This window comes from Tasmannia lanceolata, unplaced genomic scaffold, assembly GCF_043159265.1.
Source record: "Tasmannia lanceolata isolate RefF3 unplaced genomic scaffold, GAP_Taslan_0.1 ptg000018l, whole genome shotgun sequence".
Lineage (NCBI taxonomy): Eukaryota > Viridiplantae > Streptophyta > Magnoliopsida > Canellales > Winteraceae > Tasmannia > Tasmannia lanceolata.
This window is the reverse complement of record NW_027518695.1, coordinates 13510687-13632582: the sequence shown is the minus strand read 5'-3', so window position 1 is coordinate 13632582 and position 121896 is coordinate 13510687. Positions and strand designations below refer to the sequence as shown.

Genomic DNA, 121896 nt, shown 5'->3' with positions numbered 1-121896 from the left:
GACGGTTTGGATCAACCTATAACCCTCTATAGATCGGAGGGTTCGGATCAACCTATGTAAATTATTTTTAGGGCACCACCTATGTAGGCAGTGGACCATCTAATGGACGGTTTGGATAATCCTATGGTATGGGCTATACCGTACATTTTAATAAAGTGAGGAGTGCGATCATCAAAATACGGTGAGTAGTGCCATTACAAAATATGGTAGTGAGGACATTAGCACCATATATAATTTGAAACCATCGTTGTTACTTGGATGTTCCCACGCGGGTTGGATTCAACCCGAACCTGACGGGTTCAACTTGAATTTGGGTTGGATCGGGTTAAGCTTTTTTGCAAATCGGGTTGGGTTGGGTTGGGAAAAATAAACCCGAATTGGAAATCGGGTCGAGTCGGGTTGGGCTGTCGGGCAACCCGACCCGACCCGAAACCCGAATTTGGGTTCCATCTGAAGAAGTTCTGTATATGTGTTTTTCTTTTTCAACATTGAAACAGTTTCCATAGTCCACAATAGATGGTTTGGATAATCCTATGGTGCGGGCCATACCGTACTTTAATAAAGTGAGGAGTGTGATCATCAAGATATAGTAGTGCGGATAACATTTCCCTTTGTTAATTGTTAGTCCCTGTTTGGTTTGGATTTTAAGAACCGATTGTGGGTTACAAACTGATTATTGGTGACTCACTATTGCTTCTCAAAATCCAAAACAACCCGGCTTGAGTTGAGGTAGTCAACAACTGGTACCATATCTCAAGGACATAGATTCATTGACATAGATGCAGTCCAATCTCTGCCAAAGGGGATAAAAAATCGGTCAATGCATTGGCAATGAATGATTGTGAAACTCTACTTTTTGGCAAAACTAAGCAGGTATATTTTGTAGTTTACATTTACTTTCTTCTTAATTTGTCATCTTCATATTAACACATCATTTAGTTATTTAGTGACTTGCAAATTTATGTCTCTCATACTTCTTCTTTTTTCTTTTGAAAATTTTACTTTTATTTATTTATACGCCAATATTTACATTTTTTCTTCGATATTTCTTTTTCTTTTATTTATGTGCATCCATCTAAGAAATAAGCTCTCAACTTTATTGTAGGTTAATTAATATAAATCTCCTTTGTGAAGTCTTTTTAATCACATTGTCTTAGGGTTTACTTATGCTAAATGTTTGTACCAATTCACATGTCAAATGGTCTTTATCGTAAAAAAATTTCATTTCTGCTTATGCCTATCTAAATGCATAAAGTTCACTTCTGTAGGTTTTACAGCTATTTTTAGGCCATTAATTAATTTGTGGTTAGTCTTACGCAAAATGTATTGTGCACGTGCATTTTTACTAGTCTGCAAAGCACAAATCCAGTCCATTCTGGTTGCTCCCACCTTGATCGTAGTATCCTAGCCCTTTGGTCCATCGAGACTCATTCAAGATTGTAAGAGAATATAAACCATTGATCTTCGACGGATGTGATGTCTGTGTTTTATGGGACCATGACCTAGGGGTCCCTTTATCATGGACTACAAGATAAAAAGTGTCGATTGCACATATTCGAACTTACTTCAAAGGGGGGACTGAGAACTCGAACATGGAGTAACTACTTATCAAAGTCTCCCACAACCTATTGTGTTGATAGAAATTAGCTCTCTCGGGAATAGGCTGGTCTAGGTAGACCCCTGGATGTAGCCCTTGTAACTTGTAAGTCATATGCGAAGAAAGGGCGAACCAGTTAAAAATAAAGTAACGATTCTGATAAGGGTGGTCTACGATCAGGTCGAACCTTCTTCCTGCTGCCTAACCCAATACCCATCTTGTTGTTATGAAATTAGGCTATCATGCATGATGTGTAACCCCGACATTGGAGTAGGATTATGTCGAGCCATTAATTATCAGATATCATCGTCCAGTGTGTCTGAGAGATCACTTAGACGCTCATGGATAGTTTGAAAAAGAACATCGCCTGTCTTCACGGGTCATTCCCGAAAGTGAACTCACTCTGTTTTGTATTGTTTAACCACCTGTCAAAGGCTGTTATAATTCCCCAAAAAAAGCTCATAGAGGCCAATTAAAATGTGTAACCGAAGGTGAGTTCATCTTGGGGAAGTAAATAGCTAAAGAAAATTATGAAAAGTAATATTTTTCATGTAGACGAATCCAACTATTGTCAGGATTAGACTTAGTCAATTTGAGCCGGGTAGATTTTTTTCACCTTCTTCATGAAATTTTCTAAAGGATTCATTAGCCGACCCCAACAAGTTTGCGACAAATGCTTAGTTGAGTTGAGAATATTTTTCATGAAAATAAAATTTTAGTGTCCAGTAAGTTGCCATTTTCCTTAAAAGTCCAAGAAAATTTCCAAACTTGTAATTTTTTCCATGCAAAATAAGTTTACCAAACAATCAAAATTTTATTATTCAAGGAAAAATGCTGAACAAATTTTCCATACATGCAAACAGCTTCCCACAAGAGCTAGAAGTATTTAGGCTATGCATGGCAACCAATAAAAGTTATTCCGTGAAATATTCGTGGGTTAATTGTTGAGAGGGATGGAGAAGGAGTGAGATGAAGATGCATGACTCGGGATAGCATAAACAATTCCTTTAAAACTAATGAAATTTTTTTTCCTATTAATAGATTTTTTAATTTCCTGGTTTTTAAGGAGTTTTTTCATCCTCCCCTCACTCCCATCCTCTCAAATCTCCTCATTCCCCTGCCCATCTCTCACAAGTGGCCCCACATATATTCCATGGAATATTCTGTCATGGTAGCCAAAAGGCCCAAAACATGGCCTAGAGAGAGAGGATATCTTTTGTGGGGCCGACTGTACCATTACCATATTTTGATAATGACCCCACTCACATTGTTTTTCACTTTTTAATAGGGTTGCAACTTGGGTCGGGTTTAGAAATCATGGGTCTTGGGTAGGGTCGGGTTTTAAATTGGAAAACCCAACTCGGTCTTGGGCTGGGTCGGGTTTTAAATTGGAAAACCCAACTCAATCTTGGGTAGGGCCAGGTTTTAAGAAAGAAAACTTGAAATCCGACCCGACTCATATGGGTGCACTGTGACTTTCTTAAATATCTCTTGAATAACATAGAAAATTATTTTCTAATATATTGATACAATTGTTTTGATTGAGGTGATCATGTCTGTTATGTGAAAATATAGTGTCATTCTTAAAGTTGTACACTGGATGACATAAATTTAAAAATTTTTGGTGTGAAGATTTGTCTTTTTCTACAATCTTTGAAAGTAGTCACTATCCTACGCCAAAAAATGAAAACCCGACCCGAGATAATTCTCGGGTAGGGTTAGGTTTTGGAAAACCAGGCCCGCCCGACCCGAGTTCAACCCTACGTTTTAGCCATATATAATGAAACCGCAAAACAAAGTAGTGCTATTATCAAAATGCCGCTGTGGGGGCATCTGTCATCAATTTTTTCTTGTTGATTTTGAACCGTTGATTTACGTACAACACATCTTGACCGCCCAGTAATATCTACTCTGTCTATATATATTTAGCGAGAGTAAAAAGCAGCCCCCAGAAGAAAAAAAAATCTAGGGTTTTCTCCGTTTTTTTTTTAAGGTATGAATTTTACTTTCCTTTCACAACAGATGATCTGCTCTTCCGAAATAGATATTGCTTTTCTTCCATCTTTTTAGGGTAATCTTTTTTCCTGATTTGTCATGCTGTTTTTCGATTTTCAACTCGGTTTCTGTAGGATTTCCAAGTAATAAGATCTGTTTTTCATGGTTTGACTGTTAAACTCATACTTGATTTTGAGCATACATTTATTTGGACGCCTTGATCTGTTTTTATTGATATCACCGTAAATCTATTGTTGAGGTGGTTCTTGGATTAGAAAATTCAGCAATTGGAGAGATTTTTTTTATACAGATTAACCATTTATGCATGTTTGAGTGTAGATCTTTGAGCTTTATGGCTTTTGATAGAGTTTAATGTTTGGTTTTCCGATTTTTCTCCCTATAGGTGTTGTTACACTACATCATCACAGTTCGATAGAATTTCTTTGCTCGGGATCAGATTCGTTTGGTAAACGATTGGTTTTTATTGTTTTTCTTATGGGTGTTGTTTTGTATGCTTCATCAAACATGTGTGTATGTATCTACTGCATTTGGGATTCTGCTTTCATGATTTTCTGAGTTACTGAATTGAGATTCTGAATGTGTATGAACTTGGATGAGGAGTATTGATCTATGAAAATTTCACGTTTTTCGCAAATTTCGTTGTGTTAGGGAGGTTTTCCCTTCCATGGTATTAATGTGGAGAAGCTTGTTTTGAAATCTGCTAGTTAAGTTATTGGGTGCTTGTATTGGCTTGAAATTCATTTTCAGCTGGGGTCTTTTGATCTTCTACTAAGCATAAAATTTCGAGCGTAAGGAGTTTAATTTGTTATTTCCTTGAGGATCTAGCTGGGCTAAGGTATTGGGAAGGGAGAGTCTTCACTTTCCCCGCTGTTTGATGACTACAATAGCTTTAGATGATCCAGAAGAGGTTGATCGTTTCTACGAGTGACCAAAAGATGTATTCATCCACGACCCTGACTCCTCGGAGTTTACGGTCAGTGACATATTCCGCCCCTCAGTCTGTGAGATTATGATTTGTTCCCAACTCCTGGTGCCAAATTCTTGGTTTTGTGCCGCTGGCGAAAAGGGAGGGCTATCCAGTCGATTACGATTTGGTCCATACGTTTTTTTGGTTAAGGTGCATCCCTCGGATCGAGCCTGGCTTTACGTCCGGTCGAGGAGGAAGTTGAAGCTAATTTTAGATGCTCCTTCCTCCATCCACGAGTGGAAACATCATTTCTTTTTTGTACGGGTTGAGGAGTCCTGGGGAGCACCGACCGACTGGAGGCGTGCAAAGGTCACGCAAATGAATAGTTTCGTGCCGTTGGCTGAGCTGCTCGAGACAAAAAATAAGCTTCTCGCCGTGATCTCCGGGGCTCAGTCGGTACACGTCCTCCTTTTGGAGCAAGCCCTGGCCGAGGCCAGTTTGTTCCTTGTCTTGATATGGGGTGAGCCTTCGTCCTCAGTTCTGTTTTCGTTTCTTCTGGTTGACCATTCATAGAGGCACTGATCGAGGGTCCCTTTTGCAGAGATGACAGGTACGGGACCGTTGGACTTCTCGGAGCTCGAGAAGATTGTTAACGATTGGAAGCGGCCGAGCAAAAAAGGGGCAACAGGTGGCTCTACCTCCACCGCCCCCTGTCCGCAGTCCTTGCGCCCTCTCCTGCGCCCCCGGCCGCGTCGCAGGCCGCTCCAGCAACCTACGGGAGGTTTCACATCTTCTCGGGTTGGAGGCGAAACCGCGTAGGTTTCTTCCGAGTCATTCATTGAAACATCAAGAGGTTTCACCTCGTCTCGTTCGTTGAAACCTTAAGAGGTTTCACATCGTCTCGGTTTGGAGGCGAAACCGCGTAGGTTTCTTCCGAGTCCTTAGTTGGAACCTTAAGAGGTTTTGTGTCGTCTCTGGTTTGAGACGAAACCGCGTAGGTTTCTTCCGAGTCGTTCGTTGAAACCTTAGATGTCGCGTCGTCTCGGGTTGGAGGCGAAACCGCGTAGGTTTCTTCTGAGTCGTTCGTCGTAGCGTAACAAGCAAACACAGATCACAACGAATAATGAAGTGATAAAGAGAAGAAGGGGGTAGTTTCATTACTCCTGGCTCCTGACTAGTAGGACCAATCCTGTATGGGTGGACTACCAGAATGGGTAAGAGGTCCAGAGGTCAGCCCGGGTTGTGGGTCCCGAGGTTGGCCCTCCTACGGTCAAGTCAGTAACAAGTCGACTTATGGCGACATATAATATAACTTGTAATAAGTGGTCTCCCCTTATCTGGTGGGGAATGGTGGGTATTTATAGGAGGGGGGTTACTTTTACTTAGGTGACAGGTTGATAAGACTGCTGGGCCAGTAGAGTGGAGGCGCGTGGGTGTGTGAGGGCCCACCAGGCTGTGTAGGTTTTGCTTATGTGGACGGCCAGGTGGGCGGTGCATATTCTACCCTCATCACTTGCCCCCAATCCCGAGGCTGAGGAGAATCCTCAGTGCTTCTCTGATTTTTGATGTTGTATTGAATGTGCGAGCGGCCGACGGTCCGTTTCCCGCAGTAATGGAGCTCCAATTCACTTCCCGGGAAGCTAATCGTTGTGTCGGTCTGTTTCCCGGATGGTTGACCGTTGTGCACGTCGCTCCGCTCTATAAAAGGGGACTGCTGTGGGCCTCTACAAATCTCATCTGGGACAGTCATGGATCCTGGGAGTCCCATTTCGGTCAGTTCTTCGGAGCCTCCACATGAAGCCCCACGCCGTAGCAAATGCATAGCCGCCCGCCTGGCCGCTGGGGAGAAGAAGGTTGCTACTCGCAGAGAGAAGATGATGAGTTGTCGAGCAGGACCGAGGGCCGCCTCCATGGCGTGGTGGAATCGTTGGCTGTGGTACTTGTTGTGGTACTGCTCCAGGCGTTTCCCCCGAATGTTGCGTCCGCTCCACATTGAAAGGCGGGCACCGTCATTGTCGTTGCGTCGGTGGCCCTGCCCTCCCGAGTGCTCGTGTGCTTTGTTAACCTTTTCTTTCTTTGGGCATCTAAGATGTAGACGACGAGTTGTTGTTAGAATGAAGATTTAAATGGATTCTTATGTTGCTTTTTGCCTGGTGTTTGCACACGTGTCATGGCTTGCTAGGTTGCTCGATTACACCTTGCCGTATTAAGCATGGTTTAAAATTTCAACCGAAATCCACCGAAATTTCGGATTTTAGTGAGGAACGAAACCGAAACATACCGAAATTGAAATGTAAATTTTGGGAATTTTGGCGAAATTTATAATAAAATATTAATTTTTTATTCCGTTAAAGAATTCTGATCGAAAATTTCCATCGAAATTTTGTCCAAAAAAACCGACATTTCACGCGTTAATACCAAAATTTGCCCGAAATTTCGGGATTTTGGCTGAAATTTCGGTTTCGGATAAGTCCGAAATTTTAGTCGAAACCCAAATTTAAAACCATGGTATTAAGTAGGTTGCTGCATATTGTCTCGGGCCGAGTGGTGTAACCATCACCCTATGGATACATGTAGTACAGTTGTCAGTCTGGTCACGTGGACCCTGACAGCATGCACCATCAGTCTCTTTGTCTCTTGAGATTCGCGCCCTTTCGAGCTCCACTGAAATCGTGACGTGGCAACACCTTTGGGGATCACCGCTTCGGTTTCCAAGTGGCCCTTCATCTAAGCTGTTGGTTGGAATTTTCTCCTGCTTGTCATTTTTCCGAGGGGCTTGGTAGTCATTTTTCTTACCTTTTTGCAGTCTCTTAAAATTTTTTGGGCGTTTGAGTTGTGTGGGGCTGCTCTCGGATTTCTTCTCTGCTTTATCCCCTTTTCTCCTCGGATCCCTAGGTAGGCTCTCGTTAGTAGCTTTTTCTTTTTCTTTTCTTTTTTTCATGTCTACTGGGTTTTCTCATAGCTCGTCCCACGACCCTGACTCCTCAGAGTTTACGGTCAGTGACATATTCCGTCCTTAGAAGCATGAATCTTCCCCCGGGGTGCCGCTCCCTACTCGGAACCTCGATTCGGCGCTCCTTAGGAAGGAGCTTACAGGGAGCGTGATCCCGAAGAGATGGAAACCACTCCTATTACTCCATTAGTAACCCCCTCACTAGCTTACTTGCATCAGACTCCTTCAATTGTTCAAAGTACTTCATTGGAGAAATCACAGAGGCAAATCTTCAGAAGGCATGAGGAAGGAGGACATGAAAATGAAGACGGATAGAAATTACTACTTTTGATGTACTTAAATTTTGAAAGATTATATAAGATAGTTAAAAATTACTATTTTTTATGTACTTGAGTTCTGAAAGACATGATAAAAATATTACATTAACACGATGCTCCCAACCTTAGACTCTTCTAGACGCCCACGCTTCCCCGCTCCCGCATCCGCATCCGCCCTCTCACCCGCTTCGTGCTTCTATGATTCCGTCCCTCAGTCCGTGTGTGGGCTGCTCTCGGATTTTTTCTCAGCTTTATTCCCTTTTTCTCCTCGGATCCGTAGGTAGGCTCTCATTAGTAGCTTTTTCTTTTCGTTTTCCATGTCTGCTGTGTCTTCTCACAGCTCGTCCCACGACCCTGACTCCTCAGAGTTTACGGTGATTGGTTGCAGTTGTTCTTCTCATTTTCAATGTATGGGAAATATTTAACAGTCCACTTTTCATTTCTTTCTTCAGTTTTTTTGTTGCCATTGTGTCTAGAAAGCAGCAATGCACGTTTAGTCTATATCATACTGGTATTGTCTCCTCCAGAACGTATATGGTAAACTCTTGTTTATTGGGTGGTAATTTTGTGTTCTTTTACATGGTTTAGTTGACTGTCTTTGAAGTTCTATTTAGGTGCATTATCTAGTTCACAATGAGCATGAACTTTTCACGGACCTTCATTCAAGTATTTAATTAACGTCGTATGTTTGCATCTCTTATTTCAAATCAATTAAAATTTATGTTTCATTCACGCTTTCTTATCGATAAAAAATCCAGAGCATGACTTATATTTGTACGTTTTATTGTTATTTCTAGTGGGAACGGTACCGTTCTCTGTTTGAGTACTTTTGTTTTGATTTTAGTTTGGCTTAGAAGTCCTTAATACATTCCAAATCAATTTTGTTTGAATTATGACATTAACATGTTAGTCTTTTAATGGTTGCAGTGCAAAAAATGCCTCGCTATGAAGATCGCTATGGTAGTACACGCCTTTATGTTGGGAGATTGTCTTCTCGTACACGTTCACGTGACCTAGAAGATCTTTTCAGCAGATATGGAAGGTAATACCGCCACTCCTATGTTAAACTTCTTGGATTGGTTATGTAGCCCACAAGATTGTTATGATGGCTCTTCGTGTCTTTCATGGTAGTGTTGCACACGCGATATCATCCTTTCACCTCAGATCAAAAGTACTCAACAAATCCCTTATTGTTTTGGTCTCCGTCGCTTTTTATTCACTCTTCATTTGTTGCAGTTTCACTCTTAATTCCATCTAGATCTTTTGAATGTTCATGTTTCTAATGTAAATATTTAACATAGTAAGGACTTGTTATCCCATGCATTTGTTTTAAAACGTGTGTATTTTTAATTATATGTTTTTCTTCTTATAATCGCGCATTAAGTTGCACCTTCATACGATTTTGGCTGATTGAAGTCATTTGGCGGCCACATATTCTTTGGTCACAGCCAATTGCTTTCTTTGCATTAGGTGATTCTTTGTGTCGATGATGGAATTGATGATAGCCATTCGTTGGATTTATAGCAATCCAGTGTCTGTAGGGGATCTCACACTGAGGTGTTAGGAGACAGTTAGGCCGTTCCCAAGCCAGCTTTTGTGCTAGGATTTACGTTCTCTATTCTTTATGTTACAGTGTGAGAAGGTTGCACCTCCAGGTGTCGTGTGTTTTAACTTGAATGATCTTGTTGAAGGTTTCTGGGCTTTTGCCTAACCTGGAGGTCTATGGTGAGAGGGTGCCCTTGGTGGATTTGGTGGCTAATCTTGCAGAATTTATAGGAGACTTTGGCGATTCTTTCTGTAATTATTGCGTGTTTTTATGGAAATGCCAACAATGACAAAGTGGTGTTTAGTTCATCTTTGGAGGGGCGAAGTATCATACCCTTCGGTACTTAAGTCATGATGGCCTTACTGTTTCTGGAAACCGTTTCCGCAGAGTACGAGATGTGGATTTGAAGCACGACTTCGCCTTTATTGTATGTACATCTGCACTCTATTTACTACCTCTACATTATTTTTGTGTCTTAATTTGATGATTAATATTTTGTTATCAAGTTACCTCTATAGGGGGGTATGCGTCCATTTTAATTGTTCAGGTATGAGCCTCTTCCGTGCTTTTTCTTGTTATTGGGACTGTCAACAGGAATTCAGTGATCCTCGAGATGCAGATGATGCAAGGTACAGCTTAAATGGCCGGGAATTTGATGGAAGTCGTATCCTTGTGGAATTTGCGAAGGGGGTGAGTTTCTTATTCTTTGTATTTTGCTTTCTATTTTTTCTTTTGTGCAATTTTGTTATTAGTAGATTGTTCAATTACTATTTTGTCAATGCCGTGACTGGTCTGGTTAAATTACATGTAAAGTTACGGGTATGTTAATATGGTGCACAATATGATAATGCTTAGCAAATAATGAATCCTTTATAAATATTTTATCCTTGCAAAAAATGTTTAGAGAACCGTGCATGCCTTAGAAGAAGTCCATGCATACCTCAGAAGTTTTAACTTAAGGCCAAATGCTCTCTCTGATGGACCGTTCATATTAAAGAGCAGACAATGGACTTATCGATATGACTGACAAGGTATACACGGGTGCGGGGAAGGCATCTACTACAACTCCAGCAGCTTAGGATAGCTGATCTGTTTAACTAACACTTGTAACTTCAGTTTGTGAGCAGAGAGAATGCCAGTTGATCACCTATAGGTGCTGTGATACTGTCACTTGCTCTTTAGGGGTCGCTTCGTAAACTTGCTCTAAGGTTCAAGTTTCAGTTGACTTATTGTTCAGGGAAAGTAAACTCCTTGTTCTCTTTCAGATAGCTAGGAAGCTCTTTTATTTTATCGTCCTATTGCTCTCTCTCTGATGGGTCGTTCATAATAAAGTTATTGCTCACTCATCATTCAAAAAAAAAAGAGTTAATGGTCACTGGATGCATATTTCAAAGTATTGTTTGTGTGTATGATATAGATTCCTCAAATTCAGTAGTATCAAATATTTCTAATAGAAGTGGAATATGTCAATTCAAGGACTTCATTCGTTTTTTAGAACGGTTTTGACTTTAAAAAAAAAAAAATCTTTATTTTATCAAGGCATCCAAAACAAATCTGATAATAATGGTGGCCAGCCGCATGCTACAATGCAACCTATGATTTAGCCGACACTTTGAATTTGCTGCTGACACACGTGTCCTGCTGTGTCCGGAACGACACTCGTGTCCACACTCCTTTGGACACTTTTAATTGTATTGGTAGGAGTGTTAGTTAATGTGGGTGTGTGGACACATATTTGTGTAATAAACAATAATTCTATATGTACGTACGTGTCACAATTTCTAGATTTTTAGATGTTTCCATGTCAGACAACTCATATCCATGTCAAAACTCGACACCCAAATCCATATCGACACTATGATTATATACACTTTCTATTTTAGTCGTGTCTCTGTTTCTAAATTATGGGGGTTTGCCATGTCCGACACTCCGCGTCAGTGTCAACACGTGACACTCGTGTCTGTGTCCACAAATCATAGAATCCAACCAATTCGTTTTTGAATTTCATTACTTTGATATTTGCGTTTCTACAGATTATTCATTTATTTCGTGAATGCTTCTGCGATTTCTATCATGATTTGTATGCATTTCTTTCAACCCCATTAGTGTTTCTTTGACAATATTCATACTTAGCTGGTGCGGTTGTATCACCTTTGGTGCAGAGAGCGCATGAATATTGGTCCTCCACCTCCAAGAATTGGGGATGAGAATGATTATTTACTGCCCTTGTTTTGATAATTTATGATGCCACAGTTTGTTATGACACCTAAAAGGACATTATTGAGTGGCACTTTCTGAGACTGTGACCTGCTAGGGTAGGCAAGATTGCCTTCTGAGGTATGAAAACCTGGGCCTTAAGTTAAAACTTGAAACTTGAAACTTGAAACTTGAAACTGTTGTGTTACTTCAGGAACATTCCAACCTCTATGATGTATCTATTTTTTTGCAATTGAAAAATTGTAGAAATTCTTTCGGCGGGATGAGCTAGGCCTGTTTGAGCAAATAGAATCCATCCAACAATGTAGGTTGGATGGAGTACTTGCGTGATTAGGCCAGCCCCGCCCCACCCAAATTCCTCAGAACAACTTTGTAATCCTGTGAAGGAACTGAGCATTTAGCATACTGCACTTGACTGTTATGAGAATTAACTCCCCGTGTTAGGCAAAACAGTACCACCTCACATTTACTAACTTATTCATCTTCAAATTCTGAGGGTGAGATTAACTGTTTTTTTTAATCTTCGAAAAAAGGTCCTATATTGCTTAAAATAGTGTCTGATCTCTATCTGGTATCCAATTCTTAGGTATGTTTGTGTTCAATATGTCCAGAGTTTCTAGATCCTAGAAGCAGTATCTGGAGCATCAAGCAGTAGTTTTTGGGAAGTTGGGTACTTGGGTAGTTCTCAAGCATGTGGAAATGCCTATGCAAAAGTATCTTGGAACTGAAATAATTTACTAGTTAGGTATCTTAACTTGCATTTTTATGTCAGGTAATTAGATTTTCAACATTAAAAATCTCAAAATATTACAATTAAGCATGGACAGAGAGGATTCTACATGTCTTAAATTTCCTTTAGCCTAAACCACACACACACACATATTTTTTTCTAGCCACTTTTGAGATAACGACTTCTTTAATTTGTGTGTAAACATAATTTAATTGATCTTTAATTATTCCGAGTTATGTACGGTGGCAGTGGTAAATTCCTTTTTCCTGTCTTGGTTTAACTTATTATTTTCTTGCAGATGGGATTGGGGGGGTTGGGGTAGTAAGGTTTTGAAGTGTTTTGAGCATCATGAGGCATTTGGCTGATTGTGTCGGCTTTTGATTTTAGATATAGCCATAGTCATGTGTTGCTTCTTTTAATTGTTTTTTTCGTTCTAATTCTAAACATGCATTTATGGAACTCTCTCTTTGATACTGCTAGGGCTCCATAACCCAGAGGCTGAACCAAGAAAATTTCAATGTCTTGAATTTTGTTTTTGTGCCTCTCATATGCAGTCTTGCTTTTATTTTTGAATTCTAAAATCCTTTTAGCTTTGTGTATACGAATGGCAATGATATTAAGACCTTGAACGGGATGTAGGGACCGCGTGGCTCCAGTGGAGGAGGAGGTTCTCGAGAATATCTGGGTAGAGGTCCTCCTCCTGGATCAGGTCGCTGCTTCAATTGTGGTATTGATGGCCACTGGGCTCGAGATTGCAAAGCTGGTGACTGGAAGAACAAATGCTATCGATGTGGGGAAAGAGGCCATATTGAAAGAAACTGCCAGAACAGTCCGAAAAATATCAAGTATTTATAAATTCCAATCCCCTCTAGATTGTTTGTATATTAATACATAAATATGCTTCAGTTGTTTGATGTGGTGTGATAACGTTTCAGAGGCAGGCGGAGTTACTCTCGATCACCGTCTCCTCATCGTGGCAGAAGCCGAAGTCGAAGTTACAGCCGAAGCCGCAGTTACAGGTTTGTTAACCTTCTCCTTTTCTCTAATCAATGTGATGAAATCATATGTCAGCTATTCTCCTGTTGGAAGCATTGCTTTTGGAAGTAGTTTTGATTACTTCCAAAGTATCAGGCTTGAACTGCTACTAACCTAACCATACCTTACCATTTAAAAAAAAAATCCTACCATGTGAACATAGTTGAGAAATTGCAGTTATTGAGTGGAGGCATCTCGGGCCAAAACACTTGGATAAGTTACTGTGATATGGATCTGCTAAATCCAAATGTGTAAGAATTTTAGAATCATCTTAGAGAGGTTTGTTTTAAAGGCTTTCTATTTCCTCGAGTGGTTTATATTTATTTCCATTCCTTTATGAATGTTTGTCGTTTACCGTCTAAAAGCTTTGCATCTACCACCAGGTATCTTTGTTGACATTTATGCTCATCAGTTGTCTGGAAAGTGTTGACACTATTTTGGGTCTGTTCTTAGTACCTACCATCCCCGGTCTGTTCCAATGTATCTGGGATGCTCTGCTTGAGGTTTACTTCCACCCTGATGGTCTTTTTTTATAGAATGTGACAGATTTTATTAACGACTAACAGAATTACGACAAGAACGGGGAGAAGACATCCCACTAATGCATTAACAGTTACATCATTCTTAAGCTCATAGCCTTCCCTCCCAATAGTCGTTGGGCCTGATCCCTTGCCTTAAGATCTGGCCGGTTTTTGTGCGAACAGAGCACACCAACTGTACCTATGGAAGAGAGCCTCAAATGTTGCAGCGAAGTAGTGTGCTCTAATTTCCCCGTGTCTGAGTGATGGGAGACCGACCAAGATTTGGTGTCAAAGCGAAATATTAGTTCAACCTTCGATCGTCCTGCATCAATAAGATATTGTAGCTATCTGGTGTTTTCAGTCGTGACATTTTTCACTTCCTCCTTTGCAAGGCAATCCACAATGTTATTCGCCAACCGTCTCATGTGGGAAAATTTTGGGTTTAAAATCTGGTATAGATCTTGGATTTCAACAATTATATTGGCTTTGATTCCACAGTCCAAAATTGCGTTTTCATTATGGTCTGACAGAGCGACAATTGCTTAGATATGTTCATTTCACTGGAAAAGCCAAGGCTCTCTCCATAATTGTTTAGCTCTGGGCATTCAACTATTGTGAAAGTCTGCCTACTATACTACTACTGGTACTACGATTTGCTGATGATTAGAAGTTGGTGGATTTCTCATAGTTTGTGCTGCTATCCTTTTATCCAACTGAATGAACCGAAACCTCTAGTTGCCAAATTGCCATTTTACTTGCCCAAGCCAAAACCTATGTGGAATCCCCCTCAATGATAAGTGGTCCGGTCCTCGTCGCTCTCTTGCAAACCATTGTAAACCACACCAGAGTGCATGCGTGAATCACATATTCCAATCAGTTCAAAGAAAGAGAATAGTGTGCAGCCATGGTTTCCTCTAAAAATGCCTCCAACTCTGGCTCAGTTTGTTTCCCTTTTCAGCTTTTGTTTCACTCAAATAACTGTCTTCCAACATCTCAAAAATGTCTCCCATGGTGTATGAGGATAGCATGAAGCTATCCCTGCCCACTACATGAGTTCACTTTTGATTTCCGTAACTATCCCGCCCAACCTCTTTTCTTTTTCTTCAAATTTTCGCTTGTTTTTTCTTTGCAAACGTCATACCAGCGCATATGGTACTAGGTCCCCAAGGGGTTCTAACGCTTCTTTCCATACTGTCCTTGGGTTCAATGTAGAATCATTTTTTTGTTTGATCGATGAAGATCCAGTACATTGCAAGCCTTTGGTGATTGCCCTCCATGAGCTGAAGGAAAATGGATAATGAAGTAGCAAGTAGCACATGATCAAGAGACTCTCCTTCCTTGCCAAAGATCCATCTATTGGCTAAGGAAAACTTCCTTTGTTTTTAGGCTATCGCATGTATTGACTCTTTTACATGCCTCAGACCATGCAAATGCCGCGATCTTAGGGGAAGCCGCCGATTGCTAGATTTTTTTGAAGTTTTTACTTTCCCCCTCCTCGCCGGCCAACCTGTAGGAAAATGAGTGAACTGATAACTGGCTTATTTTAATCACCCTGGTCTTGTCTGATTCACCTGAATAGGCTTTGTTGAGGCTAGTCCATACTCCATATAGTGGCATCCACTCACATGAAATCATCTTGTTTTATTTGCCTCGGGGTAGAGCTCTCGCTATGTCAGTATTTAGAGACCCTGGTATTAAATATCATGTTGCTCCAATTGACTACTTTAGAAAGTGGGAGTCTTCAGTTTTGGATTTGGAAATTGCTGTCATGTGGCTGCACTGCAGTGGTCTTGATATCGAGTATGGAGATGAGCCTTGGCACGGTGGCTTTTATATATGATTTTGTAATTGCTGATCACCTTGGTCAATGGTGATGAGTGGCCTGTTTGGGCTCTTTGACACAACCAGACTAGGGCTTCTCTTGTATATTCTACAGCTACAGTGCAAGTTTGTACAAGAAAAAATTGGCTACTACCAAATCTCTCTTTTATCCTCCATTATGTTATATCTGGTTTGTAAAGTAAAAACCAGAATCTGTGCTTGTACTTTCTGAGGGGGATGTGTTTTTGTGCCATAAGGCAGTCTTTTTCCAGCTCTTTTGCAGGGATCTGACAGTAGTGGGAGGTTTATGTTTTGCCAATTTCAATATATAGATCTAAAGATGCATGGATAAATGAAGGCAGATACAACAAAAAAATTTGATACTTTGCATTCTTCTGTTGTAGTGTATTTACTTTTTTGGTTTAGCATTAACCTAATCTCCCCAACTCGTTTGGGACAAAGGTTTAGTTGAGTGGAGTGAGTATTAACCTAATCTGCTGTTGTGTTCACCAGTCGATCCAGGTCACCTCCAAGGAAGGACAAGCGCAGTATCGAACATGAGGAAAGAGCAAGATCAAGGAGTCCTCGGCGCAGCAGGAGCCCGAAGCTGAGCCCAAAGCTGAAGAAGAGTCCACCCCCATCCAAAGGGAGGAAGCGCAGCCCCTCACCCGATGAGGAAAGCCCGCGTGAAAGGGAGAGCCCCCCACCTAAGGAGCGCAGAACAGAGGCTCAGCGTGATGGGTCGGATTACAGCGAGAGCCCTCAGGAGAATAGCAGAAGCCCAATCAGCCCAGATAGGGAGAGCAGCCCTCCGCCATCCAGGAGGTACCGAAGCCCAGAGGCTAATGGCCGTAGCCCAAGGGACAGCAAGAGCCCTGCTGATGAGGATGATGATAACCACGGTTCGCCACGGGGCAGTGAATCTCCCTCCAGTCCTCCAAACTAGATTATCATATCCTTCGGTGAGAAAAAACAATCTAGCTTCCTGTTTCATTAAAAACTTTATATTATAACTGCTACTTGTTACCCTTTGAACTTGTCTACAGACTAAAAATCTACTTTCTGGAAACCTTTTGAACACTGTTGGTGAGAGGAACATTTTAGGAATTTCATTGCTTGCAGGACTGGACTGTGTTGCTTACAATTACATGGTGGTTAATTACATTAGGTTTGGAAACTCTTGTGTCCATGGATGGTTTGCATTTTGATCTTTCATCTTGTCATTTCATATTTGCTTTGATATCTGTTGGGGCCCCATTGATAGTTGATCTGGGCCCTCCATCTGTTTTGCCGGATGTTGGATCTCAACGGCCCAAAATTTTCACCAATCGGATGATCCTAATATCCATTATTATGCTATTTTCGGTGTTGAATGCTGACCTTTTTTGTGCTATCAATGAAAGGTGGGATACTTAATGATGTGGTTTTTGGGCTATTAAATTTACCATAGGATTTATCAGATGCATGGTCCTGATCAACAAAATAGTGGGCCTACCATGAAGTCTACGATGCTTTACATTAGAATGAAAATTTCATCAACATGATCCTAGCCGTCTAATCATGTTGTTTCCCATACAACATTAACTGTTGCTATGATCATGATTTTCCCCATACAGTATCAACTTTTACAGTGGGGCCTAACAAATGAACGGTTTGGATCTAAACCATTCAGTTGTTTGCCTCCCTAGGGTTGTAGAAAGAGGGGTGTTCATTATTCGGTTAAAACCGAATAACCGAACCAAATTGGTTCGGTCGGTTCGGTTTGGTTTTTTTCCATTTCGGTTCGGTTTTGGTTTTTTTGGCTATTCGGTTTCGGTTTCGGTTAACCGAAGTAATGACAAAAACAATTATTTTTTTCAAAAAAAGATGTGACATGGGCACTCCAAAGGATGATCGAAACTATCCATTTGATTGATCACAACTTAATTAGGTTTATGCTCAAAAAATCATTTCGATTGGATCATCCTAGCCCTCCGATCGAAACAAAGATTTTGCTTTTTTCCCTCTTTTTCTCCCACTTTTCGTTTATTCGGTTATAACCGAATAATCGAATTTTTAATCGGTTCGGTTTCGGTTCAGTTTTTTAAAATTTCGGTTCGGTTTTGGTTACCGAAATTATTTCGGTTATCAAGTTTCGGTTATTTCGGTTCGGTTATAACCGAATAACCACCCCTATGTAGAAAGGGAGCAGAGGGCAAATAGGGCCTTGTAAAGGGTTGAATTTATCTGCACCCTAAAAGAAATTCAACATGGTAGATCACATGAACTTGACTACATATCATTATGTAAAGGGCAAAAAATAGAAAATATATAACTTCCCCACTTCTTGATTAATATTCTCTAATTTCTTTGTTTTTTTCTCATTAGAAAAATAATTTCTATCTCAATCGGCGATTTACTCGTTTCTATCTTTCAACGACCCAGATGACTTCCACAAATCATTACACTCCTTGAACCTTCCCATTCCCTCCATGCGATCCTCGTGAATACTGAATAGGTCATAGAGACACTACATTCTTTCTTGTCCTACTGTACTAAGGCTGTTTGGAATTGGGGATTTTTTTTTGGGAAGTGATTTATCCGCCCCTTTTTTAAGATGTACTTCACACGGGAAGGATTCAACGGGCCTGATTGTCACGTACACTGCACCTGGCTGTCTCATGTAAATAAAAGGGGCGCATTTATCATTTACCTTTTTTTTTTGGTGAAAAATGAATTATTCAGTATTAGTCAATCTATTTTCTATGGATTTTTTTTTTTGCCAAAATAAAAAAAATTCCTTATTTTTCCTAGAAAAACTGCAAACTCACTTGGTGGAATTTTATTTTTTCATAGAATAATTTTTGGAAAAAACATTTCCTTATTTTTCCTAGAAAAACTACAAACTCACTAGGTGGAATTTTATTTTTCATAGAAAAATTTTCTCAGGAAAAATATAATTTGATATTATTTTCCATAATTTTCGTTCCCCTAGATCTAAAAACCAGCCAAGGTTGTTTGGGCAACAATCAACCATCAACAAAGTTATTTAATAGACATGATTTAATATTAAGTTTGTTCAACCAACGGTGGGCCCTATTATCTCTCATTACTTCATTAGGAAGCAAGAGGTTGCACCATACCAGGGAGCTTGCACCATACCAGTCGTATTCCTAATTTCGCGCGAGCGGTTAGAAGTTTCCAGGACTCTCCACCGCCCTTAGCCCTTATCCTTATCTCCTAAGTCCTAACGCGTTTAAAAAACGCGTGACAGATCTGACCGTCCTTGCAGCCTAATCTCAACCGTCCATTCAATCCCAATTTCTCTATAAATACAGGCCTTGTGTTGCCTTTGTTTACGTGTCTCCGATCTCCATAGTTAGGTTCCTGCAATAGGCTTTACTTTTCTAGGGTTTCTCGAGAGGCGGCTGAGTTTTTTTTCCCCTACGACAGGAGATCGGGTCGCGTCTTGGGTTTTGTAAGAGATTATGCTTTGTTCTTTTGATCAATTCGATGAATTTTCTCTTTCTGATTGTCAATTTTCTTAAGTTAGAGATGATTTCTACGGGCTTGGATTTATTTCCTTTAGAGATGGGATACAAGAAGGGTTTTTTTTGAGATATCTTACCCTCGTTTACGCCCTAGATTACTTTTGGTTTTAATCGATCCATGGACGCAAGGAGGATTTTCTTTGATATATCTTGCACTTGGTTACGCCCTAGATTACTTTTGATTTTTATCAATTGATGGATACAAGAACGGTTTTCTTTGATATATCTTACGCTTCATTACGCCCTAGATTGTGATTTTTTCATCGATTGATGGGTAGAAGAAGGGTTTCTCTGATATATCATACACTTGTTATGCCCAAGTTTTCTCTGCGGTGAAGTTTTCCCTGTTCTTTTGTTTCTTCTTTAGAGGGCTTTTAAGGATAACTGTTAACTGATATCAAATCATTGATTTTTAGAGGGGGTACAGAGCTTGCTCTTAAATTTATCTTCAGATGAGTGCTTCTGGATCTGGGCATCTCAAAACCCTAAGCAATAGGCGTTCTTTAGCAATCCTTCCGTGTTAAGGGTTTTTTCAGGTTTGCAATGATTTTTTGTCGAGCGTGTATGCTGACCTATCTGGACTGCTTTTGATACATGGTTTAGTAAAGGGGTTTCTAATCTCAGAGATGCTTTTGGATATTGTTATTAATTCTCTTGTATGATGAAGTGGATTTTAACGGAACTTAATCCAATATTTAGGTTTTCCTTGGGTATCTGTTTCTTTATGAAGGTTTTCCAGGGTATCTGTTACTTTATGAAGGGTCTGGACTTCAGGATTGAAAGATGTTATCTAGAGGCTTCATCTTCGAATATTTTACTATCTATTTTGATAGTGTTTGTGTTCCTCACAATGTGGAATCACCTCAGTTTTGGGTAATTTTCTCTCTTTTTCATTCCCAAGAAACACTTGATAGGGTTTTGATTCATCTAAGTTTTTTTATTTTGGATTATTCTAGATTGTTATGTCTCCATCTGCATCAAAGAGAAACCTTCTGTTAAGGGTTTTATCGACTGATAGAGGCACTAAAGGGTTTTCTCGGAGCTATGTTGTTTTGGGTTTCTACTTGAATTCTGTGCTCAAGGATTTCCAAGAAGATGGTAATATGTAGATATCATTCCCTCTGATCGACGTAACATCATGATATCGTCCTTTATGATCAACGCATGGCGACTACTAGAAGTGGGTTTACTTTGATTTTTATCGGATCACTCTTATTTAATTGTGGAAAAAACGGGTTGTCTTTGCTTAATATTTTTGTTTGCTATTTGTTATTATTTCCATCTTAGGTAGAAGAAAATTTTCATGGAATTCAATCGGACATTCGGTTTTACAGGTTTTTATTGAAGAAGCTTCTATTTCCTTTTTTATTGACTTGTATATAGGAGCAGGTTTTTTTTTTTTTTTTCGTGCCATTTGGGTTTGTCCTTGTTAATTATGCGACTAAGGATTTCTTGTTGTTTCATTTCTTCGTTAAGGCTGTTAGAAGGAGAATTCCAATTGACATCAAAGCAAGGGATTTCAAATGGTATCAAGGACTTGTTATATTTTCCATCAATACTAATTAATTTTTTTGGAATCAATTTCAGTCCGATTAGTAGATTTTCATGTTTATTGATTTTTTTGCTAGTAGCAACTATGGTTGGATGAGAAATTAGTCAATGTCTTGTTTTTCGGGTTGACATTGATAAATTATTGTCTTGATCGAGTTTTTGAAATATTGGTTTTTGAAATATTGGTCTACAAAGGGAGTTTTTATGCTTACAGATGTTGTTTGTAAATTATTATTATTTTGCTTGTATGATGAAACAAATTTCATGAAATTCCATCTGGTATTTCAATTTTCCAGGATTTTTTATACTGTCATAAGGGACTTAAAGAAGGTCGATTCAAGCTCTATGAATTTCCCCTCCTTTAACGGACATGAGGTTTTACAAGTTTTTAGTGAAGGACGTTCACTTTCGGTTTTATCGACTTCTTTTCTTGAGCAGGTTTTTATTCGAGCCATGTTATTGTCGGTTTTGCCATGATAATTTTGCGAACATGGATTTCTTGTTGTTTCATTTCTTCTTTAGGGTTGTTAAATGGATAATTCCAAGTGACGTCCAAGCAACGGATTTCGGAGGGTGTTAAGGATTTGTCGTATCTTGTCAACAAGAGTTGCTTTTTTTACTTATTGAATGGTTGGTTTAGTAGCGTCTACTGTTGGACGAGAAATTAGCCAATGTCTGGTTTTTCAGGTTGACAATGATGGGTTGTTGCTGATCATAGATGAGGAATAGTCCTCGTCGCCTTTCATATATTTGTCAACAAAAGGGGGTTTCTATGCTTGGAGATTTTCTCTATCAAAAATTTTTTTTTTTTTTGCTTCTACGAGGAGAGTATAATTCATGAATTTCGACCCGGTACATCTGTTTTCCAGGGTTGCTACGAATTTTTAAAGGGGCAGAAAGAAGGTCTCTTGTGGCTGTATGAATCCCCCTCCTTTAAATCTTTTGCTATTTTCTTAATGTGTTTATCTCATTCATTTTTTTGCCTGATCCATACTAAGGGTTATATTTTATCTTACTTTTTTTTTTTGATGTTTTTAGACGTAATATCTAGGTATCATTCGCTATGATCAGCGCAGGTTGACTACTAGAAGAGGGTTTTCTTCGATTTTTTCCATATCACTCTTGTTTGATACTGCAAAAAAAGGGATTGTCCTTGCTTAATGCTATTATTTCCATCGTAGGTCGAATTTTTTTTCATGAAATTGAAATGGACATTCGGTTTTACAGGCTTTAATTGAAGGAGCTTCTGTTTTCCGTTTTTATCGACTTGTATACGGGAGCAGGTTTTTATTCGACAAATCTTATTTTGGGCTGTCCTCGATATTTTTGCAACCAAGGATTTCTTGTTGTTTCCTTTTTTCCTTAGGGTCGTGAAAAGGACAATTGCAATTGATGCCGAAGCAAGGGATTTCAGGGATTTTTAAGACTGCCATGAGAGACTGAAAGAACGTCGCTTTAGGCTGTATGAACTCCCCCTCTAACGGACATGAGCTTCTACAGGTTTTTAGTGAATGACGTTGACTTTCAGTTTTATCGACTTGTTTACTTGAGCGGGTTTTTATTCGAGCCATCTTATTATGGGTTTTGCCCTGATAATTTTGTCTCCCTGGATTTCTTGTTGTTTCAGTTCTTCTTTAGTGTTGTAACATGGAGAATCACAAGTGACGTCTGAGCAACGGATTTCAAAGGGTGTTAAGAATTTGTTACATCTCGTCAACAAGAGTTACTTTTAATATTTTTTGAATGGTTGGTTTAGTGGCGTGTACTGCTTGACGTGGAATTAATGTCTGGTTTTCCAGGTCGACAAAGATGGGTTGTTGCTGATCGTAGATGATGAATAGTCCTTGTCGTCTTTAATATATTTGTCAACAAAGGGGGGTTTCTGTGCTTGAGATTTTCGCTATCAATTTCTATTTTTTTTTCTCCTACGAGGAAAGCATAATTCATGAATTTGGACCCTGTACATCTGTTTTCCAGGGTTGCTACTATGTTTTAATGATGCAGAAAGAAGGTCTCTTGATGTTGTATGAATTCCCTCCTCTAATGGACATGAGCTTTTACAGATTTTTAGTGAAGGACGTTGACTTTCAGTTTTATCGACTGGTTTACATAAGCCGGTTTTTATTCAAGCCATCTTATTGTGGGTTTTGCCTTCATAATTTTTCGTCCAAGGATTTCTTCTTGTTTCATTTCTTCTTAGGGTTGTTACATGGGGAATTGCAAGTGATGTCTAAGAAACGGATTTCCGAAGGTGTTAAGGATTTGTTATATCTTGTCAGCAAGAGTTGCTTTTTGTATTAATTGAATGGTTGGTTTAGTAGGGTCTACCGTTGGATGAAAAATTAGCCAATGTCTGGTTTTTCAGGTTGACAATGATTGGTTGTTGCTGATCGTAGATGATGAATAGTCCTTGTCGCCTTTGATATATTTGTCAACAAAGGGGGTTTCTATGCTTGGAGATTTTCTCTATCAATTTCCTTTTTATTTTTGCTTCTACGAGGAGTATAATTCATGAATTTCGACCCGGGACATCTGTTTTCCAGGGTAGCTACGAATTTTTAAAGGGGCAGAAAGAAGTTCTCTTGTGGCTGTATGAATCCCCCTTCTTTAAATCTCTTGCTATTTTCTTGATGTGTTTATCTCATTGAATTTTTGGCCTGATCCCTACCAAGGGTTATATTTTATCTTACTTTTTTTTTTGATGTTTTAAGACCTACTATCTAGGTATCATTCCCTACGATCAGCGCAGGTCCACTACTAGAAGAGGGTTTACTTTGATTTTTTCCGTATCACATTTGTTTGATACTGCAAAAAAAGGGGTTGTCGTTGCTTAATGTTTTTGTTTGCTAATTGTTATTATTTCCATCATAGGTGTAAGAAAATTTTCATGAAATTCAAATCGACATTCGGTTTTACAGGTTTTAATTGAAGGAGCTTCTTTTTTCCGTTTTTATCTACTTGTCTACGGGAGCAGGTTTTTATTCGACACATCTTATTTTGGGCTGTCCTCGATATTTATGCAACCAAGGATTTCTTGTTGTTTCATTTTGTCCTTAGGGCCGTGAAGAGGAGAATTGCAATTGACTCCAAAGCAAGGGATTTCAGGGGGTTTTAAGGACTTGTTATTTCCTGTCAATAAGCATTGGTTTTTTGTAATCAATTTCTGGCCGAATAATTGTTTTTCATTTTTATTTAATTCTTATGCTAGTAGCAACTCCGGTTGGATGAGAAATCCGTCAATGCCTTGTTTTTCAGATTGCCAAACGATGGTTTGTTGCTGATCTTATATGGTGATCTGGATCAATTTTTTGAAGTATTGGTCAGCAAAGGGGGTTTCTATCCTTGCAGATGTTGTTTGCAAATTACTATTATTTTGCTTGTATGATGAAGCAATTTTCACGAAACTCAGTCTCGTCTTTCAATTTTCCAGGATTTTTAACTGCCATAAGAGAGTGAAAGAAGGTCGCTTTAAGCTGTTTGAATTCCCCCTCCTCTAACGGACATGTGCTTCTACAGGTTTTTAGTGAAGGACATTGATTTATGAACGGGTTTTTATGCGAGCCATCTTATTATGGGTTTTGCCCTGATAATTTTGCGTCCGTGGATTTCTTGTTGTTTCAGTTCTTCTTTAGGGTTGTAACAAGGAGAATCACAAGTGACGTCCAGGCAACGGATTTCAGAGGGTGTTAAGAATTTGTTACATCTCGTCAACAGGAGTTACTTTTTATATTTTTTGAATGGTTGGTTTAGTGGCGTGTATTGCTCTGACGTGGAATTAATGTCTGGTTTTTCAGGTTGACAAAGATGGGTTGGTTCTGATCGTAATGATGAATAGTCCTTGTCGTCTTTATTGTATTTGTCAACAAAGGGGGTTTCTATGCTTTGAGATTTCTCTATCAATTTCTATTTTTTTGGGGTCCTACGAGGAAAGCGTAATTCATGAATTTCAACCCTGTACATCTGTTTTCCAGGGTTGCTACTTTGTTGTAATGGTGCAGAAAGATGGTCTCCGTGGGCTGTATGAATTCCCTCCTCTAATGGACATGAGCTTTTACAGATTTTTACTGAAGGACGTTGACTTTCAGTTTTATCGACTTTTTTACATAAGCCCGTTTTTATTCGAGCCATCTTATTGTGGGTTTTGCCTTCATAATTTTTCGTCCGTGGATTTCTTGTTGTTTCATTTCTTCTTAGGGTTGTTACATGGGGAATTGCAAGTGACGTCTAAGTAACGGATTTCAGAAGGTGTTAAGGATTTGTTATATCTTGTCAGCAAGAGTTGCTTTTTGTATTTATTGAATGGTTGGTTTAGTAGGGTCTACCGTTGGACGAAAAATTAGCCAATGTCTGGTTTTTCAGGTTGACAATGATTGGTTGTTGCTGATCGTAGATGATGAATAGTCCTCGTCGCCTTTGATATATTTGTCAACAAAGGGGGTTTCTATGCTTGGAGATTTTCTCTATCAATTTCCTTTTTATTTTTGCTTCTACGAGGAGTATAATTCATGAATTTCGACCCCGGACATCTGTTTTCCAGGGTAGCTACGAATTTTTAAAGGGGCAGAAAGAAGTTCTCTTGTGGCTGTATGAATCCCCCTTCTTTAAATCTCTTGCTATTTTCTTGATGTGTTTATCTCATTGACATTTTGGCCTGATCCCTGCCAAGGGTTATATTTTATCTTACTTTTTTTTTTGATGTTTTAAGACCTAATATCCAGGTATCATTCCCTACGATCACCGCAGGTCGACTAGTAGAAGAGGGTTTACTTTGATTTTTTCCGTATCACTCTTGTTTGATACTGCAAAAAGTGGGGTTGTCGTTGCTTAATGTTTTTGTTTGCTAATTGTTATTATTTCCATCATAGGTGTAAGAAAATTTTCATGAAATTCAAATCGACATTCGGTTTTACAGGCTTTAATTGAAGGAGCTTCTTTTTTCCGTTTTTATCTACTTGTCTACGGGAGCAGGTTTTTATTCGACACATCTTATTTTGGGCTGTCCTCGATATTTATGCAACCAAGGATTTCTTGTTGTTTCATTTTGTCCTTAGGGCCGTGAAGAGGAGAATTGGAATTGACTCCAAAGCAAGGGATTTCAGGGGGTTTTAAGGACTTGTTATTTCCTGTCTATAAGCATTGGTTTTTTGTAATCAATTTCTGGCCGAATAATTGTTTTTCATTTTTATTTAATTCTTATGCTAGTAGCAACTGCGGTTGGATGAGAAATCCGTCAATGCCTTGTTTTTCAGATTGCCAAACGATGGTTTGTTGCTGATCTTATATGGTGATCTGGATCGATTTTTTGAAGTATTGGTCAGCAAAGGGGGTTTCTATCCTTGCAGATGTTGTTTGCAAATTACTATTATTTTGCTTGTATGATGAAGCAATTTTCACGAAACTCAGTCTCGTCTTTCAATTTTCCAGGATTTTTTAACTGCCATAAGAGACTGAAAGAAGGTCGCTTTAGGCTGTTTGAATTCCCCCTCCTCTAACGGACATGTGCTTCTACAGGTTTTTAGTGAAGGACGTTGACTTTCAGTTTTATCGACTTGTTTGCATGAACGGGTTTTTATTTTAGCCATCTTATTATGGGTTTTGCCCTGATAATTTTGCGTCCGTGGATTTCTTGTTGTTTCAGTTCTTCTTTAGGGTTGTAACAAGGAGAATCACAAGTGACGTCTAGGCAACGGATTTCAGAGGGTGTTAAGAATTTGTTACATCTCGTCAACAGGAGTTACTTTTTATATTTTTTGAATGGTTGGTTTAGTGGCGTGTAGTGCTCGACGTGGAATTAATGTCTGGTTTTTCAGGTTGACAAAGATGGGGTTGTTGCTGATCGTAATGATGAATAGTCCTTGTCGTCTTTAATGTATTTGTCAACAAAGGGGGTTTCTATGCTTTGAGATTTTCTCTATCAATTTCTATTTTTTGGGGTCCTACGAGGAAAGCGTAATTCATGAATTTCGACCCTGTACATCTGTTTTCCAGGGTTGCTGCTTTGTTGTAATGGTGCAGAAAGATGGTCTCTGTGGGATGTATGAATTCCCTCCTCTAATGGACATGAGCTTTTACAGATTTTTAGTGAAGGACGTTGACTTTCAGTTTTATCGACTTTTTTACATAAGCCGGTTTTTATTCGAGCCAACTTATTGTGGGTTTTGCCTTCATAATTTTTCGTCCGTGGATTTCTTGCTGTTTCATTTCTTCTTAGGGTTGTTACATGGGGAATTGCAAGTGACGTCTAAGTAACGGATTTCAGAAGGTGTTAAGGATTTGTTATATCTTGTCAGCAAGAGTTGCTTTTTGTATATATTGAATGGTTGGTTTAGTAGGGTCTACCGTTGGACGAAAAATTAGCCAATGTCTGGTTTTTCAGGTTGACAATGATTGGTTGTTGCTGATCGTAGATGATGAATAGTCCTCGTCGCCTTTGATATATTTGTCAACAAAGTGGGTGTCTATGCTTGGAGATTTTCTCTATCAATTTCCTTTTTATTTTTGCTTCTACGAGGAGTATAATTCATGAATTTCGACCCCGGACATCTGTTTTCCAGGGTAGCTACGAATTTTTAAAGGGGCAGAAAGAAGTTCTCTTGTGGCTGTATGAATCCTCCTTCTTTAAATCTCTTGCTATTTTCTTGATGTGTTTATCTCATTGACTTTTTGGCCTGATCTCTACCAAGGGTTATATTTTATCTTACTTTTTTTTTGATGTTTTAAGACCTAATATCTAGGTATCATTCCCTACGATCACCGCAGGTCGACTCGTAGTGGAGGGTTTACTTTGATTTTTTCCGTATCACTCTTGTTTGATACTGCAAAAAAAGGGGTTGTCGTTGCTTAATGTTTTTGTTTGCTAATTGTTATTATTTCCATCATAGGTGTAAGAAAATTTTCATGAAATTCAAATCGACATTCGGTTTTTCAGGTTTTAATTGAAGGGGCTTCCTTTTTCCGTTTTTATCTACTTGTCTACGGGAGCAGGTTTTTATTCGACACATCTTATTTTGGGCTGTCCTCGATATTTATGCAACCAAGGATTTCTTGTTGTTTCATTTTGTCCTTAGGGCCGTTAAGAGAAGAATTGGAATTGACTCCAAAGCAAGGGATTTCAGGGGGTTTTAAGGACTTGTTATTTCCTGTCAATAAGCATTGGTTTTTTGTAATCAATTTCTGGCCGAATAATTGTTTTTCATTTTTATTTAATTCTTATGCTAGTAGCAACTGCGGTTGGATGAGAAATCCGTCAATGCCTTGTTTTTCAGATTGCCAAACGATGGTTTGTTGCTGATCTTATATGGTGATCTGGATCGATTTTTTGAAGTATTGGTCAGCAAAGGGGGTTTCTATCCTTGCAGATGTTGTTTGCAAATTGCTATTATTTTGCTTGTATGATGAAGCAATTTTCACGAAACTCAGTCTCGTCTTTCAATTTTCCAGGATTTTTAACTGCCATAAGAGACTGAAAGAAGGTCGCTTTAGGCTGTTTGAATTCCCCCTCCTCTAACGGACATGTGCTTCTACAGGTTTTTAGTGAAGGACGTTGACTTTCAGTTTTATCGACTTGTTTGCATGAACGGGTTTTTATTTTAGCCATCTTATTATGGGTTTTGCCCTGATAATTTTGCGTCCGTGGATTTCTTGTTGTTTCAGTTCTTCTTTAGGGTTGTAACAAGGAGAATCACAAGTGACGTCTAGGCAACGGATTTCAGAGGGTGTTAAGAATTTGTTACATCTCGTCAACAGGAGTTACTTTTTTATATTTTTGAATGGTTGGTTTAGTGGAGTGTACTGCTCGACATGGAATTAATGTCTTGTTTTTCAGGTTGACAACGATGGGTTGTTGCTGATCGTAGATGATGAATTGTGCTTGTCGTCTTTATTATCTTTGTCATCAGAGTGGGTTTCTTTGCTTTGAGGTTTTCTCTATCAATTTCTATTCTTTTTTGGCTCCTACGAGGAAAGCATAATTCTTGAATTTCGACCCTGTACATCTGTTTTCCAGTCTATGCTTTAATGGTGCTGAAAGCAGGTCTCTCTATGCTTTAATGGTGCTGAAAGCAGGTCTCTTGAGGCTGTATGAATTCCCTCCTCTAATGGACATGAGCTTTTACAGATTTTTACTGAAGGACGTTGACTTTCAGTTTTATCAACTTTTTTACATAAGCCGGTTTTTATTCGAGCCATCTTATTGTGGGTTTTGCCTTCATAATTTTTCGTCCGTGGATTTCTTGTTGTTTCATTTCTTCTTAGGGTTGTTACATGGGGAATTGCAAGTGACGTCTAAGTAACGGATTTCAGAAGGTGTTAAGGATTTGTTATATCTTGTCAGCAAGAGTTGCTTTTTGTATTTATTGAATGGTTGGTTTAGTAGGGTCTACCGTTGGACGAAAAATTAGCCAATGTCTGGTTTTTCAGGTTGACAATGATTGGTTGTTGCTGATCGTAGATGATGAATAGTCCTCGTCGCCTTTGATATATTTGTCAACAAAGGGGGTTTCTATGCTTGGAGATTTTCTCTATCAATTTCCTTTTTATTTTTGCTTCTACGAGGAGTATAATTCATGAATTTCGACCCCGGACATCTGTTTTCCAGGGTAGCTACGAATTTTTAAAGGGGCAGAAAGAAGTTCTCTTGTGGCTGTATGAATCCCCCTTCTTTAAATCTCTTGCTATTTTCTTGATGTGTTTATCTCATTGACATTTTGGCCTGATCCCTGCCAAGGGTTATATTTTATCTTACTTTTTTTTTTGATGTTTTAAGACCTAATATCCAGGTATCATTCCCTACGATCACCGCAGGTCGACTAGTAGAAGAGGGTTTACTTTGATTTTTTCCGTATCACTCTTGTTTGATACTGCAAAAAGTGGGGTTGTCGTTGCTTAATGTTTTTGTTTGCTAATTGTTATTATTTCCATCATAGGTGTAAGAAAATTTTCATGAAATTCAAATCGACATTCGGTTTTACAGGCTTTAATTGAAGGAGCTTCTTTTTTCCGTTTTTATCTACTTGTCTACGGGAGCAGGTTTTTATTCGACACATCTTATTTTGGGCTGTCCTCGATATTTATGCAACCAAGGATTTCTTGTTGTTTCATTTTGTCCTTAGGGCCGTGAAGAGGAGAATTGGAATTGACTCCAAAGCAAGGGATTTCAGGGGGTTTTAAGGACTTGTTATTTCCTGTCTATAAGCATTGGTTTTTTGTAATCAATTTCTGGCCGAATAATTGTTTTTCATTTTTATTTAATTCTTATGCTAGTAGCAACTGCGGTTGGATGAGAAATCCGTCAATGCCTTGTTTTTCAGATTGCCAAACGATGGTTTGTTGCTGATCTTATATGGTGATCTGGATCGATTTTTTGAAGTATTGGTCAGCAAAGGGGGTTTCTATCCTTGCAGATGTTGTTTGCAAATTACTATTATTTTGCTTGTATGATGAAGCAATTTTCACGAAACTCAGTCTCGTCTTTCAATTTTCCAGGATTTTTTAACTGCCATAAGAGACTGAAAGAAGGTCGCTTTAGGCTGTTTGAATTCCCCCTCCTCTAACGGACATGTGCTTCTACAGGTTTTTAGTGAAGGACGTTGACTTTCAGTTTTATCGACTTGTTTGCATGAACGGGTTTTTATTTTAGCCATCTTATTATGGGTTTTGCCCTGATAATTTTGCGTCCGTGGATTTCTTGTTGTTTCAGTTCTTCTTTAGGGTTGTAACAAGGAGAATCACAAGTGACGTCTAGGCAACGGATTTCAGAGGGTGTTAAGAATTTGTTACATCTCGTCAACAGGAGTTACTTTTTATATTTTTTGAATGGTTGGTTTAGTGGCGTGTAGTGCTCGACGTGGAATTAATGTCTGGTTTTTCAGGTTGACAAAGATGGGGTTGTTGCTGATCGTAATGATGAATAGTCCTTGTCGTCTTTAATGTATTTGTCAACAAAGGGGGTTTCTATGCTTTGAGATTTTCTCTATCAATTTCTATTTTTTGGGGTCCTACGAGGAAAGCGTAATTCATGAATTTCGACCCTGTACATCTGTTTTCCAGGGTTGCTGCTTTGTTGTAATGGTGCAGAAAGATGGTCTCTGTGGGATGTATGAATTCCCTCCTCTAATGGACATGAGCTTTTACAGATTTTTAGTGAAGGACGTTGACTTTCAGTTTTATCGACTTTTTTACATAAGCCGGTTTTTATTCGAGCCAACTTATTGTGGGTTTTGCCTTCATAATTTTTCGTCCGTGGATTTCTTGCTGTTTCATTTCTTCTTAGGGTTGTTACATGGGGAATTGCAAGTGACGTCTAAGTAACGGATTTCAGAAGGTGTTAAGGATTTGTTATATCTTGTCAGCAAGAGTTGCTTTTTGTATATATTGAATGGTTGGTTTAGTAGGGTCTACCGTTGGACGAAAAATTAGCCAATGTCTGGTTTTTCAGGTTGACAATGATTGGTTGTTGCTGATCGTAGATGATGAATAGTCCTCGTCGCCTTTGATATATTTGTCAACAAAGTGGGTGTCTATGCTTGGAGATTTTCTCTATCAATTTCCTTTTTATTTTTGCTTCTACGAGGAGTATAATTCATGAATTTCGACCCCGGACATCTGTTTTCCAGGGTAGCTACGAATTTTTAAAGGGGCAGAAAGAAGTTCTCTTGTGGCTGTATGAATCCTCCTTCTTTAAATCTCTTGCTATTTTCTTGATGTGTTTATCTCATTGACTTTTTGGCCTGATCTCTACCAAGGGTTATATTTTATCTTACTTTTTTTTTGATGTTTTAAGACCTAATATCTAGGTATCATTCCCTACGATCACCGCAGGTCGACTCGTAGTGGAGGGTTTACTTTGATTTTTTCCGTATCACTCTTGTTTGATACTGCAAAAAAAGGGGTTGTCGTTGCTTAATGTTTTTGTTTGCTAATTGTTATTATTTCCATCATAGGTGTAAGAAAATTTTCATGAAATTCAAATCGACATTCGGTTTTTCAGGTTTTAATTGAAGGGGCTTCCTTTTTCCGTTTTTATCTACTTGTCTACGGGAGCAGGTTTTTATTCGACACATCTTATTTTGGGCTGTCCTCGATATTTATGCAACCAAGGATTTCTTGTTGTTTCATTTTGTCCTTAGGGCCGTTAAGAGAAGAATTGGAATTGACTCCAAAGCAAGGGATTTCAGGGGGTTTTAAGGACTTGTTATTTCCTGTCAATAAGCATTGGTTTTTTGTAATCAATTTCTGGCCGAATAATTGTTTTTCATTTTTATTTAATTCTTATGCTAGTAGCAACTGCGGTTGGATGAGAAATCCGTCAATGCCTTGTTTTTCAGATTGCCAAACGATGGTTTGTTGCTGATCTTATATGGTGATCTGGATCGATTTTTTGAAGTATTGGTCAGCAAAGGGGGTTTCTATCCTTGCAGATGTTGTTTGCAAATTGCTATTATTTTGCTTGTATGATGAAGCAATTTTCACGAAACTCAGTCTCGTCTTTCAATTTTCCAGGATTTTTAACTGCCATAAGAGACTGAAAGAAGGTCGCTTTAGGCTGTTTGAATTCCCCCTCCTCTAACGGACATGTGCTTCTACAGGTTTTTAGTGAAGGACGTTGACTTTCAGTTTTATCGACTTGTTTGCATGAACGGGTTTTTATTTTAGCCATCTTATTATGGGTTTTGCCCTGATAATTTTGCGTCCGTGGATTTCTTGTTGTTTCAGTTCTTCTTTAGGGTTGTAACAAGGAGAATCACAAGTGACGTCTAGGCAACGGATTTCAGAGGGTGTTAAGAATTTGTTACATCTCGTCAACAGGAGTTACTTTTTTATATTTTTGAATGGTTGGTTTAGTGGAGTGTACTGCTCGACATGGAATTAATGTCTTGTTTTTCAGGTTGACAACGATGGGTTGTTGCTGATCGTAGATGATGAATTGTGCTTGTCGTCTTTATTATCTTTGTCATCAGAGTGGGTTTCTTTGCTTTGAGGTTTTCTCTATCAATTTCTATTCTTTTTTGGCTCCTACGAGGAAAGCATAATTCTTGAATTTCGACCCTGTACATCTGTTTTCCAGTCTATGCTTTAATGGTGCTGAAAGCAGGTCTCTCTATGCTTTAATGGTGCTGAAAGCAGGTCTCTTGAGGCTGTATGAATTCCCTCCTCTAATGGACATGAGCTTTTACAGATTTTTACTGAAGGACGTTGACTTTCAGTTTTATCAACTTTTTTACATAAGCCGGTTTTTATTCGAGCCATCTTATTGTGGGTTTTGCCTTCATAATTTTTCGTCCGTGGATTTCTTGTTGTTTCATTTCTTCTTAGGGTTGTTACATGGGGAATTGCAAGTGACGTCTAAGTAACGGATTTCAGAAGGTGTTAAGGATTTGTTATATCTTGTCAGCAAGAGTTGCTTTTTGTATTTATTGAATGGTTGGTTTAGTAGGGTCTACCGTTGGACGAAAAATTAGCCAATGTCTGGTTTTTCAGGTTGACAATGATTGGTTGTTGCTGATCGTAGATGATGAATAGTCCTCGTCGCCTTTGATATATTTGTCAACAAAGGGGGTTTCTATGCTTGGAGATTTTCTCTATCAATTTCCTTTTTATTTTTGCTTCTACGAGGAGTATAATTCATGAATTTCGACCCCGGACATCTGTTTTCCAGGGTAGCTACGAATTTTTAAAGGGGCAGAAAGAAGTTCTCTTGTGGCTGTATGAATCCCCCTTCTTTAAATCTCTTGCTATTTTCTTGATGTGTTTATCTCATTGACATTTTGGCCTGATCCCTGCCAAGGGTTATATTTTATCTTACTTTTTTTTTTGATGTTTTAAGACCTAATATCCAGGTATCATTCCCTACGATCACCGCAGGTCGACTAGTAGAAGAGGGTTTACTTTGATTTTTTCCGTATCACTCTTGTTTGATACTGCAAAAAGTGGGGTTGTCGTTGCTTAATGTTTTTGTTTGCTAATTGTTATTATTTCCATCATAGGTGTAAGAAAATTTTCATGAAATTCAAATCGACATTCGGTTTTACAGGCTTTAATTGAAGGAGCTTCTTTTTTCCGTTTTTATCTACTTGTCTACGGGAGCAGGTTTTTATTCGACACATCTTATTTTGGGCTGTCCTCGATATTTATGCAACCAAGGATTTCTTGTTGTTTCATTTTGTCCTTAGGGCCGTGAAGAGGAGAATTGGAATTGACTCCAAAGCAAGGGATTTCAGGGGGTTTTAAGGACTTGTTATTTCCTGTCTATAAGCATTGGTTTTTTGTAATCAATTTCTGGCCGAATAATTGTTTTTCATTTTTATTTAATTCTTATGCTAGTAGCAACTGCGGTTGGATGAGAAATCCGTCAATGCCTTGTTTTTCAGATTGCCAAACGATGGTTTGTTGCTGATCTTATATGGTGATCTGGATCGATTTTTTGAAGTATTGGTCAGCAAAGGGGGTTTCTATCCTTGCAGATGTTGTTTGCAAATTACTATTATTTTGCTTGTATGATGAAGCAATTTTCACGAAACTCAGTCTCGTCTTTCAATTTTCCAGGATTTTTTAACTGCCATAAGAGACTGAAAGAAGGTCGCTTTAGGCTGTTTGAATTCCCCCTCCTCTAACGGACATGTGCTTCTACAGGTTTTTAGTGAAGGACGTTGACTTTCAGTTTTATCGACTTGTTTGCATGAACGGGTTTTTATTTTAGCCATCTTATTATGGGTTTTGCCCTGATAATTTTGCGTCCGTGGATTTCTTGTTGTTTCAGTTCTTCTTTAGGGTTGTAACAAGGAGAATCACAAGTGACGTCTAGGCAACGGATTTCAGAGGGTGTTAAGAATTTGTTACATCTCGTCAACAGGAGTTACTTTTTATATTTTTTGAATGGTTGGTTTAGTGGCGTGTAGTGCTCGACGTGGAATTAATGTCTGGTTTTTCAGGTTGACAAAGATGGGGTTGTTGCTGATCGTAATGATGAATAGTCCTTGTCGTCTTTAATGTATTTGTCAACAAAGGGGGTTTCTATGCTTTGAGATTTTCTCTATCAATTTCTATTTTTTGGGGTCCTACGAGGAAAGCGTAATTCATGAATTTCGACCCTGTACATCTGTTTTCCAGGGTTGCTGCTTTGTTGTAATGGTGCAGAAAGATGGTCTCTGTGGGATGTATGAATTCCCTCCTCTAATGGACATGAGCTTTTACAGATTTTTAGTGAAGGACGTTGACTTTCAGTTTTATCGACTTTTTTACATAAGCCGGTTTTTATTCGAGCCAACTTATTGTGGGTTTTGCCTTCATAATTTTTCGTCCGTGGATTTCTTGCTGTTTCATTTCTTCTTAGGGTTGTTACATGGGGAATTGCAAGTGACGTCTAAGTAACGGATTTCAGAAGGTGTTAAGGATTTGTTATATCTTGTCAGCAAGAGTTGCTTTTTGTATATATTGAATGGTTGGTTTAGTAGGGTCTACCGTTGGACGAAAAATTAGCCAATGTCTGGTTTTTCAGGTTGACAATGATTGGTTGTTGCTGATCGTAGATGATGAATAGTCCTCGTCGCCTTTGATATATTTGTCAACAAAGTGGGTGTCTATGCTTGGAGATTTTCTCTATCAATTTCCTTTTTATTTTTGCTTCTACGAGGAGTATAATTCATGAATTTCGACCCCGGACATCTGTTTTCCAGGGTAGCTACGAATTTTTAAAGGGGCAGAAAGAAGTTCTCTTGTGGCTGTATGAATCCTCCTTCTTTAAATCTCTTGCTATTTTCTTGATGTGTTTATCTCATTGACTTTTTGGCCTGATCTCTACCAAGGGTTATATTTTATCTTACTTTTTTTTTGATGTTTTAAGACCTAATATCTAGGTATCATTCCCTACGATCACCGCAGGTCGACTCGTAGTGGAGGGTTTACTTTGATTTTTTCCGTATCACTCTTGTTTGATACTGCAAAAAAAGGGGTTGTCGTTGCTTAATGTTTTTGTTTGCTAATTGTTATTATTTCCATCATAGGTGTAAGAAAATTTTCATGAAATTCAAATCGACATTCGGTTTTTCAGGTTTTAATTGAAGGGGCTTCCTTTTTCCGTTTTTATCTACTTGTCTACGGGAGCAGGTTTTTATTCGACACATCTTATTTTGGGCTGTCCTCGATATTTATGCAACCAAGGATTTCTTGTTGTTTCATTTTGTCCTTAGGGCCGTTAAGAGAAGAATTGGAATTGACTCCAAAGCAAGGGATTTCAGGGGGTTTTAAGGACTTGTTATTTCCTGTCAATAAGCATTGGTTTTTTGTAATCAATTTCTGGCCGAATAATTGTTTTTCATTTTTATTTAATTCTTATGCTAGTAGCAACTGCGGTTGGATGAGAAATCCGTCAATGCCTTGTTTTTCAGATTGCCAAACGATGGTTTGTTGCTGATCTTATATGGTGATCTGGATCGATTTTTTGAAGTATTGGTCAGCAAAGGGGGTTTCTATCCTTGCAGATGTTGTTTGCAAATTGCTATTATTTTGCTTGTATGATGAAGCAATTTTCACGAAACTCAGTCTCGTCTTTCAATTTTCCAGGATTTTTAACTGCCATAAGAGACTGAAAGAAGGTCGCTTTAGGCTGTTTGAATTCCCCCTCCTCTAACGGACATGTGCTTCTACAGGTTTTTAGTGAAGGACGTTGACTTTCAGTTTTATCGACTTGTTTGCATGAACGGGTTTTTATTTTAGCCATCTTATTATGGGTTTTGCCCTGATAATTTTGCGTCCGTGGATTTCTTGTTGTTTCAGTTCTTCTTTAGGGTTGTAACAAGGAGAATCACAAGTGACGTCTAGGCAACGGATTTCAGAGGGTGTTAAGAATTTGTTACATCTCGTCAACAGGAGTTACTTTTTTATATTTTTGAATGGTTGGTTTAGTGGAGTGTACTGCTCGACATGGAATTAATGTCTTGTTTTTCAGGTTGACAACGATGGGTTGTTGCTGATCGTAGATGATGAATTGTGCTTGTCGTCTTTATTATCTTTGTCATCAGAGTGGGTTTCTTTGCTTTGAGGTTTTCTCTATCAATTTCTATTCTTTTTTGGCTCCTACGAGGAAAGCATAATTCTTGAATTTCGACCCTGTACATCTGTTTTCCAGTCTATGCTTTAATGGTGCTGAAAGCAGGTCTCTCTATGCTTTAATGGTGCTGAAAGCAGGTCTCTTGAGGCTGTATGAATTCCCTCCTCTAATGGACATGAGCTTTTACAGATTTTTACTGAAGGACGTTGACTTTCAGTTTTATCAACTTTTTTACATAAGCCGGTTTTTATTCGAGCCATCTTATTGTGGGTTTTGCCTTCATAATTTTTCGTCCGTGGATTTCTTGTTGTTTCATTTCTTCTTAGGGTTGTTACATGGGGAATTGCAAGTGACGTCCAAGTAATGGATTTCAGAAGGTGTTAAGGATTTGTTTTATCTTGTCAGCAAGAGTTGCTTTTTGTATTTATTGAATGGTTGGTATAGTAGGGTCTACCGTTGGACGAAAAATTAGCCAATGTCTGGTTTTTCAGGTTGACAATGATTGGTTGTTGCTGATCGTAGATGATGAATAGTCCTCGTCGCCTTTGATATATTTGTCAACAAAGGGGGTTTCTATGCTTGGAGATTTTCTCTATCAATTTCCTTTTTATTTTTGCTTCTACGAGGAGTATAATTCATGAATTTCGACCCCGGACATCTGTTTTCCAGGGTCGCTACGAATTTTTAAAGGGGCAGAAAGAAGTTCTCTTGTGGCTGTATGAATCCCCCTTCTTTAAATCTCTTGCTATTTTCTTGTTGTGTTTATCTCATTGACATTTTGGCCTGATCCCTCCCAAGGGTTATATTTTATCTTACTTTTTTTTTGATGTTTTAAGTCCTAATATCTAGGTATCATTCCCTACGATCACCGCAGGTCGACTCGTAGAAGAGGGTTTACTTTGATTTTTTCCGTATCACTCTTGTTTGATACTGCAAAAAGTGGGGTTGTCGTTGCTTAATGTTTTTGTTTGCTAATTGTTATTATTTCCATCATAGGTGTAAGAAAATTTTCATGAAATTCAAATCGACATTCGGTTTTACAGGTTTTAATTGAAGGAGCTTCTTTTTTCCGTTTTTATCTACTTGTCTACAGGAGCAGGTTTTTATTCGACACATCTTATTTTGGGCTGTCCTCGATATTTATGCAACCAAGGATTTCTTGTTGTTTCATTTTGTCCTTAGGGCCGTGAAGAGGAGAATTGGAATTGACTCCAAAGCAAGGGATTTCAGGGGGTTTTAAGGACTTGTTATTTCCTGTCAATAAGCATTGGTTTTTTGTAATCAATTTCTGGCCGAATAATTGTTTTTCATTTTTATTTAATTCTTATGCTAGTAGCAACTGCGGTTGGATGAGAAATCCGTCAATGCCTTGTTTTTCAGATTGCCAAACGATGGTTTGTTGCTGATCTTATATGGTGATCTGGATCGATTTTTTGAAGTATTGGTCAGCAAAGGGGGTTTCTATCCTTGCAGATGTTGTTTGCAAATTGCTATTATTTTGCTTGTATGATGAAGCAATTTTCACGAAACTCAGTCTCGTCTTTCAATTTTCCAGGATTTCTTGTTGTTTCAGTTCTTCTTTAGGGTTGTAACAAGGAGAATCACAAGTGACGTCTAGGCAACGGATTTCAGAGGGTGTTAAGAATTTGTTACATCTCGTCAACAGGAGTTACTTTTTTATATTTTTGAATGGTCGGTTTAGTGGAGTGTACTGCTCGACATGGAATTAATGTCTTGTTTTTCAGGTTGACAACGATGGGTTGTTGCTGATCGTAGATGATGAATTGTGCTTGTCGTCTTTATTATCTGTCATCAGAGTGGGTTTCTTTGCTTTGAGGTTTTCTCTATCAATTTCTATTCTTTTTTGGCTCCTACGAGGAAAGCATGATTCTTGAATTTCGACCCTGTACATCTGTTTTCCAGTCTATGCTTTAATGGTGCTGAAAGAAGGTCTCTTGAGGCTGTATGAATTCCCTCCTGTAATGGACATGAGCTTTTACAGATTTTTACTGAAGGACGTTGACTTTCAGTTTTATCGACTTGTTTACATAAGGCGGTTTTTATTCGAGCCATCTTATTGTGGGTTTTGCCTTGATAATTTTTCATCCATGGATTTCTTGTTGTTTCATTTCTTCTTAGGGTTGTTACATGGGGAATTGCATGTGACGTCTAAGCAACGGATTTCAGAGGGTGTTAAGGATTTGTTATATCTTGTCAACAAGACTTGCTTTTTGTAGTTATTGAATGGTTGGTTTAGTAGGGTCTACTGTTGGACGAGAAATTAGCCAATGTCTGGTTTTTCAGGTTAACAATGATTGGTTGTTGCTGATCGTAAATGATGAGTAGTCCTCGTCGCCTTTGATATATTTGTCAACAAAGGGGGTTTCTATTCTTGGAGATTTTCTCTGATCAATTTCCTTTTTTTTTTGCTTCTACGAGGAGTATAATTCATGAATTTCGACCTGGGACATCTGTTTTCCAGGGTGGCTACAAATTTTTAAAGGGGCAAGAAGAAGTTCTCTAGTGGCTGTATGAATCCCCCTTCTTTTAATCTTTAGCTATTTTCTTGATGTGTTTATGTCATTCACTTTTTGGCCTGATCCCTACCTAGGGTTATATTTGATCTTACTTTTTTTTGATGTTTTAAGACGTAATATTTAGGTATCATTCCCTACGATCAGCGCAGGTCGACTACCAGAAGAGGGTTTACTTTGATTTTTTCTGTATCACTCTTGTTTGATACTGCAAAAAAAGGGGTTGTCGTTGCTTAATTTTTTTGTTTGCTAATTCTTGGTATTTGCATCATTGGTCTAAGAAAATTTTCACGAAATTCTAATCGACATTCGGTTTTACAGGTTTTAATTGCAGGAGCTTCTGTTTTCTGTTTATATCGCCTTGTATACGGGAGCAAGTTTTTATTCGACACATCTTATTTTGGGCTGTCCTCGATATTTATGCAACCAAGGATTTCTTGTTGTTTCATTTTTTACTTGGGGCCGTGAAGAGGAGAATTGCAATTGACGCCAAAGCAAGGGATTTTAGCGGGTTTTAAGGACTTGTTATTTCCTGTCAATAAGCATTGGTTTTTTGTAATCAATTTCTGGCCGAATAATTGTTTTTCATTTTTATTTAATTCTTATGCTAGTAGCAACTGCGGTTGGATGAGAAATCCGTCAATGCCTTGTTTTTCAGATTGCCAAACGATGGTTTGTTGCTGATCTTATATGGTGATCTGGATCGATTTTTTGAAGTATTGGTCAGCAAAGGGGGTTTCTATCCTTGCAGATGTTGTTTGCAAATTGCTATTATTTTGCTTGTATGATGAAGCAATTTTCACGAAACTCAGTCTCGTCTTTCAATTTTCCAGGATTTTTAACTGCCATAAGAGACTGAAAGAAGGTCGCTTTAGGCTGTTTGAATTCCCCCTCCTCTAACGGACATGTGCTTCTACAGGTTTTTAGTGAAGGACGTTGACTTTCAGTTTTATCGACTTGTTTGCATGAACGGGTTTTTATTTTAGCCATCTTATTATGGGTTTTGCCCTGATAATTTTGCGTCCGTGGATTTCTTGTTGTTTCAGTTCTTCTTTAGGGTTGTAACAAGGAGAATCACAAGTGACGTCTAGGCAACGGATTTCAGAGGGTGTTAAGAATTTGTTACATCTCGTCAACAGGAGTTACTTTTTTATATTTTTGAATGGTCGGTTTAGTGGAGTGTACTGCTCGACATGGAATTAATGTCTTGTTTTTCAGGTTGACAACGATGGGTTGTTGCTGATCGTAGATGATGAATTGTGCTTGTCGTCTTTATTATCTGTCATCAGAGTGGGTTTCTTTGCTTTGAGGTTTTCTCTATCAATTTCTATTCTTTTTTGGCTCCTACGAGGAAAGCATGATTCTTGAATTTCGACCCTGTACATCTGTTTTCCAGTCTATGCTTTAATGGTGCTGAAAGAAGGTCTCTTGAGGCTGTATGAATTCCCTCCTGTAATGGACATGAGCTTTTACAGATTTTTACTGAAGGACGTTGACTTTCAGTTTTATCGACTTGTTTACATAAGGCGGTTTTTATTCGAGCCATCTTATTGTGGGTTTTGCCTTGATAATTTTTCATCCATGGATTTCTTGTTGTTTCATTTCTTCTTAGGGTTGTTACATGGGGAATTGCATGTGACGTCTAAGCAACGGATTTCAGAGGGTGTTAAGGATTTGTTATATCTTGTCAACAAGACTTGCTTTTTGTAGTTATTGAATGGTTGGTTTAGTAGGGTCTACTGTTGGACGAGAAATTAGCCAATGTCTGGTTTTTCAGGTTAACAATGATTGGTTGTTGCTGATCGTAAATGATGAGTAGTCCTCGTCGCCTTTGATATATTTGTCAACAAAGGGGGTTTCTATTCTTGGAGATTTTCTCTGATCAATTTCCTTTTTTTTTTGCTTCTACGAGGAGTATAATTCATGAATTTCGACCTGGGACATCTGTTTTCCAGGGTGGCTACAAATTTTTAAAGGGGCAAGAAGTTCTCTAGTGGCTGTATGAATCCCCCTTCTTTTAATCTTTAGCTATTTTCTTGATGTGTTTATGTCATTCACTTTTTGGCCTGATCCCTACCTAGGGTTATATTTGATCTTACTTTTTTTTGATGTTTTAAGACGTAATATTTAGGTATCATTCCCTACGATCAGCGCAGGTCGACTACCAGAAGAGGGTTGTCGTTGCTTAATTTTTTTGTTTGCTAATTCTTGGTATTTGCATCATTGGTCTAAGAAAATTTTCACGAAATTCTAATCGACATTCGGTTTTACAGGTTTTAATTGCAGGAGCTTCTGTTTTCTGTTTATATCGCCTTGTATACGGGAGCAAGTTTTTATTCGACACATCTTATTTTGGGCTGTCCTCGATATTTATGCAACCAAGGATTTCTTGTTGTTTCATTTTTTACTTGGGGCCGTGAAGAGGAGAATTGCAATTGACGCCAAAGCAAGGGATTTTAGCGGGTTTTAAGGACTTGTTATTTCCTGTCAATAAGCATTGGTTTTTTGTAATCAATTTCTGGCCGAATAATTGTTTTTCATTTTTATTTAATTCTTATGCTAGTAGCAACTGCGGTTGGATGAGAAATCCGTCAATGCCTTGTTTTTCAGATTGCCAAACGATGGTTTGTTGCTGATCTTATATGGTGATCTGGATCGATTTTTTGAAGTATTGGTCAGCAAAGGGGGTTTCTATCCTTGCAGATGTTGTTTGCAAATTGCTATTATTTTGCTTGTATGATGAAGCAATTTTCACGAAACTCAGTCTCGTCTTTCAATTTTCCAGGATTTTTAACTGCCATAAGAGACTGAAAGAAGGTCGCTTTAGGCTGTTTGAATTCCCCCTCCTCTAACGGACATGTGCTTCTACAGGTTTTTAGTGAAGGACGTTGACTTTCAGTTTTATCGACTTGTTTGCATGAACGGGTTTTTATTTTAGCCATCTTATTATGGGTTTTGCCCTGATAATTTTGCGTCCGTGGATTTCTTGTTGTTTCAGTTCTTCTTTAGGGTTGTAACAAGGAGAATCACAAGTGACGTCTAGGCAACGGATTTCAGAGGGTGTTAAGAATTTGTTACATCTCGTCAACAGGAGTTACTTTTTTATATTTTTGAATGGTCGGTTTAGTGGAGTGTACTGCTCGACATGGAATTAATGTCTTGTTTTTCAGGTTGACAACGATGGGTTGTTGCTGATCGTAGATGATGAATTGTGCTTGTCGTCTTTATTATCTGTCATCAGAGTGGGTTTCTTTGCTTTGAGGTTTTCTCTATCAATTTCTATTCTTTTTTGGCTCCTACGAGGAAAGCATGATTCTTGAATTTCGACCCTGTACATCTGTTTTCCAGTCTATGCTTTAATGGTGCTGAAAGAAGGTCTCTTGAGGCTGTATGAATTCCCTCCTGTAATGGACATGAGCTTTTACAGATTTTTACTGAAGGACGTTGACTTTCAGTTTTATCGACTTGTTTACATAAGGCGGTTTTTATTCGAGCCATCTTATTGTGGGTTTTGCCTTGATAATTTTTCATCCATGGATTTCTTGTTGTTTCATTTCTTCTTAGGGTTGTTACATGGGGAATTGCATGTGACGTCTAAGCAACGGATTTCAGAGGGTGTTAAGGATTTGTTATATCTTGTCAACAAGACTTGCTTTTTGTAGTTATTGAATGGTTGGTTTAGTAGGGTCTACTGTTGGACGAGAAATTAGCCAATGTCTGGTTTTTCAGGTTAACAATGATTGGTTGTTGCTGATCGTAAATGATGAGTAGTCCTCGTCGCCTTTGATATATTTGTCAACAAAGGGGGTTTCTATTCTTGGAGATTTTCTCTGATCAATTTCCTTTTTTTTTTGCTTCTACGAGGAGTATAATTCATGAATTTCGACCTGGGACATCTGTTTTCCAGGGTGGCTACAAATTTTTAAAGGGGCAAGAAGTTCTCTAGTGGCTGTATGAATCCCCCTTCTTTTAATCTTTAGCTATTTTCTTGATGTGTTTATGTCATTCACTTTTTGGCCTGATCCCTACCTAGGGTTATATTTGATCTTACTTTTTTTTGATGTTTTAAGACGTAATATTTAGGTATCATTCCCTACGATCAGCGCAGGTCGACTACCAGAAGAGGGTTGTCGTTGCTTAATTTTTTTGTTTGCTAATTCTTGGTATTTGCATCATTGGTCTAAGAAAATTTTCACGAAATTCTAATCGACATTCGGTTTTACAGGTTTTAATTGCAGGAGCTTCTGTTTTCTGTTTATATCGCCTTGTATACGGGAGCAAGTTTTTATTCGACACATCTTATTTTGGGCTGTCCTCGATATTTATGCAACCAAGGATTTCTTGTTGTTTCATTTTTTACTTGGGGCCGTGAAGAGGAGAATTGCAATTGACGCCAAAGCAAGGGATTTTAGCGGGTTTTAAGGACTTGTTATTTCCTGTCAATAAGCATTGGTTTTTTGTAATCAATTTCTGGCCGAATAATTGTTTTTCATTTTTATTTAATTCTTATGCTAGTAGCAACTGCGGTTGGATGAGAAATCCGTCAATGCCTTGTTTTTCAGATTGCCAAACGATGGTTTGTTGCTGATCTTATATGGTGATCTGGATCGATTTTTTGAAGTATTGGTCAGCAAAGGGGGTTTCTATCCTTGCAGATGTTGTTTGCAAATTGCTATTATTTTGCTTGTATGATGAAGCAATTTTCACGAAACTCAGTCTCGTCTTTCAATTTTCCAGGATTTTTAACTGCCATAAGAGACTGAAAGAAGGTCGCTTTAGGCTGTTTGAATTCCCCCTCCTCTAACGGACATGTGCTTCTACAGGTTTTTAGTGAAGGACGTTGACTTTCAGTTTTATCGACTTGTTTGCATGAACGGGTTTTTATTTTAGCCATCTTATTATGGGTTTTGCCCTGATAATTTTGCGTCCGTGGATTTCTTGTTGTTTCAGTTCTTCTTTAGGGTTGTAACAAGGAGAATCACAAGTGACGTCTAGGCAACGGATTTCAGAGGGTGTTAAGAATTTGTTACATCTCGTCAACAGGAGTTACTTTTTTATATTTTTGAATGGTCGGTTTAGTGGAGTGTACTGCTCGACATGGAATTAATGTCTTGTTTTTCAGGTTGACAACGATGGGTTGTTGCTGATCGTAGATGATGAATTGTGCTTGTCGTCTTTATTATCTGTCATCAGAGTGGGTTTCTTTGCTTTGAGGTTTTCTCTATCAATTTCTATTCTTTTTTGGCTCCTACGAGGAAAGCATGATTCTTGAATTTCGACCCTGTACATCTGTTTTCCAGTCTATGCTTTAATGGTGCTGAAAGAAGGTCTCTTGAGGCTGTATGAATTCCCTCCTGTAATGGACATGAGCTTTTACAGATTTTTACTGAAGGACGTTGACTTTCAGTTTTATCGACTTGTTTACATAAGGCGGTTTTTATTCGAGCCATCTTATTGTGGGTTTTGCCTTGATAATTTTTCATCCATGGATTTCTTGTTGTTTCATTTCTTCTTAGGGTTGTTACATGGGGAATTGCATGTGACGTCTAAGCAACGGATTTCAGAGGGTGTTAAGGATTTGTTATATCTTGTCAACAAGACTTGCTTTTTGTAGTTATTGAATGGTTGGTTTAGTAGGGTCTACTGTTGGACGAGAAATTAGCCAATGTCTGGTTTTTCAGGTTAACAATGATTGGTTGTTGCTGATCGTAAATGATGAGTAGTCCTCGTCGCCTTTGATATATTTGTCAACAAAGGGGTTTTCTATTCTTGGAGATTTTCTCTGATCAATTTCCTTTTTTTTTTGCTTCTACGAGGAGTATAATTCATGAATTTCGACCTGGGACATCTGTTTTCCAGGGTGGCTACAAATTTTTAAAGGGGCAAGAAGAAGTTCTCTAGTGGCTGTATGAATCCCCCTTCTTTTAATCTTTAGCTATTTTCTTGATGTGTTTATGTCATTCACTTTTTGGCCTGATCCCTACCTAGGGTTATATTTGATCTTACTTTTTTTTGATGTTTTAAGACGTAATATTTAGGTATCATTCCCTACGATCAGCGCAGGTCGACTACCAGAAGAGGGTTTACTTTGATTTTTTCTGTATCACTCTTGTTTGATACTGCAAAAAAAGGGGTTGTCGTTGCTTAATTTTTTTGTTTGCTAATTCTTGGTATTTGCATCATTGGTCTAAGAAAATTTTCACGAAATTCTAATCGACATTCGGTTTTACAGGTTTTAATTGCAGGAGCTTCTGTTTTCTGTTTATATCGCCTTGTATACGGGAGCAAGTTTTTATTCGACACATCTTATTTTGGGCTGTCCTCGATATTTATGCAACCAAGGATTTCTTGTTGTTTCATTTTTTACTTGGGGCCGTGAAGAGGAGAATTGCAATTGACGCCAAAGCAAGGGATTTTAGCGGGTTTTAAGGACTTGTTATTTCCTGTCAATAAGCATTGGTTTTTTGTAATCAATTTCTGGCCGAATAATTGTTTTTCATTTATATTTAATTGTGATGCTAGTAGCAACTACGGTTGGATGAGAAATCCGTCAATGCTTTGTTTTTTCAGATTGCCAAACGATGGTTTGTTGCTGATCTTATATGGTGATCTTGATCGAATTTTTGAAGTATTGGTCAACAAAGTGGGTTTCTATCCTTGTCTATTTTGTTTGCAAATTGCTATTATTTTGCTTGTATGATGTAGCAATTTTCGCGAAACTCAGTCTGGTATTTCAATTTTCCCGGTTTGTTGAGACTGTCATAAGAGACTGAAAGAAGGTCGCTTTAGGCTGTTTGAATTCCCCCTCTAACGAACATGAGCTTCTACAGGTTTTTAGTGAAGGACATTGACTTTCAGTTTTATCGACTTGTTTTCATGAGCTGGTTTTTATGCGAGCCATCTTATTATGGGTTTTGCCCTGATAATTTTGCGTCCGTGGATTTCTTGTTGTTTCAGTTCTTCTTTAGGGTTGTAACAAGGAGAACCCCAAGTGACGTCTAAGCGACAAATTTCATGAAACTCAAATGGACATTCGGTTTTACGGGTTTTAGTAAAAGGTGCTTCTGTTTTCTGTTTTTATCAACTTGTATACGGGAGCAAATTTTTATTCGACACATCTTATTTTGGGACATCTTATTTTGGGCTGTCCTCCATATTTTTGCAACCAAGGATTTCTTGTTGTTTCCTTTTTTTCCTTAGGGTCGTGAAAAGGAGAATTGCAATTGACGCCAAAGCAAGGGATTTCCGGGGGTTTGAAGGACTTGTTATTTCCTGTCAATTTTTTGTAATCAATTTCTGGCCGTATAATTGTTTTATATTTCTATTTAATTATTATGCTAGTAGCAACTACGGTTGGATGAGAAATCCGTCAATGCCTTGTTTTTCAGATTGACAAACGATGGTTTGTTGCTGATCTTATATGGTGATCTGGATCGATTTTTTGAAGTATTGGTCAACAAAGGGGGTTTCTATCCTTGTTGTTTGCAAATTGCTATTATTTTGCTTGTATGATGAAGCAATTTTCACGAAACTCAGTCTGGTATTTCAATTTTCCAGGATTTTTAAGACTGCCATAAGAGACTGAAAGAAGGACGCTTTAGGCTGTATGAATTCCCCCTCCTCTAACGGACATGTTCTTTTACTGGTTTTTAGTGAAGGACGTTGACTTTCTGTTTTATCGACTTGTTTACATGAGTGGGTTTTTATTCGAGCCATCTTATTATGGGTTTTTCCCTGATAATTTTGTCTCCATGGAGTTCTTGTTTTTTCAGTTCTTTTTTAGGGTTGTAACAAGGAGAATCACAAGCAACGTCTAAGCAACGAATTTGTTATTATGGGTGTTTCCCTGATAATTTTGTCTCCATGGAGTTCTTGTTTTTTCAGTTCTTTTTTAGGGTTGTAACAAGGAGAATCACAAGCAACGTCTAAGCAACGAATTTGTTACATCTCGTCAACAAGAGTTACTTTTTATTTCTTTTGAATGGTTGGTTTAGTGGCGTATACTGTTGGACGAGGAATTAGAATATTTGGTTTTTCAGGTTGACAATGATGGTCTGTTGCTGATTGTAGATGGTGAATGGTCCTTGTCGCCTTTGATATTTTTATCAAGAAAGGGGTTTCTATGCTTTGAGATTTTCTCTAACAATTTCCTTTTTTTTGCTTCTACGTGGAATGTGTAATTCACGAATTTCGACCCGGTACATCTGTTTTCCAGGTTTCTACTACGTTTTAAAGGTGCAGAAAGAAGGTCTCTGGAGGCTGTATGAATTCCCCTCCTCTAACTGACATGAGCTTTTACAGGTTTTTAGTGAAGGACGTTGACTTTCGGTTTTATCGACTTGTTTACATGAGCGGGTTTTTATTCGAGCCATCTTATTATTGGTTTTGCCCTGATAATGTTTCGTCCATGGATTTCTTGTTGTTTCAGTTCTTTAGGGTATCAAGGAGAATCACAAGATACGTCTAAGCAACGGGTTTCAGAGGGTGTTCGGAATTTGTTACATCTTGTCAACAAGAGTTACTTTCAAATTTTTTTGAATGGTTGGTTTAGCTGCGTCTACCGTTGGACGAGGAATTAGAATGTCTGGTTTTTCAGGTTGACAATGATGGGTTGTTGCTGATCGTAGATAATTAATAGTCGTTGTCTCTTTTGATATATTTGTCAACAAAGGGGGTTTCTAAGCTTTGAGATTTTCTCTTATAAATTTCTATATTTTTTTCTTCCACGAGGAAAGCCTGATTCATGAATTTTGACCCTGTACATCTGTTTTCCAGGGTTGCTACGGCTTTTTAAAGGGGGCAGAAAGAAGGTCTCCTGAGGCTGTATGAATCCCCTTTCTTTCAGTCTTCTGCTATTTCTCTTGATGTGTTTATCTCATTCACTTTTTTGCCTGATCCGTGCTAAGGGTTATATTCATCACTTTTTGTTTAATGTTTTCAGATGTGATATGTAATTCCCTGTGATCAGCGCATGTCGACTACTAGAAAATGTTTACTTCGATTTTTTTCTGTGTCGCTCTTGTTTGATACATAAAAAAAAGTGTCGCTCTTGTTTGATACATAAAAAAAAGAGGTGTTCCTTGCTTAATGTTTTTGTTTGCTAATTGTTATTATTTCCATCTCAGGTTGAAGAAAATTTTCATGAAATTCAAATGGACATTCGGTTTTAATTGAAGGAGCTTTTGTTTCCATTTTTGTCGAATTGTATACCGTACCGGAGCAGGTTTTTATTCGAGCTTATTTTGGGTTGTTCTATAATTATGCGACCGATGATTTCTTGTTGTTTCATTTCTTCTTTAGGGCTGTGAAGGAGAATTGCAATTGACGCCAAAGCAAACGATTTCAGTGGGTGTTAATGACTTGTTATTTCCTGTCAATAAGCATTGTATTTTTTTGTAATCAATTTGTGGCCGAATAGTTGATTTTCATGTTTATTGAATTGTTTGGCTAGTGCATCTACGGTTGGATGAGAAATTCGTCAATGCCTTGATATATTTGTCAACAAAGGGGGTTTCTATGCTTTGAGATTCTCTTATCATTTTCTTTTCTTTTTTTGCGTCTACTAGGAAAGCATAATTCATGACTTTCGAACCGGTACATCTGTTTTCCAGGGTTGCTACTACTTTTTAAAGGGGCAGAAAGAAGGTCTCTTGAGGCTGTATGAATTCCCCTTTTTTAAATCTTTTGCTATTTATTTTTATGTGTTTACTCATTCACATTTTTGCCTGATCCGTGCTAAGGGTTGTATTTCATCTCACTTGTTGTTTTAATACGTGATAAATAGATATCATTCCCTTTGATCAGCGCATGTCGACGACTACTAGAAGGGGGTTTACTTTGATTTTTTCCGTATTGCTGTTGTTTCATACTGCAAAAAAAACGGGTTGTCCTTGCTTAATGATTTTGTTTGCTAATTGTTATTCTTTCCATCTTAGGTCGAAGAAAATTTTCATGAAATTTAAATGGCCATTCGGTTTTACGGGTTTTAATTGAAGGAGCTTCTGTTTCCGTTTTTATCGACTTGTATACGGGAGCAGGTTTTTATTCGAGATATTTTATTTTGCGTTGTCCTAGATATTGAGCCCAAAAAAACAAGCCAAGTACTCGGAAAGGATCACATGAGCCAAGCTCACCTCGATGTCTCCAGCACGGTAACGTCCACCTGTTGCGAAATATCGATTGCTTGTTGAACCCTGTGAATAACGTGAAAGTAGGATACTCCAAATTCGGGGGTCAAAGAGTTTCATAAAACGTTATTGGTGGAAAAAGATGTGAGTGAAAGATCCCACTGAGAGGTTCGATGCTCTATTTTAGAGGGCTTGGTTCGTCCTTACAACTAATTCGTACAAGCCCAAGTGGTATTTAAAAGGGCTACCGCTATAGTTTTTTTGTCAGTGAGCCAGGGATTATTAAAGAAAGGCAAACTGGAGAGTCTTGACCAATTCGAAAGATCATTCGATGTAGTTGAAATAACTGAATTTTGGATTTCTGAGGTTGTCAAGGACTTGTTATTTTCCATCATTAAGCATTACTCTTTTTTGGAAAGAATTGCATCTTAGTAGCAACTACGGTTGGATTAGAAATTATTCTTTGTCTTGTTTTTCAAGTTGACTATGATGGGTTGTTGCTGATCGCGAATAATCTTGATCTATTTTTGGGTATATTTGTTGACAAAAGGTGTTTCTATGTGGACATATGTTATTTGTAAATTGCTATTATTTTGCTTGTATGATTAAGTAAATTTCACGAAATTCAATCAGGTATTTCAATTCTTGAGGGGTTTTTGACTGTCATAAGGGACTGAAAGGTCGCTATTTTGGGTTTTTCGTTGATAATTTTGCGACCAATTTCTAGGAGTGATAGGTGGCTTTTTTCTCTCCTGTGAATTGTTGTACTAGCAGGTCTCTGTTGCATCTTCCTGTAGATGTTGAGCCCTCTGGATAGTCTTTGATGCATTGTTCAGCAAAGCAAAGGTATTTCTATTGAATTTTCAGTGTGGCATCAAGGGTGCATTCCACAATGTATTGGACATAGTTTGCAGTGGAAATTTGGCCTCAGTTTTGGTCTCAAGTTTTTCATTGTTTCAGCTGAGCATTCTCTTTAATGGTGTGAAATTTCTATGTTAACTAATCAGGTTTTCGACACTGTACTCCTGACCGGCCAGTTGCGGACTGTGTGGTGTCTGGGCCCTCTGCTATTAAATTGTTCTGCAAGATTTCTTTGCTTAGGGAGCTTTCGTTCAAAGTATGTGTTGATCTAGTTATTGAATAAAAGAAAGGTTCAATTGTAACCGAATGGTTGTTCCTTAGTTTCCAAGGGTGGAAGAGGTCATGTGGTTAAATTAAATTGGTTGGTTGCTTATTTTTTGTCTGCTTAAAAGATTGTATAGTGGCGTTCAAATGCTAAAGATCTTTTGTTGTTTTGTTTGGTGGCAAAGAATGGTCATCTCACCTCTGCTTTTCAATTATTTTCAGGTGTGGATCACACAAGCAATGTTTATTTAATTTGCAAGGGTGAATTTTTGGTTTAACTGGTTAATTTTCAAAGGAGAATGCACCTTTGTTATTTAGCTTAGTCGGTTGAGTTCCCATTTGGCAAAAAACCCAACTGGTAATGATAGCTTCCTGTGTGTGCTTTTTTATTTTATTTTATTGGGGAAGACTGAAACATGCTACTGAGAGAGTTTGGACCTACAAAATAAGGGCCATCATTTATTTCTCTAGGGGTGTTATTTTAATTTGTTTAGTTGGATAATATAAATTCTTTTAAATCATTTGGTTATAGCTTAGTTAACTTTAAGCGCCCCCCCCTCCCCAGACCAGCAGAAAACCATGAATGAGCAATAAGACCTAGGGCTGCAACTCGAGCCGGGTTTTACCCGACCCGCATCGACCCGACCCGAAAATAACCTGGGTCGGGTTCAGGTTTCATGGGTTTCGGGTCGAGCCGGGTTGAGCATTCAAAAGCCCGCATGAATCTCGGGTCGAGCCGGGTTTGAAGGGGCCCGACCCCACCCGAGTTACATAAGTTATAGTATGTACATTTTTTTCTATTGTTAAAAGTTAAAAGTGAAAACCCACGCATCCACTGTTATTGTATGTGAGTGTAATTTCTGCTTCTATGAGTTGAGCTGATTCAAGCGTTTAATTCAGCATTGTTTGATTGTAATTACAACATTGTTTGTTTCAAGTGTAATGTGAGTGTAATTTCTACTTCTATGAGTTGAGTTGCCTTGCCAAACAAGAATTTTCCTTAAAAAATTGCGCCAACGTGAAAAAATCCAACCCGACCCGAGATTTATCATGGGTAGGGCTGGGTTTGGCAATCGTGGGTTTTCCGGAAAAAAACCCGACTCGACCCGAGATATTTCTCGGGGGTAGGGTTGGGTTCTCCAAAACCCGACCCGAGTTGCAGCCCTAATAAGACCGATTGATACTGGTGGTTTAATTGAATTTGACCAATGTCTTTAACTTATTTATTTTCATTAGAAATAGGATTAGGATTCAAAAGTGGAAGTTTTGGTGGACATTGAGACATATCAATGTAGTCTACTTTTGGGGCAATTTTTTAAGATTCTAGAAAAAAGTTGTTTTGGAAATTGAAGGCTCTTGTTGCGTTATCTCTATAAGCTCTTGAGAACTAAAGACTTGCCCCTTTTTTTTTGGACTGTAGGCAGTTCCTCAATTATATACTAAAGACTTGTTTTTGTTCATCAATTTCTGGGGCAAAATTTACAATAATCTGTACAAAGGATAGGGACCGTAATATTTTTACAATTTAATCTTTGCGTGATATTGATCAGTAGAATTGGTTGTGTAATTATTGGACAAACAGTACTTTCCGATTTTTAGGACTCTTGGCATTGTACTTTTACATAAATACAACCCAGTCTTAAAATCACAAAAAAATTATAACAATAATTTGGTTCCAAATTAAGAAAAGTTGCAACTAATAGTTTAGATTGTTCAACATCAATTACTATCGAACTGATTTACATTACTTCTGCGTTCCTGCAGACTTCTTAATGCCATAACTGCCTCTATCAAGCTATTTTACACGAGATAAAAGTTGTTTTTTTTAATGGTATGTCGTCGCCCTCTTCAAAGAGCTTTAGAAACCGAGCGTGGTCTTGTTCCCTCTTCTTCCTTTGCCAGTATCTGTACAGAGCCACCAAGCCAGTAACAGATACAACAGAAACTATTGCACTGATCATTATCACTAAAATCACACTCATCCCCTTATGAGTATCTCCATTTTCTGATCTTGAACTTCTGACAGAACCTACAGGCATGCATATATAAAATTCAAACATTCATACACTAACCTTTTCGTGGTAGAACATTCAGGTGTTCATGCCTATTTGTGTGAACGTATCCTGCAGCTAGAAACTAGATTTCTTAGGCCCTGTTCGTTTCAGATTGTGACAATCAATGGTGAGGGCCACCATCAGTTTTCACATCTGAAACAAACAGGGCCTTCATTGTTACAGGGGTAGAGCTCAAGTCCCCCCGGCTTGAAATTTTTCTATATTCCTGATTAGAGTTATCTTTATTCATTCCATAAGCTCTGAAACCGCACTGCAATACACTGAATCTTATACAAAGTCTATTTTCTAACATTAGTTTCAAATCGGATGCAATTCACTCATTGTTATGCAGGAATCATGATATGAAGATGGGTAAAAAATATTAAGCACCACAAAAGATGATGTGTTGTAATAAAATGGAAAAAATGCATTAAGCACGATAACATATGATATAATATAATAAACTGATATCTGTAGAAACACTCACCGGATTCGGTACGGGCACACTCGGTACACATAAATGTAGCATTGAATTCCTTATCCTTAAACCGAACATATTTTCCATCCGGGGCCATAAAATCGGCGGGACAAAGCTCCCACTCATCAAATACGTCGTCTGATGTTATAGTATACTTTTCATAAAACCCACATCGCTTGCATTTGCTATCTGGAAGCTCTGTCAGAGGCTGCAAAAAATAAATGCTGCAAAAAATAAATGAGCATGTGCAATTTCACTGTTAGCTTTCGCAACCAAAACTTTTCTGTATGAACTGTATGTTTACATGTAAAAACTGATTTACATCTGAACTTTTTATGAACTTTTTATGAATCACAAACTGATTTACATCTGAAGTTTCCTTGAACTCAAGATGAGTTTATCTCTCTAAACTAAAAACACTCAGTCTATTTCAATCTTTGAAATAGATGACAGGTTTGAGTGTTCACATTACAGTAAAAAAATTGATCCGGATTCCGGATTGATACAGTTGTGAATTAACCCTTCAAATTGCCAACAAAATCTATAGCAAAAAGGTATTCTAGATAGCAGTTTTCTCCTCCAAATTCTTAAGGGCGAGTTTGGATTACCGGAACAGGGAATCAGAATTGACGTCTGATTCTCTATCCGCAAATTCCAGCACTTGGAATGCACTTTTGTCATAAAAGGAAATGTGCGGCAGAATATTTGAGGGAATATCGGGCAGATTTTGATAACGCACGATTTTCAATACCGGTTGGCTCTCTCCTATCTAGTGAAAAATTCTCCCTACCTCCCTCCCTCCCTCCCTCCTCCAGACGACTAAATTCAGGGAGAAAATATCTCTCTCTAAATTTAGGGAGAAAATCTTTCACCACTTACAAATTCCCTATTTAGCGATTATAATGCTTACCCAAACAGTAGAATCAGAATTGATATTTCCTTTTACCGTGGGAATTGGAATTTGATTTCAATACTGATTCATTATTCCTGTAATCCAAACACACTCTAAGGGTAAACAAAAACAGCAAAGCTGCACAAGAACAAAGAAAAGAACTCCCCAAAAACTTTCTTCTCATTCACCTTTCAAAAAGTTCCCTAAAGTGAGCTTTACATTGATATTTATATCCTTTTCACCTTGACACCCACTTTAAACCCTGATCCTGATGGAAAAAATAAAACACTTAAACTACAAAACAAAAACAAAAAAAAAACCTTAATAATGATGTGAACAATCCGTGAATAGTGTTGTGAACATTGCGTGAATACTGGATAGTGTTCTGAACCAAGGTTTTAAATTTGAGTTTCGGTGTCAGTTTCGGTCACCACCGAAACTGAAATATTTCGATTTCAGTGGAAATGGGCTTACGCACTCCACTCGTGACCACTGAACGACGAATATGAAAATAATTTTGTTCTTTTTTAAAAAAAATTCCATCGAAATGTCTAAAATTTCCACCGAAATTTTGTAAAAAAGGTCAAAACAAAATTTCAGTTGAAATTTCAGCGACATTTCAGCAAACTCTAGTAAAAAAATGATTTCATGTAAATTTCGTTTCGGCTTTGCCCGAAACCGAAATATCTCGGCTGAAATGTGTCGTTTGGACCGAAATTTAAACCCTTGGTTCTGAACAGTGCGTGAATAGTGAGGTGGGTCCTCTTTTCCCATGACTAAAACACACTTAACTTAAAAAATAAAGTGGGTCCTATTTTCGTGGGGGAAAACTCCTCTTCTCTTGCACCGGTGTCGGCTGAAATTTAAAACCTTTGTTATGAAAAGTGCATGAATAGTGAAGTGGTTCCCCTTTTCCCATGACTAAAACACACTTAACTTAAATTATAGAGTGGGTCCTAATTTCGTGGGGGAAAACTCCTCTTCTCTTGCACTAGTGTTGATACTTCTCTTGTTCTGATGCTTTCATTCTCTCGCATTGCCTCAGTCATGAACATTCCTTCCTTTGACCCCTTCTGTGTATCTTTTGATTTCCTTCGAACGCTCTACAAGTTGTACATATAGGTCTTTACTTCAATGTGTACGAGATGTATTACATCAATCGCCCCCTCTTGAAAAGAACTCGCCCTCGAGTTTTCATCATCAATTTATGGCAATCTAGCTGTCATAAAAAAAAGCACTACTATAGATGTTGCCAACCTTTTCGTATTGCATTGATCCAACATAAGTACATAACCAAGAAACTATCGACCTTAAATTTTTCTTCAAGGTTTACATTACCATCCAATGATAAATTTCCAATTCTCTCGTTCACTTCTTCTTTCTGACTTCAAGGAATACATTCTATCATTCTATAGAAAGACTTCAATTGTCTGAACTTGATTTCGATTCTAATTTCAATTGTCTGAACTAGATTTCCAAAAGAATGTTTTTAAGATGGGTCGAACCCTTACAATCTTGAAAAATCAATATTAGTAAAAGGAATGTAATGTTCTTCATTGAATGCCTTCTCTTCAAAAATCATACCTGAAGTAATACTAGAAATCAAGCCTAGCTTTACCATTTCATTCAAATCCATTCTATCTTTTATAGATTCTTCTTCATCACTATCGTAGCTATAAGCAACTCCAGTTTCAAGGAGTTCATCTTCAACTTCTTACGAACTTTTGTCGGCATATCTTGAATCAATTGGAGCTTGATGCATCTCTTGATGCCTAGGGTTCATCTTGATCTTGACAGGTCCCAGGGCAATTGGCACCCCTTTATTGCGTCAGAATTGAGTAATCATTGCAAACTGAGCTCAAATCTCTTTCATCTACATATCCTATTCCCTTTGCTGCCGAATTAATTCCCCTTGTTGTCGGAGAAATTCTTCATTTTTTTAATGATAAAAAGTCTTCATGTTCTTACATCAATTCCCATTTTTCTCAAGGTTCTTGTTTTGGGATTTAGTGTGGCCTTGCATCTCTCAATATATTTTTACATTTTTTGCATGTTTATGCTCTTTTTTTCTATTAAATTTGTTCCATCTCTTAAAAAAACAATCAAATCTTTAAATTTGGAGAATAGGAACATAAATTCTCTTCTTCCTTTGATTTAGCAAGATCATCTTATATAAATTTTCAGTTCATAGAATAGGAACATAATGGCCCTTGGACATCATTTGAAAATTGCAATGGACTACCTGCAGGTTTCCAGAAACCAAATTTCAGTGACAAGGCAGACAAAATTCAAGGCCAGTGGGTTATTGATGGGAGACCATCCAAGAGGCCATGATGAATCAAGAAGATAGGGCCTATCGTTCATGTTAAAAAGAGTTTTACTTTGTTTTTAGAGTGTTATTTAAGTCTCTTTAAGTTATAACAGGGGTACCATGGTCTTTTCACATCAATATCACTTGGTTTCTTTGAATTATGAGAGTTTTAAATAGGCCCCACACATGTATTATGAAAATTTTGTGCGGAGAGATCCTTTAAGTCATTAGAGGGTATTTTAGTCCAAAAGTGTTAGGTTTTCTACTAGGATTTTAGAACTTTTTAGTTCTCTTTCTTTTCTTATATATAAGTAGCCTCAAGGTACTTTTCATTGACGCTATACTATGATGGAATGAATAAAGATTTGAAATTTTTTCTCTCTCGTGTGGAAGTGATATCTGTTCTTTAGGGTGTGATGCCTTGTGCGATGTCTAGTGTTCCCTTAGTGCAAAATCTCAGAATTGCTAGTGTGATTCTAGCATATTCTTCTTTTTTGGTGAGAGATGCCAAGAAAAACTCTTGGTGGGATGCCATGAGAGAAGTATCTTGTTTCTTCATTACTTGCAATCCATACTTTTCCTAGTTTCTCTACTCATTTCTCAGTTTCTTCTAGAAAAACAATCAGCCCAAGAACTGAAAATATTCATTCCTCTTTCCTAAAACCTCAAAACCCTAATTTTTCTTCTTGTTTTACCCATCCCATCTTACCCTAATCCCCGCATCCCTTAATCTTGCCAAAACCTTTGCCTGCACCTTTACGACATACATCTCCACTGTTTCGGCATACGTCTGCACCTTCCAGGCATACGTGCACTTTTCGGCATAAGTCAAGACCCGCATATTTAGGATTCAAAACCCTAATTTTCACACTTCCTTTTCATCCTTCTTCCCTACTACAAGAGTCTACTCTTGCCACTAAATTCAAATCCCTACACATATCCTGTTTTCATTGTCAAACTTTATTCCTCACCCGAGTAGACTAAAAAGTGAGCCCAATCTTTGAAATTAGTATCAGAGCTACGTATCCAGATCGTCCTGCTTCAAATTGGTATCAAAGCTATAAATCCAGACCCTTTCATAAACGGTTCTACATCAAATTGGTATCAGAGCTACATATCCAGACCTTTCCATAGACCCTTCAAATTTGTATAAGAGCCTGGGTCTTGTAAGGTCTCACACTCATTCATATTATTTCGTCCTAAGATCAGTGCTCCATTTTAGCCTCCGGGCTTCCATCGTATACCCACACGTAGCGGTCTTAATTATCACTCGAGTCTAATGGAACCCGACCGAATAGTTGAGTCGTTGGAAGGCTTAAATGCCAAATTTGAAGGGTTGCAACTTGGGTCGGATTTTACCTGACCTGAAAATAACCAAGGTCGGGTTTAGAAATTATGGGTCTTGGGTTGGGTAGGGTTTTAGATTGAAAAACCCGACTCAATCTTGGGCCGGGTAGGGTTTAAAGGAAAAAAAACCCAAAACCCGACCCGACTCATAAGTGTACTATGACTTTCATAAATATCTCTTGAATAACATGGCGAATTAATTTATAATATATTGATATAATTGTTTCCATTAGGCTGATTATGTTTGTGATGTGAAAAAATAGTTTCTTTCTTAAATTTGTAAACTTGATGATATAAATCTAGAGATTTTTGGTGTGAAAATGTCTTTTCTACAATCGTTGAAATTAGTCTTTATCCTACGCTAAATAATAAAAACCCGAACCAACCCGAGAAACTATCTTGGGCAGGGTCGAGTTTTTGAACCTAGGGTTTTCTCAAAGAAAACACAACCCGTCCCGACTCGAGATAATTTCTCGGGTAGGGTGGGGTTCAAGAAAACCTGACCTGCCGGACCCGAGTTGCAGTCCCACCTAGATCGTGTGGATCGTACTCACCAAGATTTTAATGGACATCTTCTAGCGTTGTAGACTCCACAGGATGCACGATCATAAGTTCGCACCGGAACAATCATTGTTGATACCTTCTATGAAGAGCACGAAATTAGAGCGACATACCAGAGTCACTATTGTCATACAAAGCAGATTCCAACGATACTTGGCTCATATGTGTTAACACTAAACATGGCGAATATCTTTACTATGCCTGAAAAAGAAAAGTTGAAAAAGAAAAGTCAATCGACAGAGTCTGTGAGAGCTTCAATTAGTGCCCAAGGATGCGAATGATGCTACAAAAGTAGACACGGTATTGTTTGTTCCACTAACGCTCGTAAAGCTAAAAGATTATGTTGAACTTGAAGTTGAAATCCAAGTTATGCTCATCAGAGGATATGCTTGTCTGACATACTACGATGGAAATACCTAGTCCATTGGAAGGGACAACCGTATCCCACACGTGCAAAGATCAGAGCTGACGACCTTCTGGCAATGACGCTGACAATTATACTCGAAAGGGTCGAGTCCTCTAAAGTAGGGGATTAGATTCCATGAAGAATGAAGTTAAGAAGATGGGACCCGTCATTAATGTTAAAAGAGTCTTACTTAGTTTTTAAAGTGTTATAGTCTCTTAAGTTATAAGAGGGGTACTATGGTCTTTTCCCACCAAAATCACTTGGTTTCTTTGAGTTATGAGAGTTTTAAATAGGTCCCATGTATGTATTATGAGAATTTAAGTGGGGAAAGTCTTCAAGTCATTAGAAGGTATTCTAGTCAAAAACCCTGATTTTCACTCATTTTTTTTTCCACTCTTGCAAGTAAATTCAAATCCCTATATCCAGCATATCCTAATTTCTTTGCCATACTTAATTCTTCACCCTAGTGAGCCTAATCTTTGAAAGATATTTCCTTCCATAGATCGCTCTACATGAATTTGGTATCAGAGCTACATATCCAACCCTTTCGTAGATCGTCCTGCGTCAAATTGGTATCGGAGATGCATATCTTCCATAGATCCATTCTACGTCAGTTATGAAGGGTTTTCCTTTTCCTAAAATAATAAGGTCAGATCCTTCATAACAATGTGCTTCATCAGGCATAGCAGATTACTCCAAACAGAAGGCAAAGTTGTCAAGAAGGTTGGCGGCTTTCTAGCTACTTGGTTGGGAGTTTGGACCGTTGACATGACATGGTGACAAGAAGGCAAAGTTGTCAGGGGAAAGAGATCCAGTTGACATGGCACGTTGAAGGGAGATGACGCAATTCTTGGAAAAGAAGGGAGATTCCTTCCCAATTTCTTGGTGATTGTCATTTTGAGTTCTTGTATGATTATATTTCAATGGTGATTTTCATTTTGAGTTATTGTATGATTGTCTTTCAATTAATAGAACCATTATAATTATTGATTTCTTGTGTGTTTATCTTTCTATTAATAAAACCTTTGTATTTAGACAACAGACACTACTCAAAAAAATCTTCAAATAAAGGATAAGTGGCTACAACTAGAAATTTTGAAGCAAATTTGAAAATTGAAAGTACTTTAGGGGGTGCAAAGAACTACTTGTATGCTTTTTCATATGGTAAAAACAGCAGCAACAACAACCAAAAGCAACAATAAATAATATGTCTAGACTCTAAAACCAATAATTCTTTCATGAAATAAAACTAAATAAATAAAAAAGAAGAGTGGTTTTAATGAAAACTAAGACCAAGAATATCAATTTTAAGCTGCCTAGGAATTGAAATAAAACAAACCTGCCAAGATTCTTCACCCTTGAAAGTATAAATGAAGTGTGTTTTCTTCACATCTGGCAAAATTGTCTTGTTCCCTCCTTGGCAGTGAAAATAAACTGTCGGTTTGGCATTGAACCACTCATGGGTTGCAAAAATTTGAATAGAAGCAAGTGTAACATATCTTGATGAAAGAATTCCTGCAAAGAATTGAAGAGATCAGTTGACATTTAGAAAATGCCATGATCTAACCAAGACAGTGGCAGGCAAACAGCTCGGAGACAGTCTTTCCAAGATAGAAATGATTGACAACTATAGTTCAACTTAAGGGGGAGGGTTGGAATAGAGTATTTTTGTGAATTTTACGCATGAGTATTTTTGTCATGTCAGATGTATGTTATGAATAGTAACAGAGAGAGAGAGAGAGAGACATGGTGCAACTTTCATCCCCACAAAAACTACTCTTTCTTCTTCTTCCTTATCATTTCCTTGTTTTCCTTGATTTACTGATTACTTCCAAGGAAACAACCAGCACATAGAAATTATAGATTTTAGATTTTACACTACTAGATATCCACTAATTGGCTAGAGAATGAGATTACACAGAAATGAATATGATATCATTTTGGTGGTTGAATTTTCTGCATTACTCAATGTGTTTTACTACACATGGAGTGGATGTCTAAAGTCTAAAGATAACCAGATTGAGGATTAAATCAAGTCAATGGATAGCTTCAATGGAAATTGTATAGTATTAGAAATGAAGGGAATTTTCTAGAGGTTATTTACTAAACCAGCTATGAATTCCTGCTCCACCCTGGATATTGAGGGTTTTATTCCAGTTTGTCATCATGTTCTTTTATATTTCAAGGATTGGTTTTTAATAGGCTACTCCCGGTCAAAGGCACAACCTTATGAAGGTTATGTTTGGTGGCAATTTTATGGAGTGTTTGGGAAGAATGTAAAAATAAGAGGGTGTTTGGCAATGTTTCAAAAAAAAGTTCTTGTTTTTTTTTTTTCTAATCAGAAAAAATATGTTTGGCATATGAAACAAAGTTTGTTACAATCATTTTTATTGTTTTTCTTTTTGTTCTAGAAACGCCTAAACTGATACGAAAAAATGATGAATCCAACATGGAATGGAATTTCTTAAATGTTTTAACGAGAGTTACGAGACAGTCTATCACATCTCTCCTTTCCCACCCCGCCTGTCTTTGCTAATTTGTATTGCTTTTGTGATGGTTTCTAAGTGCGTCTTTGTGCTTATTTTTGCATTTCCTAAATTTTCATCTTTAAATTCTATCATTTGCATATGCTTCCATACGTTTCTGTGATTTTATAGGATTTCCTAAAGTTTCTCACAAAATCAATTTTATAGCCGAAAAATGCTACAACATGAGAATATGCATGTGTCTGAATTTGTTATGTGTATGATATGTTGTGTCTAAATTTGTTATGTGTATGATATGCTGTCTTAGTTTATTATTCTTATTTCTTGGTTAAAGACACTAGTTCTACTATCTATCTACACTAAGGCCTTGTTAATAAATAACTTATTCGCTTGCCTTGATTACTTCCATAATTTTGATTTCTAATAATTTTAAAATAGTGGGGATTGTTTATTTTTATGTATTACAAAAGCATATTTCAAAAGTTCTTGGAAAAGGTGCTTCAATTTTTAGTTCTCTCATGTCTTTCTTTTGTTTTGCTTGGGAACTTTAGTCCCACATCGGTTTGGAAGACAGTGCTCCCTTGATATTTAAATGGTTGCTCATCTCTTGGGTCCGTGTGATTGCATCACTTTTGTAAGAAAGAATCCTAGAAAGTGGGGAAAAATCATAACAAATATGTTGGTTTTTCACTTATTTTCCAGGTACTTATTAGCTATTTGTTTATTAATTTTTTATGTGAAAGTACATTTTTGTCCTTATAATTTTTTTCCTTTTTACTAGTTCAATCACATTGCAAATAAACGAATCAGATTGGAGCTCTGTCACCAATTTTTACAAGTTGGGGTCCACAACCCAACTTTGCAGAATCACATCTAGCCATTGTGGAAGTATGGCAGACAAGGCATGCATGGTAGCATCAGCTTCATGTGGTCCAGAGAGTGCATCTGCTACATTATTCTCTTGACCGCTCTTATATATGATGTCATAATCGTAACCCAACAATTTGGTAAGCCACTTCTGTTGTGTTGAAGATGTGACGTGCTGCTCTAGCAAATACTTGAGATTGTGATCTGTCTGGATTTGGAATGGTGCCCAACAAGATAAGGCCCCCACTTTCCCACTAGGTAGAGGATGGCGAGCACCACTTATGATATGTAGAGAGACCTAAATTCTTTTTAGATAAGGCCTTGCTAAGGAATGCAATCCGCCTTCCCTCTTGCATCAGGACGACAACGATTCCTACACCTGGTGTGGCCTTCTTTAGGTATGCACAGGCTTGTTCTGCCCATCAAAAAGTATCCTTCTTAAGCAATTGAGTCAGAGGGTAGCTACTCTTCACATAGTCGAGAATGAACCGTCTATAATATCCAGTCAACCGTAGTCCTTGGTTTAGACAACTGTACCATGGCGGAAATCTTTGAAGGGTCTGCGGGCGGCTACCCCATTCTGGGAAATGAAGTGGCCTAAATATTCTAATTCACTTCGACCAAATAGGCACTTTGATGTTAGATCTCTTTCTGTAAAGTTGGTGCTTGCTTTGGAGCGTGTCGCATGCAGATGTTGAAGGTGGGCCGGCCAGCTTTGGCTATACACTAAACTATTGTCAAAGAATACAAGAATAAACTTGCAAAAGTGCAGATGGAATACTTCATTCATCAAACTCTGAAATGAAGACGGATCATTGGTTAGCCTGATGGGCATAATGAGGAACTCGTAGTGCCCTTCACGCATCCGAAAAGTCGTCTTGTGCACATCCAATGGGTGAACATGAATTTAGTGATAGGCTGATAGCCACGATCGTAAGTCCAACTTGGAGAAATATCGAGCACCATGTAACCCTCATCCAATAACCTGTCATGGTAGGAATTGGAAATTTATCGCTAATAGTGCTGCGGTTTAGCGTTCAATAGTCCATGCACATCCGATGTGAGTTATCCTTCTTCACCATTAGAACTGGAGAAGAAAACAGGCTAAAATAGGGACGTATTAATCTGGTAGCCAACATCTCTTGTACTGCCTTTTCGATTTGGTTCTTCGGTATGTACAGGTAGAGATACAGTCTGATATTAGGGGGTTGGCTTCTCAGTTTCAAAGGTATGCAATGGTCTTCTGACCCGGTCAGAGGGAGACCCTGCGGTTTGGCAAACACATCAAAAAGGTTTCGTAATAGTGTTACATTGTAGGAATAGAAGCTACTTCCTCCTCTTCTATAGGCAAAGAAAATAGTTGTGTGGCTGCTCCTAGCACGAGCTTCATTAGAATTTCTCCATTCGCTTACTATCAATCAGTTGGACGCTATGATTTAGCCGACACTTCAAATTTATTGCCGACTCACGTGTCCTGCCGTGTCCGACATGACACGCGTGTCCACACGTGTTGACACTCCTTTGGACACTTTTACTTGTATTGCTGAAAGTGTTAGACTTAATGTGGGTGTGTGGACATGTTTTTGTACCTTGTCAAGTGTGACATTCTGTTTTTTTATTGAATATTGTGTTTACCTCATTTAGACAACTCGTATACATGTCGAAACTAGACACGTGAATCCATATCCACAAGTCATGATTACATATACTTTCTATTTTAGCCGTATCCCCATTTCTAAAGTTTGGGGGTTTGCCGTGTCCGACACTCCGTGTCAGTGTCGACTCGCAACACTCGTGTCCGTGACCACAAATCATACGTTGGACGACTCCTTTGGATCCTCGTAAAATATGGCACCTCTAATTGAATGATAACTCCATTCACAATTGTTTGAAGTCCCATACGATCAGACCCAGAGTAGTGAGCCATTGGACACTCAATACCATGTCACACTTGCTCGAGGGCAGTAGAAGCATATCTGCTAGGAAGGTAGTATCTTGAATGACCCATTGGAAGCGTTTGCATGCTGCTATGATTCTAAATTTTGTTCCACCGACCACACATACGGAAAGGGATTGGTAGGTTGTACATCACAACCGGTACGCTTGGCCACCTCTGGATCCAAGAAGTTGTGCATACTGCAAGAGTCGATGAGTATAATCATGGGCATCCTATCGATATAGCCCTCGATCCGCATGGTATGATAGGAAGTAGAGCCCGCTAATGCATAGACCAAGATCTAGAGCTCCTCTTTAGTGGGTTTTGTGTTGTCTGTCAAGATCTCAAGCTCTTCATCCTCTTGAACTCTATCTAATAAAAAAAAATTATACATTTGTGTCAATGTTGTATCGTTCATCGCAATTAAAGCATACGCCCTTCAACCTACGTTCATCCATTTCTGCTCGTGTCAGGCGCTGAATAGGAGGTAGAGAAGCCTGGTTAAATGGATTCGAGCTAGGATTACTGGACGTTGCTGGTTTCCAATTCCCCTTCGTTTATCTAGCCAGGGCCTCAATGCTCTCTTCTTGTAACCATGCCAACCCAATGGCTGTATTGATATGCCTGCCTTAATTTCATCCCAAAGGCCACTGACGAAACAACTCACAAAAAATTTCCGGTAATCCACTAGTACAACTGGTCAGCTCTTCAAATTGTTCCTAATATTGCTTCATAGAACTAGTTTAGAGCTTGGATGAAGTCGGCCCACTCCAGTGGTCCTCTCTGGTCATCTCCAACCAACGATACCATTGCAGGGCCTTGTCTTTTAAATGTATTGAGGCCAGCGGTACCTTGCAAATTATCTTCTATTCATGCCAATTTTCTGAACATTCTCCTTTCTCCACGCATACAATTTCCTCCTTTGCTTATCCGATAAACCAGGACACTATTCCTAATCCCTACAAATTCCCCACCCAAACCAACCTAACTACACTATTCAAATCCAAACCTATCATTTAGATAAAATTATCTAGCAACTACTCACTATCACATGCCTATTTTTCACCCCTCATACATAACTGCCTAGTGCACATATGACGGCGTAACATTAAGGCCCTGTTTGTTTTCGAATTTACAACCGATTGTGAGTCCAAAACTTATTATTATCTAACATTTACGTTTAATTTTGAGCCCCATAATCGGCTTCCAAAACAAGTAAATTTTGAGCCCCATAATCGGCTTCCAAAACAAACAGGGCCTGAGCAAATCTATTATAGTTCTCTTCCAGTGTGTCACATTCATATGTTTGCAATCCACCATTAATAACATTTAGTAAAACCCCCTTCTTGATTTTCTTCAAAACGCTTCTATTTCTTTTAATCTTTTTTCCAATCAAAATTTAATATTTTATTTCATCACTTCCGTTTTCAATCACAAACATAATCAAAAGAGAGAGAGAGAGAGGAAAGGCAAACCCTAATTTGAGAATAAGAATCGGAAAGAAGATAGAAATTTACCTGGAAGAGAGCATAGAATGATCGAAGAAAGAAGAAGAACTGAAACTTCGAGATGCGACCTCGATCCAATCCTCATAATAACGATTTGCTATAGAAATCAAAGATCAATACAACGCAGCTGGTTTCAGATCAATACTGTGAGAGATTTGGGTGTAAGAGAGGCAAAAGAAGAATATCGGAGAATTTCGGATCCAATAAGAAATGGGATAATTACATTTACACCCCCTCTAGTTTCTGACACATCCACTTCGACCCCTATAATTTAAAAAGTGACAAATACACCCCTGTAGTTTCAATTTGTTTAAGGTTTGCCCCCTCAGCTGAAGGTTCGTCTATAGACTGAAGGTTAGGATGATCCGATGGAGCTGATTTTTTGGGCACACTCCAAACAGTGGTTTTACATGTGTTAGAAATTAGTGCTCTTTGCTATATTTTAGGATGATGTGTTAGTGGCTTTTAGAAAACTCTCCATGAGCAAAAATCTATGGTTTATTTGAGAGTTGGGTATCTATGACAGTTTGTAGGCAGTGAAAAGTTATTTTAAAATCAATTTAAATCCACAAGTAATCAGCCAGTGTTTTATAAAATGGTTATACCATGATTTCTTGTTGAACTTCACTTTCTAAATTGAGAGGAGAGCTGACACCTTGCGCTCCAAGTTGTCTAATATCAGAGTTGCTGAAATCTATGTTGTAAAGTATAAAAGATTAAATAACGCCTTCTCCAACAGCTTAAGCTTCTGTAGTAATTGGTCGTTTCACATGGTATCAGAGGAAAGGTCCTAGGTTCAAAACTCCTTGATATTAAAAAATCCACGTCTAATGGCCAACTCAAAAGAGGGGCCACATGTGCCACGTGTAGGCCAACATTAAAAAGATGGGCCGCACATGAGGGTGAGTGTTAAAAGTATAAAAGTCTAAATAACGCCTTCTCCTACAGCTTAAGCTTATGGAATAATTGGTTGTTTCACATCTGTAAATATATGTAATCTCACTACCTTTTCATTTTGCAAATTTTTTTTCTATTTTCTGTTGTCAGAATTCTCTATCAGACGGCTCTTGTGGGGATTGCTCCATTAGCTTTAAGCTTGTAGAGATTCTATGCACAAATTTTGGTTGCTAAGATTGAATTTGAAGCATGTAGAGATTCTTGTGGGGATTTCTATGATAAAATTTGAATCTTCAATTGACATGGCTGCTTGAAGTCGTAGCATGGTAGTAGAGCCAGTCAAATACAATATAGTTAGATGATTTGAGGCCTGATCCATCAAGCTGTCCAGCTGATGGAAGAGCTTAGTGAATTGTGTCAAAACCAGACTGGAAATCTAAGTAACGAAGAAAAAAATTCGACTTGACAAAAGTCCACAAGAAGAAATTTCTTGCCAGGATACCCAAATCCAATATCGGAAGGTAGGTTAGGTGATACAGTTTTGGAGAGGAGAACCTTTTCAACAATCAACCAGCGTGGGGTGGGGTGGGGCGGGGGAGATGTAGTATTTTTGGGTGGAGAATTGGAAGCTAGGCTCGTTCAAGCTATAGAATGAAGGATTGTAGAGAATGAACTGGTCTATGGTTTGTATCCTGATGATGGATTGGAATTCATTGGGGGACCAGTGAGAAGAGGTTGAGTATTGGCAAACACATTGAGATCCTATCAGAAGATGGATGATTAAGAAACTCAAAGAGGAAGAGGAAAACCTTTTCACAATCCTTCAACGAATGAAAAATCAAAGCATGTATGATTGGTGGAAATGTTCATTTGAGATATACATGCATGGCATACAATTAGACATAGCTGATTACATGGTTAGATCCCAAAACGTTGCATTGATTTGGTGTTGGGTGTGAGTTTATTCCAAAAATGAGCTTCGTGAGACAAAATATTTTGGTGGCAAATAGATGAGCTTCTAGTCAATGTACTGAACTGTGATAGGATGAGCTGCTTGCGGTGCTGGTTCGTTTTGCATTGAGAAGGATGGTTTGTGGCGCATATGCAATCTTGCAATTGACAAGATTCCAACGAAGTATTGGTTTTCATTCCTGAGTTGGACTGTATGCTTGACGCCTTGGCATATTGGAAAGACATTCTAGGTGATTTTATTTTACTTGCCTTATGAGTACTACCATGCATCCATCAACGGTTGTAACTTAAAAGATTCTCTGATTCCATTGAAATAGATTGAAATCGTCTTGAAGTTGAAATTTGATACGTGTAGATTATGATACTTAGAGAATCAATAATAGGATTTGTTGGAAAACCAAGAAATACCTCCTCAACAAGGATCAAATACGATTTGCAGCCAACGACAAGCAAAAGATGTGAGAAACACCACCACACAAGACATATGCACAACAATCTCCACCTTGGCTTGTTTCCCACCCAAATTGGTGCAATTACTTGTTTTGGTGTGAAACCAAATAAGAAAGGGTTTAATTCTTTAGGTTTTGGAAATCTAGATATAAAAGTCCCAAAAACTATTGCGTGAAGAGAGTGGCGGCAAACAATAGAGGGAGAGAGTGAGGAGAGGAGAGGAGAGTAGAGAGAAGAGAGAGTCAGGTTTCTCTTAGGTTTTTTTCTTGGGCTTTCTCGGGTTCTCTCGGTTTTTTCTTCTCAAGTTTCTCCTCAATTCTCTCTTGTGTACGATCTTGGGTGAGAGGACAAGCAAAGATTTGTGGGTTTGTGAGTCTGCAAAGCATTCCCGTTGTAATCCTTGTATATTGTTTTCTCATAGTGGAAGATTTGTGGGGTGTTCCTTGCTTAATGTTTTTGTTTGCTAATTGTTATTATTTCTATCTTAGGTTGAAGAAAATTTTCATGAAATTCAAATGGACATTCAGTTTTAATTGAAGGAGCTTTTGTTTCCATTTTTGTCGAATTGTATACCGGAGCAGGTTTTTATTCGAGCTTATTTTGGGTTGTTCTATAATTATGTTGTTTCATTTCTTCTTTAGGGCTGTGAAAAGGAGAATTGCAATTGACGCCAAAGCAAACGATTTCAGTGGGTGTTAATGTCTTGTTATTTCCTGTCAATAAGCATTGTATTTTTTTGTAGTCAATTTGTGGCCGAATAGTTGATTTTCTTGTTTATTGAATTGTTTGGCTAGTGCAACTACGGTTGGATGAGAAATTCGTCAATGCCTTGTTTTTCAGATTGACAATGATGGATTGTTGCTGATTGTATATGGCTATCTTTATCGATTTTTTGATGTATTGCTCAACAAAGGGGGTTTCTATCCTTACAGATGTTTTTTTGTAAATTGCTATGATGAAGCAATTTTCACTAAATTCAGCCCGGTATTTCAATTTTCCAGGATTTTTATGACTGTTATAAGAAGACTGAAAGGTCGCTTGAGGCTGTATGAATTCCCCTCCTCAACGGACATGAGCTTTTACAGGTTTTTAGTGAAGGATGTTCACTTTCAGTTTATAGACTTTTTTACATGAGTGGGTTTTTATTCGAGCCAATCTTATTATGGGTTTTGCCCTGATAATTTTGCGTCCATGGATTTCTTGTTTTTTCATTCTTCTTTAGGGATGTAACAAGGAGAATTGCAAGCGACGTCTAAGCAACAGATTTCATAGGGTGTTAAGAATTTGTTACATCTTGTCAACCAGAGTTACTTTTTATATTTATTGAATGGTTGGTTTAGTGGCGTCTACTGTTGGACGAGAAATTAGCCAATGTCTGGTTTTTCAGGTTGACAGTGATTGATTATTGCTGATCGTAGACGTAGATATGAATAGTCCTTGTCGCCTTTGATATATTTGTCACAAAGGGGGTTTATTTTTTTTTGCGTCTACGAGGAAAGCATAATTCATGACTTTCGACCCGGTACATCTGTTTTCCAGGGTTGCTACTACTTTTTAAAGGGGCAGAAAGAAGGTCTCTTGAGGCTGTATGAATCTCCCTTTTTTAAATCTTTTGCTATTTATTTTTATGTGTTTACTCATTCACATTTTTGCCTGATCCGTGCTAAGGGTTGTATTTCATCTCACTTGTTGTTTTTATACGTGATAAATAGATATCATTCCCTATGATCAGCGCATGTCGACGACTACTAGAAGGGGGTTTACTTTGATTTTTTCCCTATTGCTGTTGTTTCATACTGCAAAAAAAAGGGGTTGTCCTTGCTTAGTGATTTTGTTTCCTAATTGTTATTCTTTCCATCTTAGGTCGAAGAAAATTTTGATGAAATTCAAATGGCCATTCGGTTTTACGGGTTTTAATTGAAGGAGCTTCTGTTTCCGTTTTTATCGACTTGTATACGGGAGCAGGTTTTTATTCGAGATATTTTATTTAGTGTTGTCCTAGATGTTAAGCCCAAAAAAACAAGCCAAGTACTCGGAAAGGATCACATGAGCCAAGCTCACCTCGATGTCTCCAGCACGGTAACGTCCACCTGTCGTGAAATATCGATTGCTTGTTGAACCCTGTGAATCACGTGAAAGTAGGATACTCCAAATTTAGGGGTCAAAGAGTTTTCATAAAACGTTCTTGGTGGAAAAAAATGTGAGTGAAAGATCCCACTGAGAGGTTCGATGCTCTATTTTAGAGGGCTTGGTTCGTCCTTACAACTAATTCGTACAAGTCCAAGTGGTATTTAAAAGGGCTACCGCTATAGTTTTTTTGTCAGCGAGCCAGGGATTATTAAAGAAAGGCAAACTGGAGAGTCTTGACCAATTCGAAAGATCATTCGATGTAGTTGAAATAACTGAATTTTGGATTTCTGAGGTTGTCAAGGACTTGTTATTTTCCATCATTAAGCATTACTCTTTTTTGGAAAGAATTGCATCTTAGTAGCAACTACGGTTGGATTAGAAATTATTCTGTCTTGTTTTTCAAGTTGACTATGATGGGTTGTTGCTGATCGCGAATAATCTTGATCTATTTTTGGGTATATTTGTTGACAAAGGGTGTTTCTATGTGGACAGATGTTATTTGTAAATTGCTATTATTTTGCTTGTATGATTAAGTAAATTTCACGAAATTCAATCAGGTATTTCAATTCTTCAGGGGTTTTTGACTGTCATAAGGGACTGAAAGGTCGCTATTTTGGGTTTTTCCTTGATAATTTTGCGACCAATTTCTAGGAGTGATAGGTGGCTTTTTTCGCTCCTGTGAATTGTTGTACTAGCAGGGTCTCTGTTGCATCTTCCTGTAGATGTTGAGCCCTCCGGATAGTCTTTGATGCATTGTTCAGCAAAGCAAAGGTATTTCTATTGAATTTTCAGTGTGGCATCAAGGGTGCATTCCACAATGTATTGGACATAGTTTGCAGTGGAAATTTGGCCTCAGTTTTTGGTCTCAAGTTTGCTCAGCTGAAATTCTCTTTAATGGTGTGAAATTTCTATGTTAACTAATCAGGTTTTCGACACTGTACTCCTGACCGGCCAGTTGCGGAATGTGTGGTGTCTGGGTCCTCTGCTATTAAATTGTTCTGCAAGATTTCTTTGCTTAGGGAGCTTTCGTTCAAAGTATGTGTTGATCTAGTTATTGAATAAAAGAAAGGTTCAATTGTAACTGAATGGTTGTTCCTTAGTTTCCAAGGGTGGAAGAGGGTCATGTGGTTAAATTAAATTGGTTGGTTGCTTATTTTTTGTCTGCTTAAAAGATTGTATAGTGGTGTTCAAATGCTAAAGATCTTTTGTTGTTTTGTTTGGTGGCAAAGAATGGTCATCTCACCTCTGCTTTTCAATTATTTTCAGGTGTGGATAACACTAGCAATGTTTATTTAATTTGCAAGGGTGAATTTTTGGTTTAACTGGTTGAGTTCCCATTTGGCAAAAAACCCAACTGGTAATGCCACAACATGCTACTGAGAGATAGTTTGGACCTACAAAATAAGGGCCATCATTTATTTCTCTAGGAGTGTTATTTTACATTACTTCTGCGTTCCTGCAGACTTTTTAATGCCATAACTGCCTCTATCAAGCTATTTTACACGAGATAAACGTTGTTTTTTTTTAATGGTAATACACTAACCTTTTCGTGGTTGAACATTCAGGTGTTCATGCCTATTTGTGTGAACGTATCATGCAGCTAGAAACTAGATTTCTTGGGCCCTGTTCGTTTCAGATTGTGACAATCAATGGTGAGGGCCACCATCAGTTTTCACATCTGAAACAAACAGGTTCATTGTTACAGGGGTAGAGCTCAAGTCCCCCCGGCTTGAAATTTTTCTATATTCCTGATTAGAGTTATCTTTATTCATTCCATAAGCTCTGAAACCGCACTGCAATACACTGAATCTTATACAAAGTCTATTTTCTAACATTAGTTTCAAATCGGATGCAATTCACTAATCATGATACGAAGATGGGTAAAAAATATTAAGCACCACAAAAGATTATGTGTTGTAATAAAATGGAAAAAATGCATTAAGCACGATAACATATGATATAATGTAATAAACTGATATCTGTAGAAACACTCACCGGATTCGGTACGTGCACACTCTGGACACATAAATGTAGCATTGAATTCCTTATCCTTAAACCGAACATATTTTCAATCCGGGGCCATAAAATCGGCGGGACAAAGCTCCCACTCATCAAATACGTCGTCTGATGTTATAGTATCCTTTTCATAAAACCCACATTGCATTTGCTATCTGGAAGCTCTGTCAGAGGCTGCAAAAAATAAATGAGCATGTGCAATTTCACTGCTAGCTTTCGCAACCAAAACTTTTCTGTATGTTGGGCAAGTCTATGAACTGTATGTTTACATGTGGCTAGATGGTGGCAATCAAGAATTCTAAGACATGACTAGAGAATTTATCACTTCAACAGACTAAAGAAACAAAAGGGAGAAATTTTTTGGTTAATTTTATGTTAGTAATTTGTAACAATTGAGAACATCGTACTTCATGAGGAACAAAAAAACATACTGCTTCGGAAGCCTAGAGTAACAAGCTACCTTTCCAAGGAAATTGGTTTTTGTCTTAAGAGACATTGAAAGATCAAAATATTTTACATGGGTGGAAGTCAATGATCCAAGGATCTCTGAGGAACTGGGAAAAAATCCCATCTTTGGTACCGTATCATCCAACAAGAAAATTACCATAGCATCTGCTATACTCATATGTATTGGATGGTACATTGAAAGTTTCCTTTAGGTTGAAAAAGAAAAGGCCACAAGAAATGAAAACGGAGAAAATAAAAGGAACATAAGAAAAATGTGGAACTGATCATGCAGAGACATAACATACGACAAACTGATGTATATAATACATTTTTAGTGTGCATCTATTTTATGTATATTACTTATGCATCTATAGAATTGAAGAGATCAGTTGACATTTAGAAAATGCCATGATCTAACCAAGACAGTGGCAGGCAAACAGCTCGGAGACGGTCTTTCCAAGATAGAAATGATTGACAACTATAGTTCAACTTAAGGGGGAGGGTTGGAATAGAGTATTTTTGTGAATTTTACGCATGAGTATATTTGTCATGTCAGATGTATGTTATGAATAGTAACAGAGAGAGAGAGAGAGATACACATGGTGCAACTTTCATCCCCACAAAAACTACTCTTCCTTCTTCTTCCTTATCATTTCCTTTTTTTCCTTGATTTACTGATTACTTCCAAGGAAACAACCAGCACATAGAAATTTTAGATTTTAGATTTTACACTACTAGATATCCACTAATTGGCTAGAGAATGAGATTACACAGAAATGAATATGATATCATTTTGGTGGTTGAATTTTCTGCATTACTCAATGTGTTTTACTATACATGGAGTGGATGTCTAAAGTCTAAAGATAAACAGATTGAGGATTAAATCAAGTCAATGGATAGCTTCTATGGAAATTGTATAGTACTAGAAATGAAGGGAATTTTCTAGAGGTTATTTGCTAAACCAGCTATGAATTCCTGCTCCACCCTGGATATTGTGAGTTTTATTCCAGTTTGTCATTACGTTCTTTTATATTTCAAGGATTGGTTTTTAATAGGCTACTCCCGGTCAAAGGCACAACCTTATGAAGGTTATGTTTGGTGGCAATTTTATGGAGTGTTTGGAAAGAACGTAAAAATAAGAGGGTGTTTGGCAATGTTTCAAAAAAAAGTTCTTGTTTTTTTTTTTTTTTTTAATCAGAAAAAATATGTTTGGCATATGAAACAAAGTTTGTTACAATCATTTTTATTGTTTTTCTTTTTGTTCTAGAAACGACTAAACTGAAACGAAAAAATGACGAATCCAACATGGAATGGAATTTCTTAAATGTTTTAACGAGAGTTACGAGACAGTATCACATCTCTCCTTTCCCATCCCGCGTGTCTTTGCTAATTTGTATTGCTTTTGTGATGGTTTCTAAGTGCGTTTTTGTGCTTACTTTTGCATTTCCTAAATTTTCATCTTTAAATTCTATCATTTGCATATGCTTCCATACGTTTCCGTGATTTTATAGGATTTCCTAAAGTTTCTCACAAAATCAATTTTTATCCATGATTAAATAGTGTACAAAATCAATTTTTATCCATGATTAAATAGTGTGATTGTGTAAAATCTATTTCATCTAGATTTCTTTGTATTTTATAGCATTTCCTAAAGTTGATTCTCTAGAGGTTCATGAAAACAAGAATTAAGTAAATAGCCGAAAAATGCTACAACATGAGAATAAGCATGTGTCTGAATTTGTTATGTGTATGATATGCTGTCTTAGTTTATTATTCTTATTTCTTGGTTAAAGACACTAGTTCTACTATCTATCTACACTAAGGCCTTGTTAATAAATAACTTATTCGCTTGCCTTGATTACTTCCATAATTTTGATTTCTAATAATTTTAAAATAGTGGGGATTGTTTATTTTTATGTATTACAAAAGCATATTTCAAAATTTCTTGGAAAAGGTGCTTCAATATTTAGTTCTCTCATGTCTTTCTTTTGTTTTGCTTGGGAACTTTAGTCCCACATCGGTTTGGAAGACGGTGCTCCCTGGATATTTAAATGGTTGCTCATCTCTTGGGTCCGAGTGATTGCATCACTTTTGTAAGAAAGAATCCTAGAAAGTGAGGAAAAATCATAACAAATATGTTGGTTTTTCACCTATTTTCCAGGTTCTTTACTAGGAAAGTGTTGCAAGCAAACGGATTGCTAGCCATTCAAAAAAAAAAAGAAGCAAACGGATCGTTAATGCTCTGTTTGGTTGCAGATTTCTGAGGAGAATAAGGGGGAATGATCTTCTCTTAATCTACCCAAGGTTGTTTGGTTGTATTTTTAGCCATTTCTACTTCTTTGACCACGGGGGTTGTCGAGAGCCGGTCGGTGACGTGGTACCCTCTAGATCTTCTCGCCAAATTTAACAAAATTCAAGAAATTTGAGGAGAAAATCTTGAGAAGATCGAATATTTCAGAGTTGAGAAGACGTCTGGGAGATCTGAGGGAGATCCACAGGTCTTTTCTCCTTCGTCAAATCCCGTCTTCATTTTTTACCCTTGTTTTATGGCAAGAAGCCCAGAACTTGTGGAATCAGCGAGCTCCTCATCCGTTCCCTCCCCAAACCCAAAAATCGCTAGGAAGAGGAAGCGAGTTGAGGTAAACTTTCACCCTTCTTCGTATCTATTTTTATTTTTAATTGATGTGGGTTCTGCTGTGGCATTGTGATGGGAAGTAGAGTTCTGGTGTTGAAGAAATTTGCTTTATTGTGATGGGTTTTCATTTCTGGTGTTGCAAAAATTAGTATTTCTGCTGTGATTTTCTGATGGGAAGTAGAAATGTGTTTTCTTTTGATTTGATGTGGGTTTCTGTTGTGGTATTGTGGTGTGATTTTTTTCTCCATCACATTTCATACTAGCTATGGCTTTGTGATTTTTGTGATTTTTTTTCCTTTGTGAACATTTGATACCTTTCATTCTAGGGCTTTGTGATTTTTGTGAATTTTTCAACTAGTAGGGCTTTGTGATTTTTTTTATTATTCGATCTGGGTTTGTGGTGTGTGGGTTTGGTTTTTTTTATTCCATTTGAGAGTAGAGGGTTTTCTGTCTCAGTCCCCAGATGTTCTACAAATGGGATTGCAGGAAGGTTTTTTCAGAAGAACTTTTACTAGGATGGTCTCCACATTTGTGCAGGACTTAATTTTTTTTTATTTGATCTTGGATTTATGATGTTCTTTACAAAAAAATAGGGTTTCTGGATGGTTTTTTCAGGAGGGTTTTTATTGATCTACGAAATGGATTTCTAATGTGGGCTTTTTTGTACTCCAGAAAAAAAGTTTTTCATAATAAATTACTGAGTGTTGGTTCTTCAAAAATAATTTCAGTATGTTGAAAGTAGGAGCTTGTAGGGCAAAATAGATGATTGTGTGTGATTACGGGATGGGTTTTGTATTTTAGCACATCAAAACATCGACTGAAAATGTTGGGACTATTTTTCAACTACGTTGACATGTAAATATAAGTTAATTTTTTTTACTCTGTTCTTTACTTGAAATTTGTGAATATATGTTTACTGATAAACAACATAATCTTTGTAAGTAGGCTCAATGATGGAAGGACAACTAGAAACCTCGAACGTATTTTGTGTTGTGAGGGTATTAGAAGTGTTTTTTATTCGGAATTAGTCAGTAGAATTTGCTAGTTAATTAGATGGAGTAAATTTATTGGAGATCTCTGTTTGTCAAATGTTTATTGGTCGAGGGCGATTGTTCTATTCTTAACGGTAAGTCCTACCTGTCGTTAGGCTTGAACCCGTACAAATAGAAGTCGTGATGGACAACCATGATGATGACATATATGATGATGACTATATTGATGGAACTGATGCTAGTGAGAATGAAGATGATGATGACATGATTACAGAAGTGGCAGCCTTGGCTGTAGTTGGAACAACTTTATTTTTTACCACGGAGATGGAGGAACAAGGGCTTTTCATAGAAAGGGCGCTTTATGAGAACAATTACCGAACTTATCGAACATTTGTCAACTTTGTGGTGAACACTGATGTGCATTGCCATAATCTCCTTCGGATGAACCCCGAATGCTTTAGAAGGTTTGTTGATATTTTTAAAAATAACGGACTACTTAGTGATACAATCCATTGCACTGTTGAGGAGCAGATGGCGATCTTCGTGCACACAATTTCCCACAATCAGCGGAATCGTTGCATGACAGTATACTGTAAACGATCAGGGGAGACCATTTCTAGGTACTTCAATAAGGTTCTTCGTGCCATACTGAGAATGGTCGACCTCTTTATAAAACCCCCCTCAACAGACACACCGAGGCAAATTCGGGAGAATGCTAGATGGTACCCATACTTTAAGGTATCATGCTACCCTCGTTAAGTTTTGGTCATACTTAGCCATTTTTATTGCACTAATACTTTCACTTTTCAATCTTTAGGATTGTATTGGTGCGATAGATGGGACACACATCCCTGCCAAAGTACCGGCTGGAATTAAACTTCGTTTTATAGGTCGTAAGGGATCTCCTACCCAGAATGTACTCGCTGCATGTGATTTTGACTTGAAATTCACCTTTGTCGTAGCTGGATGGGAGGGATCGGCGTCCGACTCTAGAATGTTAGGTGATTCCGTAGCAAATGATAGCGGAATTATTTGCCATCCTGGGACATACTACCTCGCTGATGCCGGATTCCCATTACTGGGTAACTTTATCACTCCGTACCAGAAGACTATGTACCATCTAAGCGAAACTAGAGGACGTGCACCACAAACTGCTAAAGAGCTATTTAACCACAGGCATTCATCAGCTCGAAATGTAATTGAGCGTGCGTTTGGTGTCTTGAAGAAGCGTTTCCCCATCCTTACCAACGAACAGATGTACTCTTTCGAGAAGCAAGTGGATATTGTTATAGCATGTTGTTGCATTCATAACTTCATAAGAGGCGTAATGCCCCAAGATGTGTATGTTGCGGAGGTCGATACCGATATAGAAAGAACTGTTACGGCAGCTCATGACATTCAACATGCGCAAGTGGGTGTTGCCTCTAGAAGGACGCCGAGAGAGGCACGTTTGACTAGAAGTGAAGATGGGAGAGAAGGAAAAAGAATTCGAACACAGATTGCTGTCGATATGTGGAATGACTATGGGTCATAATGTTGACATGTGTCACTTTGTTGGACATTTTCTATACTTATTTAGGATTTGTCAGTAGGCTCTGTTTGTTGGACATGTCCCACTTTGCTGGACACTTTCTCATGTTATTTTCTGTGGCACTTATTGTTGTTGTAACTGATATGCATATGTTTCATAAGGTCTATTGGTTGTTGATTCTCAATTACAGTTAGTTTTTCAGAACATCTGAAAGAGTAAACTATGCCTATGCAGTTACCCTCGTTAAGAATTGGGTACTTTCCATATTACTGTGTACCATACTTATACCATATTGTTGACATTTCTTTGTTGGGTAGCTATGCATTACGTTAAATTGTAATACGAAACAGGGAATGGAAGAATCAAGCACGAAACAGGGAATGGAAGAATCAGGCGATGGGGAGAAATTGAAACACATGTGGTGGTCGACTGACATGGACACTGTATTGGTGCAGTCCTTATTGAAAGAATCCATTGAGGGGACTAAAATTCCCACTGGCTTCAAGGAACCTGCGTATAAGTTTGCACAGGGTGAAGTGAATAGGGTATGCCAGACACAATTGACGGTTAATCAAGTTAAAAACCGTGTCAAAACTATGAAAGCAAATTACAAGATCTTGGCTGAAATGCTTTGTACAAGCGGTTTTGGTTGGGATGATGTGAAGAAGAAAATTTCAGTTTCAATTGAGGTACAGAAAGATTACTTGAAGGTACCAACTCCTCAGAAATTTCATTTATCAAAATCTTGTTATATCAATGATGATGGGTTGTGTCATTGATATCTGTTTTTTTAATATCTAGTCCTACCCCAATCGGAAGAGGTTCTTCGTTCAACGTCATGAATTTTATGACGAGATGGTGCAAATATTTGGAGATGAGTACGCCCATGGTACATTCAAGAAAACAAATAGGAATGTGTCAGAGCTTGTTGACAAAGAGACGTACACCCCCCACATGGGTAATGACGAGTACGATGCCTTTCCAGAAACAGGTTCCCAGTACGACATGTCCACTGATGGCCCGAATCTACCATATGTTCCGTCTCCACCTACTAGTTCGCCGCTTGGGGAGGGTGAGAGGTCGCGACCTCTCCGCAGTACAACACCTATGCAAACCAGTGTGGGGGCAGAGGATAGTCCATCTGTTGCTCCAACGAAACGCCGGAAGCGAGCTACGCCTGAAATGAAGGAACATCTTGTAGAATTCACCAAGACCCTGTCAGAGATCGGGTCTGCCCTTAGATCTAGAAATGAGGCCATTTTGGCTAGAAATGAGAGAGGGGATATTCAATGCCGCAAAATCATGGAGGCATTGCAGGACATTGATGGCCTTACAGACTCCATCGTCTGTGATATATATGATTATTTGGCCGTCAACGAAAAAGAGGAGCGAGCCTTTTTAAATCGGCCAAAGGAAATGCGCATGTCGTATGTTTCGAAGTTCCTTTACCGCAGGTCTACTGCGCCCCACTCTTCAGACTATGGCCTGTGAGGGTGAACTTAACTTATGTTGGGCTCCATCACCATCGTCTCATATATATTAGTATTTTCCGTTGTTGTTTTATGGCTTTCACCTGTGAGGGTGAAACTTAACTTATGTTAGACTCTGTCTATGCACTGCTTATCTTATGTTGGACTCCATCTATGCCCTGCTTCTTCACTTTGAAGACAAACTTGGATCTTTATTTTGTTTGAATGGCGGGCAGTGGACTGTACTGCTTATTACTTCTATGTAGAATCTAATTGTTTAGATGATATCTTAACTTTAGTGGGATTGACTGCTGATTTAGTGGATAAGCTTGTTATATTAAATGCTTCTTTTATGGGTGTTGACCTTAGTGGGATTGACCTTTTCTTTGGGGCTTCTTTTAATTCATTTTGTTAATATTTCTTATATGTTAAAAGCCCCATTCCATGTCGTGTTTGGGGCTTCTTTTAATTCTTAATGTTATTGCTTCTTGATGATATAAATCTATCATCTTTCTAAATCCTTCAATTTGTACATTCTTGTAGTATGTGGAACATAGATAGGGATAAGACTTTATTAAGCAGCATGTCAATTCAAATTACTGAAGGGAATAGAGTTATGGGTGGATGGAAGGACGTCGCATTTATCAATGCCGTCCTCGACATTCAAATTACTGAAGGGAATAGAACTTGTGATCGTTATGTTCGTTATTCTCTTTTCTATAGTATTGCAGGTTAATTGGAAGTTGTCCAACAATTGCATGGATATATATATTGGCCCAACAAATGGGGATGGAGATGGACTTGTAAAAACTCGAGTTACCAATGTCAGAGCTTATTGGCCCAACAAATGAATGGTTTGGATCATCCTATGGCATGAGGCCCAACTATACTTGTCTGAAAAACATGGACTTCATGCCCCACGCACCATATAAATTGTAATGTAGGACACTCAATTTCTGTTTCTTGGAAGACTGGTTTTGGATGATGGATTTGGCCTTTTGCATTCAAGAAGATAGACATGAAAAATTGGTTACAAAAAGTGTCTAGATTGTGATTTCCATAAATCATTATAGTGAAGTTGTATTTGTTTCACAATTCAACTTCAAATTGGGAAAAACGGGATTTGGGATTTCATTACAATTTTTCAGGGTTACATGCTTGTGCTGAATGATTCAAGAGGAAAATCAACATTACTTGGTTTTGCCAAGTATGAATGCTGACTAATCAACAATGGTTTTAGCTTGATAGAGAAGTCGAGCAAGAAAAAGCATGGACTTCATGCCCCACGCACCATATAAATTGTAATGTACCACTCAATTTCTTTGTGAAACGTTGTAGTTCACTTGCTAGGGAATTTAGCAGAAAGCCATTTCGCGGATCAGATTTGCAAGAGAAAACAGCCACAGAGGCTCACGTTTGGCAGATTTTGTCTCTTCTATTTAATTGATCTGAGTGGGTAACAGTATTCAAGGAACATCATTATATACAAAATCTGATTCGTATTGTTGATCCAACGGTCAGATTGCATATATAAGCAACAGATACTTGGCATTCCAAGGGTAAAAAAATTTAAAAAATTAAAAAAAAAACCCTCCATGCCACTTCCCTTTCAGATGTGCCAATGTTCTAAAACACTGGGGGTGACCAAACATTCAACCATCCATATGATTGCGGGTCCCGGACAAGATGAATTTTGAACCGTCTAAAGGGCTCATATTGTGACCGGCTATTTTTTTTGGGTAGATGTTGGTACAAAAACAGTTGCTGTTTGCACAAAACCCCTATCAATCTACTTGCAACCAAATGCATTTGTAGGTAATTCCCTGCTATTCTCCTGCTGATCTACTTGCAACCAAATGGATAAAATGGACTTCTTCCAGAGATCTCCCACAAATCTTCAAAGCAACCAAACAACATTCCCTTCATCCACCACTAATCTCCCCATTGACTGATCTTCTTGTGATCTCCCCGTTGACTTCTTCTTCTCCTAATCTCCTACTCATCTACAAGCAACCAAACAGAGCATAAGGGTTGGGACCTTTAAGAGAAAAAAGAACGTTGGGGAATTCTTTTCATGCACATGCCAAGCTGAGCTGGTCCAGACCGTGGTAGTGGTGTGGAATGGTGCATGTGTCTTATTTGGGCCTTGCCAATTTTCCTGTTAGCTATTTGTTTATTAATTTTTTATGTGAAAGTACATTTTTGTCCGTATAATTTTTTTCCTTTTTACTAGTTCAATCCCATTGCAAATAAACGAATCAGATTGGAGCTCTGTCACCAATTTTTACAAGTTGGGGTCCACAACCCAACTTTGCAGAATCACATCTAGCCATTGTGGAAGTATGGCAGACAAGGCATGCATGGTAGCGTCAGCTTCATGTGGTCTAGAGAGTGCATCTGCTACATTATTCTCTTGACCGCTCTTATATATGATGTCATAATCGTAACCCAACAATTTGGTAAGCCACTTCTGTTGTGTTGAAGATGTGATGTGTTACTCTAGCAAATACTTGAGATTGTGATCTGTCTGGATTTGGAATGGTGCCCAACAAGATAAGGCCCCCACTTTCCCACTAGGTAAAGGATGGCGAGCACCACTTATGATATGTAGAGAGACCTAAATTCTTTTCAGATAAGGCCTTGTTAAGGAATGCAATCCGCCTTCCCTCTTGCATCAGAACGACAACGATTCCTACACCTGGTGTGGCCTTCTTTAGGTATGCACAGGCTTGTTCTGCCCAGCAAAAAGTATCCTTCTTAAGCAATTGAGTCAAAGGGTAGCTACTCTTCACATAGTCGAGAATGAACCGTCTATAATATCCAGTCAACCGTAGTCCTTGGTTTAGACAACTGTACCATGGCGGAAATCTTTGAAGGGTCTACGGGCGGCTACCCCATTCTGGGAAATGAAGTGGCCTAAATATTCTAATTCACTTCGACCAAATAGGCACTTTGATGTTAGATCTCTTTCTGTAAAGTTGGTGCTTGCTTTGGAGCGTGTCGCATGCAGATGTTGAAGGTGGGCCGGCCCGCTTTGGCTATACACTAAACTATTGTCAACGAATACAAGAATAAACTTGCAAAAGTGCAGATAGAATACTTCATTCATCAAACTCTGAAATGAAGACGGATCATTGGTTAGCCTGATGGGCATAATGAGGAACTCGTAGTGCCCTTCACACATCCGAAAAGTCGTCTTGTGCACATCCAATGGGTGAACATGAATTTAGTGATAGGCTGCTAGCCACGATCGTAAGTCCAACTTGGAGAAATATCGAGCACCGTGTAACCCTCATCCAATAACCTGTCATGGTAGGAATTGGAAATTTATCGCTAATAGTGCTGCGGTTTAGCGTTCAATACTCCACGCACATCCGATGTGAGTTATCCTTCTTCACCATCAGAACTGGAGAAGAAAACGGGCTAAAATAGGGATGTATTAATCTGGTAGCCAACATCTCTTGTACTGCCTTTTCGATTTGGTTCTTCGGTATGTATAGGTAGAGATACAGTCTGATATTAGGGGGTTGGCTTCTCAGTTTCAAAGGTATGCAATGGTCATGTGACCCGGTCAGAGGGAGACCCTGCGGTTTGGCAAACACATCAAAAAGGTTTCGTAATAGTGTTACATTGTAGGAATAGAAGCTACTTCCTCCTCTTCTATAGGCAAAGAAAATAGTTGTGTGGCTGCTCCTAGCACGAGCTTCATTAGAATTTCTCCATTCGCTTACTATCAATCAGTTGGACGCTATGATTTAGCCGACACTTCGAATTTATTGCCGACTCACGTGTCCTGCCGTGTCCGACATGACACGCGTGTCCACACGTGTTGACACTCTTTTGGACACTTTTACTTGTATTGCTGAAAGTGTTAGACTTAATGTGTGGGTGTGGATATGTTTTTGTACCTTGTCAAGTGTGACATTCTGTTTTTTTATTGAATATTGTGTTTACCTGATTTAGACAACTCGTATCCATGTCGAAACTAGACACGCGAATCCATATCCAAAAATCATGATTACATATACTTTCTATTTTAGCCGTATCCCCATTTCTAAAGTTTGGGGGTTTGCCGTGTCCGACACTCCGTGTCAGTGTCGACTCGCAACACTCGTGTCCGTGTCCACAAATCATACGTTGGACGACTTCTTTGAATCATCGTAAAATATGGCACCTCTAATTGAATGATAACTACATTCACAATTGTTTGAAGTCCCATACGATCAGACCCAGAGTAGTGAGCCATTGGACACTCAATACCATGTCACACTTGCTCGAGGGCAGTAGAAGCATATCTGCTAGGAAGGTACTATCTTGAATGACCCGTTGGAAGCGTTTGCATGCTGCCATGATTCTAAATTTTGTTCCACCGACCACACATACGGAAAGGGTTTGGTAGGTTGTACATCACAACCGGTACGCTTGGCCACCTCGGGATCCAAGAAGTTGTGCATACTGCAAGAGTCGATGAGTATAATCATGGGCATCCGATCGATATAGCCCTCGACCCGCATGGTATGATAGGAAGTAGAGCCCGCTAACGGATAGACCAAGATCTAGAGCTCCTCTTTAGTGGGTTTTGTGTTGTCTGTCGAGATCTCAAGCTCTTCATCCTCTTGAACTCTATCTAATAAAAAAAAATTATACATTTGTGTCAATGTTGTATCGTTCATCGCAATTAAAGCATACGCCCTTCAACCTACGTTCATCCATTTCTGCTCCTGTCAAGCGCTGAATAGGAGGTAGAGAAGCCTGGTTAAATGGATTCGAGCTAGGATTACTGGACGTTGCTGGTTTCCAATTCCCCTTCGTTTATCGAGCCAGGGCCTCAATGCTCTCTTCTTGTAACCATGCCAACCCAATGGCTGTATTGATATGCCTGCCTTAATTTCATCCCAAAGGCCACTGATGAAACAACTCACAAAAAATTTCCGGTAATCCACTAGTACAACTGGTCAGCTCTTCAAATTGTTCCTAATATTGCTTTATAGAACTAGTTTAGAGCTTGGATGAAGTCGGCCCACTCCAGTGGTCCTCTCTGGTCATCTCCAACCAACGATACCATTGCAGGGCCTTGTCTTTTAAATGTATTGAGGCCAGCGGTACCTTGCGAATTATCTTCTATTCATGCCAATTTTCTGAACATTCTCCTTTCTCCACGCATACAATTTCCTCCTTTTTATTCTTCCCTACTGCTTATCCGATAAACCAGGACAGTATTCCTGATCCCTACAAATTCTCCACCCAAACCAACCTAACTACACTATTCAAATCCAAACCTATCATTTAGATAAAATTATCTAGCAACTACTTACTATCACATGCCTATTTTTCACCCCTCATACATAACTGCCTAGTGCACATATGGCGGCGTAACATTAAGGCCCTGTTTTTTTTCGAATTTACAACCGATTGTGAGTCCAAAACTTATTATTATCTAACATTTACGTTTAATTTTGAGCCCAATAATCGGCTTCCAAAACAAACAGGGCCTAAGCAAATCTATTATAGTTCTCTTCCAGTGTGTCACATTCATATGTTTGAAATCCACCATTAATAACATTCAGTAAAACCCCCTTCTTGATTTTCTTCAAAACGCTTCTATTTCTTTTATCTTTTTTCCAATCAAAATTTAATATTTTATTTCATCACTTCCGTTTTCAATCTCAAACATAATCAAAAGAGAGAGAGAGAGAGAGAGAGAGAGAGAGAGAGGAAAGGCAAACCCTAATTTGAGAATAAGAATCGGAAAGAAGATAGAAATTTACCTGGAAGAGAGCATAGAATGATCGAAGAAAGAAGAAGAACTGAAACTTCGAGATGCGACCTCGATCCAATCCTCATAATAACGATTTGCTATAGAAATCAAAGATCAATACAACGCAGCTGGTTTCAGATCAATACTGTGAGAGATTTGCGTGTAAGAGAGGCAAAAGAAGAATATCGGAGAATTTCGGATCCAATAAGAAATGGGATAATTACATTTACACCCCCTTCTAGTTTCCACTTCGACCCTATCGTTTAAAAAGTGACAAATACACCCCTGTAGTTTCAATTTATTTAAGGTTTGCCCCTTCAGCTGAAGGTTCGTCTATAGATTGAAGGGTTAGGATGATCCCCGATGGAGCTGATTTTTTGGGCACACCCGAAACAGTGGTTTTACATGTCTTAGAAATTAGTGCTCTTTGCTATATTTTAGGATGATGTGTTAGTGGCTTTTAGAAAACTCTCCATGAGCTGGGTATCTATGACAGTTTGTAGGCAGTGAAAAGTTATTTTAAAATCAATTTAAATCCACAAGTAATTAGCCAGTGTTTTATAAAATGGTTCTAATATGATTTCTTGTTGAACTTCACTTTCTAAATTGAGAGGAGAGCTGACAGCTTGCGCTCCAAGTTGTCTAATATCAGAGTTGCTGAAATCTATGTTGTAAAGTATAAAAGATTAAATAACGCCTTCTCCAACAGCTTAAGCTTCTGTAGTAATTGGTCGTTTCACATGGTATCAGAGGAAAGGTCCTGGGTTCAAAACTCCTTGATATTAAAAATCCACGTCTAATGGCCAATTCAAACGAGGGGCCACATAAGATGGGCCGCACATGAGGATGCGTGTTAAAAGTATAAAAGTTTAAATAACGCCTTCTCCTACAGCTTAAGCTTATGGAGTAATTGGTTGTTTCACATCTGTAAATATATGTAATCTCACTACCTTTTCATTTTGCAATTTTTTTTTCTAATTTCTGTTGTCAGAATTCTCTATCAGACGGCTCTTGTGGGGATTGCTCCATTGGCTTTAAGCTTGTAGAGATTCTATGCACAAATTTTGGTTGCTAAGATTGAATTTGAAGCATGTAGAGATTCTTGTGGGGATTTCTATGATAAAATTTGAATCTTCAATTGACATGGCTGCTTGAAGTCGTAGCATGGTAGTAGAGCCAGTCAAATACAATATAGTTAGATGATTTGAGGCCTGATCCATCAAGCTGTCCAGCTGATGGAAGAGCTTAGTGAATTGTGTCAAAACCAGACTGGAAATCTAAGTAACGAAGAAAAAAATTCGACTTGACAAAAGTCCATAAGAAGAAATTTCTTGCCAGAATACCCAAATCCAATATCGGAAGGTAGGTTAGGTGATACAGTTTTGGAGAGGAGAACCTTTTCAACAATCAAGCAGCGTGGGATGGGGTGGGGCGGGGGAGATGTAGTATTTTTGGGTGGAGAATTGGAAGCTAGGCTCGTTCAAGCTATAGAATGAAGGATTGTAGAGAATGAACTGGTCTATGGTTTGTATCCTGATGATGGATTGGAATTCATTGGGGGACCAGTGAGAAGAGGTTGAGTATTGGCAAACACATTGAGATCCTATCAGAAGATGGATGATTAAGAAACTCAAAGAGGAAGAGGAAAACCTTTTCACAATCATTCAACGAATGAAAAATCAAAGCATGTATGATTGGTGGAAATGTTCATTTGAGATATACATGCATGGCATACAATTAGACATAGCTGATTACATGGTTAGATCCCAAAACGTTGCATTGATTTGGTGTTGGGTGTGAGTTTATTCCAAAAATGAGCTTCGTGAGACAAAATATTTTGGTGGCAAATAGATGAGCTTCTAGTCAATGTACTGAACTGTGATAGGATGAGCTGCTTGCGGTGCTGGTTCGTTTTGCATTGAGAAGGATGGTTTGTGGCGCATATGCAATCTTGCAATTGACAAGATTCCAACGAAGTATTGGTTTTCATTCCTGAGTTGGACTGTATGCTTGACGCCTTGGCATATTGGAAAGACATTCTAGGTGATTTTATTTTACTTGCCTTATGAGTACTACCATGCATCCATCAACGGTTGTAACTTAAAAGATTCTCTGATTCCATTGAAATAGATTGAAATCGTCTTGAAGTTGAAATTTGATACGTGTAGATTATGATACTTAGAGAATCAATAATAGGATTTGTTGGAAAACCAAGAAATACCTCCTCAACAAGGATCAAATACGATTTGCAGCCAACACAAGCAAAAGATGTGAGAAACACCACCACACAAGACATATGCACAACAATCTCCACCTTGGCTTGTTTCCCACCCAAATTGGTGCAATTACTTGTTTTGGTGTGAAACCAAATAAGAAAGGGTTTAATTCTTTAGGTTTTGGAAATCTAGGTATGAAAGTCCCAAAAACTATTGCGTGAAGAGAGTGGCGGCAAACAATAGAGGGAGAGAGTGAGGAGAGGAGAGGAGAGTAGAGAGAAGAGAGAGTCAGGTTTCTCTTAGGTTTTTTCTTAGGCTTTCTCGGGTTCTCTCGGTTTTTTTTTCTCAAGTTTCTCCTCAATTCTCTCTCGTGTACGATCTTGGGTGAGAGGACAAGCAAAGATTTGTGGGTTTGTGTGTCTGCACAGCTTTCCCGTTGTAATCCTTGTATATTGTTTTCTCATAGTGGAAGATTTGTGGGGTGTTCCTTGCTTAATGTTTTTGTTTGCTAATTGTTATTATTTCCATCTTAGGTTGAAGAAAATTTTCATGAAATTCAAATGGACATTCAGTTTTAATTGAAGGAGCTTTTGTTTCCATTTTTGTCGAATTGTATACCGGAGCAGGTTTTTATTCGAGCTTATTTTGGGTTGTTATATAATTATGTTGTTTCATTTCTTCTTTAGGGCTGTGAAAAGGAGAATTGCAATTGACGCCAAAGCAAACGATTTCAGTGGGTGTTAATGACTTGTTATTTCCTCTCAATAAGCATTGTATTTTTTTGTAATCAATTTGTGGCCGAATAGTTGATTTTCATGTTTATTGAATTGTTTGGCTAGTGCAACTACGGTTGGATGAGAAATTCGTCAATGCCTTGTTTTTCAGATTGACAATGATGGATTGTTGCTGATTGTATATGGCTATCTTTATCGATTTTTTGATGTATTGGTCAACAAAGGGGGTTTCTATCCTTACAGATGTTTTTTTGTAAATTGCCATTATTTTACTTGTATGATGAAGCAATTTTCACTAAATTCAGTCCGGTATTTCAATTTTTCAGGATTTTTATGACTGTTATAAGAAGACTGAAAGGTCGCTTGACGGACATGAGCTTTTACAGGTTTTTAGTGAAGGATGTTCACTTTCAGTTTATAGACTTTTTTACCTGAGTGGGTTTTTATTCGAGCCAATCTTATTATGGGTTTTGCCCTGATAATTTTGCGTCCATGGATTTCTTGTTTTTTCATTCTTCTTTAGGGATGTAACAAGGAGAATTGCAAGTGATGTCTAAGCAACGGATTTCATAGGGTGTTAAGAATTTGTTACATCTTGTCAACTATATTTATTGAATGGTTGGTTTAGTGGCGTCTACTGTCGGACGAGAAATTAGCCAATGTCTGGTTTTTCAGGTTGACAATGATTGATTATTGCTGATCGTAGACGTAGATATGAACAGTCCTTGTCGCCTTTGATATATTTGTCACAAAGGGGGTTTCTATGCTTTGAGATTCTCTTATCAATTTTTATTTATTTTTTGCGTCTACGAGGAAAGCATAATTCATGACTTTCAACCCGGTACATCTGTTTTCCAGGGTTCCTACTACTTTTTAAAGGGGCAGAAAGAAGGTCTCTTGAGGCTGTATGAATCCCCCTTTTTTAAATCTTTTGCTATTTATTTTTATGTGTTTACTCATTCACTTTTTTGCCTGATCCGTGCTAAGGGTTGTATTTCATCTCACTTGTTGTTTTTATACGTGATAAATAGATATCATTCCCTATGATCAGGGGGTTTACTTTGATTTTTTCCGTATTGCTGTTGTTTCATACTGCAAAAAAAGGGGTTGTCCTTGCTTAATGATTTTGTTTGCTAATTGTTATTCTTTCCATCTTAGGTCGAAGAAAATTTTCATGAAATTTAAATGCCCATTCGGTTTTACGGGTTTTAATTGAAGGAGCTTCTGTTTCCGTTTTTATCGACTTGTATACGGGAGCAGGTTTTTATTCGAGATATTTTATTTTGCGTTGTCCTAGATGTTAAGCCCAAAAAAACAAGCCAAGTACTCGGAAAGGATCACATGAGCCAAGCTCACCTCGATGTGTCCAGCACGGTAACGTCCACCTGTTGTGAAATATCGATTGCTTGTTGAACCCTGTGAATCACGTGAAAGTAGGATACTCCAAATTTAGGGGTCAAAGAGTTTCATAAAACGTTCTTGGTGGAAAAAAATGTGAGTGAAAGATCCCATTGAGAGGTTCGATGCTCTATTTTAGAGGGCTTGGTTCGTCCTTACAACTAATTCGTACAAGTCCAAGTGGTATTTAAAAGGGCTACCGCTATAGTTTTTTTGTCAGCGAGCCAGGGATTATTAAAGAAAGGCAAACTGGAGAGTCTTGACCAATTTGAAAGATCATTCGATGTAGTTGAAATAACTGAATTTTGGATTTCTGAGGTTGTCAAGGACTTGTTATTTTCCATCATTAAGCATTACTCCTTTTTGGAAAGAATTGCATCTTAGTAGCAACTACGGTTGGATTAGAAATTATTCTCTGTCTTGTTTTTCAAGTTGACTATGATGGGTTGTTGCTGATCGCGAATAATCTTGATCTATTTTTGGGTATATTTGTTGACAAAAGGTGTTTCTATGTGGACAGATGTTATTTGTAAATTGCTATTATTTTGCTCGTATGATTAAGTAAATTTCACGAAATTCAATCAGGTATTTCAATTCTTCAGGGGTTTTTGACTGTCATAAGGGACTGAAAGGTCGCTATTTTGGGTTTTTCCTTGATAATTTTGCGACCAATTTCTAGGAGTGATAGGTGGCTTTTTTCTCTCCTGTGAATTGTTGTACTAGCAGGTCTCTGTTGCATCTTCCTGTAGATGTTGAGCCCTCTGGATAGTCTTTGATGCATTGTTCAGCAAAGCAAAGGTATTTCTATTGAATTTTCAGTGTGGCATCAAGGGTGCATTCCACAATGTATTGGACATAGTTTGCAGTGGAAATTTGGCCTCAGTTTTGGTCTCAAGTTTTTCACTGTTTCAGCTGAGCATTCTCTTTAATGGTGTGAAATTTCTATGTTAACTAATCAGGTTTTCGACACTGTACACCTGCCCGGCCAGCTGCGCAAAGAAAAGCTGAGACAAATAAGTTATTTGCTAATATTTAAAAAAAACAAGCCAGCTAACTTAGGCCGTCACCATACATACTGCGTGGCTAACTCCGTTTTATGGATGTTAGATAACATCTATGATAATCACTTTTTTATAAATGATAATTACGAGTCAGACTCCATCGAATTTGACCAATGTTACTTATTTAGTTTCATTAGAAATAGGATTCAAGTGAAAATTATTTTTATTGTCTTAAAACTTAGGATTCAAAAGTGGAAGTCTTGGTAGTCTACTTTTGGGGCAATTTTGTTAGATTCTAGAAAAAAATTGTTTTGAAAATTGAAGGTTCTTGTTGCGTTATCTCTATAAGCTCTTGAGAACTAAAGACTTGCTCCTTTTTTTTGAACTGTAGGGAGTTGCTCAATTATATACTAAAGACTTGTCTTTGTTCATCAATTTCAGGGCAAAATTTCGGCAAAATTTCGGCCGAAATAAATGACCGTTTCGGTGTCGGTCTCCACCGAAATCTGAAATTTCGGATTTTGGTCGAAATTTAAAACCATGCTCCTACATTCCTTGAGCACATGATATAATACAGACGAACATTCAGATGTGCATGCATTGCAAACTTTTGAATGCCATAACTGCCTCTATCAAGCTCCCGTTGGTTTTTTTTTTTTTGAGATGGGCATATATTAAGCTCCCTTTCTCGGAGGGAGATCTGAGAACATTAAGCTATAGAACCAATGTGAATCACAGAACATAAAACACAACATTCAGCTCATCAAAGTGCCTTGCTTTTGTACATTCCTGAAATTTGAATACAGTAACCATATGATTATAATTTCCATCATCATAAGAACTAACAGAACAATATCTATACAAAAACTATTTTACACATGAGATAAAAGTTGTTTTTTTTAATGGTATGAGATAAAAGTTGTTATCAAGTCATGCATCAAAATAGGACTATATCACATGGCCAAGACCCAGTTCATCTTCTATGTCGTCGCCCTCTTCAAAGAGCTTTAGAAACCGAGCGTGGTCTTGTTCCCTCTTCTTCCTTTGCCAGTATCTGTACAGAGCCACCAAGCCAGTAACAGATACAACAGAAACTATTGCACTGATCATTATCACTAAAATCACACTCATCCCCTTATGAGTATCTCCATTTTCTGATCTTGAACTTCTGACAGAACCTACAGGCATGCATATATAAAATTCAAACATTCATACACTAACCTTTTCGTGGTAGAACATTCAGGTGTTCATGCTTATTTGTGTGAACGTATCCTGCAGCTAGAAACTAGATTTCTTAGGCCCTGTTCGTTTCAGATTGTGACAATCAATGGTGAGGGCCACCATCAGTTTTCACATCTGAAACAAACAGGGCCTTCATTGTTACAGGGGTAGAGCTCAAGTCCCCCCCCCCCCCGGCTTGAAATTTTTCTATATTCCTGATTAGAATTCTCTTTATTCATTCCATAAGCTCTGAAACCGCACTGCAGTACACTGAATCTTATACAAAGGGAGCATCGCTTTGCATATCCTACAGTTCGTTTTGGACATTGAGAATCCATTTTGAGTCCAAATTGATAGTTGGACTCAAAATTGATTCTCAAAATCCAAAACAAACAGGTCCTCTTAAAGATTATCAAATAAATGATAAGAGTGTTCTGGCTCAATGTCAAGCTACCATCCCAAATTTGAAGCAATCATCAACATGATAACGAGGGTTGGGACTATGCGCCCGGCTTTGCTCTTCCAGATTAACAGCTCAAGTCTATTTTCTAACATTAGTTTCAAATCGGATGCAATTCACTCATTGTTATGCAGGAATCATGATACGAAGATGGGTAAAAAATATTAAGCACCTCAAAAGATGATGTGTTGTAATAAAATGGAAAAAATGCATTACGCACGATAACATATGATATAATGTAATAAACTGATATCTGTAGAAACACTCACCGGATTCGGTACGTGCACACTCTGGACACATAAATGTAGCATTGAATTCCTTATCCTTAAACCGAACATATTTTCCATCCGGGGCCATAAAATCGGCAAGACAAAGCTCCCACTCATCAAATACGTCGTCTGATGTTATAGTATCCTTTTCATAAAACCCACATCGCTTGCATTTGCTATCTGGAAGCTCTGTCAGAGGCTGCAAAAAATAAATGAGCATGTGCAATTTCACTGTTAGCTTTCGCAACCAAAACTTTTCTGTATGTTGGGCAGGTCTATGAACTGTATGTTTACATGTGGCTAGATGGTGGCAATCAAGAATTCTAAGACATGACTAGAGAATTTATCACTTCAACAGACTAAAGAAACAAAAGGGAGAAATTTTTTGGTTAATTTTATGTTAGTAATTTGTAACAATTGAGAACATCGTACTTCATGAGGAACAAAAAAACATACTGCTTCGGAAGCCTAGAGTAACAAGCTACCTTTCCAAGGAAATTGGTTTTTGTCTTAAGAGACATTGAAAGATCAAAATATTTTACATGGGTGGAAGTCGATAATCCAAGGATCTCTGAGGAACCGGGGAAAAATCCCAAATTTTGGTACCGTATCATCCAACAAGAAAATTACCATAGCATCTGCTATACTCATATGTATTGGATGGTACATTGAAAGTTTCCTTTAGGTTGAAAAAGAAAAGGCCACAAGAAATGAAAACGGAGAAAATAAAAGGAACATAAGAAAAATGTGGAACTGATCATGCAGAGACATAACATACGACAAACTGATGTATATAATACATTTTTAGTGTGCATCTATTTTATGTATATTACTTATGTACCTATGAAACCCAGCTTACCTAAGGGCCTGTGCCTTTACTCTGTTGTATAGTAGTATTTTGAAACTGATATGTTAGTTTTATGAGTATGACACTCTTAAATTATGTACCTGCTAAAATTGTACATCATAAGATGTAAACAAGAAAAGGGAAAAATAGAAAAACTAACCCAAGAACATGCATAGTGTACATACATGCATCTTGTAAAAATCATTATTTGGGTCTCCACAGTCCGTACATGGGTTTGAAGAACAAAACAAAACAACTGAAGAAAGCCCAAAATGTCCTATCCATCAAACAAGACACTGATAGGTGCTTTTGGATAGAAGCACGGTGATGTAAAACAAAAGCAAACCCAAACGCAGAACTTTTTATGAATCACAAACTGATTTACATCTGAAGTTTCCTTGAACTCAAGATGAGTTTATCTCTCTAAACTAAAAACACTCAGTCTATTTAAATCTTTGAAATAGATGACAGGTTTGAGTGTTCACATTACAGTAAAAAAATTGATCCGGATTCCGGATTGATACAGTTGTGAATTAACCCTTCAAAATGCCAACAAAATCTATAGCAAAAAGGTATTCTAGATAGCAGTTTTCTCGTCCAAATTCTTAAGGGCGAGTTTGGATTACCGGAACAGGGAATCAGAATTGACGTCTGATTCTCTATCCGCAAATTCCAGCACTTGGAATGCACTTTTGTCATAAAAGGAAATGTGCGGCAGAATATTTGAGAGAATATCGGGCAGATTTTAATAACGCACGATTTTCAATACCGGTTGGCTCTCTCCTATCTAGTGAAAAATTCTCCCTCCCTCCCTCCTCCAGACGACTAAATTCAGGGAGAAAATATCTCTCTCTAAATTTAGGGAGAAAATCTTTCACTACTTACAAATTCCCTATTTAGCGATTATAATGCTTACCCAAACAGTAGAATCAGAATTGATATTCCCTTTACCGTGGGGATTGGAATTTGATTTCAATACTGATTCATGATTCCTGTAATCCAAACACACCCTAAGGGTAAACAAAAACAGCAAAGCTGCACAAGAACAAAGAAAAGAACTCCCCAAAAACTTTCTTCTCATTCACCTTTCAAAAAGTTCCCTAAAGTGAGCTTTACATTGATATTTATATCCTTTTCACCTTGACACCCACCTTAAACCCTGATCCTAATGAAAAAAATAAAACACTTAAACTACAAAACAAAAACAAACAAAAAAACCTTAATAATGATGTGAACGATCCGTGAATAGTGTTGTGAACATTGCGTGAATACTGGATAGTGTTCTGAACCAAGGTTTTAGATTTCAGTTTAGGTGTCGGTTTCTGTCACCACCGAAACTGAAATATTTCGATTTCAGTGGAAATTTTGGCAGAAATCATACTGCATGCCCCTATCTCTAAAGGGGCTTACGCACTCCACTCGTGACCACGGAACGACGAATATGAAAATAATTTTGGTTTTTTTAAAAAAAATTCCACCGAAATGTCTAAAATTTCCACCGAAATTTAAAAACAAAGTTTCAGTTGAAATTTCCGCGACATTTCGGCGAAATTTCAGAATTTCGGCAAACTCTTGTAAAAAAATGATTTCATGTAAATTTCGTTTCGGCTTTGCCCGAAACCGAAATATCTCGGCTGAAATGTGTCGTTTCGACTGAAATTTAAAACCTTTGTTCTGAACAGTGCGTGAATAGTGAAGTGGGCCCTCTTTTCCCATGACTAAAACACACTTAACTTAAAAAATAAAGTGGGTCCTAATTTCGTGGGGGAAAACTCCTCTTCTCTTGCACCGGTGACGGCCGAAATTTAAAACCTTTGTTATTAAAAGTGCATGAATAGTGAAGTGGTTCCCCTTTTCCCATGACTAAAACACACTTAACTTAAAATATAGAGTGGGTCCTAATTTCGTGGGGGAAAACTCCTCTTCTCTTGCACTAGTGTTGATACTTCTCTTGTTCTGATGCTTTCATTCTCTCGCATTGCCTTAGTCATGAACATTCCTTCCTTTTACCCCTTCTGTGTATCTTTTGATTTCCTTCGAACGCTCTACAAGTTGTACATATAGGTCTTTACTTCAATGTGTACGAGATGTATTACATCAATCGCCCCCTCTTGAAAAGAACTCGCCCTCGAGTTTTCATCATCAATTGCCAACAATTTATGGCAATCTAGCTGTCATAAAAAAAAAGCACTACTATAGATGTTGCCAACCTTTTCGTATTGCATTGATCCAACATAAGTACATAACCAAGAAACTATCGACCTTAAATTTTTCTTCAAGGTTTACATTACCATCCAATGATAAATTTCCAATTCTCTCGTTCACTTCTTCTTTCTGAACTCAAGGAATACATTCTATCATTCTACAGAAAGACTTCAATTGTCTGAACTTGATTTCGATTATAATTTCAATTGTCTGAACTAGATTTCCAAAAGAATGTTTTTAAGATGGGTCGAACCCCTACAATCTTGAAAAATCAATATTAGTAAAAGGAATGTAATGTTCTTCATTGAATGCCTTCTCTTCAAAAATCATACCTGAAGTAATACTAGAAATCAAGCCTAGCTTTACCATTTCATTCAAATCCATTCTATCTTTTATAGATTCTTCTTCATCACTATCGTAGCTATAAGCAACTCCAGTTTCAAGGAGTTCATCTTCAACTTCTTACGAACTTTTGTCGGCATATCTTGAATCAATTGGAGCTTGATGCATCTCTTGATGCCTAGGGTTCATCTTGATCTTGACAGGTCCCAGGGCAATTGGCACCCCTTTATTGCGTCAGAATTGAGTAATCATTGCAAACTGAACTCAAATCTCTTTCATGTACATATCCTATTCCCTTTGTTGCCGAATTAATTCCCCTTGTTGTCGGAGAAATTCTTCATTTTTTTAATGATAAAAAGTCTTCATGTTCTTACATCAATTCCCATTTTTCTCAGGGTTCTTGTTTTGGGATTTAGTGTGGCCTTGCATCTCTCAATATATTTTTACATTTTTTGCATGTTTATGCTCTTTTTTTCTATTAAATTTGTTCCATGTCTTAAAAAAACAATCAAATCTTTAAAATTGGGGAATAGGAACATAAATTCTCTTCTTCCTTTGATTTAGCAAGATCAGCTTATATAAATTTTCAGTTCATAGAATAGGAACATAATGCCCTTTGGACATCATTTGAAAATTGCAATGCACTACCTGCAGGTTTCCAGAAACCAAATTTCAGTGACAAGGCAGACAAAATTCAAGGCCAGTGGGTTATTGATGGGAGACCATCCAAGAGGCCATGATGAATCAAGAAGATAGGGCCTATCGTTCATGTTAAAAAGAGTTTTACTTTGTTTTTAGAGTGTTATTTAAGTCTCTTTAAGTTATAACAGGGGTACCATGGTCTTTTCACATCAATATCACTTGGTTTCTTCGAATTATGAGAGTTTTAAATAGGCCCCACACATGTATTATGAAAATTTTGTGCGGAGAGATCCTTTAAGTCATTAGAGAGTATTTTAGTCCAAAAGTGTTAGGTTTTCTACTAGGATTTTAGAAATTTTTAGTTCTCTTTCTTTTCTTATATATAAGTAGCCTCAAGGCACTTTTCATTGACGCTATACTATGATGGAATGAATAAAGATTTGAAATTTTTTCTCTCTCGTGTGGATGTGATATCTGTTCTTTAGGGTGTGATGCCCTGTGCGATGTCTAGTGTTCCCTTAGTGCAAAATCTCGGAATTGCTAGTGTGATTCTAGCATAATCTTCTTTTTTGGTGAGATGCCAAGAAAAACTCTTGGTGGGATGCCATGAGAGAAGTATCTTGTTTCTTCATTACTTGCAATCCATATTTTTCCTAGTTTCTCTATTCATTTCTCAGTTTCTTCTAGAAAAACAATCAGCCCAAGAACTGAAAATATTCATTCCTCTTTCCTAAAACCTCAAAACCCTAATTTTTCTTCTTGTTTTACGCATCCCATCTTACCCTAATCCCCGCATCCCTTAATCTTGCCAAAACCTTTGCCTGCACCTTTACGACATACATCTCCACTGTTTCGGCATACGTCTGCACCTTCCAGGCATACGTGCACTTTTTCGGCATAAGTCAAGACCCGCATATTTAGGATTCAAAACCCTAATTTTCACACTTCCTTTTCATCCTTCTTCCCTACTACAAGAGTCTACTCTTGCCACTAAATTCAAATCCCTACACATATCCTGTTTTCATTGTCAAACTTTATTCCTCACCCGAGTAGACTAAAAAGTGAGCCCAATCTTTGAAATTAGTATCAGAGCTACGTATCCAGATCGTCCTGCTTCAAATTGGTATCAAAGCTATAAATCCAGACCCTTTCATAAACGGTTCTACATCAAATTGGTATCAGAGCTACATATCCAGACCTTTCCATAGACCCTTCAAATTTGTATAAGAGCCTGGGTCTTGTAAGGTCTCACACTCATTCATATTATTTCGTCCTAAGATCAGTGCTCCATTTTAGCCTCCGGGCTTCCATCGTATACCCACACGTAGCGATCTTAATTATCACTCGAGTCTAATGGAACGCGACCGAATAGTTGAGTCGTTGGAAGGCTTAAATGCCAAATTTGAAGGGTTGCAACTTGGGTCGGATTTTACCTGACCTGAAAATAACCAAGGTCGGGTTTAGAAATTATGGGTCTTGGGTTGGGTAGGGTTTTAGATTGAAAAACTCGACTCAATCTTGGGCCGGGTAGGGTTTAAAGGAAAAAAAAACCCAAAACCCGACCCGACTCATAAGTGTACTATGACTTTCATAAATATCTCTTGAATAACATGGCGAATTAATTTATAATATATTGATATAATTGTTTCCATTGGGCTTATTATGTTTGTGATGTGAAAAAATAGTTTCTTTCTTAAATTTGTAAACTTGATGATATAAATCTAGAGATTTTTGGTGTGAAAATATGTCTTTTCTACAATCGTTGAAATTAGTCTTTATCCTACGCTAAATAATAAAAACCCGACCCGACCCGAACCAACCCGAGAAACTATCTTGGGCAGGGTCGAGTTTATGAACCTAGGGTTTTCTCAAAGAAAACACAACCCCACCCGACCCGAGATAATTTCTCAGGTAGAGTGGGGTTCAAGAAAACCTGACCCTCCGGACCCGAGTTGCAACCCTAGTTGCAGTCCCACCTAGATCGTGTGGATCGTACTCACCAAGATTTTCATGGACATCTTCTAGCGTTGTAGACTCCACAGGATGCACAATCATAAGTTCGCACCGGAACAATCATTGTTGATACCTTCTACGAAGAGCACGAGATTAGAGCAACATACCAGAGTCACTATTGTCATACAAAGCAGATTCCAACGATACTTGGCTCATATGTGTTAACACTAAATATGGCGAATATCTTTACTATGCCTGAAAAAGAAAAGTCAATCGACAGAGTCTGTGAGAGCTTCAATTAGTGCCCAAGGATGCGAATGATGCTACAAAAGTAGACACGGTATTGTTTGTTCCACTAACGCTCGTAAAGCTAAAAGATTATATTGAACTTGAAGTTGAAATCCAAGTTATGCTCATCAGAGGATATGCTTGTCTGACATACTACGATGGAAATACCTAGTCCATTGGAAGGGACAATCGTATCCCACACGTGCAAAGATCAGAGTTGACGACCTTCTGGCAATGACACTGACAATTATACTCGAAAGGGTCGAGTCCTCTAAAGTAGGGGATTAGATTCCATGAAGAATGAAGTTAAGAAGATGGGACCCGTTATTAATGTTAAAAGAGTTTTACTTAGTTTTTAAAGTGTTATAGTCTCTTAAGTTATAAGAGGGGTACTATGGTCTTTTCCCACCAATATCACTTGGTTTCTTTGAGTTATGAGAGTCTTAAATAGGTCCCATGCATGTATTATGAGAATTTAAGTGGGGAAAGTCTTTAAGTCATTAGAAGGTATTTTAGTCAAAAACCCTGATTTTCACTCATTTTTTCTACTATAATAGTCCACTCTTGCAAGTAAATTCAAATCCCTATATCCAGCATATCCTAATTTCTTTGCCATACTTAATTCTTCACCCTAGTGAGCCTAATCTTTGAAAGATATTTCCTTCCATAGATCGCTCTACATGAATTTGGTATCAAAGCTACATATCGAACCTTTTCGTAGATCGTCCTGCGTCAAATTGGTATCGGAGATGCATATCTTCCATAGATCCATTCTACGTCAGTTATGAAGGGTTTTCCTTTTCCTAAAATAATAAGGTCAGATCCTTCATAACAATGTGCTTCATCAGGCATAGCAGATTACTCCAAAGAGAAGGCAAAGTTGTCAAGAAGGTTGGCGGCTTTCTAGCTACTTGGTTGGGAGTTTGGACCGTTGACATGACATGGTGACAAGAAGGCAAAGTTGTCAGGGGAAAGAGATCCAGTTGACATGGCACGTTGAAGGGAGATGACGCAATTCTTGGAAAAGAAGGGAGATTCCTTCCCAATTTGTTGGTGATTGTCATTTTGAGTTCTTGTATGATTATATTTCAATGGTGATTTTCATTTTGAGTTATTGTATGATTGTCTTTCAATTAATAGAACCATTATAATTATTGAGTTCTTGTGTGTTTATCTTTCTATTAATAGAACCTTTGTATTTAGACAACAGACACTACTCAAAAAAATCTTCAAATAAAGGATAAGTGGCTACAACTACAAAATTTGAAGCAAATTTGAAAATTGAAAGTATTTTAGGGGGTGCAAAGAACTACTTGTATGCTTTTTCATATGGTAAAAAGCAGCAGCAACAACAACCAAAAGCAACAATAAATAATATGTCTAGACTCTAAAACCAATAATTCTTTCATGAAATAAAACTAAATAAATAAAAAAGAAGAGTGGTTTTAATGAAAACTAAGACCAAGAATATCAATTTTAAGCTGCCTAGGAATTGAAATAAAACAAACCTGCCAAGATTCTTCACCCTTGAAAGTATAAATGAAGTGTGTTTTCTTCACATCTGGCAAAATTGTCTTGTTCCCTCCTTGGCAGTGAAAATAAACTGTTGGTTTGGCATTGAACCACTCATGGGTTGCAAAAATTTGAATAGAAGCAAGTGTAACATATCTTGATGAAAGAATTCCTGCAAAGAATTGAAGAGATCAGTTGACATTTAGAAAATGGCATGATCTAACCAAGACAGTGGCAGGCAAACAGCTCGGAGACAGCCTTTCCAAGATAGAAATGATTGACAACTATAGTTCAACTTAAGGGGGAGGGTTGGAATAGAGTATTTTTGTGAATTTTACGCATGAGTATTTTTGTCATGTCAGATGTATGTTATGAATAGTAACAGAGAGAGAGAGAGAGAGAGAGAGAGAGAGAGAGAGAGACATGGTGCAACTTTCATCCCCACAAAAACTACTCTTTCTTCTTCTTCCTTATCATTTCCTTTTTTTCCTTGATTTACTGATTACTTCCAAGGAAACAACCAGCACATAGAAATTATAGATTTTAGATTTTACACTACTAGATATCCACTAATTGGCTAGAGAATGAGATTACACAGAAATGAATATAATATCATTTTGGTGGTTGAATTTTCTGCATTACTCAATGTGTTTTACTATACATGGAGTGGATGTCTAAAGTCTAAAGATAACCAGATTGAGGATTAAATCAAGTCAATGGATAGCTTCTATGGAAATTGTATAGTATTAGAAATGAAGGGAATTTTCTAGAGGTTATTTGCTAAACCAGCTATGAATTCCTGCTCTACCCTGGATATTGTGAGTTTTATTCCAGTTTGTCATTATGTTCTTTTATATTTCAAGGATTGGTTTTTAATAGGCTACTCCCGGTCAAACGCACAACCTTATGAAGGTTATGTTTGGTGGCAATTTTATGGAGTGTTTGGAAAGAACGTAAAAACAAGAGTTGGGTGTTTGGCAATGTTTCAAAAAAAAGTTCTTTTTTTTAATTTTTATTTTAATCAGAAAAAATATGTTTGGCATATGAAACAAAGTTTGTTACAATCATTTTTATTGCTTTTCTTTTTGTTCTAGAAACGCCTAAACTGAAACGAAAAAATGACGAATCCAACATGGAATGGAATTTCTTAAATGTTTTAACGAGAGTTACGAGACAGTCTATCACATCTCTCCTTTCCCATCCCGCCTGTCTTTGCTAATTTGTATTGCTTTTGTGATGGTTTCTAAGTGCGTCTTTGTGCTTATTTTTGCATTTCCTAAATTTTCATCTTTAAATTCTATCATTTGCATATGCTTCCATACGTTTCCGTGATTTTATAGGATTTCCTAAAGTTTCTCACAAAATCAATTTTTATCCCTGATTAAATAGTGTGATTGTGTAAAATCTATTTCATCTAGATTTCTTTGTATTTTATAGCATTTCCTAAAGTTGATTCTCTAGAGGTTCATGAAAACCAGAATTAAGTAAATAGCCGAAAAATGCTACAACATGAGAATATGCATGTGTCTGAATTTGTTATGTGTATGATATGTTGTGTCTAAATTTGTTATGTGTATGATATGCTGTCTTAGTTTATTATTCTTATTTCTTGGTTAAAGACACTAGTTCTACTATCTATCTACACTAAGGCCTTGTTAATAAATAACTTATTCGCTTGCCTTGATTACTTCCATAATTTTGATTTCTAATAATTTTAAAATAGTGGGGATTGTTTATTTTTATGTATTACAAAAGCATATTTCAAAATTTCTTGGAAAAGGTGCTTCAATATTTAGTTCTCTCATGTCTTTCTTTTGTTTTGCTTGGGAACTTTAGTCCCACATCGGTTTGGAAGACAGTGCTCCCTGGATATTTAAATGGTTGCTCATCTCTTGGGTCCGTGTGATTGCATCACTTTTGTAAGAAAGAATCCTAGAAAGTGGGGAAAAATCATAACAAATATGTTGGTTTTTCACCTATTTTCCAGGTTCTTTACTAGGAAAGTGTTGCAAGCAAACGGATTGCTAGCCATTCAAAAAAAAAAGAAGCAAACGGATTGTTAAGGGTTGGGACCTTTAAGAGAAAAAAGAACGTTGGGGAATTCTTTTCATGCACATGCCAAGCTGAGCTGGTCCAGACCGTGGTAGTGGTGTGGAATGGTGCATGTGTCTTATTTGGGCCTTGCCAATTTTCCTGTTAGCTATTTGTTTATTAATTTTTTATGTGAAAGTACATTTTTGTCCGTATAAATTTTTTCCTTTTTACTAGTTCAATCCCATTGCAAATAAACGAATCAGATTGGAGCTCTGTCACCAATTTTTACAAGTTGGGGTCCACAACCCAACTTTGCAGAATCACATCTAGCCATTGTGGAAGTATGGCAGACAAGGCATGCATGGTAGCGTCAGCTTCATGTGGTCTAGAGAGTGCATCTGCTACATTATTCTCTTGACCGCTCTTATATATGATGTCATAATCGTAACCCAACAATTTGGTAAGCCACTTCTGTTGTGTTGAAGATGTGATGTGTTGCTCTAGCAAATACTTGAGATTGTGATCTGTCTGGATTGGAATGGTGCCCAACAAGATAAGGCCCCCACTTTCCCACTAGGTAGAGGATGGCGAGCACCACTTATGATATGTAGAGAGACCTATATTCTTTTCAGATAAGGCCTTGTTAAGGAATGCAATCCGCCTTCCCTCTTGCATCAGAACAACAACGATTCCTACACCTGGTGTGGCCTTCTTTAGGTATGCACAGGCTTGTTCTGCCCAGCAAAAAGTATCCTTCTTAAGCAATTGAGTCAAAGGGTAGCTACTCTTCACATAGTCGAGAATGAACCGTCTATAATATCCAGTCAACCGTAGTCCTTGGTTTAGACAACTGTTCCATGGCGGAAATCTTTGAAGGGTCTGCGGGCGGCTACCCCATTCTGGGAAATGAAGTGGCCTAAATATTCTAATTCACTTCAACCAAATAGTCACTTTGATGTTAGATCTCTTTCTGTAAAGTTGGTGCTTGCTTTGGAGCGTGTCGCATGCAGATGTTGAAGGTGGGCCGGCCAGCTTTGGCTATACACTAAACTATTGTCAAAGAATACAAGAATAAACTTGCAAAAGTGCAGATAGAATACTTCATTCATCAAACTCTGAAATGAAGACGGATCATTGGTTAGCCTGATGGGCATAATGAGGAACTCGTAGTGCCATTCACGCATCCGAAAAGTCGTCTTGTGCACATCCAATGGGTGAACATGAATTTAGTGATAGGCTGCTAGCCACGATCGTAAGTCTAACTTGGAGAAATATCGAGCACCATGTAACCCTCATCCAATAACCTGTCATGGTAGGAATTGGAAATTTATCGCTAATAGTGCTGCAGTTTAGCGTTCAATAGTCCACGCACATCCGATGTGAGTTATCCTTCTTCACCATCAGAACTGGAGAAGAAAACGGGCTAAAATAGGGACGTATTAATCTGGTAGCCAACATCTCTTGTACTGCCTTTTCGATTTGATTCTTCGGTATGTACAAGTAGAGATACAGTCTGATATTAGGGGGTTGGCTTCTCAGTTTCAAAGGTATGCAATGGTCGTGTGACCCGGTCAGAGGGAGACCCTGCGGTTTGGCAAAGACATCAAAAAGGTTTCATAATAGTGTTACATTGTAGGAATAGAAGCTACTTCCTCCTCTTCTATAGGCAAAGAAAATAGTTGTGTGGCTGCTCCTAGCACGAGCTTCATTAGAATTTCTCCATTCGCTTACTATCAATCAGTTGGACGCTATGATTTAGCCGACACTTCGAATTTATTGCCGACTCACGTGTCCTGCCGTGTCCGACATGACACGCGTGTCCACACGTGTTGACACTCCTTTGGACACTTTTACTTGTATTGCTGAAAGTGTTAGACTTAATGTGGGTGTGTGGACATGTTTTTGTACCTTGTCAAGTGTGACATTCTGTTTTTTTATTGAATATTGTGTCAATGTTGTATCGTTCATCGCAATTAAAGCATACGCCCTTCAACCTACGTTCATCCATTTCTGCTCGTGTCAGGCGCTGAATAGGAGGTAGAGAAGCCTGGTTAAATGGATTCGAGCTAGGATTACTGGACGTTGCTGGTTTCCAATTCCCCTTCGTTTATCGAGCCAGGGCCTCAATGCTCTCTTCTTGTAACCATGCCAACCCAATGGCTGTATTGATATGCCTGCCTTAATTTCATCCCAAAGGCCACTGATGAAACAGCTCACAAAAAATTTCCGGTAATCCACTAGTACAACTGGTCAGCTCTTCAAATTGTTCCTAATATTGCTTTATAGAACTAGTTTAGAGCTTGGATGAAGTCGGCCCACTCCAGTGGTCCTCTCTGGTCATCTCCAACCAACGATAACATTGCAGGGCCTTGTCTTTTAAATGTATTGAGGCCAGCAGGACCTTGCAAATTATCTTCTATTCATGCCAATTTTCTGAACATTCTCCTTTCTCCACGCATACAATTTCCTCCTTTTTATTCTTCCCTACTGCTTATCCGATAAACCAGGACACTATTCCTAATCCCTACAAATTCTCCACCCAAACCAACCTAACTACACTATTCAAATCCAAACCTATCATTTAGATAAAATTATCTAGCAACTACTCACTATCACATGCCTATTTTTCACCCCTCATACATAACTGCCTAGTGCACATATGACGGCGTAACATTAAGGCCCTGTTTTTTTTCGAATTTACAACCGATTGTGAGTCCAAAACTTATTATTATCTAACATTTACGTTTAATTTTGAGCCCAATAATCGGCTTCCAAAACAAACAGGGCCTAAGCAAATCTATTATAGTTCTCTTCCAGTGTGTCACATTCATATGTTTGAAATCCACCATTAATAACATTCAGTAAAACCCCCTTCTTGATTTTCTTCAAAACGCTTCTATTTCTTTTATCTTTTTTCCAATCAAAATTTAATATTTTATTTCATCACTTCCGTTTTCAATCTCAAACAAATCAAGAGAGAGAGAGAGAGAGAGAGAGAGAGAGAGAGAGAGAGAGAGAGAGAGAGAGAGAGAGAGAGAGAGAGAGAGAGAGAGGAAAGGCAAACCCTAATTTGAGAATAAGAATCGGAAAGAAGATAGAAATTTACCTGGAAGAGAGCATAGAATGATCGAAGAAAGAAGAAGAACTGAAACTTCGAGATGCGACCTCGATCCAATCCTCATAATAACGATTTGCTATAGAAATCAAAGATCAATACAACGCAGCTGGTTTCAGATCAATACTGTGAGAGATTTGCGTGTAAGAAAGGCAAAAGAAGAATATCGGAGAATTTCGGATCCAATAAGAAATTAAGAAGCCGCGAGTGTTTTTTATTCTATTAGGGAGGGTTTTTACGGGAGCAGGTTTTTGAATTTTCCTTCTTTCTGTTGTCCGCTACCAAACACGCGAGGACTTTTTCGGTTTTCCCTTTTACATACACTTTTTTGTTACTGATATTGGCACTACCATGTTTTGATAATTGCAGTAACTCGACTTGTCTTTTCTTGTTTAATTGCATTGCGAAAGCTTTTGGAAAATATAATAAACATGTGGCCCACATGATTTTTAAATCTCAAGCTCAGATAAGTTAACTGATCAACCTCGGAAACAGTTTTCCCTATCAACAAAAAAATTTCTAGGAAATTGTTTTCCGTCATAAATGTTTTTAATGCAATCCAAGCTAGGGGTGCAACTTGGGTTGGGTTGAACCTGAATTTTGCGCGGGTTGGGTTGACAAAATCCGGGTTGGGTTCGGGTCCGGGTCTGGGTTGGGGTTTGGCAACCCAACCAAAATTCGGGTTGGGTTTGGCATCAGGCAACCCGACCCAAACCGTAATCCGGCAAAGAATAAGATTAACACGTTACTTTTTGACATTTTTAGTTTTTCACGTGTTGTTTTTCTAGCTTCTAATTTTCTATCATTGAAAATATAATAGTGTATACTTTATATACTTATCAAAAAGTGAAAAACAAAAAGTAAAGGCAAACCCTAACCTAGAAAGTAGAAATTCTTATTCTCTATTTCTCTTTGAGAGAAGCCAACAACCTCTAATCCTCCATCGGACAATCTCTCATTCTTCTTCGGTTCTTCCGCCACAGGACCTACAAGGTTCTCTTTCTCTCCGATTTTTTTCATTAAGATTTAAAGAGGCATTTGATGGGGTAACTGATTTAAATAGGCATTTTTTTCATTAAGATTTCAGCAGAAACCTAACCCAACTTGGGAAATCGGGTTGGGTTGCGTTGGGTTCGGGTTAGGGAAAAATCAATTTGGGTTGGGTTAGGATTGGGGGTGGAAGTTTTTGGGTTGGGTTGGGTTGGGTTGGGTTGGCCTCGACCCGACCCAACCCTACCCGAGTTGCACCCCTAGAAATGTTTGAGCCTATCTTCTCTCTAGAAATGTTTTCATTGCTCATAGGTCGTGACTCGTGAGTGAGCAAAATATTGATGATTTGAATACCTAAATTTTTCTCTCTGCTCTTTGTGGTTTTCCCGCTATATTCTACTTCCCGAACTCGTTTTTCTTCAATAATTCGCAGGTCTAAGAATGCAGAGGCTGAGTTTGCTTGGAAATGTTCTAAAATCAAACGCTTTTTTGTCGCGTAAATCAAATCAATGGCTTCCACCACTTCTTCGCCAGATGCCGAGGAATTTCTCGGCCGAAAGGGACGGTCAGGATCCTTCTCTGGATCCGTTTCTTAAACCACCAATCCAAGGTATAACTTCTTCTTCCTCTTTCCCCGTCATTGTTTATTCATCATAAGGTTAGGGTTAGGGTTTCTGTCATAAAAGTTTACTGGAATGCTTAATCTATTCTAGAGATTGATAGCATTGATTTTCACTGTATACTACACACATTACTCTCCAAAGTTCTCTTTAAAAAACTCGCTAACCCTAGGTCTGATCCAATCATGAGATAAATCAGAATTAGATAACATGTCATTAACCATGTCGATTAGGGTTCTACTTTTCTCTATGCAACCCCATTTTGTTTCGGTGAATAAGAGGATTTTGCTTTTCTTTTCTAATTGATTTTCTACTTTTGTTTTATAGCTCTTAGTTTTATATGGGAATTTATCTTAAAAAATTCAGCACATGTAGATTCTAATTTAGTATTAGCTTATACTTCACTATTTTCTGATTTTAACAATTAGAATATGTTATGCACAACTGTTTTGTGCATATCCAATGTATTCACAATTTACCGAATTTACAATCTTTTGTATCCTAATTTAGATCTTTTTGGACTAGTCAACCCTACCCTGGTTAAACAATCTCCACCCTTTGAGGTATTTAAAACTCAGTTTTCTATTTTTCTATAGTTTATATGGAGTTTTTTTCACTAAATTTTAAAAACATTTTTTAGAATATAGCAAGCTGAAAGAAGTGCATCACGCAATTGATTATGGGGTAAACTAGAATTAGATAACATGCCATTAACCATGCCAATAAGACTTTCTCTGTTCACTCTACTGCCCCATTTTGTTTGGGTGAATGCATGCCTGTTACAATGTTACGTGATGAATTTATTCCATTCTCCTCACCGAATTTATTTAATTCAGGTGAAATGTATTCTCCTCCATGGTTTGATCTGGGGATCTTACTTTTCTTTTCTAATTGATTTTCTACCATTATTTATAGCTCTTAAAATTTTCTAATGACTCATGTTTGCTTCTAAGCACTATTGCATATCTAGAAAAATCATCAATAAATGTGATAAAATTCCTTTTACCACCATGAGTTAAATTATTCTTTAAATCACTTGCTTGTAGTCCATCTTGTCCGACTGTTACTTTCATCTGAGAATCTGACCGTGTTGACTCTTTAATGTTTGCAAATTTTCATGCTAAATTTTGATGTTTGTTTTACACTTTTACCTACTCATTTTCTATGTAAAGCGTGTATAGTTTCTTTAAAACTTCGAATGAAGGAAGAGTTTAGTTATACCTTCTTGTCCGTGCTGATCACTTTCCCCCTGTATATTACCTGTTGCGATTTGTAAATGAAGTCTTTTAAAAGCTAAAGGAGCTATATCTCTTGACTGAAACTGCCCAAACAACTTTTCTCGACAGAGTTCAATCCAAAATGGTAGTTGTGAATGTCTTAAAGGATTGTCATTTCAAACAAGTGAGGATGCCATTTTAGTGGTTTTCAATCTCTTTGTGTGTATTAATTTGGAGTCTTTCATTCTCCCTTTAAAATTATCCACTTTATGTTAATTTATTCCTTGCATCCTTACTTTGTACGGATGTTTCCCTTAAATTCTATAACTATGTCACTAAAATTGAATTGTAGAAGTAACTTGATTCCTCCCCAGCACAATAATGTTTAGAATAAAAATTCTGTATTCTAATTAATGTTTTGCAGATGTAATTCATGAATTTAATGAACAAATTTGTGTTATTCAATATGATACATAGAAATGCCACAATTATCCCCAATATGTCCAGTTGTGTGAGAAAGAATCTCATTCGAAATGTATGAGTCATGGGGAGCTCAATTTGGTTATCATTTCGACGTCAATTCAGAAATATTATCAGCTAGAATATTGTTTCTTCTCAGACCACAAAATTTTCTTCTTCTAGTCAAAATGTTGATTTTTTCCTATGCTAATAGTTCTAGCAATTGGTATTTAATGTATCATTGGCATGGACACATCGATACATTATGTTTATGATATTCCCATTTTCAGGTTTGACCTATGGAAGGCTGAGTGGCATGGGGAGAAATACAACGAAAGCCGATATTATCCATTTTTTCGAAGGATGTAATTTGACTGCTCAGGATATTAAAGTTGATTACAACAGGGCTTATACTTCTCTTGGCATGTATGCTCTCTCCCTCTCTCACTCTCTTCCTCTGTACATCCTGTACTTACCTTTGGACATCTTGGATTTGTCACACATGATGTTGATTTTGCTTTATATAAATGTAGGTCGTTTTTTTCCGTAATTTGTGCCTACTCTTAGGGGCTGTTTGGATACGCGGATTTTAGAGCCTTGGATTTCCTCAAAATTTTGGATGGGAAACAAGAGAAGAAGGGGACTGTCCGTTTCGCTTCTCTTTAGAATCTTGGATTTTAAGTAAGAAATCCAGGTTCTAGAAATCTCTTCCCTATCCTGAGATTTCTAAAACCTGGAAACATGGGATGATCTCCTACTCTCTTGCTGACGGAAAGAAGGGCGATAAATCAGAAAACGACGGCTGGTCTCCTTCTTCTCTCGTCTCTCGTCTACGATTTTGAGGAAATCCAAGATTCTAAAATCTGCGTAACAGAAAACGGCCCCTTATGTTATTGAAATTTTCTTTTTAACAGTACAGTTCTGAAATTATGTGGTGCATTGGAGAATAATCACATGCTACTTGGGAATATTGTATGTCCTCATCCCTTGGGTTTCCTAATTTGGTTGTCCAATGGAGACTGGTGCTTTTTCTGCAGCAGATAGAGTGTTGTGAATTGTGAGTTTTCCCGGAGAGCATGACCAGCAATCGATGTAATACTAACTCATGTATGCCCTATTCATTTATGAATGGAAGTTCACTATCTAAATCTACACAACCAGATCAAGCACTGAACTTCTTTTGAACAGGATCATTGATATCCTTACAACAATTGGAACTGGGAATTCTGTGCATCCCATAATAGTTTGTCATGCGAGACATCCTTGTCTGGAAAGAGGAGCAACCACCAAACAAAGGTGATATATGATGTCAGCAGTGGGGCCACCGTTTTTGGCTCAGTCCAAAAGCCCAAACAGTGGTTTTACATGTCTTAGAAATTAGTGCGCCTTGCTATATTTTAGGATGATGTGTTTGTGGCTTTCAGAAAACTCTCCATGAGTAAAAATATATGGTTTATTTGAGAGTTGCGTATCTATGACAGTTTGTAGGCAGTGAAAAGTTGTTTTAAAATCAATTTAAATCCACAAGTAATTAGCCAGTGTTTTATAAAATGGTTCTAAGATGATTTCTTGTTGAACTTCACTTTCTAAATTGAGAGGAGAGCTGACAGCTTGCGGTCCAAGTTGTCTAATATCAGAGTTGCTGAAATCTATGTTGTAAAGTATAAAAGATTAAATAACGCCTTCTCCAACAGCTTAAGCTTCTGTAGTAATTGGTCGTTTCACATGGTATCAGAGGAAAGGTCCTGGGTTCAAAACTCCTTGATATTAAAAATCCACGTCTAATGGCCAACTCAAAAGAGGGGCCACATGTGCCACGTGTAGGCCAACCTTAAAAAGATGGGCCGCACATGAGGGTGAGTGTTAAAAGTATAAAAGTTTAAATAACGCCTTCTCCTACAGCTTAAGCTTATGGAGTAATTGGTTGTTTCACATCTGTAAATATATGTAATCTCACTACCTTTTCATTTTGCAATTTTTTTTCTAATTTCTGTTGTCAGAATTCTCTATCAGACGGCTCTTGTGGGGATTGCTCCATTGGCTTTAAGCTTGTAGAGATTCTATGCACAAATTTTGGTTGCTAAGATTAAATTTGAAGCATGTAGAGATTCTTGTGGGGATTTCTATGATAAAATTTGAATCTTCAATTGACATGGCTGCTTGAAGTCGTAGCATGGTAGTAGAGCCAGTCAAATACAATATAGTTAGATGATTTGAGGCCTGATCCATCAAGCTGTCCAGCCGATGGAAGAGCTTAGTGAATTGTGTCAAAACCAGACTGGAAATCTAAGTAACGAAGAAAAAAAATTGACTTGACAATAGTCCACATGAAGAAATTTCTTGCCAGAATACCCAAATCCAATATCGGAAGGTAGGTTAGGTGATACAGTTTTGGACAGGAGAACCTTTTCAACAATCAAGCAGCGTGGGGTGGGGCGGGGCGGGGGAGATGTAGTATTTTTGGGTGGAGAATTGGAAGCTAGGCTCGTTCAAGCTATAGAATGAAGGATTGTAGAGAATGAACTGGTCTATGGTTTGTATCCTGATGATGGATTGGAATTCATTGGGGGACCAGTGAGAAGAGGTTGAGTATTGGCAAACACATTGAGATCCTATCAGAAGATAGGATGATTAAGAAACTCAAAGAGGAAGAGGAAAACCTTTTCACAATCATTCAACGAATGAAAAATCAAAGCATGTATGGTTGGTGGAAATGTTCATTTGAGATATACATGCATGGCATACAATTAGACATAGCTGATTACATGGTTAGATCCCAAAACGTTGCATTGATTTGGTGTTGGGTGTGAGTTTATTCCAAAAATGATCTTCGTGAGACAAAATATTTTGGTGGCAAATAGATGAGCTTCTAGTCAATGTACTGAACTGTGATAGGATGAGCTGCTTGCGGTGCTGGTTCGTTTTGCATTGAGAAGGATGGTTTGTGGCGCATATGCAATCTTGCAATTGACAAGATTCCAACGAAGTATTGGTTTTCATTCCTGAGTTGGACTGTATGCTTGACGCCTTGGCATATTGGAAAGACATTCTAGGTGATTTTATTTTACTTGCCTTATGAGCACTACCATGCATCCATCAACGCTTGTAACTTAAAAGATTCTTTGATTCCATTGAAATAGATTGAAATCGTCTTGAAGTTGATATTTGATACGTGTAGATAATGATACTTAGAGAATCAATAATAGGATTTGTTGGAAAACCAAGAAATACCTCCTCAACAAGGATCAAATACGATTTGCAGCCAACAACAAGCAAATGATGTGAGAAACACCACCACACAAGACATATGCACAACAATCTCCACCTTGGCTTGTTTCCCACCTAAATTGGTGCAATTACTTGTTTTGGTGTGTAACCAAATAAGAAAGGGTTTAATTCTTTATGTTTTGGAAATCTAGATATAAAAGTCCCAAAAACTATTGCGTGAAGAGAGTGGCGGCAAACAATAGAGGGAGAGAGTGAGGAGAGGAGAGGAGAGTAGAGAGAAGAGAGAGTCAGGTTTCTCTTAGATTTTTTTCTTGGGCTTTCTCGGGTTCTCTCGTTTTTTTTTTCTCAAGTTTCTCCTCAATTCTCTCTTGTGTACGATCTTGGGTGAGAGGACAAGCAAAGATTTGTGGGTTTGTGTGTCTGCAAAGCATTCCCGTTGTAATCCTTGTATATTGTTTTCTCATAGTGGAAGATTGTGTTCTTAGGCATCTTGGCCGAACCACGTAAAGTCTCGGTGTTCATCTTGTGGCTTGTTTTTATTTTTGCTTTTTTGTTTTCTTGTGAATAATTGATTCGGATTTGGCTGGCGGACTTTCTCAACAAGTTGTATCAAAGCTGTGGTTGGAGCGATCTTTTACGGTAGAAAGATTATTCGGGAAATTCTCATTCGAGGTAAAGCTTCGCATCGAGGGCGATATGAGATGGTGGTAAACTTGAGTTCTATCCAGTTCAACATTGACAGGTTTGATGGAAAGGGTAGTTTCACCCTATGACAAATGATGGTAAACTATTCCAAAAAAGACAAATGAGGGTAAAGGACATTCTAGTTCAGCAGGGCTTGGCTTAGGCGTTGAAGAGAAAGGGTGGGAAGACAGAGAAGATGACGGATACCGAGTGTATTAGATGCTATTGTCTAGTCAGGGACATGGTGACTAGTGTTCCTAAGATATCGATGGTTAGTTGGAAACATAGTGGTGGCGGCAGACATGTAGGATCTCTTTCACAGTTGGTGCAGTGACAGGTTTCCAGGTTGCAAGAGACGGTGAGGAGATTATGGTACCTGCACTGGAGAGGATGGATCGAGATCCGTCTCTAGGATTGACTTGGTTAGTCAATGGGTTGGCAGCTACACGTGTGCATTGGTCGTGTTGATCGAGTCGGGAGGAGTCAGAACTAGGATGATCCGAAGGTGTGTAGCTGGTACTTCTGAAGGCCTATGGTGGTTTTGCAGCGACAGCGGACCGATGGCGACATCAACGGAAAATCTTCAGGTGGCTGTGAAAGTTGTCTTGTTTATGGCATTATGCAGGATCCTGACAGACTAATGTGCATGACACAAACATGGGCCAAGCTAGGTTTTTTTGCATTAATTTACTATTTTTTGTAAAGGGTATTCCAGTAATTTTCTTATTGCAATGGTATTAATATATAAGCCACATATTAGGGTTACGAGTAGCTAGGTTTTCTGTGAGTCTTCTTGGCCAAGAAGAACTAGATTTTTGTAACCTTAAAACCGAAATAGTGAACCTCTCTTCTCCTGTGGATGTAGGCATCTAGACCCAACCACATAAAATCTCGGTGTTCATCTTGTGGCTTGTGTTTATTTCTTCTTTTCTGTTTTCTTGTGCACAATTGGATCAGATTTGCCCGGCGGATTTTCTCAACAAGATTCAAGGAATAATTAAACATAAGTATTTGTCAAAAACTGTAATAAAAACTGTTTAAATTATAAAAAATAAATCATAACCATTCATTGCATCAAATGATAAATATAATTATTCAAGTTCTCATTCAATTACTAAAAACATGTGTGTAAGCAACAATAAAATAAATTAGCATCCATCCATCAAGCATTTAAGCTGGCAATTAAATCATCCAAGAAACAATGTCTTTAAACTAAAAGCTAATAAGTCAGTTAAACACAGTAGCTACTCCAATTTTGGATTCCCTTTAAATAATTGCCTAGGTATGAATCATTGGATCCCATTAGCTTTCCCCCTCATAATAATTTTTTTGTCATACTTTGGTTCCTTTTCCGTATTGCATACATCATCTCAAAAAGATAATAAATGTTGTCATTTTTGTTGAAAAGGTCTGATTCAAATTTTGTTTGTTTGTTTCAAGCAGCGTATTGCAATTTCCATCTCGTGCTGCCTTTGACATGGCTTTCAGGCTACTTATAAAGAAAGGGCGTTTGTACAAGTTTGATAAGGTAATGCTATTCTAATGTACTGCTAAAATTCAATTGGAAGTATGATTATGCTACTTCGTAAGTATCTCCTATAACTAATAACTAGCTTTCCTAGAAATCAGGTCGATCGTGGTCAGTGGGACCTTCTCACATCTTATGATGGAAAAGTTGTAAGTATCTAACCAAGTTTATGCAAGTTTGTAATTATTACAGATTAGAAGTTTACATCTTGAGCTGCCATTTTCTCCATTCTTGTGAATATTAATCCAGTATATTTTGAGCGTTTGCTTGTGCTAAACTGTAGAATGCTTCAATCAGTTGACATGACATATGCATGTGCACGTGTCTTTAGTTTATGAAACATCGATGGCCTTTGACAAATGACACTTCTATTGATCAATGAAAGAATTCATAAAGTGCAAGGCTTGCTTGTTCAAAGAAAATTACAAGACTACCATTAAAAAAAGAAAAAGAAAATTACAAGATGGGCATACATCTAGAGACATTCTAGCCACTCCATCTTTCACTCAAGACTTCTCATTAAAAAAAATGATAATGGTTGCGGATATCTTGCACGGCCTTTGGAATTCCAAATGAATCATGGTGCCTTCTAATAGCATTTTGCCACCTTCCAATATTATAAGACCATTGAATAATTTAAAGAAAATTTGTATGCCCTTCATATGGGACTAGTAATGTGCGACAAGTTTTACAATAGATGCTCCGATACCACCAAATAATGTAAGGCTGAGGCAAGATCTACCATAAATGCTCTGATACCACTTGATGTAGGATTTGATTTCCAATTATTATCAATATAATAATTATCAAAAACCTCAAAATTAAAGAATTGATATAACAATTTTTTTAGTGAATTCCAAACGCCAAAACCCTCGGTTAGAAACTTACCGACTTCTCCAAAAGCTTAAGCTGTTGGAGAAAGGCGTTATTTATCTTTTGTACTTTACTTTAACACTCCCCCTCACGTGTGGCCCACTTGGCAAACATGTGGCACATGTCCCACTTTGGGCCGACCATCGCATGTGGATTTTTGCTATCCGGGAGGTTTGGAACTCGAGACCTTTGGCTCTGATACCATGTTGAGAGAAAAGTCCATTATGCACTCTATTATAATTATATTAGAGTTACATGTACAAAGTCCATTATGCCCTTAGGCATATCACACACTCTTACACCCTCAAAAATCAAGGAACGTCATGCAACATAAATTTTGTAAACCACAAACTGATTTACAACTTGTGTTTTCTTGAACTTAGGATGGGTTTATCTCAACAAATATTTTCTTCTACGAATATCCTTGCAACATATTGTCCCACTCCCAAACTCTTACTGGGATTAACTATTTTCCCTAATATTGCCCCATAGCATTTGAGCATTAATTCATTCTAGAACAAAAGGGAGTCACCGACAAGCTAAAGATCAGTGATTTTAAACCACCCTAATATCTAAATCTAACCAATGTGCGCCACTCTCTCATTAAGTTCCATAATGGAGCCGTAATTAGACTGTGAGCAGGTCAGGAAGAAAGGGTGTCTCCTTTCCTATGACTTTAGAGATTGTAAATTATCCTTTTGGAGAGCATCTCACCAAAACGGAGAAACAGGCCATGTTTCAGACTTCAGATAAACTTAAACATTAATCTGCTGTATCCTATGGTTCTCAGAGCCGATCCTCCCAAGATGTTAGGCCAACACAAATCCTATTCTGCACGTCAACCTTATAAACCATGTCCGGCCTCCCCTCTCTATGCCTCAAATCTAAGCATACTTTTTCCATGAGATCTCTCTCCGAATTCTGATCAGTTACAAAAAAGGACCTTGGATAGTTGAGAGTAGCACTTGTAACCTCGGATAACCTCGTAGATGAGACTGGCTATGCATTTGGAAACTCCTGTTCAAGTTGAATAGGTCTAAAATCTTGAGTTTCTCAGCTATTTTATTGCATGCCAACATAAAAAAAGTACTGTTGATGCCTTTGCTAAAGCAAATAATACTATGGAACTCCGGAAGAACTATTGTTTAAAACTTGGATTCTCGGCCATGATAAAAGGGAGTTGACTTAGGCTAGTCAATGATTGACGTATCAATTTTCCTTTTACCAGTGCGAGTGAAAGGAGTTTTGATTTACTTGGTGGGGGCAAAACTCGGACTCGGATGGGAACTCGGCCATGGTAAAAGGGGGTCGACTTGGGTGAGTCAATGATTGATGCAGGGAATTTTTAAATATTGAGAACCCTAAGAGCTCTCCATGAACCATCTTTAACTTCTCCTTTTTTTTTTTTGATAGGTAAGCTGGGATTGAACCTCTGACCTCGAGGTCGGAGAACACAGTCTTGACCTAGAGGCTCATTCCCAATCATCTTCAACTTAGTTGGTAAAAATCCGTATCCCCCCTGGATGACATCTCTACCGTGTCCAAGGCACCCTACTGATCTTTTCTTTAACTCTTATTTCAACCTCCCCTCCATTTCTTCATAAATTTTGTCAAAGCAGTCAATTTAATCTTGTGCTTTGACATTATCATTTGAGCAGAGTTCTGGTAAATCCAAAATTGCCTTCATCACCTCATCAGATACCAGCTGTTTGCTCGTACACTTTTTTGTTTTTATTTGAACGATAAGAGCTCCAAGTACACTTCCCTCTTCTCTTGGCTTTTGCAACTCTGTGGGCGAACTTCAACTTTTGTCCACTCTTTACTATCCCACTCTTGAACTCTACCTACAACTTATTTTTCATGCCCAAGCATGTCCTAGAAGTCACCCTTGCTTTTCTTCTATTGGGAGATTCCTATCTTCCTTCCCCTATCTCAGAGATACAACTTTGGCAAGGACTGTGCCTATATTCCCTAGAGTTCCAACCACATTGATGGCTCTAAAATCATTAGATGACCGCTCATTTATTGCTCACCAACATAATTAAAGTAATGTTCATACTTCGTAGTTTTTGCTAAAGCAAACCTTGCTAACCATACACCATACGACGCTCTAGAAGTTTCCACATCCAAATTGATCCATACCCAGTAGGGTTTATGAAAATAAAACGATTCCATAATTCTTTGGTCCAGGAACTCCCTCTGTACCCAAGTGCAAGATTTCTTTCTTGTTCTCTTTTTCCTTGAACCATTGCTCTTACCTCCTTCCATGTCTTCGTAAATCTTGTCAAACTGCAACAAGTTTTATGTTGGTCTTCTTACGTCCATTTTCATATAGAAACTGATAATAAAATCCGCATCTAACTAAAACTTTAGGGTTGAAATGTGTCCTTCCCTACTCCATGTTGCTTTGCTTATGTTGTAATTTGGGACTCTATTTTAATGGGTTTTCTTTTTCTTATGGGATGAACGGTCCTCAACTTCCAAATTCCATCAAGGTGGGTTTGAAATGGCTCGACAGTCAACACTGATATATTTATTTTTTCCAAATAGTTATTACTCAAGCTTCAGTGATCAGTTGGATGCCATTTAGTTCAGTTTATGCACGTCTAATTATCTGATACATGATCTTGTATAAGAAAACTTCTCCTTTTAATTGAAGAAGTGAAATCTGTCTACTATTTTTGTGTCAGTTGTTGCTTCAAGGAATTCCTCATGCTGCCACTCCTGAAGATGTAGAGCGCTTTCTCTGCGGTTGCAACTTTGATGCTTCCAACATGCAGATACTTAGAAGGTCCGTTCGGTTTCTTTATTGCCATAACCTTTCCTATCACTCAACACAGGCAATTCTATGATAAGCCGATGTTAAAATTTTGCAGGCCAGGATTCCCTGACCCCATAAGGTTTGCGCTCGTCCCCTTCCCGACACAGATCCAGGCAATGAATGCCTTCCTTGCAAAGAACAAAGGTTTTTGTCTCAATAGTCCCATTTCGGCCCGACTTCTTCAGTAACCAGAAGGATGCCCTCTTCGAAATACTTGGTGGGAATTGCTTGGGGAGGGGCTCTACAGAGGTACATTATGGTTTATTATGCATATGAGTACAATTTCATGCTCCCTTCTGATTCACATGCGTTTTCACAGGAACACCTGCACATCAATATGAAGTTTAGTAGATTTAATAAAGCTTTTGTTTCCTTTTCTTCTTTTTGGCCAAGGTAAAGAACATAGACGCTGTTGCTTTCATCAGGGAAGAACCTTTGTTTCATTTAGCTTACCATTGCTTTTATAACAGTGATGCATTCTGATATACTAGAACTTTAACCTTTCTTTTTAGCACAGTTATGCATACCATTAGATTAGTTCAGATCAACTAAACGAAATGGGCATGTGCTAAGCTAAAAGTTAGTTAAAAAATTCTTTGTTTAATTGGAAAGGGGGATTGTTAACTGCCCTCTGGGACCGGTTACAACTCTTAGGCCCAGTCTTTCAGGCCCATTACAAATCTTATTCCCATGTTTATTTTATACCCATTTTACGTCTAAAATAAGCAGTGCCTACAATGTAAAATGGGCGTAAAACAAAATTCATGCCCATTTTACGTCAAAAGAAATAGAGCATTAGGCCATGTTTGGCAACCTTGCAATTTTTTTCCGAGAATATTATCTTACCAAGTGTTGAGAAAGGGGTAGGGCCTCTAGGGGGAGTGGGAGAGGCAGAGAATTCAGAGGGAATGTGTGAAGAGATGGCGAGAAGTGGCTGAAAAATAAGGAAAAGAAAAACTCTATTTAGAGCACAGTTTTTTTTTTTTTTTCCCAGTTTTTCAGCCACTTGTTGCCCTCTACCTCCACTTGAAAAACTAATATTCCATGGAGAAAACTGTACTGGATTTTATTCTTTGCCGTGAAAATTGTGCTCTGAACACAAATCTACTGAGTTTTTTATTATTATTACATTATCAGAGGTCATGGTTTAAATACGATTTTGGAATGCTATTTTGCAGCTTAAAAATCGAGTCTTAAAAATGATTTGGCAGAAACAATTAGGGGCCGTTTGGATGTGGATTTTAGAATCTTGGATTTCCTCCAAATTGTAGTTGGCAGACTAGAGAAGAAGCCTTGCCCTTCTAGAGCAGGAGATCATCCCATCTTTCTGGGTTTTAGATATCTCAAGATGTGGAAGAGATTTCTAAAACCCTGGATTTCTTTCTTAAAATCCAAGAAACGCTGTCAGGACAGCATGCAGCACCTAGATCATGAACCCTCTTTTACGCTGTTGTCAAACTAAAACTTTGATTCTAAAATCCGCGTATCCAAATGGCCCCTTACGGTCTAGATTTGGACACCAAGTTACTGTTGTTTTAAGATTCAAAAGACGTGAAGGAGTGATGTAGACACAAGCTGGCCATGTAGAATAGGCTATTAGCTTTAGCTTATGGTAGCACTTTTTGTCATGTATACATAGGGTAACGAGGAATATGTGGCATGTAGAACTTTAAGAGGAGTGATGGGGGCTGATTGTCTGAGCCATTTCCAAGTGAGGGATTTGGGAATCAGAATTTTCTTTGGAAAGTTAACGGTTTTGGGAGTGAGCCTCGGGCTCTCAAGGAGGGAAATTGCTCCTACTCTTTGTAACACTCAATTCGTTTCTATTAAGATCTGTAGCAATACTAGCCAGAAAAGTTCTTTCTTTTGCATCCTCAACATCTCTGAAACTACTTCTCATAAAGATTCATAAGATGTGTCAAAGATCAGCCTTGTTTTTTTAATAGAAAGGGTTATAAAGTTCAAGATTATATCTTTAGCAGAGTCCTCTACAATAAAGGCCTGTTCGTTTAACATTATTACAGCCAATTGTTAGTGCCAAACCGATCATTGGACTCAAAATTATGTTTAAATTTGAGTCCATTAATCAGTTTGGCACTGACAATCGGTTGTAATAATCTTAAAAGAACAGGGCCTAAATGAGTTGTTTGGTTCTTCTATAAAGTGCTCAAGCTTCCACATCCGCGCGGCCCACATCAAGCAGGCTCCTTCCTTTTCATCCTAGTGGGAGAACTCTAGAAAAGAGGACGGGTAGAGTTCTATTAACACTGAAGAAAGGAGGCTTCTTATGCTATCGTTTGGTACATATGGAGAGAGGGAAATGAGTGAATCGTTTGAAGAGAGAGCAAAACTTATGGGTGGAATTATATTGGAAATCAAAGTGGATCTTATAGATTAGCTTGGGTAAGACAATGAAAATACTTAGCTTCTGTAACACAGGGGACATTATTCGTAATTGGAAATCCATCGTCATTGAAAAGGGGGTAAAGATTTTGGAGATGCCTACTCAGTCTCCCTCGCCACCTGGTTCGATAAAGTTCAATTTTGATGGTAGCTTGATAGGTAAATCCGGAAAGGCCGGTATTGGTGGTATTTTTCGGGATGACAAAGGGACCACTATCCAATCTTTCTCGGGTCTCCCAAGGATTTGTGATTCTGATGAGGTGGAGGCCAAAGCAGAGCTAGCTCTGTTTGGTTGCTGGGTTTTTTTTGGTTCCTGGGATTTATGTGGGAGAAAAAAAATCATAGGAGATTGGTGGGAAAAAAAGAGTCCAAGAAGTATCCCGGTAAAATAAAAAACCCGTGTTTGGTTGACCGGACTATGGTGGGAAAAAAAAAAAACTTTGTTTGGTTGCTTGAACCGTTGGGAAGAATTTTTTTTTTTTTTCTCAAGCTTATTTTTGGTTTCTAGGTTTATTTTTGTTCCTGGGATTATTTTGGGATGGGATGAAAAGGCAATCATTACAAAAGTGGGATTAAAAAATTCACCACACAAGCAATCATTACAGGAGTGGGATTAAAAAAAGCCTATTGCTAAAAGGCAACCAAACATGGGATGGGACCAAAATTTTACTAAAACTGCCTGGGACAAAATTTTAACTGGCAACCAAACGAAGCAACCGGTCTCAAATAAGCTACAAGAGGAGAAGAGAATCGCCTCCAAATTGAATCCACTTGGGACGTGAGTGTTATTAGGACCGTTGATTTGGGTATATACTTACTACTTTGGTGATATCACAACAACTTCTAAAAATCAATGACGTAGATAGCAATTTGTGAGTTTATTTGGACCCAAAATAAATAATATCATTTAATACATCAAAATCGACTTGATAATGTTTACCAACTCTTCATGTCCATACAAAACTCTTCTCTTTAAAGTTTAATCTACCATAGTTCTATGTGCATTTAATATTTACACACCTTGTGCTGGTGTGTGGCCAAGATGCCTGTTGGCACATAACTCTTCAATAAAACACCCCAATGGTCATCTTTCCCCTAACTACAAATAAATGCCTCCATTGGAAAAGTACACAGGGAATTGCTAACAACCATCGCAAAAGGCATTTCGCAGATGGTCTGTTGCATGTGAAAGCAGCCACACATGCTCACTTTTCGGCAGATTTTGTCTTCATTCACGAGGTGGCTGCTCTCACATGCAACAACCGATCATCCACGAAATGCCTTTTGCGATGGACGCTAGCAAATCCCTAACAATATATATCAAATAGTGGATTAACATGAGAAATCGACTTTGGCCTTTTCAAGAGACCGGCGGAGATGACCAATCCCACAACAATCCGACTATCTACTCTCCTAAAAATAATTTGATATCCACACCCATCTTGTTTTGGTGGGATTTGTTTCAACCAAGATAATAGTAGGGTGTCTTATAGTACAAATATATCATTGAATAACACCAACTCTAACAGCTTTAAGTTTTTGGAGTAATTGGTTTTTGCGCATGACATCGGAGTTATTGCCTCACGGCATGTCCTGGGTTCTAAACCCGATCCACCCAAGTCAACACACTCCCTTTTGTTAAAATAGTAGCCCTACAATTGTATCCAAGTGATGTCCCATACGAGTGACCAAGTCAATAACAGAATCGGTTGTGAGCAATTACACGGTCTGTTTGGTGTTTCAAGTCGAAGTTGGCTGGACATATCGAACCACGTGCATACATACTGTCGGCCCAAGACGATGCTGCTCAAATCTGTCCGGGGTGCTCGAACAGTTCTTATTGCACTGGGTCGTGCCTTTTTTGCCTGGCTTTGATCGTAGGAAGCTGAGAGAAAGAGATCGTGTCAACCTTTGACCTGCGCTCCCAGACAGAGGCGGAGCCAGGAATTTACACTTGGGGCGGCCATGGCCACTAAACCACCAAAAGCATGCATGTACATGCATCCACTTTAAAAGGAATTTTGCAAATCATGGGAGGAGGGCCATGGCCCCCCTCATGCTATATGTGCCTTCACCCCTGCTCACAGACAAAAGGTTAAGGACCATTCGGAGGTTAAACTC

At 38.1% G+C, this 121896-nt stretch overlaps 4 protein-coding genes and 3 long non-coding RNA genes across 61 annotated transcripts; 5 read left to right on the top strand and 2 right to left on the bottom strand.

Annotated features, from left to right (window-relative positions):
- The first annotated feature begins 3538 nt into the window (after positions 1-3538).
- Positions 3539-16837, top strand: LOC143849462 (uncharacterized). 2 transcript variants are annotated; one of them, XM_077358470.1, is made up of 8 exons: positions 3539-3590; positions 3996-4058; positions 8718-8832; positions 9724-9763; positions 9931-10026; positions 12923-13128; positions 13219-13302; positions 16174-16837. In XM_077358470.1, exons 3-8 carry the CDS (start codon positions 8726-8728, stop codon positions 16604-16606), a joined length of 966 nt encoding a protein of 321 aa, XP_077214585.1. In that variant the 5' UTR covers positions 3539-3590; positions 3996-4058; positions 8718-8725; the 3' UTR covers positions 16607-16837. The 2 variants fall into 2 exon arrangements, with proteins under 2 accessions (XP_077214585.1, XP_077214586.1); XM_077358471.1 differs by lacking the exon at positions 3996-4058 and having other exon boundaries at positions 3546-3590.
- A 2167-nt stretch (positions 16838-19004) lies between these two features.
- On the top strand, positions 19005-43135 carry LOC143849760 (uncharacterized). 45 transcript variants are annotated; one of them, XR_013235850.1, is made up of 10 exons: positions 19011-20063; positions 20147-21657; positions 21780-21817; positions 21969-22024; positions 22108-22241; positions 22369-24257; positions 24363-28773; positions 28806-32832; positions 32865-36758; positions 38710-41831. It is a non-coding gene; the product is annotated as an uncharacterized LOC143849760 (long non-coding RNA). The 45 variants fall into 45 exon arrangements; XR_013235852.1 differs by having other exon boundaries at positions 19005-19117; positions 19607-19726; positions 19921-20063; positions 20147-22241; XR_013235848.1 differs by having other exon boundaries at positions 19011-19522; positions 19607-19726; positions 19921-20063; positions 20147-22241.
- Positions 43136-44767: 1632 nt separating this feature from the next.
- On the top strand, positions 44768-71119 carry LOC143849759 (uncharacterized). Of its 2 annotated transcripts, XR_013235808.1 has the most exons (6): positions 44780-48543; positions 68379-68425; positions 68578-68634; positions 68739-69124; positions 69232-70638; positions 70793-71119. It is a non-coding gene; the product is annotated as an uncharacterized LOC143849759 (long non-coding RNA). The 2 variants fall into 2 exon arrangements; XR_013235809.1 differs by lacking the exons at positions 68379-68425; positions 69232-70638; positions 70793-71119 and having other exon boundaries at positions 44768-48665; positions 68739-68757.
- On the bottom strand, positions 52212-84889 carry LOC143849757 (uncharacterized). 2 transcript variants are annotated; one of them, XM_077358933.1, is made up of 5 exons: positions 84726-84889; positions 71863-72057; positions 59961-60136; positions 53114-53312; positions 52212-52601 (listed from the first exon to the last, which is right to left on the bottom strand). In XM_077358933.1, exons 2-5 carry the CDS (start codon positions 71891-71893, stop codon positions 52363-52365), a joined length of 645 nt encoding a protein of 214 aa, XP_077215048.1. In that variant the 5' UTR covers positions 71894-72057; positions 84726-84889; the 3' UTR covers positions 52212-52362. The 2 variants fall into 2 exon arrangements, with proteins under 2 accessions (XP_077215048.1, XP_077215047.1); XM_077358932.1 differs by lacking the exons at positions 71863-72057; positions 84726-84889 and adding an exon at positions 65428-65686.
- A 2528-nt stretch (positions 84890-87417) lies between these two features.
- On the top strand, positions 87418-90067 carry LOC143849762 (uncharacterized). Of its 7 annotated transcripts, none has more exons than XR_013235859.1 (4): positions 87418-87664; positions 87817-89648; positions 89790-89861; positions 90023-90067. It is a non-coding gene; the product is annotated as an uncharacterized LOC143849762 (long non-coding RNA). The 7 variants fall into 7 exon arrangements; XR_013235862.1 differs by having other exon boundaries at positions 87817-88570; positions 90023-90060; XR_013235860.1 differs by lacking the exon at positions 90023-90067 and having other exon boundaries at positions 87817-88570; positions 89584-89648; positions 89790-89987.
- A 714-nt stretch (positions 90068-90781) lies between these two features.
- LOC143849758 (uncharacterized) lies at positions 90782-105227 on the bottom strand. Of its 2 annotated transcripts, none has more exons than XM_077358934.1 (4): positions 104944-105227; positions 99800-99975; positions 92015-92213; positions 90782-91242 (listed from the first exon to the last, which is right to left on the bottom strand). In XM_077358934.1, the coding sequence occupies exons 1-4, from the start codon at positions 105017-105019 to the stop codon at positions 91013-91015; spliced, it is 681 nt and encodes a 226-aa protein (XP_077215049.1). In that variant the 5' UTR covers positions 105020-105227; the 3' UTR covers positions 90782-91012. The 2 variants fall into 2 exon arrangements, with proteins under 2 accessions (XP_077215049.1, XP_077215051.1); XM_077358936.1 differs by having other exon boundaries at positions 90782-91118.
- Positions 105228-105825: 598 nt separating this feature from the next.
- Positions 105826-117883, top strand: LOC143851881 (Ribosomal protein S24e family protein). Its single transcript, XM_077361380.1, has 8 exons — positions 105826-105945; positions 106376-106552; positions 108529-108664; positions 113594-113678; positions 113780-113827; positions 117242-117342; positions 117428-117621; positions 117692-117883. Exons 2-7 carry the CDS (start codon positions 106384-106386, stop codon positions 117558-117560), a joined length of 672 nt encoding a protein of 223 aa, XP_077217495.1. The 5' UTR covers positions 105826-105945; positions 106376-106383; the 3' UTR covers positions 117561-117621; positions 117692-117883.
- The last annotated feature ends 4013 nt before the right edge of the window (positions 117884-121896 follow it).

Excerpts from the sequence above, each read along its gene's own strand:
- LOC143849758 (XM_077358934.1), bottom strand. The coding sequence starts at position 105,019 with ATGAGGATTGGATCGAGGTCGCATCTCGAAGTTTCAGTTCTTCTTCTT. Across the intron at positions 99,976-104,943 it reads CATTCTATGCTCTCTTCCAG|GAATTCTTTCATCAAGATAT; the intron begins GTAAATTTCTAT and ends AATTCTTTGCAG. Across the intron at positions 91,243-92,014 it reads GTGTGCACGTACCGAATCCG|GTTCTGTCAGAAGTTCAAGA; the intron begins GTGAGTGTTTCT and ends GCATGCCTGTAG.
- LOC143849462 (XM_077358470.1), top strand. The coding sequence starts at position 8,726 with ATGCCTCGCTATGAAGATCGCTATGGTAGTACACGCCTTTATGTTGGG. Across the intron at positions 9,764-9,930 it reads AGCACGACTTCGCCTTTATT|GAATTCAGTGATCCTCGAGA; the intron begins GTATGTACATCT and ends GACTGTCAACAG. Across the intron at positions 13,303-16,173 it reads AGCCGAAGCCGCAGTTACAG|TCGATCCAGGTCACCTCCAA; the intron begins GTTTGTTAACCT and ends TGTGTTCACCAG.
- LOC143849757 (XM_077358932.1), bottom strand. The coding sequence starts at position 65,503 with ATGAGGATTGGATCGAGGTCGCATCTCGAAGTTTCAGTTCTTCTTCTT. Across the intron at positions 53,313-59,960 it reads AGGGTGAAGAATCTTGGCAG|CCTCTGACAGAGCTTCCAGA; the intron begins GTTTGTTTTATT and ends TATTTTTTGCAG. Across the intron at positions 52,602-53,113 it reads GTGTGCCCGTACCGAATCCG|GTTCTGTCAGAAGTTCAAGA; the intron begins GTGAGTGTTTCT and ends GCATGCCTGTAG.
- LOC143851881 (XM_077361380.1), top strand. The coding sequence starts at position 106,384 with ATGCAGAGGCTGAGTTTGCTTGGAAATGTTCTAAAATCAAACGCTTTT. Across the intron at positions 113,679-113,779 it reads GTTTGTACAAGTTTGATAAG|GTCGATCGTGGTCAGTGGGA; the intron begins GTAATGCTATTC and ends CCTAGAAATCAG. Across the intron at positions 117,343-117,427 it reads AACATGCAGATACTTAGAAG|GCCAGGATTCCCTGACCCCA; the intron begins GTCCGTTCGGTT and ends AAAATTTTGCAG.